Raw genomic sequence first — 144,179 nt, 5'->3', positions numbered from 1 at the left:
CCCTTAGTACCCTTGAGTGGATCCCATCTGGCCCCATAGACTTGTGTGTGTCTAAGTGATGTAGCAGGTCACTCTCCATTTCCCCTTGGATTATGGGGGCTTCATTCTGCTCCCCTTCCCTGTCTTTCAGCTCAGGGGGCTGGGTACACCGGGAACAAGTAGTCTTACTGTGTGCTTAAGTGCATTGGATCTATGCCTAAATCAAATAATGATCTTGCATAAAAGGCTTGGGCATTGGCTTGGAAAATGTTAATGGAAAAGCATCATTAAGCAAGGAAATAGTCACACAAAGGTAATTGTCACAATACTTTTCTGTTGCATTTCCATGACTACATAAAGGTAATTCTATAACAATTTCAGTTACACTGAAATGAAATTACATTTTCATTTCATTTCAATTCATGAAAATTCAAATGCAGTTCCATTCAATTTCCTTTTCTCCCTCTTGTGTAGATCTGAAAAGATGACTCATCGTTCCCTGTTTCATCATGTTAACTCTCTCCTCATGCTCACAGTGCTATCATTACACTTGTTCGGATTTAGTAATACTTTACCAGATGGATTAAAGCAGATGAGCTAGCTTTGTCTCTTCTTTTTTTCCCCTCTTGTCTCTAAATAAGGGTAAATTTCTTTCACCTAGTAAATTGCCCATACTTTTCTATCGGAAAAATATTTCATAAAGTAATTCTTTAGCCATAATTAGTAATTTATGCCTGAAAATTCAGAATAATGCTCATAGAAATTTAATTGCAGAATCCATAATCCAATACAAGATGGATCTTCCTCCACTGAACTGTAGAAAACAATTCAAATGCAAGACCATAGTTTTTTTCAGAAACCCTTTATTTAAACTTCTAGCTTATAGTATTGACGACACATTTCAGAAATTCAAATGAATACTTTATTTATTGCTCTTAACAATACTGATAAAAAGCTTGGTTGTACAAAACCATGTGAAAACTTACACTTCCGTTGCCAGTAAATTCAGGTTTGTGACCATGAAAAGCTTCCTAGGTGCTCATTCTACTCTGTAGAGAGAAAAACGAATGAAATCAATAACTCCTTCGTCAAAGGCATTTCACATATAGTGAAAAGCTAACCATGTAGGTACAGTTTCCAACATCTCAGCTGACTGTTTCAAGGGAAGCACCATCTTCTAAACAGAAACAGATTTGAGTGATCAGTGTCTCCAGCCAGCCCAGCCAACGGATGTGTTTTGTACAGGGAAGATGTGGGCAGAGCCCCGCAGAGGCTGCTCAATGACACCATCTCTCTGTGTGAAAATGCAGTTCAGCTTCTTGTGGAACAAGATTAGCAGAGCCTGGAAGAGCCACTACTCAGGTAAGGTCTGCTTAAGAAAACAACTACGTGAGCAAAAGCAGGTTTTAGTAAAGAGGATGAAGGTAGACACAAATAGCTTCCTTGGAGCAGCATGTTTGCAAAAAGGAGCAAAGTATTGCAAAAGAAAACGTAGAAGGGGTTTGTAGCAAAAGAAACATTCCTCTCCTCACCCCACAGCAAGTGATCAAACACAAAGCCTTTTGGGAAGAGTCCTGGCTATAAAGGTTTGAAACGAAACAGAGCCTCCGCAGTCCTTGCTGAACAAGGTGTTCACTTTTTAATAACTAAAAAAAAAGTATCTTCATTAATTTTTTGTGTTCTTTTTCCTTTTGGAGAAACTCACAAGGCCTCAAATATGTCTTAATGATGGGATTTGGTAGGGAGACGCTATGAATAAGCGTAAGTTGTAAATGCACACTCTTATGAAATGTGTACCTACCCATCAAAAATGGAATAATGACTTTTGTTCATCCTTCCAGTTGCCACTGCTGTATTTAAAGTCCATTTTAAAAGTGTAGAGTTTTTTTGGCACAAGCAACAGCACAGTCTGTGACTGTTCTTTGAGCTTTCCAAGTGTGGGATGGGTGTTGAATCATTCATCAAGACTATCATGAATACAGCTTTCACTGAGCATTGTAAAACTTGCCCATGCAAAAGCTGTCCAAAGCTCACAGCAGATCTCTTAAAAAGTCGTGGCACCATCAACATGTGTAGTAATCAGATTTTACAAGTAATAGTAATTAAGAGAGCAAAAATATTTGGTTTTTGCAATTTTAGGTGGAAAGCAGCATGAAGGATTCTCTCACAAAAGCACGTGGTATGACCTAAATTTGCATATATGCATGAGGAAAGAGGGAGAGGCAGTAAATACAGGAATTCCATTTTAAGGCAAAAAAGAAATTGAAACCTCAGAGCAGTTTCAGGCTCTAACAATAAGATCCTTTACAGGGCAGGACAGCACCAGGTTAAGCTGCAAAAGATGAAGAGCCTGCTTTACAAATGAATGGGATGATAGAGATGCTATGCAAATTCCTTCCAGTTAAGTGGAATCTTAATAGTGTTGGGAATTTCTTTGCAATTTTATTGCACTATTGCAAGCCTGTGTTCTCAAAAACACTCAGTTTTATCTTTCAAAAAGTCTCTAGGGATAAAATTGATCCCAGTTTCTCTAACATAGCAAGCCATTTTATTCCTACCAATATTAAAATCACTAAAACCATGCCATGGGGAAATCTCTTGCAGTCAGGGGCATTACAGGAAAAGTTCTCAAGGGTACCCAAACGTACAGTTGTGCCTTCAACTGTTTTCTCAGGTACATTTGAGAGCTACTACAACAGTCCTGGGTAAAGCTCCTGCTTGAAATGTAGTTATGATGCTGGCAACTGTATTGAACCTGTGCTACAGTTGGACTCTAGTGTTTCTAATATATTAAAAAATGCCTTACCCTTAACCTTCCTGGGCATAATTTTTGTGTATTCCTCTTTGTAGCTGACAACTTTATTCGCATTTCATTATTGTCAATTTGAATTTCTTGCATATATTTCTCATTTGCTATGTATTGGAGGGATGGAGAGTTTTGTTTTCTCACAGTTTTCACTTCAGCTCATCAAGAACAGAATTTAAATTAGAAGAGCTTTCTTTCTTTAGCACATTTTTGAATATTTAAAAATAATTTGCCTTTATCATTCACATTTATATACTCGTATTTTCCTCCTCTTCAGTTTTGTGTATGTCCACTTCCATGGTAAAGGTTTTTTTCCTTTTTTAAATTGTATTCACCTCGAGTTGAGTCTTATCTTTCTAAATTTAAAATTAATCATCATCTTTGTTTTTTACTGACCATATTGGAAGCCAGTTTTCAGCCTCCAGATTCAGCAGCAATATGTCAACATTTGGGCACTGGAGTAATTATCTAACAACAAGTGGTTATTAATTTTGTCATGAATATATGCAGGAAAATGCAATATAAATAATTTGTTAGAAATGCAAAATATATTGAAGAAGGAGAACTAAAGGTTCAACCCACCTGTCTACAAATGTTAATAAAATTGCTAATCTGCTGCTTGCTCAGAAAACAAAAATCAGAGCTGATTGCAGTCATTTTCATCCCCACAGTTTTCAGTGACAGAAAAAAATTACAGGGAAGCAAAGCCTACAACAATCCAAATTTGGCTTAGTACATATAATTAAATACTCAGTTGTTGAGTACACTCAATTAAACTGTATGGTATGAGGCTCATCTAATTCCCTTGTTCCAACACACCGACACCCACCATTGAAGTTAATGGTTTTTATTTTATTTTACAGAGCTATTCCAGCTAAGCTAAATTAGCAGGAACATTTTAATCAAAGCTTGCAGAGGGTAGTCCCTTGCCAGTCTCGGGGGGATTACAGCTTGGTGCACACAGAGGGTGTGTTTGGTTAAAGACATCTATGCACTGATATATGGTCATCTCATCCCGTGAAGACAGACAGATTGGCTAAGCTGTATTATTTGATCATAGCTCTAACAAGCTAAAATTAATGTCAACATCACCTTTCTTGCTTTTGTGCAGTCTGCAAAATGAAATTACAACCTGAGTATTTGGAAAACCATGCGGGTTATTGACCTTTGGAAAATTATGGAGTGAGCACTGGTAAAACAAAGCTTGAAATCGTGGCAGCTTCTTGCCTTGCTGTAGTTCCTCCAGTGGAGAAGTGTAAGTTAGTTCTCAATGAGTTGGACTTGTTGTATATTATGAAACATTTGATGTTTACTTTATGGTAATCTTTAGGAACAAGTTACCTTGATAAAACATCTAATTGTAATGTTCACTTATTCAGTAGGAGTGTTCTTGTGTGACCTATTATATTTTTCAGTATCACTTCTCATCGAAGATAAACTAGAAAAGATACAAGAGCATTTCTTACTGAAAATAAAATTGACTTAAGTGAGCTTAAGCTGAGGTCCTAAGTCATTAACCAACTAGCACTATATACCTAACAGTATGTAAGTCTGGTTTGCTCCTCCAAATTAGAATTAGTTTGCGATGTATTCCTAGTCTTCTTCAAAAATAGCACAGCCGTTTGGAAATGTGATTGCATTAACCATATTAAATGGATGTATTTTTACACTAACAACAGACAGAAAACAATTTTTTACTTTCATGCATAATACCTGAGATACGATATCAAGAAGACAGAGCCTGGGTCTTCATAATGGAGCAGTAGGAGTACAAGAGACCACGGGCACAACTGGAAACAAGAGAGGTGCTGACTGGATATGGGGAAATAATTTTTCCCTATGATGACACTGTCAGTCTCTTATGTGGATCTGGTAACGCATATCCTGTTCAGCTCTACCACGTGGAATAAGAACGCATACTCATCACCTTACCTATGTTTATACACATATAATCAGGATAGATAAAAATTGCTGTAGTCCTTTGGAGAGTCTCAGGTCTTCCTCAAGAACTCTTTGAGAATAAGAATCAAGAGTTAGTCTGATTTTTTTTAATCTTGTAGAGTGTTTTAATTATTTGTCCTTAAATTTGTTTTCCCATTAAATATTATTTTTCTTGTGTTTTAAAAGACTTCTGATAATGGATATTTTCAGTAATTGAAACATTTTTTTAAGTAAAATGAAATCCTGTGTTCTATACTGCACGCCTACAGTAAAATGAATTGTGTTACAGTTGAAGAATAATTCTCCGGATGAAAACAAGCCACTAACATAAAAATGCCTTTATTTTGAACTATTGTCTGAAAAAAATTATTTCATGCTGTTGATCACATTTCACATTCACTGCTATCTTTGTTCACTGTAAAAAGGTATGCTTGGTGTATTTTCAGTAACATCTTCTTTGTAAGAAAGCATTTCTGTTGGGTGAAATTAGGTGCTCTGAGAAAATAGGCAGCAAAATGTATTCTGCCCAGGGAATATTAATAGTGTCTTCCTCTTTCCTTGACCTGTCTCTTGATTCCAGCATAAACTGAAAGCATCGAGTGCCAGAAACTGTCAGTTTGTTCCTTGTGTGGCTCTGGGTGCTCAGCCTGGACTCGATCCATGATAGACACTACTTGTTCCTACAGGTGGCAAATAATCCTTAAAAAGAAAAAAGCTGCTTTAGCAGATGGTTCTGATGCCACATGAGCAGAAGTCTTTCCTGACCTTGCAGCAGGCCGGTATGCTGCAGAGCTAATAACAGCAAATTGCACTGTGCAGGTGGAGTGTCACTGTCAAAGAGGAGTTGTCAAAGGCTGTCATCCTTACACACACCCCCTTACACACACACTGAAAAGTGCTCGTACTGGCTCTGGCTGGGATGAAGTTGACTTTGTTCATAGCAGCCCATAAGGTGCTGTGTTGTGGATTTGTGGCTAGAAAAGTGTTGAAAACGCACTAATATTTTGGCTGTTGCTGAGCAGTGCTTGCACAGCACCAAGGCACTCTCTTTTTCCTGCTCTGACGCCCAGTGAGCAAGGTTGGGGGCGAGCAAAAAGCTGGGAGGGGACACTGCCAGGACAGCTGACCCCAGCTGGCCAAAGGGATAGTCTGTAGCATATATAGTGATGCTCAGCAACAAAAATTGAGGCAGAGGAAAGAGGGGGTGGGGATTTGGGACTATTGCTCAGATACTCGCCGGGCCTCTGTCTGCTTGAGGGAGTGAGTACCTTTGCATGAGTTGTTTTTTTCTTTTTCCTTCACTAATTAAGCTGTCTTCATCTGAACCCAGGAGTTTTCTCGCTTTTTCTCTTCCTATTCTCTCCCCTGTCCTGCTGGGGGAGACAGGGTTTGAGCAAGAAGCTGTGGGGGTGCTTGGCTGCTGGCTGGGGTCAACCCACGACGTCTTTTTAAGTACTTTTTAATACTGTCAAAAGATATTGCCAGACTCCAGAATAGATCTCTAAAGCAGGGTGTTAGGTGAAAAAGGAGTTAGCATTTAAATGTTAAGAAAATTGCTTAGCTTAGCAAAGTTCAGGAATTTTGAATGTATGACTTCTGACTTTTCATTAACTAATCAGATAAGAAAGCAACAATTACTAACCATGGCAGAGTTAGGTTATAATTGGATTAACTTTTAAGAAACAGATTCTGAAAGAAAATTACTTAGAGCTAGTTACCATCATGGATCTAACCACCCATTTTTCAATGACAAGATGGGTTTCTTTGACTTTGCCTTCTCTAATATAATGAATAGTATCATACGTGTTTTCTTTCTTTCTATAGTGCAAAGCAGAACAAAATATTTTGCCCTACAAAACAAGACATGCTTCATGTCTGATACTCACAGTGCCCCAGGACAGGATGAGGCAACAATCAATAAACCGTACATCCTAGCCACGGTGTGATTTTGAGGCAGCCCCCTTAAGTATCGTAAGGTGTTCTCTGTGAGATACGCATTTTTCTCTGCCTTTGTACTGCTTTAGAACATGCACTCAGGTCTGTAGGGCAAAAGGGATATTGAAAATTGGATAATCTGTGGGCTAATGCATGGGGGGAAAGTGTGAGTAGTACCTTCAGTCCTTTCCTTTACCACTGTACTCTTCTGTAAGAGGAACTGAACCTTAACTCGATGCTTACCAGAAATGTTAAGAGAACTTATGCAAAACAAAATATTTGGTGCAGGTGTCTGCCATGTGATATCACACAGTTTCTACTACCATAGATAGCTATGAAGAAAACTAATGTATGCTGATTAATTTTTCATTTTCTAACATCATTCTCCAAACACCAGTTTTGGCACCTCAAGCAAGTAGTAACAGCCATTAGCCTGTCTGGGAGCACATTTGGCTTTGACAGGACTGTTGGATGCCAAAGTAGAGAATATGTTTTGTCCCCTGTGATATCTGGGTCTTTGCTTTGCTCTTTGCCAGACGCTAAAAGGGAAAATGCTTAAAATGTTGGATGATTTTTGGATTGAATGCAACACGATGTTTCTTTCTTCTAGAATTTATAAGCGCAGTAGTTTAAAAACAAAAACACCCTAGTGATGCTTTAGATAGCTAAAGCAGATGGAAGAGACTATGTGTGAACATTTTATTTATGCATTTTGAAAGGCATTAAAAAAACCCTAATGTGTTGCTCTATACTAATCTTCTAACAAGAGGAGAGAGAATTTCACTTCTCGATTATAAGATCTCTGCTAATTTCTTCTCTTAATAGTCTCTTCTCTTCCTTAATAATAGCGATAAAGTTTCATTTGAAAAAAAAAATTAATGGGAAAAGAAGTAGTTCAATGGAATTTCTCTGAAGAAATTACATGAATGTTGCATTGTATTGACTCAAAATGTGCTTTGAATTTATATTTTATCAATAATAAACAATACGTCCAGGTCAACTGCTGTTGTATTTCATGAAAACTGTTCATTCAAACTTTTGGTCTTCCAAGAAAGGAACTTATATCAGCTTGCCAAGTACCTAACGCAGCTCCTCAGTGTACCATGGTGTTTCCTTCTGGTTGAGCTAGGGGAGGCTTTGATATGGAATGAAAGTAAAGGTAATTAATTTTGGATATTTATATGGAATGGGATTTCTTTTTTTCAGGCACCTACAAACCCAGTCACTGTCTCTCCTCTGCATTTCTCCCTGGTCACATTGTGAGAGGGTAAATAATTTCATCAAGTTGCACAGATGGATCCCAAGTGATGAAAAATACTGGTGGATAAAATTAGCAGACTGGAAACATTGTAACTAGATTCCCAAGTACAAGAATTGGAGCTGTGTTTGAATCCAGGAATTCCCATGCCTTGCACATTCCAGATGCCAAATTGTGCTCTAAGCTCCAAGTACAGTTACCAGCATGTTTCTTTCAACAAAAGAGTAAGCTGCTTCCAGCCCTGATCCTTGCTCCTGTCCTACTGTCTCATTTATATAATGTGATCGACTGGAAGGGGAAGTTCATGGCTGAAAATTAAACCAGCCCTGAAAGAAGTCTATTTTTAACTCATCGCTGTTTCTTGTCTATCCCACAGCTCCACAAACAATTGTAGCGGTGCAACTCAAGCAATGACATGGAACAGTATCCGCTGTAACTGTTCAAAGAAACCTGAGTATAAACAAATGATTTTCCTTTGCTGTGTTGAGCTGGGTACAAGTGCTTGGAAGTCTGCTTTCCCTTTCAGAAATAATCCTTATGAGAGCTGTGAACTGTCAATTAATTTTAATGAAACACCAACTCTGAAATCTTAATATGTTAAAGTTCATACTGCACATTGCTTCATCACTTTTCATCCTAGCAGAAGCTGTCAGCTAACATGATCCTCTCACGATCCTTCATTTCCACTCCAAGCATTTCGAAACCAAATGCGCATAAAAAGTTCAACAAAATTACCAAGGAATTCTCAGGCCCCTGTTCCCTCACTCTACTTCTTCCCATGTATGTAACTGTTTGAACAAATGAAAATACAAAAAATGCCTTATATAGTATAATGGGTAAAATGGATGCTAATGTTGGCTCAGTGCTGGCTTCTCTCCCAAGCATATTTTTGTGCAAATGTTATGGTTGAGTAGATATTGTCCCATCTTGCCTTTCCAGAAATATGTACTTATGAGCAATTCTGAGTAGTATGGGGTTTGCCTTGCTTAACAGCATAGTTTTCCTTTGGTTTAGTTTCCTCAGCTTTTCTGCAAGTTCCATTGTTCCTGCTGTTTGATATCATTATTGAATTGTCTTGAAGACTACCTATTTCAAAATAGCAGCAAGCTCCTGGCACCAAGTGAGAGATCGATGAAGCAGCTAAGACGGTTTCTTTCTGCTCACGCTAACTTGCAGCTCTAAGGTCTTCTCAAGCCTGCATAAAACACCCACCGGACATATTCACCAGACACTGACAAAATGTGAATGCCTCACTAATATCACATAGTATAACTTATTGTTATGAATACGTGTTTCTTATTTAAAAATGTAAAAGCTGCTACTCGTAGAAACCCTTAAGTACTTCCACTTTGAAAATTAGTTCCAATTGGAAATGGAGAAGGTTCTCTTTCCAGTAGTCTTTTGTAACTCAAAAAATTCATTCAACTGACTTTCTGCTCTAAAATTTAAATTTAGGTAAATAGTCGGTTTTAGAACTATTAAATCAAATGTATATAGGAGTAGTACCAGAGACTTTTAATTAGTTTTGATTGAGGAATTCATTTTGCAGGAAAGAGGTCTGGTTTGCTCATACAGAACAGAAGTAACCACAAATCTCTTCAGTGATGATTTGCAAAAGTACTGCATATTCCTGCTCTAGCCATAGACGTATAGACTAACTCTCCTCTGCTTATTCCACACTTGTTCCTCCTTCTATCTGTGCTCCTTTCTGCAAGCTGTATGTATGTTACTACAGTATATTCTCCTTATTTCTCAAAAATTCTCCCCCATTCAAAGTGTTTCTTTAAAAAACAGAACAGGTTTGAAAATGCTTTTCCAGCACATTTCTTTAATGCTGGAATTTGGAGGAGTTTTCAGTTTTGTTTAGTATTAATATCTTTAAACAAATACATTTAGGAGGTTAAAACAAGAAGCTATCAAAATTATTTTAAATATTATTTAGTTAAAAACAATGGAGAAAGGTTTTTTTAAAAATAATTTTCCCCTTTAATAGTTTTTCTTTGTCTGCTTAAACTATTTCCCAAAACTATATACATGGGAAGACAAAATCTTTTTAGACAGCTATTTCTCAGCTGTTCCCTACTTTGACATTTCTAAACCAATTTGAGCATGACTTTCCATACCAACAAGTTATTTTCCACTGAGGTGGCTTCATACACCTTTATAGTGGTAGGGTGAATTTCTGGAGGGGAGGAAAAACATGCTTCTAAATGGATTTGGTACTCCGGGATGAAAAATGAAGATAGCCAGTTGTCACATTTACAGTTCAACTTTTTCATTTCTCATGATATGGCTGGTTTTGAACTTGCTGGCTGGCTTTAAGTGCTTCTATGCAGGTGGCAATTTGGGAAGAGTTAGCTATGGGTTTTAGGGGGCCTATTTGCCTGATACCACTTTCATAGGAGGGATTCCATGCACCAGTTGCTTTAGCACCAAAACTAATGCTGTCTCTTCCCCATAATTTTAGGTCTTTCAGTAATTCAAGCAATTTTTTCAACTTTTACACGTTTTTCCCTATAGCTTGCCAAGTCAAGACTTTGGCTCTAATCAGTGAATGTGTCATTTCTTCACACACCACGTTACGTTTTTTGGTTTTCCATTACTGTGGTTTCATCTCCTGCAGGAAAGCAGCTTGCTTTTTTTTTCTTTTTTGCTGGCACTGTTCCAAGGTGCTGCTGTTTGAATGAAACGTTATTCAGGTTAACAACCGCTCACCGTTGCTATACCAACCCAGCTGAAGGTGTAGCCTCATTGCTGAGCAGCTGGCTTGGTACAAGTAGAGGTTTTACAAGACAAGCTACAGCTCTTGAAGTCTGCATTAACACATTTGCTGAACTATGAAGCAAGCGGTTAGAAATGTGTTCAGCTCTGACTCTAAAACTGTAATTTCTCATTTTAATAGCACAATTTCTAGCCTCATGAAAAATAAGCTGTAATCTAGCAAACAAAATGCAAGCGTTCTGTAACCAAACTCCTTACTTTCATTGATTTTCATGACCTGTCAAGACATAGAGATTAAAATTAGAGTATTTTTATACATAATTTAGAGAAAAGTCTGATTTGCTCTTGCAAAATTCTCTGCTCTTCCATCACCCAGGAAATTATTTGATAAACTGTCAGTACAAGAATGAGATACTATTTCCGAATCTCAATTATAACTGATTTTTTTAAATGCAATATTTTTTTATTATCTTAGTTCTTAATCAAATATTGGACTCTATTACTGGTATGTAATAAAGGATGTGGACTTCCCAATAAAAGTGTTATTCTTTGACGCAATTCATGTCATATGTGCTTAGACATTTTTGTAATTTAGTTTTTTAGATCATTCAGAGTAGTAGCTCTCAAAACTCTTGTCATCACAGACACAAACGTAACAATTAAAGCCTTCCTCTGAAGGAAGAACACGCAAAGGCTGGAGATCAAGTCTTTTTCTTAATTTGTCCACTTGTTACCAATCATACATTTTTGAGCAGGTCTGCCTAGAAGCCATTTCCCAGCATATACTGAGCAAGCAGATGATCAGAAGTAGCCAGTAGGGCTTTACCAAGTCAGTTGGCCAACCTTCTTCCCTTCATGATGAAGTGATGGATTCTGTGAACAAGGGACAAAACGTTCAACTTTGTTTACCTTGACTTTAGCCAGGCCTTCAACACCATCTGCCACAGCATCTTTACAGACAAACTGGAGGAAGAGGGTTTGGATAGGTGTACGTCAAGGCCAGTAGAAAATTGATGGGACTTACAGGCTCAAAGTGGAGTCCACAGTTTGCAGCCTGACTATGGCTAGTGCCAAGCACTGTTCCCAGGAGTTGATTCTGGAGCAGATATTGTTAAATTTCTCCATTTATGTCCTGAATGATGGGATACATACAGTGCACCCTCAGGAAGCTTGCAGGTGGCACCGAATTGGAAAAAGTAGTCAATATGCTGGCAGAAATGGCTGCCTGTCAGAGGGGCTTTGACAGGCATGAAGAACAGGTTTCACAGAAGAAATCTCAGGAATTTTAGCAAAGATAAAGGGGAAGTCCCAGGTAACAGCAGAAACCGGGCTCTGGCTGACTGGGGAGCAGCTCTACAGAAAATAGCCTGGGATGCTGGTAGACAAGTAGTTAGGTGCTGCACTAGCAAGAGTGTATCAAGAAGTCAAGGAAAGTGATTATTCCTTTCTAGTCAGCATTTCTGAGAGTTAAGTCTGACCTACAAAAAAGAAACTGAGAAACTGGAGGAAGTCCAGCAGAAAGGCTCTAAGATATTTAAGCTATGCTGTAGCATAGCACATGAGGAGAGGCTAAAGAAGGTGGCTTACTTCAACCTGGAGAAGAGAAGACTAAAGGTGAGGGAGCATAACTATAGTCTTCAGCTAACTAAGCGCAGGCTATAGAAGATAGATTGACTCCAGCTTCTCTATGAAGTGTATAGCATGACAGGCAACAAGCACAAGCTGCATCAGGGGAAATTCTAACAGCTATAAGGAAAAAAAAAGTAAAATGAGAGTGGTTAAGCACTGGAACATGTTGCTCAAAGATGATGTAAAATCTCCGTCCTTGCGGATATACAAAAGTTAACTGGGCAAGGCCCTGAGCAACCTTAACTAACATGGAAGTTGGCCCTGCAAGTTAGGCAGAAATTTAATGGGAAATAGATCATAAGAGAAAACTGGATTAAGTGATTTTAGATTTTCCTATTTACCAAGAATATTCAGTTCAGTTGTGATACTAGTTCAGTATTCTTATACTATTGAAACCCTTATTGTTTTCTTTCCAAAGATATGCTAAATACATACATTCAACTGCCATGACATCATCTGTGGGAAAAGGAAAATATTGTGATTACTTAGGAACTCATCAATACCTTTCCTTTAACAGTCCTGAGAACCGAAGCAGGTAATGCGGTCTCAGATAGCTCCAGCGTTCTTATAAATGCACAGATCCTTTTCAGACCCAGGTGGAGGGTTACGTTGGGAATGCCTCGTCTCGATTTTGAGATTATCAGTGTTCAAGGACTCCACAAAACTGTTTTCCTTTCATAATTTTTTTTTACGTACATGCTTTTAAGTATTTTTTTCAAATTTAAGTTTGCTTTGATAGACAGAGTACATAGGCCCAGGATACACGACCCAGTAGGCATGCGGTAGGCATCAAGGTGCCAGCTTTGGGCTGGTAATGATAAGAGCTGTGGTCTGAAAACAACACTGATGAATTCTTTAGACCATGAATAATAAATATTGTCATGGTTATTAATTCACACATAGAAAATAAACATAGATGCCCTTAATCATACTGACTGGAATTATCTCAAGATCAAGACGTTTATTTTAGATAGGCTTTGGTCATTTAGTGTGTTTGTTTTGACTGAATGTTAAATTAGAACTAATAATTCCTCATTGTTAACTGTGAGTCATGACGATTTCTGGAGTGTTTGCAGATAAGAGTTTACCGTTACAGATTATAACAAGTGATTCAATTTAAAAATACATACCACACAACCCACTGCTAGATATACTTGCAGGAATGCAGAGAAAATGGTTTCTGAAACTACCACTGTGTTTTATAATTACATTGAAATGTTCAGTGTTCTCTTTCCAATGCAACATTTTCATCTAGATGTTCACCTCAGACTGTTTCTTCCGTTGCAATCAGAACTAACTTCAATAAAATACCATAGTATCAACACACTCATAATGCATAGTCTTTCTTCTTCCAATAAAAACCACTAATTTTATGGTAAGCTTTTATTCTTTGAGGTCTGTATTAGTTCGTAGGAGAAAAAAAAACTCCATCCTGCCATCAAAAGTACACATATATATATATCTTCATGGCTTGCAAAATGTGCTATAATTATCTTGTTTCTGTTAAGATCAATGGAATGTTTTAGACTTCTGAAAAAGGCTGCTAACATTTTCTTCAGTAACTGGATGAAAAAAATAGGCAATATGGGTTATTTGATTTAGACTGTACATTCAGATGGGCAAAGACTGATAAAACAAGAGAAGCAAAACAGAAAGCTGTTTCTGCTTAATCTAAATATCTACAACATTATCATTGATGAGTTATCAAAGTTTGAATTATATGTCATATTGGGTAAATTAGCAAGAAAAAACCAACAGTTTAGGCCAATTTCTTCAAAATAGTTCTCAGTTTCAGTTCTCAGCTGTAACAATTGTGGAACATCACAAATGTCTAATAGAAAAACATATGCAGCTAATAAAAATAATATGAATAGACGAAACCAAGAACAAATATTTTGACTTTGCAAAAAATTTGCTTTTTTTGGATTCCATATGCGTTAAAAACTTTCAGTTCCCTTTTCATGGAAATGGTGGAGGGAGAAGAGTCTGGAGAGAAACACCCACAATGATTTCCAACACTCGAATGAACGAATGCTCCTTTCCCCAGTCATTTGTTCAATAGTAATGGCTATAGCAGTTTTATAAATTAGACTGAAAATCTCTCTGAAAATGCATGTTTGAGAAAATAAAGCCATTGGAGACAGTGTCACTTTGCCATTCATCAGAGGTCAGAAAGCTCTTGCTATTTAACCACAAAACTGTAGAAATGAAAGGCTGTATGTCCGTGCAATAGCAAGTTTTCTGTTCTGTCATCAGGAGATTACTAATGCTTTAAAAAGTTTGGATAAAAACCAGTTTTGAGCTAAGCATTATTTTATACATTATCTAGAAAACATTTCTTGCTCTGTATCTAACTTGCTCCTACACCTACAACAGCATTATGTCAGGAATGTCTTCACTTTAATCTTTACTAAAGGACGACACAAACCAGCTGGACTGTATTTTCATTTCCCAGGGAATTTTTTGTGGCCCAAAGCTTGACTCTTAAACAGTTTCAGGTTTTTCTCTTTAAGTCTACAACATAAAACTGATGTTGAAAAGCAACATCTTGAGCAAAAGGCAATTAATCCCAAGCAAAAACCCCTGACAACTTATTTGCTATCCAGCCAGTGATTTTAGCTGTACGTAGCCCTGGAACAACAGCCTTTCAGCCTCAGCTACCCTTGCTGCCATGAGAGCAGGCTTAGATGCTTCACCGTTACATGCACCAGTAACAGGTTCATTCTCCAGGCTGAGACCTTTCATTTAAAACTGAGTGCTACACTGAGAAGAGTTGTTTTCTTCTAGGCTCATAGGAAGGCAATTGGGGAATGAGGACTGACAAACTGCTTCAAGAAAATATTTGTTTACTATGGATATGCAATATCAGTTCTTTTCCTAAAGCAGTGTGGAGGAAATGCACTTTTTGTTACAGCCCATATTTTGTGACTGATTTTTTCTCAAGCTACCTTCCCGTTGCTTGTAGGTGCTGAGGTCCAGCTGACAGTGACACAGGGATGAACCTTCTCCTGAACAGGTGCAAATCCTCTGTGTAATCTCCACTCCCTTCCATGGCTTGCTGCAAGGTTACCTCTGAATACAGCCAGACCTCTGACACTCCCTGGGACGGCTTCTGTAAGGACTCCTCACAGACTTGTAAAATAGCTTGTGGCTTGGAAAGGTATCCCTGTATTCATTTAGTTTCACTTCCTTTTCAGAGACAGAAATGTGGGGGAACGCTCATTTGGTTTAACAGATTTCGTTCTACCCTAAAGCTTCTTTGACTGGAAATAATTAGCCCTCTCTTCAGTTTTTCTTCTAGCTGCATTTATAAATCAGCATTTTTATCAGAGTTTACTATTACGTACCTGAGTGTGACAGTAATGAAGCAATTCATCCATCACTTTGGGATTATTTGTTGTGCTACAGCAGGAACTTCTTGTCAGACATGAAGAGCTCTTTGTACTATCACGACAACTCATACTGCTCTTTTGTACTCAATATACTACTCCACTATCCTGAAATCAATTAAATCATGTGGTATGTCAAAAAAAGGCATGCTTTCTTTCGTATGTTCTTGAGTTGGAATTATTGAAGAAATCTAAGGTAATTCTGCTGTTTGTCATTGGCTCTAGACCATGTTTCATAAAAATCTCAGTATTGTTGGAGTATATCTTGGGTGTAAACCTACCACTTTTTAATAAGACAGGAAACAGTATTTACAGCTTCCCCTTTACAAACTAAATCCATCACCTGCCTCTCAGAGAAAGTGTTCTGGTATGGGACCTGGAAAAGCTTTTTTGATCAAACCTCTGGAGTAGGTTCTTTTTCAGTGTCAACTATATGTTTGTAACAAAGATTGTTAACTAAGACTGTGCTTTCCAAACTTATCGTCTCCAGTCACCAGAAGGCATAATGATTTTTAAATTAAAATTCTGGCAGGCTGTCTCATCTATCTAAAATACAGTGTCCTGGGACCCATTCCTATAGATCTATATAGTTTCTCAATTTTTATTGTGAACACCATATTTCTTTTATAACTGCCCTATAATTTTTTTCCTTTGAAACACAAATATGTTGCTAGTTTGTTGGCTCTGCTGTATTTTTAACTACTGACGATCTCTATTTTGCTCCTTCAAGAGATGCTCATTAAAAAGAGCACTTCTACTCATTTATTATTACACTCGATTTATTGTTGATTGCATGAACAGCAATGGCTTAAGGCAAGAATAATTCAGACAAATGCTTTTTCAGACTTCAGAGCTTTGCTGAATGTGAATTCATAGATAAAATACCTGTTTTAATCTAGTTTTCAAAGGCCTTAATGAGGAGACTGCCAGTGATGCAAAATTTTGTTTTCTTTCTTACATACACAATGGAACAGTTTTTTTAGACCTGAAGATCTAGAGATAAAGAATTCAAAAGCAGATCTTTTACCAGAGTATATTTTACATTTATCCAGCTCTGTTAGGTCTGGCTGTGAGCTGAAGGCAGGAAAAGAGAAATTGGAAATGACTGGAGAGTAACTTTAAAGGGAACTAATATAGACTTTCAACATCGAAGATTCCAGACACTGGATCATTTCACAGAGATGGACATCTAGTTTTAAAATAACCATGAGGCAAAGCACAGTCTCACTTTACTCAGAAGCTGTGATTTTCAGAAATACCCATAAGCAAAAATCTCTGGTCTTATAAAGACATGGTAATGAGGAATAAAAATAATGTTTCTTTAATATGCATATAGATAGTTGTTTCTGTTATCAACCTCTTCTCTCAAGTCTAATATGAAATGGGAGTATGGGTCCCGTCATTCTAGTGCAGTGAACCCGTTATCATTCTGTTGTGCGTGTTTTGCTTTTAGCTGTGTCAGAAACCCAGAAATCCCATCAATCTTTGAATTAAACACCACATAACTTTCTGAGAAAAGAAAGAAAATCGGGGCATCAACATTCTAAATATTAAAACTAGAAGAAAACGAAGCCATACTGACAAAATCAACAATATTCCCTTGCACATGCAAAATATCTAACTCTAGGAATAATGTTAGTGGTGTCTCAATGATTCTTATGTAACCTTAATGGAATCTGTGTTTCCAGTTATGCTCTACTTCAAAATCCTGTTTGCAATTACTATCTTCCACTGTCATCTAGTGTCCAAAAAACTTCCTGCAAGTGTTTGGTGATTACACAGAGGAATTAAATACTGTTTTTTCCCAACTTCATTTAAAAACTTTTAATCAGAAACTAATTCCTGAAGTTTGAATATTCAAGGTTTCTTCTGTCTATGTAGTTACTCAGCCTCAAAAAAATCTGTGCAGCTGAACATGCATGTCCAGAAAGGAATTATGAAATGGAGAGGAAATACAAATCTTTAAAAAACAGTACAATTAAAGAAGATGGTGGAAGGAACAATTGTGGGTCCAGTTGCGTCAGGGCTTTAAGGGAGTTGTGGGCTAGAAGAAAGCACAGTCAAAATATCTCCGTACAACTAAACGGAAGAAGTAAGTAAATAGATCTAGTGAAGAAAAACATTAGGACATATTGCTAAAAACCCCCTCAAATATACAAAACCAAATAAAACTCTAAATTGACAAAACAAGAACATGCATTACATATATTTCATACCTTCCTAAGAATTGTCCCTCTTTTGTACATAAAGTAACAAGAAAGCGAACATGACAGGTTTGAGTCATGCTCTCTAGGACACTTGGAAGGTATTTCAGTGGACACACTGCTTCAGCTTGCATAGTGAAGAACAGAGCCATATTCATAGCTTTAAGCCTTACTCTTCATAAACACCCATGCTTATAATATTGATTAGTAATATTGCACTGAGAATATCTGATCACCTTTTCAAGGAACTATTTGTTAAGTTTTCAAAGTGAAACTGTTGCTTCCAACTTGCCACAGCCACATGATCAAATTCAGTTTTCATTTGACAACATTCAAATACTGCACAAGATATTCTGAGAAAAGAGTGGACTATGATTACATATGGAAAAGGAAATAGGATTAAAAAGAAATGTCAATAACCAGGGATGTTGTATTTAGCCCTGCTGAAATTAGCCTTAAGGAACCAACCACGGCACCGGACTCAAAATGACAAACTTAACACAGGGCATTAATATCTCTTCTTCAGTGTAGGGTTGGTGCCAAATGTATATTATCCGTTTACTTCGTAAAATGTTATTCCGAGGGTGAAAGGTGGTATAGTGAAGCTAAATAAACCCAAATGACATAAGGGCAATGTATTAACATAAAACATATTAATAAAAGGGTGATTTAAAAAAAAAAGCAAACATGTAAAAAGTTGCCTTCGCAAAAAAACCCCAAACAACAAAAACCATACTGTTTGTTTAGGTTGATAGGTAATTCAAATATAGAAACAATCTTATTTCCACCCTCTGATGACCTGTGAAAGATATGAAGGTTTTACAAGACAATTTCAGTCTTTACAAATCAGATTCATGCCACCTTAGACTGCAAAAAAATTGATCAGAATATTACAATTATTCTTTGAATAATAATAATTAAAAAAAGGTAAATCTTGCACTGATTTAGAGGTTTAAAAAGAACAGACCCATATTCATCTGCTATCCTTGCAACATGGTGGCAATATTCTTACAAGATCAGGTTAAATAATCTTGGTGTCCATACAATTTACAAGAAAAAAAAATAAAACCCTCATGAGAACTTTGTTTTAAAATATTTATTTGGCAGTTATTGCAAGAGTAAAATAAACTTGGTATTCTTAGTTAAGGTAGATACTGAATTTAAAAGGGTAGAGGGAATAAAAGTTTGAAGCTGTTTAACAGGACTTTTCTTGACTTTTACGTTTTCTTCCTGTATTTACTACATATATAAATAACCAATCACGTTTAACAGTTTTTAGTGACCAAAAACATAAGTCCATGGACATGCATAAATCCATGGGCCCTGACAAGATGCACCCGCAAGTGCTGAGAGAGCTGGCAGATGTTATTGCTTGGCCACTCTCCATCATCTTTGAAAGGTCATGGAGAACAGGAGAGGTGCCTGAGATAATATCACTCCAGTCTTCAAAAAGGTAAGAAGGAGGACCCAGGGAACTAAAGACCAGTTAGTCTCACCTCCGTCCCTGGGAAGGTAATGGAGCAACTCGTTCTGGATGTCATATCCAAGCACGTTCAGGAGGAGGAAGTTATTGGAAGTGGTCAACATGGATTTACCAAGGGTAAATCATGCTTGACCAATCTCATAGCCTTCTGTGATGTTATAACTGGTTGGCTGGATGACGGCAGAGCAGCAGATGTCATCTACCTTGACTTCAGCAAGGCTTTTGACACTCTCTCTCATAACATCCTCCTTAGGAAACTGAGGAAGTGTGGACTAGACGAGGGGACAGTGAGGTGGATTGAGAGCTGGCTGTGTGACAGGACTCAGAGGGTTGTGATTAACAGAGCAGGGTTGAGTTGGAGGCCTGTAACTAGTAGTGTCCCCCAGGGGTCAACACTTGGACCAGTATTGTTTAACATATTCATCAATGACCTGGATGAGGGGACAGAGTGTATCCTCAGCAAGTTCGCTGATGATACCAAACTGGGTGGGGTGGCTGACACCCCAGAGGGCCGTGCTGCCATCCAGTGTGACCTAGACAGGCTGGAGAGCTGGGCAGAGAACCTAATGAGGTTCAACAAGGACAAGTGTAGGGTCCTGCACCTGGGGAGGAAGAATGTCAGGCACCAATATAGGTTAGGGGTGGACCTGCTGGAAAGCAGTTCTGAAGAAAAGGATCTGGGGATCTTGGTAGACAGTAAATTATCCATGAGCAAGCAATGTGCCCTTGTCACCAAGAAGGCCAACAGAATTCTGGGCTGCACAGGGAAGAATGTGGCCAGCAGGTCAAGGGACGTCATTCTCCCCCTCTACTCTGTACTGGTGAGGCCACAACTGGAATACTGTGTCCAGTTCTGGGCTCCTCAGTTCAAGAGAGATGGGGAACTACTGGAGAGAGTCCAGTGTAGGGCAACAAAGATGACTGAGGGATTGGAGCATCTCCCTTACGAGGAAAGGCTGAGAGAGCTGGGACTCTTTAGCCTGGAGAAGAAAAGGCTGAGGGGAGACCTTATTAATGTTTACAAGTATCTAAAAGGTGGGTTTAAGGAGGATGGAGCCAGACTCTTTTCAGTGGTTCCCAGTAACAGGACAAGGGGTAACGGGCACAAGCTGGAACATAGGAAGTTCCGATCAAATATGAGAAAAAACTTCTTTACGGTGAGTGTGACAGAGCACTGGAACAGGCTGCCCAGGGAGGTTGTGGACTCCCCTTCTCTGGAGATTTTCAAGACTCGCCTGGATGCAGTCCTGAGTGATGTGCTCTAGGCAATCCTGCTTTAGCAGGGGAGTTGGACCAGATGATCTCTAGAGGTCCCTTCCAACTCTGAAATTCCATGATTCCGTGATTCTGTGAAAAGAAAGAATACACTGTCATCCTCTTTCAATTGATGGGTTACAGTAATGAGTGATGAAGCCTTGATTATAGAATTCTAGTTAGTGTTAGAATAAAATGAACAGGAAGTAACATTTAAGTCCCGGTATGTCCTCAGAGAGGTTCATATGGCAAATGCAAAGTCATTTAGAACCTAATGAAAACTGTGCTTTATTTATTTTCCTGTCTATTGCCTCACCTAGTAACTAACAAAACTTCAGTAGCTTGGGGTTCTGAAAGTATTTCAGTCATTTTCTGTAAAGGAAACAATTTATTCTGTAAATTTGAATTATAATTTCCTTGCATTAAGGTGTGCTGAAAGAAAATCTAACAGTAACTTTGGAATTCAGTATACTATACCACAGATGACTATCCCACCTAAAAACTTTCTTTAAGAAAACAAAAATTTTGTCTGAGTAAGAAATTTTTTGTTATGGTTATCTTTGATTTTTGAATAGACTAATTTTCAATTGGCAGTCTCGAAACCCATTAAGCAATTCCAATAATATAAATCCTTTGTGAAATGAAGTTTATGTATCTAGTAAAATACCTAAGTATCAGTACTTAAACATTTGACCTTGAACTTTCTACTTACTCTTAGAGTAAAAGAGCACCTAAAAAAATTTAAAAACCCTATTTCCTAAAAAAAAATCTAAAGAGAAATCCAAAATGTAAGGGTGAAAACTTATGAAACCATAGATCAAGAGAGATTTGGATCCCAGACATACTTCACACCGTGTATGACCAAAGAAGGAAAAAAAAGTAATTCCTATCATTGAACTCTCAGATCTCCAACGCTTGCTGTCAGACAGATTTAAAATGTAAAGAGTAGCAATGACCTCTAGTGTTGCCTTTTAAGTACTGCAGCAGTAAACCACAGCATCCATGAAACAGCCAGGCAATTCTAGACTGTATTATTCAACTATATGGTGCAACACAGAAGAAGCTCTTTTAAAGAACAAAAAATGCTTTGTCTATTAACTAAAGATAACAGCAGCAGAAATACTCTCCCATTTTCCTTAAAAGCTAGTGAAAACTTGTGGAATGCTGCTTGGATTGATAGTGTCTGCTAATGACAATAGTCCCAGGGGGGAACTTTCTTGACGCTTCTTTGCACCTGGTTCAAGAACAAGGATTAAGTAGCAGATGAGATGCCACTCGAGCTGGCTCATATGCCCAGGACAGGCAGAACAGAGGGAGCAGGAGAAAGTGAACTAAATCCCAACAAGAAGAGCAAATGAAAGGCTCTTTCAAAAAGAGCCTGTTCAAAAACAAAACAAAAAATTGTTGCATATGCATCCTTTTAACCATTTGTGGAGAAAGGACAGAGCAGTGTAATTTCCTAAGACAACCTTCATGCAAGGATAAGGCTATTACTGCTCCCTACACAAGGAAATGTCCCTGTTGCATATTAGCTTCATCAGGCACAAGTGTGAACAGAACAAGCCTAGATGCATAGATGTGGTTTAAAAAAGACAATTCTAGGACCTAAATCAATTGCCCATGTAGGCTTGAGAGGAAACACAATACTTCTACTTGAAATACAAATACATGCACACTACAGACATGCCAAGAACCCTTGGCCCAACTCTTACAGCTCAGACACTGCTTTTAGGTTTTCCATGAAACTACTTGAGGAGTGGGATCAATTTATTTCTACTAAATACATATATAAAAAAAAAAAGTCTACAGCTTCAGCAAAATATGAAAAATTGTCTTTAGGGGCAAATCACCACAGCAGGATGGTTAAAAAGATCATACAAAATCCGCTGTGAAACCGCAGCACAGCTTATCAGAGGATTCAGAAATACTTCAAAACTACAGTTGAACGGAAATCATAAAATAATGTTACAAGGTTTTTCCAGGGCTTGCTCTGATCACCAAGCACCAGAGTGTAACATTTCCGTGCCTAATGCCACTTTAGGATCTGAAAACCCTACTTTCCCTTGCTCCTCACTTTTTTTTCTTAGCGTTTCTTCCTCTTTTTCATCCTAACAATGTTAAGCACACCACTGAGCTATTCCTTACATCTGTAAGAGCTTTCGTGTGCTATTTAGCTCTTTGATTTTTTTTAATTGCCTCCATTTTATTGCTACTTATTGTGTCAATGTGTATATGTTTTTTTCAGAGTACACCTGTGCAATCCTCTAGCCAATCTTTATCTGTAATTTGAGATGATTTTTATCATAGACTTTCAGAAATGTAACCCTGTAATTAGACAGAAAGGCACCATAAAACCTCTCATCAAAGGTTTGACTCTGCTAGCCCTAGACTGGTTGCAGCGCTGTCAGTGCCGTAGCTGCAGCAACACAGGGCTCAGGCTGGGTTTGCTGATTGTGAATTTCCCCTTTGCTGGTTTTGCAGCCTTGGCTGAGCCATATGATGTTTCAGCTGGGCTGGCACTGATAAAAGAGACATTTGCGTAAAGCAAGTTCCTCCCCACTTCTACAGTCTGAAATCCCATATAACGCATTAGCACGGTGTGTCGATTCTAAGATTAGCTGTCTGCAGTAAAATCACAAAACACCCTGATTCACACTAGAATGTACCTCAGAAAATATTAAGCAGCACAATGATCTTAGGGGTGTGTGGAAAACAAAGGGGTTTTGAGATGGTAGTCTGGAGTATTTCTGAATTAAAGATAATTGCAGGAAATACCTGAATTTCTGTGTTTCTCTGGAGAGCACAACACAAAAGCAAGCTTAAGTAGGCTCAGATTTTAAGAAGCATTTGGCACAGATATTTTGGGGTTCTCTTTTTCTGCATCCTAAGCAAACTCCGAAGTTGAGTTAGTGCTTAGGGAAATAGTAAACAAAATTCTTTACGACAGTTTCTCTGGCTCTGTCTTTCAAAAATAATCTCTTATAAGTAAACTGGAAAAAAACAATTCCTCCTGCAAATAAATCTAGATTAACTAATTCTTCAACTGGGATTTGTGACTGTTTAGTGACCACCAATATTTTTTTTCTCACATTCGGAACAGGTATATTTTGTTCAGATCAGGGGACATATCTAAACTTGGCAATTCCTTTTGCCTAATTTTCCAGACGTAAAGGTAATAAGTAAAATTGATCTGAAAAGAAACATACAAAGAAAAAAGTGGATGAAAATTAAGTATTGTTTCAAAGGATTTGATAAGCAGACAAAAAGTCACAACTCTGCAATCTAGAGAGCTATTGCTAAGTGCCTGTCCAGATTCTCCCCTTACATAAAAGACATAGTTTGAAATTAAACAACAGAAGCAAACCCCAAACTAATCATTACTATATAACACACTAGAGGAAAAGAGAAATAGATGGGAGCAATGTGAACTGCAAGCTATGAAACATGAAACACTGAAAAGCTAAAGTCCATAGCCGGTCAAGGCAAGGGTCAGTTGCTCCTCTGTTCCTGAAGTCCTAGAACTACCACTGAGCCTAGAACAAGATGCTGAAAATGTTAATGACATGAAAATTGTCTACTGCTAACTAAGAAAGTTACCAGAAACTCACACAATTTAAGTGAGTAAGTCCAGGTAACCTGGGGTTGCACACTGTGGTCCACTAAAGTTAATTTTAATAAAAATGTGAAAATTAGGGAAACTTCTGAAGACTAATGTTAGGGCAATGTCCAAAAAGCGCAAATAGATAAAACTGCTTGATCTATAGTTTGATGTGATGCCCATATCACACTTTTTCTTTATGATGCCAACAGTTGCTCAGAAAGGTTCTGTGAAAATGGATCCAAACCAGTAAATTGTAATTGACTAGGATTACAAATCGGAGCAAACAACATACATGCTGCTTACTGACGTTAATTTCTTCATGGTTAAATCACAAGCACTGCAAAACGTCAAGCAGAAATCTGATTTTGCACCTATTGTGTAAAAAATGAAGAAAAGCAAAACCCCAAACCAGTCTTCCAGGAAAAAATTCTCTCCCCAGTTGTGTGTGTAGGGGGGGGCGGGGGAGAGGGAGCATTACAGTTTTGACGTATTTTTCTTTCTTTCCTGTGCTGAAAACAGTACGCAGGTATTGATGGCTATTACCTCTAGCTTGCTTATTTCAGTAGAAGAGAGTAATTTGTCACTAGTAGAGATATGTACATGTTAGTTTCCATTTTGGTGTCCTTCATCCATTGGACTATAAATACGCTAAATGCAATCATTTCAAAAACGCATTTCAGAAAGACAGTCATTTAAGAGCTTTGGCTATTCTTAACTTCAAAATAGCCCACCACAATCTCCATCACTTTAAACAATTCCCGGTCTACACTGATTTGAACAATCTATACATGCTTTTAAAATGCATAGGGAACAGAAATGATGCAATCAAAGCAGAAGTCATCTGAGTTACTGTATCGGAAAGCTCAAGTGCAGAGCAAATTCCAAAGCTGCAAAGCGCTGAAAGAGGATTCTACCAGCACCCACGCCTGATCTCATCAATGAATATAAAAAAGCTCCTAAGAATGAGTAATGAATGCAAGTGCACTCAGAATAGTCAGATTTCTTTTTTTTTTTTTAAAAAAAGGATTTAAAACCTAATTTAAATTAGTCTACTCCTACAGTATCTTTTAAAATAATGTAACTAGGTACTTAGGAATGTTTAATAGTTGTAGTCTCTACTGGAGATGCAAAGAATCATCATTTCAGTTTACTTAGTTCACGATTTCAGTTTATTCAGTTGATTGAGGTCAATGACTAATTCTTTGAATCAAGATTCTGGGAGCTGGAAAAAAGTGATGGTTTTGTTTCGTTTCCATTCACTAATAAAAATGAAACAAAAAGGGCTGGATGCTATAAGTTACTAGAACAAAGGACAAAAAGTTAATTCAATATGCTAATAGATGATATTTTAATTTAACAAAGCACAAAGTGGATTTTACATATTTAGTTTAAGGCTCTTTGTAGTTGATTTAAATGCAATTAATAAAATATATTAAATGAAGAGTTTCTGCATCTTGAATTTCCAGTTTATGTTGATAGAAAGCTCAGGGAGGAAAGGGGAATTCATATGCTTATTTAAAAAGGCAATTAGTCCTTATTCACCAAATGGAACAAAAATGTCTAAATTAGCGACTTAGATTAAATGTAATCATACTTTTCTTGCCTTTAAAAAGATAGACTGCACATTAAAATCTAAATATAGAAGGAGTGGACATAGTCTAGAACATCTGAGTCTGTCTCAGTGGAGTGCCCGATGAAGTACATTTCCAGGCCGGCTGCTGTGATGTTGGCTGGCTTGTGGCCTGGGGTTTCAGCTGGAGACACCCAAAATCCCTATTCCCAGAACAATACTGCCATTTGCATCTGGCTTCCCATACTGTTCCAGGGGCTATAGCAAGAGGCAAAATTCACTTCTGGGACTAAGGGAGGAGTTAAAGCCTCACAGGTGTGTCTGCACCCCTTGGTTTATAAATTCTGTCTTTACGGTTACCAAACAAGGAGAGTGACTGATGCAAATCATGAAAGGATCAGAGTATGTTATCTGTGAACAGAAACACCACTAGATATTTAGAATATTATTTTGCAAATGGGGACAGTATTTCCTGTGCCATAACTGCAAAAAGAAAAATAAATCAGGTTTCTAGCAATGTAGGCCTAATTAATTGCTGGTATAACTTCTTCAAGTGAAATAACTGCTTATGCAATTAATTTTATTGTTAGCAGGAATTAGACTTAACATTTAAGCTGTGAACCTATAGGTGAACACAACTTGAATGCTTTAATATAAAAACCCAAAGCTGCTATACAGTAAAAAATGGGAACTCTGTTCTCAGTAACATTGAATATTCAGTAATGCTAATACAGCAATACCGTTCCATAAATGTAATACTGCTGCTGTTCCATGTAGCCTTCAGTGTATTACTTGTTTGGCCTTCTTGCATTCTGTATCATCTGTGTGTTGCGTAGAGGTGGTTGTGTGGGTACATTACACGATTAGGGTCTCTTATATCAAAATGTGCAGTATGGGATTTTTATAGCATTATTCAGGCTGCCTGGTTTCCCGTGAAAGCTTCTGTTCTTAACCATTTCTGAAGGTATGTCCATTCTGACTATGTTATCTGAGGTTTAAATGTCCTTTGCGTATTTCTGCCCAGGACCAAGAACTGATCTCATGACCTAGATGTTAAATTGAAGCTAACTATCCCCTTCCTGCAAGAAGCTCGGGCAATAAACAAGAAAAATTGCTTACGAATTCAAAACCTGTATAGTCAGAATTACTGAAACATATTGGGAAGCCACACAATGTTAAAATCACTGGTTAGGAATGACCCATAAAGGGGTCAGAGGGAGTGGCATGCTTTCAAAAATGGCATCAGCTGCTCCTGAGTCATTGACCATTCAAAAACAAATTACTGAGAGCTTATGGACAAGTCAGTGCTCTGGAAAAGAAGCAAAAGATGAGATAGTACTTGGTGTCTGCTATGGACTGCCAGGCTACACTTAAAGGATAACTGAAGTTCTTGAAGTATCTCCCTGCAACACGCAGAGAACTTGTGTGGTTGGAGACTAGTGTTTACTTTGTATATTCCAGTTCAGAACAATAACATACACTTTGTGCTTTAAAAAGTTACTATTTTTTTAAAGTGATTAAAATGTTTAGTTGTAGGAAAATTAATTAATTGAAAATGAATTCTTGTTCAAGATGACTTTACAAGATGCCACAAAGCCTCAAAGAAGAAGGAACGTGGGCTTAAAATATCAGTCCGGCTTAGCAGGGAACAGAATGCAGCTGTTTCCAATATTAAAAAAAAAAAAAAAACCAAACAAAAAAACCCAAGACAAAAATGAAGGGAAGTTGATGAAGATTGCAACTGCAAGGGAAGCAGAAGTACACAGGGCGAATTTATGGCAAGCAGAGCTAAAGAAAATAGGAAGACGTGGTTTTTCAAGTACATTTAGAACTAAATAAATACTAACAGTATTGGTCCATTACTGGCACGGCAGATTACAATCGCACAGGAAGACTGATACGCTACTTCTCTGTTTCATGCTGAAATAATTTTTCTGACCTGATGTTATAAGTTTAAGAAGGGTGCTTGATGGAGTTTTAGAGATGAACTATGGAAATAAACTTTTAAGAGCAGAATTCAGGAGGCTTAGTTTATTTGGTGCCATGGAGAGAACTAAGAGGTATTAAGGAACCACATGTGAACAAACATCCCCAGAGAGAAACATATAACAAATTAAATGGCTGACAGTGAAGCTGGCCAGTTGAGGTAACAGTATGATGCTAATTAGCCACTGTAATCCTTGAAAGTTTAGATTCACACTTGATATCTTTCCAAAAACACACTGTAAATCAATCAGCAGTTTTCACACTCTTGTCCCATTTGTTTTTGGAAGGAAGTGGAGTGTTCAGACTAACTCCCATCTCCTACTTTTCTCTTAATTTTTCTTTTGAAATTGAATGAACTCAGTAATTTTTTTTGTTTTGTTTGGGTTTTTTCTCTGAAACATGTCTCAAAAACCATTCTTGACTTCAAGAAATCTGCCACCCCCGAAGTTTGTAGTAGCCAACAACCATGCTTCCAATTTTTTTATATGCATAATTCTGGTTTACAATTGGAATTTTTAATTGTAAATCACATTTACAGTATCCCGTTTACTACACAAAATCTACTGAGAAGTGTATATTTAAATTAAAAGAAGCAGACTCATTACAGTAAGCCAAAAGGGGTCATGAATACACCAGCTAAGGCAGAATGGACTACCATATTCAGGTATTAGGTTGGATATAATTTCACAATAATTTGGGGAACAAACACTCATAACAGATAAATCAATTTTTAGATTGACTACAAGAAAGTGATGGTAATGTCTAAGAGAAATGGGTTTACCTATTTATTTCATATTGGGTTCTGTATCTACACTGTGTTTTAACTTTGCATATAAATCTGCTTCCAGTCATGGCAGCTGTCACAGCCCCGGAAGCACTAACATGCTCTGCCACCCCTCCTGCCCCTCTGAGGGCCCTGGCTGCCCCTCTCGAGGCCAGGTCCAACATGACGTGGCCATGGGACCTGGTCAGACTGCTATCAGAGCGCTGTGTAGGGGCTGCTTCCTCTTTGCTCAGGAGCTGCACTCAAGCTTCAGCCCTTGGCCTTGGCCCTTTCTTGAGCTAGGTTGCAGCTGTGACCCCACTGATCCTGCTGCACTGTGCTGGTTCTACCCCAGACCTGCCTTCTCACCATGGACTTGTCCGTCAGTCACTGAACTGGTGGCTGAACCAGGTTTTTGTCACCAGACCTCACTCCAGTGCTGTGGGACTGTGCCCCTCGTCCATGACAGTGCCCCTTCCTGCCTTGCTGTCAACCTTGGCTCCCAAGTTGCCTTCCCCTGCAGAGCAGACTGTTCTTTTTGCTCCCTGACTACAGCTGCATAAACATGTAGTTTGAAAGAGACACATTCTTTGGTACACTAAATTTAGCACCCAAAATTAAAAGCTCACAGTGAAAAACTCCTTCAATCTTCTTGTGTCTATTTTACAGAATGTGGAAAAAAAAATACAAGTGAATCCTAAACAGTATGTTGAAAGAAGAATAACCTACATTTGTTACAGCATTTTGAAAATGTGAAGAATTATCAGCAACCATGATGTAATACTTTCTTTTCATGTATCCTGGAGCAAAATAACCTTCATAAAATACTGCTTTTTCAGGACACAAGTGCTAGATATAATGTTAAACTTTTGTTTTTGTTCAGACAGGCTCATGAAAAAACCCTGTAATTAGTTGCTTGGCATGAAGTGGCTCTGGATCACTTTGAGAGGAAGCAACATAATGAAATGTTACACGAACAAGCCAGACCAACCTGCTCTTCTAGCAGCGCTTTGCCTACTCCCCAGTTCCTGCTTTGGTCCTGCCTGAGCTGCCTCTCAAATCAAGTTGTCCCATACATGCTGTAAAAAAAGTGAACAGTGCTTAAGTGCCTGGAGCCTCATTTTATGCAATTGCTGACAGCTTGAGTGGCAGAGATGCTTTGCCAGAAAACTGCAAACCCTGTTGGTACTGCAGCTTCGGTGTCTGAATAGCTGCTGCTTCCCTTGCTGGTCTCTCAGCTCCTCAAACTGCAAGAGGTCACTCTCAGCAGTATCTCCTCAAGACAAGTTTAATGAGGCTCACTGGTGCTTCAGGCTTACTAAACATCAGTTATTTTTTACCTTTGGTTTACCTACCTGTTTATAGCATGTATGGCACTTGTTTTGTGAAGTTCTAGCTGGATCTCATTCCCTTCACACCAAAGATTAGTCCTTCATTATGTTCAAAGAATTTATGATGGAGAAGACCTTTTTAGGAGATGCAAAAAGCAGTTGTTGACATCTGTGGAACTAAAACAACCCTTTACTTTGACATAATCAGTGTTATATTACATGAATCTGCCTTGACTTGCTTTGTTAGAAATTTGTATTCTATTTCCCATTATGTCTGTTCATCGGAGTACTGATGTCTTCTCAGCTCCATTCACTGTTGTAGTCTGAAACGTCAAAGATGTCTTTCAGAATATGGGTAATTAGGACATGTCTCTTAACAAGTTGCAAAATTGAAGAGCACTTGTTTAGCAGGTGCCACAAGGTGGCAACTGGGGTAGTGAAGCTGAGTTTCATTCCAAAAGGCTATGGCAGTGGCTTTTTCCAGGAACAAATAACTGTCTGGACAGGCCATGACCACTCAACATGGTCTTTAACATGACAGAGAGGCAGGAACCTTTTCAACTTTGCAGAGGCTTGGTCCAACTTGTGAGAAGTGGTAGACTTACAGGCTGATGAACTGGAGGTAAAAAATAAAATTAGGTGAAGGGCTGCACATATGAGGTTTAAACAGGCCTAAGAAGAAACTTTAGATGAGGGGAAGAAAATGTAATGAACCTAGCTATTTTACTGAATGCATCTGTCCTGCAGGCTGAAAATATGATGCTTGCGCTCTTTTGTATTCCTCTTTTGATGTGCTTGCTTGCTTGCTTCATATTCTGGCCACAACATTGTGCTTGGAATTTCTTATATTCCATCACTAGCTGCCTATAATGTATATTATGGAAGAAGAAGAGGTCATGTTAGGCAGCAGAGAAGGTACAACCTAGCCATATGCCTTGCTCAAGGGATCTTTGCTGGAGGACGTCCCTAACACTAGCATCGTGACTGAGTTCCAAGCGAAGCATGCTGTTTCCTCACACCCCTCTCCGATTTGCTCTTCTCCAATGTGTCCTCATCTCAAAGAAAAGTTCTGTGGGCTCAGCCTCTAAAGAAGCCTGTAATAAAAGAGAAACCTGAAAGTGATGTATGAGGTTCATTTTCATATTTTCAGGACAGAAGTAAGAGGCCGATTCCCACCCTACGGCCTCCTTTGTCTCAAAAGCTCCGTGTGCCCCCGCAAGGGCCCGTCCTTCCCGGCGGCCCTGGCGGGGCAGCAGCGAGCGGAGCCCGGCCTGGGCGGTAAGCACACCCGGCGCCGCCCTCCCCTGCCGGGGGAGCGATGGATTTCACGCCGGTTAAAGGCAGAGGAGGGCTGCGGCTGCTGCCCGCCTCCTTGCCCGTACTGGGGTAAGGCCTGGGCGGTCCTGCGGCCCCAGGCGAGGGAGGCCTCGGCGCGGGCACCCGCACGGGCCGGTTACCGGCCGCTAGTCACGAACGGCGCTTCAACGGTCCCCGGGGTCTCCCGGGGTGAGCGCGAGGGCACGACTTCCGCCTCCCCCGGGCCCGCGCGCCGCCGCCACTTCCGCCCGGCCGTTCCTCCTCCGAGCCGCCCTCTCCCGGCATGCACCCCCGCCGGAAGCGGCTGACGACAATAACAAACATCGGCGGCGGCGGCTGCGCCAGGACTACCCGGCCCCGCGTCTCCCCAGCCCCCCACTCCAGCCCGCCCCGCCGGCCCCGCGTCGCCTTCCCCGTCCGGCAGCCAGCCTGCCCACCCGCCGCCTCTCCCCGTCCCCGTACCGGTGACCGCTGAGGCGGTGCGTGCCCCTGCCAAGCCGCCGGGCCCGGCCGTGCGCGGGGGACGGGGGGGGGAACCACGACGCGCCGCTGCCGGCCGCAAGATGCGCGGCGCTGCCGCGGGACCCTCGGGTGAGTGGCGCCGGTTGAGTCCCCCTCCGCCTCTCCGCTCCCCGTCTCGGCCCCTCTCAACCGCGGGGAGGGCGGGGACCCTGTTACCGGGAGGGTGGCCTTGGCGAGGGGCGGCGGTCCCGGCTGCGGGCGCGGGGCTGCACCCGTTCGACAAAGAGTTGGGAGGGGGCGGAGGGGTGGAGGGTGTCGTGGAGGACCGTGATGTCGCTGTTGGCTGCGGTCCCGGAGTGTCGGGGTGACCCCGCGCAGCCGGGGCGGGGGGGCAGAGCCGGGCGGGCCGGGGCGATCCCTCCCTGCCCAGGGCTCCGCTGCCAGGGCGAGGGAGTCGCGGTGAAGTTACTACGAGGAATGACTCAGCCTAGCTGCGCCTCCGCGCTGGCCGGTGGCAGCGGCCGGACCAGCGCCGTGCAGGAGCCTTCTTGTGTTTACAGACGTCCTTCTGCCGTTCCTTCGGTTGTTTACATGTTTCTGCTCCCGAGGAAGCATGTGTCGTGTGCCCAGTTTTCCCATCGGTTTCTGGTTGGTGCTTTCGTGTAGGCTGTCGGGCTGTTCACTTGGTCGGTGCTGCTGTTTCCTTCTCAGTGCCCCCCCAAAGTTCTGTTTGACAGCGATCCAGAGGTAGAAATGCTAATAGGAACACTGGGAAAACTAAATGAACTGATCTTTGTTTATGTTTCTTACTTAACTTCATCTAGAGATAGGGAAAAAAATAGTCATGTCAACCTGAGATACTCGGAACCAACCCAGAAATTTTTAATTTAGTCCTCTTATAGCCACGGCTTTTTTAATTCTGTCGTTTGTTTTTTTGTCTGAAGTAATTAAGTGGTATGTTCTGTCCATGAGCCATTCCCCATGGTTTGCATTTAAAGCTTTCGCCTTTATTTCCTTATGGGAGAGAATGAGGTGGTGGAGTATTTTTTTTCTGTCACTCATGTAAATGTGCGCTAGAAGTAGTTCACACCATTGGTGTTATGGAAGACCGTACACTTCTGAAGATTTTTGGTTGACTGCATGGTAAAAGATACTTCGGTGGTGCTGCAGAAATAATGGGGGTGGAAGAACATGCTTCTTACAGTTGGAAGTTCATACAGCTGGCAAGTATTGTGATGACTACTAGACACTATAAATACTTCATAACAATAAGGAAGACTTGTGTGCTATTGTGGTATATTTAAGCTGTGAAATTTAAAAATGTTTAATATCTAGTACCTTGGGAAGTTTTTAGAAGATGAGGCCTGTGACTTTACTGTTACCTAATGTTTTAACATAAACTTTAGTGCCAAGAAACAAATATTAACCTGAAGGAAATTAGACGTTTAAAAATCATGAAGACTGTTTAAATGGAAGTGCGCAGAGGATATATTTGTATTATTCTAAATGCTGTCTGGAACTCAAAATGGTTTTATTTTATTATGTTGGGAGCAGTAAAGAAAACAACATACTGAAGAACACGAGGTAAGGGACTTCAGCTTGCCAGTTATAGAGCTGGAAATATGATATCTTTAGGGATAATGGATTGGTGTAAGATAGACCTAATTGTACTGTGGAAGTGTGTTGCTGTTGTATACTTTGTATAAGTAGCAGTATATTTTGTGGATTTAAAAAAAACAAACAAAAAGCAAACCTGTTTTATGCTGTATTGTTTTGGTCTAGCCTTGTGCTCAGCACAGATGTGGGGTTGTAGTCTCTGAGATCATATTTGAGGGGCTGGCTCTCTCCCCATGTCATGTTACCATATTTATAATTAGAAGTGTATGCAGCAGACTTGCGCTGTGACTGGAGAAGAGGGCAAGGGTTATTTTGAGGTCTTCTATGGTGTCTGTTTAAAACATTGTTTGTCCCTTGCATGTTGTCTGAACACAGCTAAGGTTACATAGTCTTGCAGAAATTAAGTTGAAAAGCATAATTTCTAAACTATCGGCACATTTCTTAGAGTTTCAGTTATTCTGGTTAAGTAGGGGGTGAGTGTATGTGGGCGGGTAGGGTTAGCACGTGTTGATTTGTTCCTTTTGATAAGAGAGTGGTAGTTACAGTAGGATTGTTTCAAAGAATTTTTCTGTATGTTGTCCTGTAGCGTAGCGTGTTATCAGCGTGTTCTTAAGTCTCTGGTTTTAAGCTACCAGTTAGTTTCTGTAGAAGGCTGGCTCAGTGTGGTGCGAGGGTTTTGAGACTTTTATTACAGAGACTGGGTTCATTCGCATATTGTGGTTAAAGTGAAGTGAGTCAAAATGAAAAACTACAGCGTGCATACCTGCCTGTCACAGGAGCTGCTTCAGAGTCACTTGGACAGTGTCCAAGCAGTCATACGTCTCCTTCTGCATGTGCATATTGCTCAAGAAAGTTGCACTCCTGATTTTGGACCACAGCTCAATGACATTATATGAGGAGTTTCTGAAGAAGGGCGGGGGGAGGAGAAAGTTTTTAATACCCTGCTAATTAGGTAGGGTATTAAACTTTATATAGGTAGGGTCCTACTTTCAAGGACCCTACTAATAATGAGCATTCTGATGCAAAATTGGCAATTTGTATTATCGAGTGGCAAGCACTTGATTACAAGATGACAACTTACATAATAATATTGTATTATACTGCAGGACCCGATTGAATGCACTAATACCAAGCAAGCAAAAAAAAAATATCACTAATATGTAAATTACTAATCTAATTGCTAGAATTAAAAAAGTCTGTTTTGTAGCTGATTTGCCAGAGTAATGATTTCATTGTACAAGTTGAAAGATCCTTACATGAATTTGTTGTTGTAAAAGCATACAGCATGATTAATGTCAATAGAGAAATTGTTAACAATGATTTTTGTGAGCTGATTAAGATTCTGTGGTTATTGTGAAAGTCACTTGTCTATTTATGAGTTAATTCATATTGCAGATCCACTTTTAATTTAATTTTGAGTTCAGTTGAAAGAGAAGTTGGAAGACATTATAGCAATGTGTCAGCTATTTCTATCCCCATTCCTAAGCGGGGTTGGAAGTGGATATACTTTGGTGATGTATTTTTCTAATGGGATTTGAGCATAACTAAATTGTTAATAATGCATAAATAATGTCTAAATCTAAATTGTTGGCACTTGTCAATAGAAATATCAAAACAAATTTACTGAAACAAAATTTTCTTTCGGAGATTCAGATGGGGCTGGCTACTGTTTGCTGGTCAGGAGAACCACCCCGGGGTGGCAGGGCAATTCTTGCTGATCTTCTGTCCATATCCAGATGTGTATTTTCCTTTTGTTGTTCAGGTTTGCAGTCCATGGTTCCAGTAGGGTTCTGAGCTCAAACCACCACCTCAAGCAACAGCTAGCGTAGCTTTTTAACATGCTTACAAGATGTTGACGATTTCTTTTGGGAACAGATTTTGAAGGTGGGCCTGCTGTCTTTATCGCATCAAGGTGAAATGATTACGGCATGCTATATACAAATCTCTAGTAGTTTGTGCATCTAGAAAATTACCTGATTTAGAATGTGGTAGCCTGCTTTCTATGTAAAATGACTTGTTTAAGTGTTGTATGAATTTTTCTCTGACCTGTATTGGTTATCTGTTGATTGAAAATAAAGTGTAAAACTGCTTTGTTAAATGGTTGGGTTGCAAATGTCCTGTATTGTCTTGCTGTGTAATGCCATAGGTCCAATAAGCAGGCTGATGTGCGAATATTTGAGAGCATCTCTGCTTAAGGAATATTCTAATGGGTCTCTGACTTCAGAACATGGTTTTATTTTCTTGTTATGAAATAGCTCATATTTTCTTACCTCCTAAGACCTATTTTTGCTTTTTCAGGAGAGTAGGAAAGTTTTGGTGGTGGGGAAATTGTGTGTTTAGTATTTCAATTGCCTGTTATTTTAGTTTGGAGGGATTTGGTTAAACTAGCATCTCAATGATATAAACACAATATATCATCATATCTTCATTATTATTCTTGAAGATGTGTTTGAAGGGCCAGTATGCCGTTTTCCATTTGAACAGGTTGAAACTTACGTGCATTTTAGAGGTAGAAAGCAGCATTGAAAAACTAATTAAAGGGAAAGTTTTACTTCTGTCATGGATTCAAAAATCAGGCAACTCTTAGTAAAGCTAAAATATTAATTGTTAAGAATGGCACTTTGCTGAGATCCGATTTCTGTGAACATTTGAGGTAGCTGCTCCCAAATTCCCAAATTTTATTTTGATTTAGTGTTTAGTTTCCCTTTTGTAATTGGCTTATTTGCTACTCTTGTAGGATTGAATATGCTCATGCTACATTCTATAAAATATACTCTTATGTCTATTATGTATATGGCTGCAGCAATTTTTTTCTCTTTATCATTTGAACGGTGGTGTTTTCCTGATATTTCAGGGACTCTAAATGTCAGTGCTTTATCTCAAATATTATTTTGGGTTCTTTGATAACAAGTAGCTGTGCCGGTATGTCAAAAGTGTGGGTATTTGACCCTTATTTAGTGTACTTGTGCCTAGGGTAGACAGTTCACGCTGGCAAAATGGTGCTTTTATTTATACAGTTTTCCTTCCATCCTCCAGAGTGTGTATTTTTATTAAATTCAGATGAAGTGGAGATTCTTATATAAGAATATATTGTGTAACTGGACTAGCAGCTCTCTTCTAATATATTATGCTTATGCTATATTGCAAGTATTCTGCTAGTAAACTCAAGATGACTTATTTATCTATTACAATTAAAAATATTCTTCACAAAGACTTGTGTTGTCTGCTAATCGAAAGAGACTTGATTCAAACCCAGTGAATTCTTCTTTAAACAAAAAAAGAAAATATGACTCAAAATTCTCAGTTCTGTCTGAACGAAAAGAGGGGGTGTAATGTGTAAACTTCACTTTACTTAATATTATGCGAAAGATTCAGAGATAAAATACCTATAAATTTCAAAAAGCCGATTTCGTATAACAACAATTTCACATGCATGTTATGCCTGCAAACAGCACAACCAGGGTTCAATAAAGTAGGAATATAGTTGTAGAATCTCAACAGTTGTGGGTTGGTTTTTCTTTTTTTTTTGTGTTTGTGAGGTTGTGTAGTACTTAAGTTGGTAATATTCCATAAAGAGATTTATTAATGCACTTTGTTAGCTGTTTTAAACCACCAATGTTTATCCCAGAAAGACAAAGAAGGCCAGTTGAAACTAAACAACGTCTTGAGATAAGATAAAATTTAATATTCTTCAAACCCATCCTGCAGTTCTTCTCATTTCTCAACATACTGCTGTTGTATTGATGCTAATAGAGATCTGAAGGTGATTTGTAACCGTGAAACTTGCAAATAGACTAGTAAGCTGGTCTGACAAAAATCTAGATGTGTTTTTTGAATATGTATTCATAGGGAGGAGGGTGTAGGTTATGTTGACTTTGCGTGTCACTGATAGTCTTTTACCTGTCTGTTTCAGATATCACTGAACAAAAAATCTTGATAAATAGGAGTGTTATAGATTGAGGCCCAATAATTGACAGGAACCAGTCCAATTAATCAAATTAGTTTATTAAGCAAGCGGCAACAAGCAAAACAGCGCTGGGCGGCCGGGGAGTCTTTGCTCCGCCAACGGCGCACACCCCCTTCCCGAAAGTAGTTGATTATATATACTCTTCTGGTTCCCGTATATGTGTCAATCCTGGTATATTCCGTGTCTGAGCGACGTGTTGCTAGGGGGTCGGTCTTGTCCCGCCTCCTGATGGTCGTGAGGCTGAAGGCTCCTCATCTTTATCAGTGTCCTTGGGGAGACTCTTTTCAGCTTATCTCACAACTTAGCTCTTCCCTTTGAAGTGTTAAAACACACCAGATGCCTGTGATTTAGGCCTTTAGGTGTCAAAGTGCCCCAGACAGCACACCGGATGCCTGTGATTTAGGCCTTGAGGTATCAAAGTGCACCTGATAACACGCTGGATGCCTGCGATTTAAGTATGTGAAGAGTCAAAACTGTGTAAGTTTTCACCAGCCTTTAAGAAAGCCTGATTTGGTTAACAAACATGATTCTATTTATTACAGGAGGAGGTTCATACGTGACATGTGAATTATAAGGAACGGAAAAATGAGAAATTAGAGAAATTCTGTCTTTGGATCATGGAAGTTCAAATGCTAAACTTAGAAACATCCATATGAATAAGAAAAATTTAAAACTGTTTTGGAAGTTGCTAATCATTTAAACAGTTTACGAAGATGGTGGTGGATTTTTTTATTACTGGAAAACTTTTATGTTATTCTAAAGTATGATTGCTCATGAATATAAATTAATTAAGGAAGAACCTGACTTTTATGTAGGCAATCAGACTAAATCACAAGGATCTTTACTTGTCTTACATTTCATTATTGTCCATCCTTTACTTTCTTCTCTATCCTTAGTGTTTTCATTCCCGTTAAATAAATGCCTTTTAATCAGTCTTACTTTCTGCGCTTTCATCCTTTAAAGTAGGTCTGGCCAAGTTACCTTGTACTATCCACATAAAAGAGAGAAACCACAAACTTGTACCATGATGATGGTGATATGGAGAGGGGAGCACAGGAGAAGTGGCCTTATAGTCTGTGTTTTGAGAAACTCTGTCCTCAATTGCATCCGTAGTAATTGCCCATTTTTGAGTTATCTTAGCCTGGTCTTTACAAGGATACTGGCTTTTTTTTTTTTTAAATAGGCTACCATTTCTGAGAAGTTACCTGTTAATAACTGGTGATGGCATGGGCAGTTAGGAGTGTGAATGTTGCCTTCTGGAAATTCTCGTTGTCGTCTTGGATGATGGTGCTGATGTTCAGTACCCCCTGTATTCATCAGCCTCTTCCCAGCCTCAGTTGTAGTGGGGCTGCGTAGCGAACCGAATCGTGGAACTAACTTGAGCTAGAGTAACCCCGGGAAGTGTGCTGTTTCTAACTTGTTACAGCAAAGTAATCCAGTTTACTCCATAGAAGTATGGAATGTTGCACCACTGAAAGTTGGTGCAGGGAGAGGAGCAGAAGAACTGGCAAAGGAAAGGAATTCATAAGTCTGGTGCTCTTAATATAACCAGTGTTTATGTGATTGTGGTCTTGGTTAACCAAAGAGAGAGTGTTAGTGAAAGAAGCCTTGGTGCCGACTTGTCTGAGTTTGATGTAAGAAATAAAAGAATTTTTGTTGGCTGCTTCTTGCATAATTGTTTGCAAACACTGTAAGATTTTACATGCTAATTATTTTTAAAGAGTATGTCTACAGGGAGAACCTTCCCACCAGTACAGAGTCAGCCAGTAACTTGAATAAAACCACCTGAAGCTCCACATAGCCAACAGCACCATTCTTTGCAAAGTGAATGCATTAATCTGTGTAACTGGAGGGGGACTTTTAGTTTCTAAATGCTTTTGAACTGGCAAAATTATACATTTTTTTTTTTTTTTTAAAAAGGCAGACAAAACCTTCAGTTAACTTTGTCAAAGAGCAAGTCACAGACAGCTGTGGAAAGACTGTTTCCATCAATTAAAAGGAAAAAAGAAAGGAAGAAAAAGGGTACTTCTACAGGCTGTGGGCTGTTTCCTAGCAATAAAAATGTCGGAAAATCATGGTTTGTTTTCTGACTTGAAACTGTTAACTGAGGCACAGACATTTCACTGTCTGTCAGGTAAGAGATGTTGGTTTGTTTTGGTGGTGTTTTTTTCTTTTTTTCTTTTTTTTTTTTTTTACTGTTGGAGGAGAAAAACTTTTGTCGGATCCATTATATGGATTGTGTTTTGGCAGCTCCTTGAGTTAGTGAAAAGAGCAGTGTAAGTAGATGCTACCCTCATATCTGAAGCCTTATGATTACGTACATACAGAATCATGACACAATACCTAATAATGTTTATGAGGCACAAAGTTGCCTCATAAGCATGTTTGAAACTATTGCTTTCCTAGAATTCATAATATAAGTTGTGCCTGAACTTGTAAGAAGCTGCATTGTTTGGGGCCATACCAATTTCAAAGCTACTCTTTCATGTGCAGTGTTTTTTTACCTGCCCAGATACAGTTGCTTTTGATCTCCTGCTTTTCCACCGTTGATGTTGTTGAGAATCTGTGAAAGTATTGCTGCACCTACTTTGCTGAATGAGGAGCTTCCATGTAATTCAGAGTTGCAGTAGCAACTATCTGTTGCACTGTTACCTGCAGTATAGCCTCAGCTGGCCTGCAGTAAGAGAAAAACAACCTTTATTAGCAGCATGCAGATGATGTTCATACAGAGTTGCAGTAGCAACTCTGAATATGGTGGTCAGATGTAACTCTGAAGTTGGTATTGTGTAAAATGATTCATCTTAGAGGAAAATAAAAAAGCCTCCTGTGAATTACCGTGTACTGAATTACTGCATTTTGAAATTCCTGTAGTGAATTGGGAAGTAGAGGCTTAGCCATGTTTCCTGGTTGCTCTGCAGAAATGCAGGTTTGTTCCTGTGCTGAGTGGCAAAGACTTGCTTTACTGACCAGCAGCTGAGTTTGAGAGCTGCTAACACCACAGTGACTGTTGGAGATGCTGTAATTAAGTAACCGCCTCTGTGCCTGATGCACATCTCAACAGGGTACAAATAGAGCAACAGGGTATAAATAAGAGATGGCACCTTACAGATGTCAGGGATCTTTAAGACTACAGTGTGGCTTGAACATGAGGTTTGTGGGCTTTGATATAAGGTGGTAATGGGAGATAGTAGGATCTCCACCTGGAGTAACATGTATCTCAGTGATTAGTTGTGGTCTTCTGGTTAAATTTATTTTGGAGGAGTGGGGGATGAAATTATTCTCTGCAACTGGGTCAGGTTTTTATTCATCACAGTTTAGGATTTTATTTTTTTTTAAAAAATTTTACTCTAAGTTTTTCTAAGTGTCTTTCAAAGCATGTTCTCTTTCAATACTCCAGATAAGGGTATCCATTTGCATTGCGTTTTAGAAACTAAGCCATTTCTGTCGCTAAAAGCATTAGTAGAGAATGTGTGCCCTCATAATGAGGTCATTCTGTCTGTTGTTCTAGTGGTGGTAGTAGTCTTCTGCAAAATTAACATATTTCTGGTTAGATGCATTGGTTGCAGTATTGAAGAAAGCTCCTTGAAGTCTGCTTTTTAGAGATGATCTTAAACCTAACATGAAGGAAAGTGTGTGTTTCCTTATAGTCAGCTTCAGTCTCTATGTTCATTTTCCTTTCATTTATGTGCTATAAAATCCTTCGCTTATGAGGTGAGGTATACAAGTTGGAGCAAGAAAGCATTTTTTTGAGAAGGCCACCTGAAAAAAACCCCATGAAGAAGTAGCGGTAGAAGACAAGTTTGTTGAAAACAAAATGAATTGGAAGGAATGCTCTGTGCTAGTCTTGTACCTTTGTCTATTATAGTTACCTAAGTCAATGTGGGACAGGAAATCCTGTTGTAAAAGGAGAGGAGAGAAAGGTGAAATCACAGGAATTGCAGCATCTCAAAGGCAAACCTTAAGATTTCCTGTATGGAAATGAAGTGGAGCTTAATAAGATGTTAATGTGCCCTGAAGTTGGCTGTCTATCTCTAGAGGAGATGGTATATTCTCCTTGAGGGGAGATGTTCTCCAGATATTATTCAGTGAATGAGGAGTAGCATGTGACAGACTTGTCAGCCTTTGCCCCAGATGAATTGACCTTTTGACAGGCAGGAATTGTGCAGTGATCTCCTGTGAGATGCCTGACCCTTTTAATCAGGGGTAACATTTATGACTCATACTGGAGGCGCTATCTGTTACCTGCAGTATAGCCTCAGCTGGCCTGCAGTAAGAGAAGAAAAACAACCTTTATTAGCAGCATGCAGATGATGTTCCTACAGAGCTGTGTGAATGTCTAATAATTAGCAATGTGGAATTGCAGGCTTCTGAGTGAACAGTGAGAGTCTCGCCCTGCCTATGTAGTTAAGCTAGTTTTGTCTATCTCCTTTCAGAGTTGAGCCCATTCAACCCTGGAGATATACATAGGAGGGGAAAGAGTTTGGGTCTCTTGGTCCTCTATGACCTGGGAGATGAAGCATGGATAAGGATGGCACTTACTGTACAGATGTGAAGCAGTACTTCCCCAGGCACAAACAGCAAGGTGCCTTATGCTGCTGGTGTGTTGCTTTTGTAGAAGGTGGAATTCTAAACCACTGGGTTTAAAGGAAAGCCATGACTTTGGCATAGTTCAGTTTGAATACCACAGGGTTAAAGAAAAATGTATTAATTAATAACTTCATTTGCTTAAGTTTGGTTTGTAATCCAGTTTATAAAGGAGGCATGGGAAATGAGGTGTCAAAAGCATGTGCCTGAACTTAAATATTGGGACATCGTAGAGGAAACTTAATGACTTTAAAGTGAAGCTGATGATCCCTCTTTAAACCCAAACAGCATAAATGTTGATTTCTGTCTTTGTCCTACCCTGAATGCCATATTCCAGTGCTTTGAGTTTGTGAAGTTGGAAAGAATTGTACTGTGAAACAATGGAACAGTCAGAATTGGATAGTGGAGCCAGGCAACCAGAAATGGTTGGTTAATGTAGCCGTAGGATTTTTTGTGGAATGTTGTGAAACTCATGACGCCTGTACTGTAATTACAAAAAGGTAAGGTCTGTAAACAAACATTCATTTAGTTTTACAGATGTAACAATAAGCATGTTCTGAATGAAATAAGATACATTTCAAAACTTTTAAACAATATGCATTGAAAGTATTGATCAACACAGACTTCAAAAGTTCTCGGTTGTTGAAGAGTTTCGGTTGGATAGGAAAAACTTAACAATACTTTCATGAAGTGAAGCAGATGTAGTAATTGCATTGCAATGTAAACACATTGCAGAGCAGTGAAATAAATGTTATAACCAGCGTATATTCATGGCTGGTTTTGGTATTTTGTTAGCTGGTGTGACAAAATACACATCTTCTGAATTAATTCTGGAAGCTTTTCCTACTTTGTCCTATTTTTACTTCTTTTTTTGTCATCATTCTTTTTCTTATATTCATATGTACGGTCTTCTGTCTTCTCTGTCAGCTGCTACAGAAATTTCCTTTTCAAATTTTCAGCTATTTTTTTAATGATGTTACTGATAAGTCATGGATGTTGATCATAGAAGCTTCCATTCCGTAATTTGAAGGATCTAGTTTATATGATAGCATGGATCTAATGCTGTGGGTCACACAGTTCAAACAAGTAGTCTGTGTGGATTAGTCATTTTGGCTGTGTCTTCAGTAGTTTTCAAATTTTGTAATTGTTCAACCTCTGAATTAATATAATTTCAGCAATGTAACACTAAAAAGCTTGAAACTCGTAACACTGTGTAACAGTGTAGTGCCAAAAAAGCCTGAAATTGTCTTGATGGCCGGTTGAGGTAAAACCAACAGAAGAATAATAAAATGGTATGCATTTATGGATACATTCTGTTGAAGCTTGGTAGTCCCTGACTTTCACTCCAAGTTTATGTTAAAAGCTTGTGTTACTGCTGAATCATAATGTTTGTGAATATTGGGAACAAACTTAAAGGCTAATTTGTGATATGTAGTTGACCTTGCTTGTAACAGTCTGCTGTAACCTGACCTTTGAAGGAAAAGAGACTTAGGCAACTGTGACTAGTTTTTGCACATCTCCCTCTTTAATCGTGGACTTTGTTGGCCAGACTCAGCCAGATGTTGTTTGACGATGCAAGACTAGGGAGTGCTTTCAAAATTCAGTTTCTTCCAGTGTTGTGAAACCAGGCAGCTGGAGAGAGGTACCGCGCATAGTTCCTGCCAAAGGGAGGGCTGCAGCCTGCCTTTATTGGGCACCAGTGAAACTGCAGGAGAGCTTGGTCTTAAAGGCATGTATTCTCTGAAACCTCGCTTTACACAATTCCTCTGTTCCTAGAAGTACCGACTGAAATTTGTGGCAGCCTTGGGATTGGGTAAATTCTACCCTTTTTTTTCTTTAAAGAGTAACCTAATGCAAATTTACTCTGCCTGTGTGAGTGTAGTTCTGTTCCCACAGAATTGTTTGTTGAAATGTTGGGTGGAAGAAACAACACTTTTTTTTTTTTTGACTTCTTAATGGTTGCAAAGGAATTAATAGAGATTATAGTGTTGTGATCCTACTTTGTGGCAGCAATGTTTCAGTAGTTTCTTGTTATTCATGTTAAAGTGCATTACTTTGATCTAAAGCAAGTATTCATAAATTTATTTTGTTCAAGTACAACTACTGTCTGCTGATAGCTAAACTGGAAGAGGACAGTTCAGTTACTGGTTTTCCAATGGTAGTACTTAAACACATTACTTTTTTCCCTTTTAGCTTCTGACAAGGTGATGTGTGTGCAATTGACATAGGAGGAAAGAGGGAGTGGACAGGAGGGAGGAAGATAATAGCTGAAATAACAGCATAGCAAAGTGCTATCTGTTCTATGCACATAAAATACATGTAATAGTTGTGTAACTTTTCCCTTTATCATAAGGTTTTAAAATTTAGGATGAAGTTGTTTTGATTTACCATTAGTAGTGTGAGTTGTATAAAATGATTTATACATTCTAATGGTTTTCAGGCTTCGGCAAACTTATTTTTAGTAATGGATTATCACCCTTTATAGTGCCTGATCATCTTCTTAGAAAGCTTGCTAGGGCATTAACATGATAGAAATACTGTTTGTTTGTGGTTTGGAGTTTGATTGTGCATTTGCCTGACTTCCCTGAGCCCAACTGCTCATCACCACCTTCCTTGCCAAGGGCTCCTTCTCCGTCGGCACTGCTACTTCACTGACAACAGTTCAAATGAAGTAGGGGAGTCTAAAGAGACCACCTGTGCTTATCTGGCTCATTTTGGCTGTTGTAGTTTAAACAGCAATTCTGGGAGAGGAAGCCCCTGGCTGGGATGCCAGTGACAAGCAGCTGGGAACGGTAACATCTTCAGTTTATTTAAAAAAAAAAAAAAAAAAAGAAAAAAAAAACCACCCAAAGAAAACCAAAAAACCAAGAAAACCCACACTTAACAAATGTTTTGAAAGTAGGTGAATGGCTTAACAAGCAAGGTTACCTTGTTTCAGGTAGGGAAGGTGGTGCTGATTCCTGAAGGAATCTGTTGGATGCAGCTGCAGGATACGTCTGTTCATTCAACAGCAGTAGAACGTGTGCCTTGTTACACTGGATTTCCTTAGATAAATTGCATTTTGTTATGAGTTTCTGTATTTCTCTTAGCATCATCATACCAGAATTCTGTGCCAGTTCTGAAAAATACTTTCAGTTAATTGAAATACAAGCAGTTCTTCTTAATGAACTAAATTTGCCTCCTTGTAAGTACTGAAGAATATCACTTATTTTAAACCAAACTTACAGGCAAAAATATTCAGGTAAGTAGCAGTTTTGAGCAGACTTGTAACTGGATAACATTGTTAGTTAAAAAAAAATAAATAATACCACCTAATTATTCTTTTTGGCGTTGACATACACTGATTTCTGGGTTAGATGTAAAGAAGGCTGTAAAATTCTGACACTTTAATAATACCTGTAATTGCATTCCGTTTCTTTTCTTTGCAGATCTTCTCTGGCTTTGAACAGCCATGCTACTCTGTTGCCAAAAATCAAGTAAAGCGAATGTGCACATTTATTCTCCTCTTGAATTTGAAGAAGGTAGTAGTTTCGTATAGTGCCTGAAGGTAATTCTTTCTTTGCTTGAAGTTAAAAAATGCTTGTATGGCAGATGCTGTCGTAAATATTTTTGATCTTGATAATGTTTTTTCTTTCTATGTTTTAAATAGTTAGCTTTAGTGTTAAGGTATGGAGAGGGAATTGTTTGATTAAAATTTTACTTCATGTTACATGAGGTTTCTGGACAAGTTGTCTCTTAAATATCATTTCAGCTTGGAAAGTAATGTTTATATGAAAACTAGATGCTATATAAGCTTTTTACTCTGCTTAGGTGGAGAAGAGCTTTTTTGTTGGCTGCTTCATGGTGCTTGCTTTAAGTACTTTATTATTTAACACTTGTTTCTAATTCTACTTGGACTACAGCTGCATATATGCCCTTTGTGAAAAAAAGTCTCTGTCCGCACGAGACTGATTAATTCTGAAATCTAGGCCAAAGAATCTAGTAATGAATTATTGCTAGCTTGTTCTTGGTGTTTAGCAGGTTTTGGCTAATTACTTTGTTTATATAGTATATTCTTTTTCCAATATAAATCAGAACTGGTGCAACTGAGTACAGTAGAGTTCAAGTATAAGGACAGCAAACTCAATTCAGATCAAATTATTCAACTGGGACTTCTTTATTTGCTGTGGTTCTGTTTATGAAGCCTTGTTGTGAAAATACATGTTTTAACTGGTTTATGTACTATAACTAATGCTTGAAAAATGTGTGGAAAGCCATGCTTTTGAAAGAAAACTCTTTTGACTTTCTGGAATTATTCTGGTAAAACCACTTCCCCCCTTTCTTCCCCCCCCGCCCTGCATTTTAATGGTGGTTTTGATTTTTTTTTTCCTCTATGGTTTGTCGGTTTCTCCTCTGTGTAGGCAAAGAGGTAAATGTAAATTCAGACTTATTTTTGAATAATACAATTAGCTGTGTAGATCTTGTGTGTGTCCTGTTCATATTTCGGGGAAAGAGGGACTTCCTATATTTCCTGTGAAGCAATTTAATCCAAAAAGTAATTTTTATAGTGATATAAGAATATTGTTGAGTGGCTAAAACTTTTACAGCTTACCTTTTCATAACTCCGTCCCATGAAAAAAAAATGTCAGGTCATTAGCGACTGCAGTGCTACTTGTACTTCTGCAGCAGCTTTGTTAATGTGGAGTAAATTACTCATAAACTTCTGAGCTCCTATGAGGAAGAAGAGAAAAAGACTCAGAAGTACGGAGTATTTCAGCGATAAAATCTCCGATTAAATCTCAGCCTTTTACAAAGCAGTTCAATGGTTTTCATCTTTTACGTACGCTGGAAAAACATGTGTTTATAGTCACTCATCCAGATGCTTGTAAAGCACAGGTCTGAAAATGCATCCAGTTTGTTGGACTGCACTTTCTTGATTACTCCATATTTGCTTTTAGTTACGAAGAAATTAGCTACAGATTTAGCTAGTGCTGAAAACGGAGGAAAATATTTTTTAAAACTATTATTTAATTATGAAGAGATACAAAAGAGAATTACATAATCTTAGCTATTTTTTTATTTTTATTTTTTGCTAATGCTTCTGTATATCTGAGTGAAAAAACTATGGATGGGGTAGTAGTGAGCAGATAGACTTTGTAGCTGTAAGTTGAGGAATTGATACTTATGGCATTGTAAAATCTAGAAAAGATGTCTGGAAATAGCTGTATCTGGGGCTTTAAAAATTCATAATTGAGAAAAGCCAGGTGATGATCTGAGATGGTGGCCTCTGCAACTGGAAGTTGTCTTGTCTTTTCTTTTAAATTCTCCTCAGTGTATATTCTCGTGTTCTTCTAACCATGTGCATGTGTAGAGGTCTACCTTTCCCATGTTTCAGGTCAGAGGAGAATCTGTACGTTTAGTAATGGATAAGGAACTATGTAATATGAAAGCTGAGGTATTCACCCACTATATATCTAAAAGTACTTTTTCAAAGGCATGTACTTATCTTTTGTAACTTGTATGTGAAACTAACACTTGATTTTTTTTTTTCAGTTTCTAAATGATTTTAGCTGTGGAAGTTATAAACTTCAGAAACCTAAACAAATCATCATGAAGCTATATGTGTTTCTGGTCAACACCGGAACTACCCTTACCTTTGACACAGAACTTGCTGTACAAAAGTAAGAAAGTAAATTAATGGCATATTGTTTGTATTTTAAATTTTTAAAAGATGAGTGTATATACTTTTTCTATACTGAGTCCTGGAGTGATGATACCTAGTTGTTTTTCAGTATGCCCATGTAGTTATCTTCTAGGTTTTTGTGTATTTGAGTGAATTTTGGCATTTTTTTTGGATTAGTGTTTTCAGTGCCTTGCAGGTGGTTGTGCATGTTTGAGGTTCCATGAAAGGGTGGAGAGGTTGTTTATTTTATGGGGCAGTGACACAGGATGAGCTGCTCTTAGCTGAATCTGGTGTTACGTTTGGTGTTTTTTGGAAAAACTGTCAGAATGACTTCTGATTTTCTGTGACCTTTTATTAGATGGTGTTTTTATTTAGAATTCATCTGTAAAAGGTTTATTTTTTACTGACTGGCATCACAGAAGAAATTCTGCGGATTGCTCTTTTTCCTGTCAGTATGTACTCATCCTGAAGAAAATGTGTGCTTTATAATATTTTTAGATTAGATGCTAAAGAACTGGCATGTAGGTTTTTGTCTCATTTTCAGGGTGGGTAAAAGTTGGTTCTGTCCTATGTTGTAAGGCTCTAAAATGTTTTACAGCAATTTATATGTAAAACGTGAACTTTTGAATGACCAACTGCCTGAAACAAGAGAAGTGTTACGGAATCGCAATTAAGTCCCAGCAACTTTACTATTTGTATTTTTTTCACTGCACATTAAAGGCATCTTGCAAATGTAAAGATGCATTTAGAGAGGTGTAGGTATACTGGGTGTATTGTACCCTTTTCCGTTGTTCTCGTATGGAACTCTGATCTAATAAGTAAATTGTGTACAATACCACAGTAGCCCATACACCTTGGAGCTAGCAAGAGCCGAGCTTACCTGCTGTCTTCATATTTTATCAGTGATGAATAAGTTGCAAGTAATTGTGCTTGAAAAAATTCTACCATGGATTTTGTGCTCAAATCCGTTGTTTTCTTTCCCCTGAATTCCTGTTTGTAATTTTCATGACTCAACAAGTGAGTTTGGATTTTGAAACTTGTTTGGGGTGGAAGGGCCCTAAGACTGTCTATACTGATTGTTTTTGTATGCACTTCTGCAAAGCCCCCTGACATTCAGGGTATTATTGAGTATGAAATAGTGTTTCATCTCAGCCATTCTGGATCTACTGGGTCATTTGCAGGTGTGTCAGCACCCCTGTATGCTGTCTGGTGTATTGAGACATTCTGTTCCTAAATCATGGTGAGCGAGATACAGCATCTGACCTGGCACCTAATAGTCCGATATGGGCTGACTTTTTGCTCAGTTGGATAGTTCTTTGAGAAAGACTCCTTCCCATGACTTAACCGCACAAAATCCAAGACTCTTCAGTTGAACAGTTTAACTTCTTATCTTTGTATCTGTATATATAGACTTACTTTCTATCAAGACCGACTCTCTTAGGTTCTTTGCCTATCTCCTTGTAGGTGGACAGGCCAAGCTGTCTTCCCAAAGACCACAGAGGTGGCACGTGAACGTTTTCTGTAACGCAGCTAGCGAGTACAAGCTTGTGCTCATGAAATGTTTGTAGTGCATTCATGATGTCATATTGAATCATGGTTATTTTAGATAACTGATCTTTATTTTTGAAGTACCATATAGCCAGTAACATAGTCATGCTTCCTGACAGTTATGTCAAAACCATTGATACTCTGAACCTTTTAAATACCTTTGCACAGGTACTACCCCAGTGTCTTAATTTGTGTCACTTACTGTGTCATATTAGTAAATTCTTGTTTAGTTTGGTGTTTGCCTATGTCTTCAAGACCAAGTCTAGAACTGTCTAAAATAAGCAGTAAAGTGAAGGAGTCATCATCCAGAATGTAAGGTATGAGCATGGTGAATGAAAACAGGAATGGTTTATTGATCTACTGTTTCCACATTGAAAGTGTCTGTAATGTTTATATGAATTTGTTGCATCTGTATGGATTGTTTAATTCCCTGTTATTGTTAAATGCTATACTGCACTTCATGTACAGTAAATCAGTTAGAATTGATTAGGTGAAATTGTTCTTATGTTATGCATAATGAAGTGTTAATACTATTGTTGTCATCTTCTAGGGTTTCGGTAAGTCAGCTGTTTGTTTTTAAAGTATATATTCGAAGAACATAATATAACTTTTACAGTTATTATCCTAAGTGCTTGATGTGACTTATCCAGAATTTCAGCATGCTATCAGATCATCTTGGAAAGAGATTGCTGATGACTTGCCAGTAATGCAGAGGGTGTCGTCTTTTAGCTGATAGCTTATTAGCTGGACATCCAGAATGCAACACGTTACAGCACTTAAAAAATGTAGAAATATGTCATTGTGCAGAACAGAAAGTAATAGCTCTTCTAAAAAAAAGTTCTGCTTTGATACAGACATGTCATCTGTCTCTGTTACAGGAATATGTAAAATTAGAGACACAAATATGCTGGTAGTGTCATCTTCTCTTCCCTTTTTTTTTTCCAGCGTGGCTGATCTGAAACATGCAATTCAAACGAAATATAAGATTGCCATTCAGCACCAAGTACTGGTTGTCAATGGAGGAGAGTGTATGGCACCAGACAGAAGAGTGTGTAGTTACAGTGCTGGAACAGTAAGTGCATATGGCATTCTTTGTCTAAACTGTCATTTATAAAGGAAGAAAAAGACGTTTTACGAAGGGGTGTTTAAGTATTTTTCTGTAGTGTGCTGCTTGCTGGATTTCTTTGCTTTGAGAAACAGACGTTTATGTATTCAGCTTACACATGTAGATTTTAACATATTCTTAAGATATGTTACCCACATGATGAAATAATTGGTGATTGAATAGTATGTTACTGTTACTCAGTGTTTGGTTTCATCTTCTTTTTGAGTGTAGGATACCAACCCAATTTTTTTATTCAACAAAGAAATGATTTTATGTGAACGTCCACCAGCTATCCCCAAAACCACGTTTTCAGCAGAGAATGAGATGGAATTGAAAGTAGAAGAATCTCTCATGATGCCTGCAGTGTTTCATACGGTAGCATCACGGACACAACTTGCTGTGGTAAGTAAATTCTTAATGTACTTGCACAACAAAGGAAAATAACCTTTTTGTATGTCAGGGGGGAAGCCTGGTACAAATTATGAAATAGTTTGTTCAAAGGACAGTAAGAACGGCATATTAGTGATGATGTATTCTTCAGATCTTTTGTCTTGAAGTTCCAAGGTAGGTATTGAAATGCGCTTGTTTCTTCAGCATGTTCAAAGCTTCTTTCAAAAGCATATTGTAGTACAGCTTTATGGATGCATATGTTTACAGCATTTGCAAAATAAAAACAATCTGGTTGCTTGCCTTAATGCTTTGCCTTATTTTCTATGTCTTCAGTCTGCTTCAACCTGAAAACAGAAAAGTTCGTTACTTTGAAAATGTTGTTAACCCAAGTAGAAAATTAGCAGTATAATTTTCAAAAGCACCTTGCCAAGCTTCTGTTTCATCTTCTATGTCTAAAAAAACTGGTGAGGTGTTCATAAAACTAAGTTTCCTTTTCCTAAAATTCCGGTCTTTTATTATTGAGTGTTGGCTTTTACTTGCATAAAAAGCAAATTTGTCAGAATTCCAATTTGATTGCTTCTGTATTATTTTGACAGGGCGAACTAGTTCCCTGCAACATAGTAGGGTATCAAGTGTGCGTGCAGGAGAAACGGCTGCCATGTTCAGGAGAGTGACACACTGCCTTCTGTAGCTGGACTGATTGCTTTTCTTCATGTTAGGAAATACTGCCTTCATTTTTCCTTTTCAAATTTTACATTTAAATGCATTAAATATTTTTCATGTTTCTAAAGGTTATTTTAACTTCCAACAGCGGTGAGTGGGGGAATGGTTATGTTTAGCACTTAGAACAAAATGAATAGGAATGTTTTTAGCATGTTGTCTTGGTAATAAAGTTTCTTAGTTTCAGTGACAACTTTAATGCCGTCCAAAAGAATATTTAGCAATTGAAGTTGCTGGGGTTTAATACTGTACAGATGAATCCAGAGAAAAGTGCTAAGTCTTCCATGTAGTACAAAGTTTTTTGGTTTTCCCCTTTGGCCTCCTGACCTGTCAGGAGGGGGAAAGTTATCATGGATAATCTGATCTTGACATACTGTCTGATTTAAGGCAAGGATTGAGTCCAGTAGACTCTCTTCCTCTCTCCACCACCTGTTGACAGTGCTGACTTAGTAAATAGGACCTTGAGTTATTAAGGATCTGTGAATTATCTGACTGTCATATGGAGAAGAGTCGATATTGCTGTGAATTCAGCTTGGAGTGGGAGGTTTTCATTTGTGCTCCTTGAAGAGTGTGAGGATTCTCGTTGTAGCAGCTGAAATGGAAAGTGCTTTGAAATCATGTTTTGTGAGGTGTTACGAGGATCTTACAGAAGTCAGCAAGACTGATATCTGTTAAATGCTTAACATTGATTTGATATGAAAGGGGGAGAGGGGTTGTAGTAATTACTGTGGTCTTCATGTTTGTGCTTTACTTAGGGTAATGGAAGTGAAGGGTGATGGTACCCAGTCTCACATTTCTCACTGCTGATACTTTATCTTCTTTCTTCATCCCATCCCTGATTTTGTGGTCTTGAAGAGTCTTAATTTTGATTTTGGTCTGGTGAAGTTAGTATACACTGATAGAACAGATTTAATTCCTCTGGAGTAAGGTTTTCATATTCCAGGAGTTTTATAAAAAAATTCTGCTACTTAGACTTAAAAAGGATTGTTAGTGCTACCTTCTCTTCCCCCTTGATTCTGAAGGGTGTATTAATATGCAGAGCATGCAAGTTTATTGCAGTGTTTCTGCTTTTAAATTAATTCAGATCTTTACTGGCTCATTCTGGTAGCAAGCCTTCTGTAAGGGAAGCCCATATTTCAGAAATACTCTTAAAAGTGTCTGCATGGAGTACAGCTTTTATTGGCCAACTGGAGCTATAATATTTAGCTAGAGACTGAAAAGTTTCTCTAGAGAGAGTCATTCTGAGCTGGTCTGCCATTCTTGATGGCACCTATTAATATTATTACGGGATAGGGGAGGAATTTAGTATTTAAAGGTATTTAGAAATGGATTTAAATAGAGTTGAGGTTTTATTTTTAGCTTGTAGATTTATCTTTAAAATGATTATTCTGTTTCCCACTTCTTCTAGTCCTTCCCTGCTTGTAGAAGGACTACAATGGTAATAGAATCTTTGTGAAAAACTTACAAATTTATTTAAAGACTAGATAGGTATAATATTCTTAAATCTGATACACCTTTATACCCACAGTTAATTTCATCCAAGATTTTAAATCTTTCAAAACCATAGGCTCTGTGTTAGGCTGTGAAAATTCATTGGATGCTTCTTTGGGAGGTCAGGGGAATAACAGAACCATCATACATGGTGGAAGATTAGTAAATAGTCTGTCATGATTTTAGATGTATCAAGGTGTGAAAACTGTATAAAAGAGTGTAGCAGTCTTGTACTAAAGCAGTTTTTCATGGTGCCTGCTTGAAACATATTGAGCAGTAATTGAGAAGAGACTGAGGGAGAAGTGGGAATGTGGTTAGAACATTAATCTTCTTCAAGGTTCACCGTAAGCCTCTTGGCTGGGAGGAACAGGGAACATGAGATATTAATCCTTCTCGAAACTGATTAAGATCTGGGGAGAGCTAGAAAGGCTTTGAACCTCTGTAATTGTGAGACTGATGCATACAAAGCCACACTGAGAGTACTGTACGAGAGACTTCCTGTAAAAGTGGCATGAAAAATCTGCCTTACAGTGATCCAAGTTTTGTCTTTTTATTAATTTTAGAGAGTATGATTTTTTTTTAAATCAGACCTGATATGAAATTGTAAACAGCTTACGAAATAGTAAAGAATTGCTTAGAAGATGGCTGCTAACTTACTGTTCAGGAGCTCTTGGTTATCTCTTATGCTTCATGCCCTACATCTACTTCAGCAACAGACAAACTCACCATGTGTATTATCAATATTTCAGGGCGTGAGGACTTCTATTTCTGTCTTTTCTCCCTCGTTTTAAGCCTGCTTGAAAACTGTTTAGTTTCTTCAAGTTTGTCGGGACCTGTGACTTGAACTGGTGCCAAGACCTACTTGGCAACTATGCTGTAGAACTGTATGAAAGGTGTTTTTTTCACCTTACCTTACCTTAGAGCCTTATTTGTACTGTGGAGAAAGGTGGACAGATATTTCTGTTTCACTTTTTCTGATCCATACTTTGTATACGCTGGTGTATAGCCTTTAACTTTTTTTTTCGCAGTAACAAGTAGTTCTAGATTCTCCTTTAACAAGTATTTTTATTAATCTATGCCTTTATTTCCTCTCCATTGTTTTTTGTCTGTCTAAAAGTGACCATTATTGATTGAAATTCTGCTTCTGCTTTCTGCATTTTTTGCATAATTTTTAGATATCGTTAGTTACTACTCAGATATAACCAAAAGTCATCTTTTAGTTCACAGTGGAGGCCCTGACATTCTTATAGCCTTTTGTCCGTAAGTGTATAAGGTATAAGTATACATAAAAGCAGCCTTTTTTTTTTTCCACAATCAAAACTAATTTCACTAACTTATATGTAGCCTTTTTTAGATTTTAATACCTCCTAACCAAAAATCATTCCTGTAGGAAACTTAGTGCTTCCTGTTTGGTTTTCTGTGGTACTGTGATTATTATATCAAGATACCTCAATTTCTTCTTTCTTTCATGATTTTAACATCTCTAGGTTTTCTTAAGTTCTTGTTGATTACTCAAGATCTTGTTATGTAGAATTCATGGCATAAATATTTGGTAGCTTTAAAGAAGCTATGTCTGTTACCTTAACTTGTTCTTTTACCAGTTAAACTGAAACTCTTGCCATAGTTTTTGTCATATGCAGCACAATGTCTTTGTTTTATAAACTTTTGTTACCAGATCCTGTTTGGTCAGTGTTTGTTGCAGCTGCTCTCTGGCTTTTAAATCTCAGTTAAAGCAACTTTCTTTTTTCATTTTATGTCTTAGTATCCTGCTTTCCCTTTGACTAAAATCTTACCTTTGAGATATCTGTGCCTAAAGGGTTACAGCTTGCCTTTTTACAACTAGCCTGGTTTCCCACCTCTCTTTCTGTTCAGCAGTTTTGGCCTTGAGCTGCAGTATCTGGACAATGAGGTGCACAGTGTTCGCAAAAAGTTATGTACGCACCAGCTTAGGAGAAGACAAGCTGTTCTCTACATAGCGGATTGTGCAATAAACTATGTTTTGTTATTCTTATGGTCTTTTAACACTACTGCTTAAAATAATTTCTGGTAGTTTAGCCTTTAGGAAAGGATTATTATTATTTTTTTTCAAGTGATCTAACTGAAGTTCCCATGTTATTTGTCCCAGAAGGAGGTTATTGGAAACTTGGACTTTTTGTTAGTGGATGTGTTTCACATTTCATGTGGTACTGTTGCTGTCATTATCAAACTGTCAATTCCGGTCAGTTTTTCTTTAAGAAATAGGAATGAGGATGAGAAACTTGTGTAGTCATTTCGTTTGGTTGCCAAAACCATGGCTGCAGTTGTAGTACGTAGATCATTCTTGGTTTAGTTCCAAATGCTTCACAATACTTAAGCCAAGAAGTATAGTCATGCTTCCTGAAAGCTGCGTATCTGCTGTTTAGAGAAATGCTCTTTCACTTCTACTAGAAAGCTTTTTTTGACACCCTCCAGAACAGAGTTACTTTAAAATTTTGATGTTCTTTAAGGTGTTGTAATGTTTGTAGCAGTTGTGTAGCTAAATTAATGCTACTCATTCTTTTTGGCTAAATTACTAGTCTAATCGGCAGACAGATTTCTAGCTCCTCCAGAGAAGTCCAGACTTCTTTGTAACTCAGATTAACAATCAATCTCTTAATCTTTTAAAGTAATTGAGCTGTGTGGGGTTAAAATGGAGTAGGCTTTGGTTTACCCTAAGGTATACTAAAAGATATAATATGTGTTTTGGTTGGCCTTTGTAACCAGAACTGTTAGATCAAGCTTTTAGAAAAATCACCAGGAGAAAAAGACTTGGGTGGCTTGGAATCAAGCTAGTAGAAATTGTCACTTACCTTGTACCATGCTTTGATTCACTGGCTGTGGTGGCTTGTCAGCTTCTCAGTATTTTTTTGGTAGTAAATTCTGTCACTTGACTTCTCCCAGCCTCCTTTTAATATTAGAGCAAAGAGCTAGTGAAAGCAGTACTGAAGAAAAAGCCACTTATCTATGACTTACAAAATAACTTATTTTGTATTATGCTGATGAAATAGATACTTTCTGAGTGTGTAATAAGCTGTGAACTATGTGCACAAATGTCCAAAGGATGCAGTCACCAAAAATGACCAATACTAAAGGAGAATGGAATAACCATCTGTCTAATGGAAGGAGAGAAATTGCCATGAAATACCAGTCTCCCTCACAGTGAAGTTAACTGTTCCAATTACAGGTTTTAAAAGCTGGAACCTTGAAGTGGTTAATCCAGTAGCTTTACTGATGTTTTAGTTGGAGGTGTATGAATTAGAGATAATGGTCTTGGTTATTAATTTTGGTACGCAAGATAATGGTTACCTTCTGTATAAGTATTTATCTGCTGTTACAGTGTATGGACGTGTGTAATTTCACTTTCAAGGATCTTTTTTGTTGGCTTGAGGTGTTTGGTTTTTAGGGTGACTGAAACCTAGAAGGAGTCCTTTTTGCAGGATTTCAGACACGTGGCAATAGAGGACTTTGATGACTTGTTTCCTTTTACCACAGGGTTGTAGAGAATGGAAAGAACCCTGCATTTCCTGAGAACTTTTGTTCTTTAGAGGTAAGTCCAAAGACCACTTAAGACAAACAGACCTTCCCCGGATTTTTTTCATTCAGATCAGCAGAATTAACGACAGTGGGATACAAAGACAAAGTCTTGAAATTGATGGGAAATATTTTACCAGTTAATTTTTGTTTTAGATAAAATATACTTTGCTTCTACCAATTTTGGTTGAAACATACTAAATGAAAGTAGTTATAATCAGAATCACCTAAATTTAAGTTAAGATGTTTGAAGGAAGTAATTCAAGTAAACATTCTGTTAAAGCACCCAGCCAAAGATAAAAATCTTTCTGGTGGGCCTGTGAATTTCTTGACAAATTAGGAAGTGAAGAGGCTTTTATTTACTCTTCAGTATAACAGCAAGTAGAGATTAGCTTGTGTTTGTCTAGTCATGTACTGGTAGTGGTGCTTCTTGAGGTCTACGTTCCAGTGGTATGGTGAAGCTGTCAATGTTCTAGCTATGCTGGTATAGCCAAGTAAGGTGGACGTAGCTCTACAAGGCAACTGAAGTTAATTTTTATGCTCTGTGAACCATTGGGTGTCTGCCAATTACCCTTGAGTGTGTCTGTGAAAAATCAATGACAAAAGCAAGCCTGTTGTTATGCAGGCTTTGTTTTCTATGCTGGAGCTGGCAACTTTACTGAGAAGTGTTAAAACATGTTTGGATCGCAGGCTTTTATTTATATTTGTGACATAATTCAGTTTTTAGCAGAGAACTGCTTAATTCTTTTCTGCGTATAGACATACTGGTTATGCGTAGTGGATTGGTCTTGATCCTTCTAAAACAGGCTGAGGAGGTCTCCCCAGAAATGTTGTCTATGGAAATGGTAGGAAGAACAAGCTAAATGACTTGAAGATGTATTTCAGTAGTGATGGAATGATAAGAAACAAACATCTGTGTAGTTTTTAATTTCTTAACTACTTATAAGCTACATAGACGCTCTAAAGGAAGCAAAAAGCTTGACCACTTCATTTTCTTACTGCAGACCCTCACGTTTTGAAAGCAGGGTTGTAGCATTGACTGAAATAGTGTTTACTTCTTAACCCCTCCATGCAGCATTAAAAAAAATAAAACAATGCTTTAACGCAGTGCTCTTATACCCTGCATTGGTGTCTGCTTAGTATGGTCTAAGACTGAAACAGTTCTGATAGCTGGACAAATAGTTACTCCATGTGGTTTGAACTTTATTAAAACCATCTACTACCCTGAATTCAGAGTAATATTCCTTACTATTTGAATGTAATGAGCTTGTTTCATGATATTGCCTAAGGAACCAGCATCAAAAGCGGTAGTGGGGTCCTACAGACTCTCATTGTGTTTGGGTTCATCCATGCAGACGGAATTCTACTGCTTGCCCCTCACCACCTGGAGGGAATTTTTTCAGTATTTGGGATACACATGTAAAAATAACTTCGGGAGGATGATAATATGGAATGCCATTGTAATAACTTGCATATGTGCCATGAAACAGTCATGTCTCTGTTTAGCCATACAATTTGAGCTGTAGTGTATTAGCTTGCAGGTAACTTTGAAAATATGTTATTTGAAAGAAACTTGGCTATATTTTCAGGCTAATGAATTTTGAGCTCATTGAGCTTTAAATAGCTCAGAACAAATCTTTTGTCTCTCAGTACTGTATTTATGATTCCTTTCATAAGGGGACTTTTTTGTTTTAATGTCCACATCTGCATATACAACGAGGAGCTGCAGCTGATCGGACAATGAATACCTGGTTGAATACTTAGATGGCATTGGGGTATTTTTAGTTTTATGTAACAGTTCCTTTGGGTATGTCTCTATTATATGACAGGTCCTGACGCTTACTAGAATGCCCTTCTGTTAGGTGGTTTCTAAAAAATAAAGAAACATGAATTTACCTCTCTGGGAAATACTGTTGTTTACTCTTACTTTTATAGGAGTCAGACTTCTGGGATACAAGCTTCTGGTTTGGTTAAATTTGTGTAAATTGACACAGGTCAGACTCGTAGACACGGTGTCAGTGCTGGTCATCAGTAGTGTAACAAATGGTCTCAACTGTAATGACTTTTTTTTTCCTACTAAAATTTGGTAACTTGTGACCTCTGTTTTGTGTTCGAAAGTGTGTTGCTGAGGACATAACCTTGTTAAAACTAAAATCTTAAATCGACAATACTTAGTTTCTCAAGGGAGCATCAAGAATGACATATAATAAAGCTTCATAGGACGACACAAACTTGCAGCTTTTGACTTCCATTGTGGACACAATAAATAGATCTAGCTAAAAAAGCAAACACTGCCCACTAGTTAAGAGTATGTCTCAGAGTGGAAAGTGTGGTCATATCAAGCCTAACGTGTACATTTCCTTATTACACGTGAGTTGTGCCATGCTAAGTGAGTTTGTCCAAAGGAAAATAGAACTAACAGAAGCTTCTACCCAGGGCTTTTAAAAAGCATTTTTATTTGAAGGTGGGAGAAGTCCAGTTTTTCCTTTCCCAGTGAACTGTGATACTCACTTGAAGGAACTGCATAAAGAGACTTTATGATCCGTTTTTGATTTTATAGATGGGTTATATTGTTGTAGTCTTCAAATAATGCGTGGTTCTGCATGTGCTCTCACTTCTGGAATTATTGCCCATAGTTTTGAGGAAGGTTGGCTTTAGGAAGAGAATAGTGTTGAAAGTGAAACGCTTGTGTGCATTCCCAGGACATCTATTAGAACACGATGGGGACACGTAGTTACTTTTTCAGCTTCATATTTCTGGTGTATTTTATAGTATACCTTAGGGTGAAACAGCCTGTTCTTAATATGATAATTGAGGAAGCAGTGGCTCTGCTTTTTTTATATGTGCTGTGGAATTTGCCTTTGTGTAATTTGTATACAAAGTGAATTTAAGAAAATAAGAAAAATTGTTCAAGTTGTCAGTATTGCATTAGTCGGCTTATGTGAATTCAAGTTGTATAGACGAGCTGGAGATAGTCTGAAGAAGATAACTTGCAAGTTTTGGCACTATCTGGATGCTGTCCCAGTTGTGTTAACGGTTGATTTTGACTTGGGAAGCGAGACCTTATGCAGCAAATAAAATAACTGTTCTTTTCAAAGTGGAAATCCTTCTTCTCATGTGCACAGAAAGTGAGCAAAGTTCAGAAAACAAAATGACAAATAGCATCTTTACTATAAAGTTTAGTAATTTGTACTAGCTTTTGATTTCCTTGGAGTTGCTTGTATAAGTATGTTTATATATTAATTGTTCCTCTGCTGATAGCTTAAGATAACAATGATTTGAAGGACAGCGGAATTTTTGTCATGCTGCTTCAGACAAGGCTTGGACTTTGAAGGAAAAAAAAAAAAAAAAGGTGGGGGGATGTTCATAACTTTCAGGTTTTGTCAGTTTTAATGCTGAAACGTTTCAATAAAATTCTCTGCAGTTTTGTTGTTTATTTCAGGAAAAGTTTTGCTGGGCTAAATTTTTTTTGTGTGTGTGTATGCATACGTGCTGCTAAACGTGTGTTCAGCAGCAAATGCATTCTGAAATATACTGGTGTGCTGCATTTTTAACGCTGCTGTATAACTTGCTTGTCCATGCGTGGTTTTCTCACGTGTACTAGAGCCAGAGTTATGTGTTCAGTCCTAGTTTAACAGTATGCTCAACCTGCAAAAAGTAAAGATTTTATTTCTTGGAGGGTGGGTATATATTAGAACCCAACATACAAGTAAGCTCAGGAGAGTATTTTCCATGTAGCATGTTATTGACGAAGTATTGAGCTGAAAGATTCATTGTATGACTTTTGTTTTACTTTCTTATTCTGGTATTTGAGTAGTAGGCACTTTGAGGTGGACAGTCTGTCTTCTTAAACTGGTAAACTTAAAGTAGTTACTTTTCTACTAGGAGTTACAACTTTTGAATTCAATATAATAGGCATTGCTGTTAGTGCACTTTTAGTATGATAAAGTACTTGCCATATGTAGATCTCTGATTTAACTCTGACAAATTGGGTGGTAATTAAATTCTCACTTTCTTATGCCAGTAAAATGCCTCTGTCGTCCAGTTCTTTAATGGAAAAGCTTCCATGTTGGTTTGCATATACCAAGTTTCAGGGTGTGTTTTAGAGTTTTCTGGATACTGTATGCTGCTGCTCATCACATTGCATCTAGTTTATTAATCCATGGAAGACTTCAGTTAACTGTCTACCCTGCTGTTTTCCTCATGCGTCTCTTCTTCCATCTGATGCACCTGTGCTTCTGCGGACTGATCCTGCAGTTCATTGTCTTGTTCTGGGCTTCTGCTTGGCTCATCAATAATTTTCTCCTTAATGGACTTTGTTTGACAGCTCCTTCTACCACATTAGTACAGGCATTATTATTTATGCATGTGTGCACTGAATATTCTCGATTAGAAGCATTTAATTAATTTTATAAGGTTTTTTGGAACTGCAACTTTCACTTGCCTGTTTTGAAGATATTTCCCAGTAAATAGTCTACACATTTTTTCGTCATCTAATTAAAATTTTTAATTAAGAATAGAGGAAGTTTTGTTATTTTTGGTTGAGGTGTTAAGGTGCACAACTCTTTAGCTACCTAAATCTAACACTTTATGTTAACATTTTCTAAAAGTCTCACTTTACTGTGGTAACTATATAAAACATTAATAACCTGAAATGATTCGCATTTTTTGTTGGATATTTTTTTCGCAGGAAATGTATGAGGTTGCCAAGAAACTTTGCTCCTTTTGTGAAGGTCTTGTACATGATGAACATCTTCAGCATCAAGGCTGGGCTGCCATAATGGCCAACTTGGAAGATTGTACATACTCTTACCAAAAGCTACTTTTCAAGTTTGAAAATGTATATTCAAGCTATTTGCAGTCCATAGATGATATCAAGTTGAAACTTACACAGTAGGTTTGCTATTAAACTTCAGCCTCAGTCTCCGAAGTTCCTATATTTTAAACTTATTTTTTGAGTGCTGTGTGTCTGGTGCTAGTTCTAATTAATCAAGCATGTGTGTGTTTGTTTGATTATGTGTCACTTCCTGTTCTATACTATTTATTTTTTTGACTGACACTTTTTCCTTGTATACATTGGCACACAGAAATTATATGGAATTATATGGAAGACGCATTTGTTAATGAACAGCTGTTTAAGAGCTGAAGTCCTTCCAAATGTGCACTAGAAATAGCTAGATAGTAAATTTAGATATTAATCAACATTTTAAAATGCATATTTGCACTTCTGAATTAATTGCTTTTTAATACACTTGAGCTGATATTAAAAATTACGATCTATGTTAAAAGTATGAAGTCATAACGCAATCTTTCTGTGTATATGTATACCTTTGAGAGTGTGTGTGTATATATGTGTGTATATACATATGTATATATGTGACATCTTTCTGAACAACATAGTATTATGATGGTGATGAATATGGTGATATATTATAGTATATCTGCTATAAAGCTGCAAGAGCTTTGCCTAACAGAAGGTATTAAAGAAATAAAGCATAAATATGTTTTAACTGGAAAAAAAAAGTTGAACTTCGTAGCTTTTACCAAATATATAGACAGTTTATCAAACTGTCCTTTTTTTTATTGCATTATAAACGTAAGCTTACTTGGAAGTTTGGAAGAGTTCATATTCAGCAGTGGAGGAGAGCAAAAATTATAACTACTTTAGCTGTCCTCCCACGATGTTGATACTGACACAGTATTTTGAAAGGGTAGTTACCAGATTAATTTTGAAATCAGCTTCAATTCTAAAATAAATAGTACTTTATATTACGCGTGGTTTATATCTCAGTTTTTATGTCATGTTGGCTTCTAGATACTGATGTGTTTTTCTTTTTACCTTTTTCAAAAAAAAAAGCTTGGGTTCTGCTGTTTCTATCATGGCCAAGATACCGCTGCTGGAGTGCCTAACGAGACATAGTTACAGAGAGTGTTTAGGAAGACTGGATTCCTCAGCTGAGCATGGAGGGGCAGAAAGTGAAGAAACTGAGGATGGGAAATTGGTTTCTTCTGATATATCTAAAGTGAACAGTAAATCAATGTTAGCCTCATTTTGCAAGTCAGTTGAACATTCAGCTTTGGAAGGCACAGATTCTGAAAATGTAAAAGGTGATAAGGAATCTGGTGAAAATGCTACTGTCCAGGACAATGAAACATCAGTAGAATTGAAAGATGATGATCAGCCTTCCTTCAACGTGTCTTTGTTAGACTGGATAAATGTTCAAGATAGACCTAATGACGTTGAATCGCTGGTCAGAAAATGTTTTGATTCTATGAGCCGGGTAAGTTACTGATTTATTTTTTTTTTTTAAATCAAATTATTTTGCGTTGAATATTGGTGTTTAGTTTGTGGACAACAGTGCTTTTGAAGTGACTCAACTTTTTGTAATTCGTTGTTTCTCACGTAACTTTCTGCATGGAGACCCAAGCAGAAGCTGCGGTGGGGTGGGCAGTGGGGGTGTGGGAAGTAATTTGAGTTCTTGAGCATTAAGAATTTGATCTGTAGGAAAATGTATAATTTCACAATGTATGCTTATTATCTGGATTGTTTCTCAAATAGCCATTCATGTTGGAATGCCAATAGCTTCTTGTACTGTACGAGTAAAGTGACTTTACTTCTATTATTTCTTTGCCTTTTTCATAGAAATTATTCTAGTAATGAAAGTAAAGCTTTTCCTGGACCAAAGTTAATGTTCTTTGTGTTGAAAATACTGAAGCCTTTGTTAAAACATAGGACAAATTAATGTGGTTAATTGCGAGAAATTTACATACTCTATACATGCATTCTTTATTAGCTGGTACAGATGCACTTGGAAGAGCCCACCATGTCCATTTGCATTTCTGCTGGTAGTAGAATAAAACATTGCTCACTTTCTTTATTTTCCAAATGATTATTTTAACCAGTGAGCATTATAACCTTTTAAAAACCTGTTGCCTAGAGGTTTCCTTCTTTCTTTTCTTTCATTTCAATTTTCTTACATTGTCTAGCCTTGTTTGCATATGTACAATTTTATACTACTACAGCTCAATATATGTTGAACAAATAAAACAGTTTCTGTTGTCTTTGACACTTTATTTCCTCCTTAAGGTAGGACTGGAAGACTGTCTCAGTTATATCTAAATCCCATCTGTTGTAGGGATCGTTATGATGCAGTCAGTTCTGTACATTGTTTTTTCAATTCTGTTTTAAAAGTAGTTGGAGAATTTGACTTAATATTAACGGCTGCTTAAAATTTTCAGCTGTCTTAAATAATAATACAGAAAAGGCTAAAAGGAAGATTGGACTTTACAAGTTTTTTTTCCTTTAGCCAAAAAAATAGTCAGTTTTGTGTGTGAAAGACTTCCTAATTGCAGAAGTCTGAGACAGTTATCTGTCCTGTTTGTTCAGTAATGCCACAAAGTGCTTTCTTTCTACTAGCCTAAAACAAGAGTAACAAAACCCAGTAGTTTGGTTGTGAGCGAATAAATTCACTTTGTACATAACCTTAGAAGGGCGCAAATGTAATGTCTCATAAAGATCAATGTTTTAAGAGACAGATATTAAACAGTTGCTTCCAAATAAATTATAGTGATACTAAAGATACAAAAAGGAAAACAATAACCACTTTAGTTATATACTTACTGTGCCTGTGTTGATGACCTTGTAGTCATATCTGACATACATCACATGTTGCAGAGAGGCTATCTTGTAGTTGTGTGCTTTTCTGTCTTTGCCTTATCTAAGACTAGTTAGAAATCCTTTGTTACAACTATTGTAATTGTTTTGTAACTTAAGCTGGTTTGTGTAGGGGAAAAAAATGTGATTGCTCCTGCAAAAATGAAGTTTCTTTTTATTTTCTTGGCATAAGCAGAATTGGCAGTAGGGAAAACACTTTAGTCAGACTATTCTGGCCACTACCAGAACTGTAATTGGTCAACGTTGAACTACTTTAGTTCACAAAAATCCCCAAAGCTTTGAAGTGATGTGATAGCTCCTAGTTTTCCTTAGGAAAACATTAATTTACCCTGTTTTGATAGCAGCACAAAGAAAGGATTGAATCTTTACCTACTATTGATTTAGGATTAATTTCAAATCAGAATTGGCCTCTAGCTGAAAAGGAGAGGAAAATACTAAAAAAATATTTGCAATATGATTGTTTTTTTTAATATTTACTTGAGATGAACCTTTATCATAGCAAGCTAGAATAAAATGGCACTAACTTTTTTTATGGCTTTTCCCACATTCCCCCCATGCTCTCTCCTTCTTGGAAATATGAACCATAAAAATGGTTTGTGATTGCAATTCTTGTTTGAAACTCTGAATTCGGGTTTTCATGAGAGTTTAAAGCCATCAGAATATGAGCTTTATACCTTTGATGTCGGTGGCCTTGGCAGAACTGGTGTGTCACACAGAGCGCTGCTAGGTATCTTGTTCTCCTAGCCTCTAGGTGTTTATAGAAAATGACACTTCCAATTGCAGAAACCTAGGCTGCAGCAAAAGCAGTGGGTAAGTAGGAGCTAACCAGACATTTCTGTTAAGTGCTATCATAGCCACTTAAGTCTCTTCCTTTTCCAGCCTTTAAGATGAGGATAGCAATATTATCTACCAGTGAAAATAAAGCTGAGTGCTACAGATGCAATTAGGTCAAAGATGGGATAAAAAGTATTGATGGAGGAAATAAATTATAGGGTGAAATGAGAGGAACAGGCTTTTCTTTTTTTTTTTTTTTTTTGTAAGGAGAGATAAAAAACAATTAGTTTCTGAAGGTAAAAAGGAAAAAAAAAAAAAACCACACCATATTGTTCTTCAGTATTTTGTCTGTCAAGAAACTGTTCAGGATGCCACATTGGAGTAATCCTGAATAGGATGGCAATGAAGGTGATCCTATAAAAGCAGTCTGGCTTAATCCCAGAGACTATTTTTGGTTCTTGAAGATGGACAACTCATTTGAGAAAGACCAAGATTCATAAGACCATAACATACTAAAACCTGACCTTTGTAATTTTCAGAAAACTGTAATGTATTTTGTGATGCTAATAATAACATCAATTATTTATTCTGAAAAGTTCTGGGCTAATTACCAGTTTTTAGTACTTCCCCTTATGGTCTTGTTTGTTTGTTTGTTTTGGTTTTTTGTTTGAAGAGAATGAAAGACCTATTCTTTGTAGTTGCTCCTTAATTTGTAATGCTTTTCCTCTTCAGGTTCCTCTCTATATACCCCAGAAGGGTGTTTCCAGAATGAAAAAGTGCTGTGTATGAAAGCTTTTATACAGTTAAATATATAGATTGAGGGGAACATAGTACTTTTATTTATGCTAATATTGATGCATATAAGTGGTGGCTTTTCTATGGGTTAATTTGTGTGCTCTGTGATGTGAGTGGCATTAACCCTGCACATAGATGAAAGAAGCCCATGTTGTGATAGCTAGTGGGACCTTGCAGGATAGGATCCTTTCCACTAGGTTCCGATATTATAGATGGCACACTATAACCATTTTGGATAATTTTTTTTCATATTCTGTTAACACCTAATGACTCTTAGATTATTTTCCTAATCAATTTATTCCAGGTTTAGACTAAACTCTGTCCTATGTAAGCTACTGCAATTACCGATGTTGTTTTTAGAACTAAGGAAATAGACTAATATATTTCACTGCTCTTATGGTGAAACTTGCAAGAGTCACCCTTAATATCTGTGCAGCATTGGTAGCCTCTTAAGGTTTCAAACACTACTTTTTTTCTGAGTAATGGCCTGTGAAGGCATATGATGAAATAATTTAAAAAATGGCTTTTTTATTAGGAAAAACATTATTAAAACATTATTAAAAAAAAAGTATTACAAATGTATTATTTTTCTGTAGCTTGTTTTCCAGTTACTTAGAACTGATTTGGTTGTCTGAGGAATCAATTAAAACATTAATTTAGTGGGAAAAGGCTAATGGGTCTTGCAGCTTTCTCCCACTACCCTCCCTACTGCGCTTTGCATTGAGTCACATTCAGCACTTGTTTTGATTGTAGCTCTGTGGACTCTGTTACAGTGCAGACTGTGTCCATTACCTTTAAACTGCTTCTTCCCCCCCAGCCCTGCCTTGTCCCCTCAACTAACATCCCTTCCCCTTGTAAGGATCCTGATTTGTATGATGGTCTGGTTGGAATGCTTCAAAGAAATTCATGCTGTGATATAAAATCCACAGGCTTATTACCTCAGAATTCTGAAACAGATGACAGATGTAGGCACACATTAGATTAAAAAATAGAAGAAAATACTAAGGTTATAAAAACTCATGTAGCTAGCTCATGTCACCTTTTGGTATGTCAACGGCTAATAATTTTTTTTTTTCCAGCTTGATCCAAGGATCATCCAACCCTTTCTGGCAGAATGTCGACAAACTATCGCCAAACTAGATAATCAGAACATGAAGGCTATTAAAGGCCTTGAGGATAGGCTCTATGCATTGGACCAGATGATAGCAAGCTGCAGCAGACTGGTGAATGAACAAAAAGAACTTGCTCAGGTAATACACGTTTGTGTGTGTAGCATTGGAAGATGGTAGATTTTTGATATGTGTATGCTGTTAAAGATTACAACAAAACAATTGCATGTCTTAATGGAAGATAGTTTTCAACGTATCACACTGGAAATGCCCCGAAAGGTGCTATATTCATAATAATTTCTCATTTAAATATTGGTAGTTTTTCATCTTGTGGTCATGTTTCCAGCTCATAACTCCAACTACACATTTATTTAAATACTTTCTTTAAAACATCAAAATAATTGAAAATGCAACAGTGGGTGGAGGACAGCACCAGAACTTAAATATAGGGCTTATATTTATGTCGCTTCATCTATATTGCAGAAAAAGACACTCTACAAAATAAAAATGTCTTACTTAAATTATCCTAGGCTTAATGCACTAGGAACATGCAGAGCTGTAGTTCACTGCAACTTTGGCAACTGCATAGTAAGCTGTATATTTTTATAGCCATAGTATTTCTGTCAATATGCTCTTGGTTGTAATTTGGAAACATATATTTAATTCCAATTCAGCTAATCAGCATTCTCATCAAAGCACTGGTGTAAAATTGCTGGCTTCTGAGATACATCAGTATATGGTATTGTTTCTGGAATAGAATACATTTAGTTTATTTTTATTTTAGAAATTAGATTTCTTCTGAATGAGTAAGAATCACTTAAAATATGGTAAATTTAAAAACTTTGAAAATACTTTTAAAGGTGTTTCTTGTTATGTTAAGGTATATCTTGTTACATGTAGTGAATGGTTTAAAAACAGGTTGTGCTGTGTTAGTGTAACGTTTTGCACGTTAGTGTAGAAAGCTGCTAATAAAAATAGGATCCGATGAAGTTGTCTAATAGCTATAAACTTTGTAGATACTTATTTTTAAAGCTTATTTGAAAATTGATGTTTTTAATGAGCATCCTTGGCTTAAGGAAAAGAAAACATCTGACTTAAACATTATCTTAGTATCTGTTTGTACATATCTCTGTCAAATCTAAATTGCACCTGGCTTACAGCTACATTTAAGAGCAGACAACTTTTTGCCAACTGTAGAACATCTATAGACGAGTATTTATGTATTTTTAAAGGTAGTGCTTGCAACCTGTGTAATAACTGTTAATATTTGGTGTTACCTTAAAAAAACCACAGATAACTTTCTTTTATGTCACACCTTTCAGCAGTGAACTATTTCTGTTCATAAAGAAGTAAGTGGATGTACTTTATTGAACAAGACAAGGAACATCTCAACAGTAATTCCATTGGCAGCGTGTGTATAGGAAGCTGTAGGCTTACTTTCCTCAGGCCAGAAAAAGCTGACACGCTATCCAGAATTTGAGTTGACTTTCCAGTCTCAGTTTCATTACAAGAACACAAAGCAAACTTATCCCATGGAACAAAATCATCTGCTGCTAGAAGCTTAGTTCTTCATTGCTTAGTTAATTGGCTTGTTCCATAAGAGTTCTTTTGTTTCCAGTCGGCCTTTTCAGTGAACTGACCATTAGAGAGCCTTTTGAAAATGAAATGAAAAAAAAACTATTGTGAATAATTGATCTCCAGACCCTAACATATAATAAGGAAAGCTACTTTGTTAAATTCAAAAACTATTTTTCTCTGTGGAAGCTGGAATTTGTGACATAAGCATATAGAATTGCAGTCAGTAGGTGGCATTAGGTAATAAGAGTATGCCTCTAGAAAATTGGGAGCCTCTTAATCTGTCATTGTGATTCTACCCGATAGCTTATCCTTTCCAACATTTTGTTTGTTTTGTTTTTCTCTAATTTGCACTATTGGTAGTGTAGCTTTTCAAAACATTCTGTTACACTAAAATGCATTTCCATCAATTGGGTTCGTAGAAGCATTAGTCTTCTGTTAGCTCCGTCAGAGTGGAAAAAAAAAAAAAAAAAATGGTTTGCAGATGGCCGCCTCAATTCTCGGCTTGCTATTTTTCACTTGAAGCTGTTGGGGAAAGGACTTTGACCTAAAAAAGGAAGAGTTACACTTATTGTTATATTCTGTACTTTTATTTCCCTCCTGCTTCTTGATACAGTTAGATTTACAGGTTTATAGTGATTCAGGGTCATCTCAGCTGCTTATTACATCAGACTGCCACACTTCCTTGCTGATTGCTTGAACTTTGGTCTAAAATGTTTTTGAATATCCTTTATTTTTGATTCTTTGATTTAGAAATAGGCATAGGGAAATATCTATAAAGGCATTATCCTGTCTGTTTCAGGACCCTTCTTAGTTTAACTGTGATGCTCATGTAATGAATCCTGTCATCTGATCAGGGCTAGAAAAGCAAGAACTTGTGAGAACAATTGATTATTTAGATCTTGGATTTTTCAACAATTTATTGGAGTTCCATCCCCTCCTTTTTTTTTTTTTTTTTTTGACAGTTTACTGTAGTTTTTCTAGTATGCTGGTATTCTTTTTTCTGATTTGCGTACTAGGGTAATTTTAGTTTAAACTTTATTTAAAATGTATCCACAGATACTGAAATGGCAAAAGATTCTCAAATTTATGAAAAGCCCTTTGGAACTGAGAGTAAAGCTGGAATGGATTTTCTAGCTCAGTGCATGCAGTTTTGTGTAACTTCAGGCTCCATGCCATGTGATTCATTTAAAAAGCTTACTGAGCTGCTATTTAAAGGCAATTATTTTCTTGACTTTTCTAATCTTGTTGCAAAATTGTATAGAATCTGATTGTCCTAATGTTTATAAACATCAGTTAATCTCAGATCTGAAAGTATTCTTCACTACTTCAAATCTCTCATGCCTGTACTGCCTTTGATTTGGTGCTTAGCAATTCCCTAATGCTTATCGCAGCATATTTTTCAATGTCTTTGTCTTCCTTGACCAAACAACCCAAGTTCTTTTGATGGGGCTGTCTTCTTCATCTCGGTAAGATTCAGTTCTTCCCACCTTTTCTAGTTTCCATTCACTTGGCTTGGATAATGCAGACAGTTAAAGTGTTTGCAGCCTGCTTTTGTTTCACAGAGGGTGCTCGCTCATTCAGTACATAACTTACTCACAGTTCAGAAATGGTTGACCCTTCAGTATTCTCTTCCATCTTCAGTGTGCGTCTTCTTCCTTTTCTTTTAATTACACTTAATATACTTGTTTGATACTTTCTTTGATTTCTGTGGTGTTCTCACTAGGATAGAAATATTTCTTGCAGGCTTTGCAAATATGTTTTATAGCATATAATGACAAGATTGCCTTACATTCAATATCAAGTCAGCAATGACAGTGGTTTTATTTTTGAGCAGTTTTGTATAACTCTCTATGGTTTATGGTTCTCATCAATCTCAGCATCAGAAAGAAACACTTAAAACTATTGTCTGGTTTTGAATTCTTTGTTAAGAAAACAAAGGCTTAATAAACAGGTTTATGGAACTGTAATCAGCCATCTAAGACTTGTTTATCTAAGGCCGTCCATCTTCCCTGTTCTATCCCCCACCCTTCCAGGGGTTGCCTGTTACCATCCACAACAGATAATTCTTTGTCGTGCCCAGTTCCTACATATAAATAAGATGTCTACCTGTGATCTTGGCTCTCAAGAAGAATTAGTTTCATGTATGAATTTCTTCATGCAAAAAATATTTTCTTTAGCCCACAGTAGCACTGAATGTGCTCTAAGTTGATGTGAAGTCTTGCATATGCTAGAAGTTAACAAGCTGGTTGTTTTCAGAAATTAGAATGATGGTTGATCCTCTCCATCCTAGTAGCTACTTTTCTGCTGCCTTAGCTCTTGCGAACTTTCAGTGGTGTTGGTTAATCGTGTATAGTTCTTAGACGGTTGTGTTGGTAACCGTTTGAAAGAGAAAGATGAAATTTATTTGGTCTGGCCTATAGAATGAAAAGAAAGCAACTTTGACACTTGTCTACGTAGCATTCTGTTATACTCCTGAATGGTTACAGTGAGTTTATTAAAATGCTTGCATTCTTACAGAGAAGATAGATCACTTCCATGCTTTTTGATTGTCACAAATCTTGTTTAACAAATGTGTCTCTTCCTCTAGGGATTTTTGGCTAATCAGAAGAGAGCTGAGAACTTGAAAGATCCTTCTGTGCTGCCTGATTTGTGTTTGAGTCATGCAAATCAGCTGATGATTATGTTAACTAATCACAGAAAACTGTTAGATATTAAACAGAAGTGTACCACTGCCAAACAGGAGCTTGCAAATAATCTACAAGTCAGATTGAAGTAAGTTACAACTCTTCAACTTTATATTGCTTTCATTTGCAATAACGCTGTTTAAAGAAGGTGTGTCATAAGAAAATCTTTGGTACTGCATAAAGCTTTTCTTAATGGGAGAGAAAATGAAAGTTGGATTACTTCAGTATCTATATGAAGTTATTTTTAAGTGTGAAACAAAATACTATTTCAAGAGAAACTTTTCTTAGAGTTTAAACAGTCTTCATATCAATAAAACAGTATCCAAGAACCTACAATCCCCGCTCCTCTCATCAACCTCAGAAGCCAACTGTATCTTATTTAAAATTCGACTGGCAATTATATTGATATTTTCAAAGGATTAAGCATAAGTGAAACACTCTTCAGCAGCTTGTGATCACATCAAAGGAGAAAAAAATGGCAATAGTTTGTTTTACTTGTAGTTCACGAAAAATAATTATATCTAGTCATAGCCAGTAAAAATGGTGATTTTTCATGTAAGCATCATTAATGTATAATGTGGAAGGCAGTAAGTAGTCTGTATTGCTCAATGGGGACTGCACTTTAATTATTAAACTTTAGATAACTTGTCAAGATAAAGAGGAAAAGTATACAGAGTTTAATAATTTTTAGAAGGGAAAAAAAAGTTGTTTATGCTAGCAGCAAATAATTAGGCAACATTGTGACTCTGTTAGACTTGCATACTGGATTCTGTGATATCCATCAAGAAGATCCATTTTTTTCTTCTTGAAGGGATTGCAGTTTGTATAGATGAGGCAGATGCAAGGTGCAGGAAGAAGCAGCAGTGTACTAGTGACAAAGGTCCTGTTGTGTTGGTAAAATAAATTACTGCTAGGTAAATTGAAATTTGAATTTGTTGCCTATGCATCTGCTCTTAACCCAATGAAAAGATTACATTTTTCCACTATTTTTCATTGTAGCAGGTATTTAGGGATAGTAAGTAGAACCTAGATTGACATAAATATCACTTTTATTTCCTATATATTAAAGTATTTGTGTAGTATACACTTAATTCATGAGTTATTAGAGGAAAAGGCTTACATCCCTTTATGAAGGAATAAGCTAGTGAGGTGTGGAGAGTGAATGAAAAGAGGATAGATCTGAAGAGAAGAACAAAGCATAGATGTTTAAAAAAAAACAAAAAATTAAAACCCATCAACAACTTGCCCCCACTTCCCCCCACTCCCCAAAAAAACCCAACCACGAAACAGACATACAAAAAACCCCACTGTATTTTGTGTCAAACCAAACGTTCTTCTAGCTACTCTTCAGTAGCAGTTACTAGCAAATGACCGTAATGGGAATCTAATAATGAGGAAAGAACATAAACTTAACTATATCTAAATATTCTTAGAGAAGAATATTCTTATCTGCTCTAGAAGCAGCTCTTCTGTTTAATTGCTGATGGAGAGGTTTTTCCTTGAACTAGTCCAGCTTCTTCTTGAATCCACAAACTTCTATTTTTTGCAAATTCTGCAACTTAACTGTATGTTGTGTGGAAAATGTACTTCCTTTTGTGTTTTGAACTGGCCACTTGTTGGCTTCATATAATGCCTTCTTTTTATTTCTTACTACTGAATACTATGAGAAAGTCAACAGAGTGGGTCTTGTAGTTTCCTTGTTAATATATGTTCCTAGTCGCTTAATATTGACTTGTTTGTATTTGTTGTTTCATTTTCACTTCACTTCTGTCAAGAAAAAAAACAAATTTTTTTTTTATTACTTGTGGGATATACCTCCACCTTTTGCCTTCTGTGATTGCAAAGTTGCTGTAATGTTTCCTCTCCCCATCACCAGATGATCGCCTTTTCATTAGTTATCCTGTGACTTAGTTATGTTGGTGGCTGTGCTTGAAATTAATGTATTGATTGTATCAATAAGATAATTGAAGGTGTGGTTACGAGGTGTGAGAATTTGTATGTCACAGGGGCTGTTATCTGTAGTACGTGAGTAGATGGTGTGAGCTTCCCAAACAGTGTTTTGATCTTATTTCTTTGACAGTATCCCTACTCTTAATATTTCTTGCTAATGCTTTTCAATAAGTATTTTTAAGATTTATAAACAAAAAGTAGTCCCTTCTTTGCTCTGGATGTTTTTTTAATTCTTCTGGAGAAAGGTATGTTATCATTCCTCTTAAGGTTATGTGTGCTAAGAGCATTACTTGTTAAAAAAAAAAAAATTAACTGAAATGATGGCAAGTGTTCATTTTTTGAGCACTAATGTGAATATCTTACTGTGAGAAATTAACAGGGAACTGCAAGGTGACTACTGGATTCTGAATTGCTTGGTACTTCCAGATAACCTGTTGTTGTCCCACGTACAATGATGTCAATGTTCAGTTCATCCAGACATGTTGCTAATCTTAGTGAAATTTAAATGCAGAAAAGATGACAAAGTTGTTATCTTCTAAAGTGTAACCTACTTTTGTAGGTGGTGTTGTTTTGTAATGCTTCATGCTGACCAAGATGGAGAGAAACTACAAGCATTGCTTCGTCTTGTAACAGAGCTCCTAGAAAGGGTCAAGGTTGTAGAGGCTCTCAGTACTGTTCCTCAAATGTACTGTCTAGCTGTTGTTGAGGTTGTGAGAAGAAAAATGTTCATAAAACACTACAGGGAGGTAAGTAAGTAAGTAAAACTTCGAGACCAAACCTTTGTGTCAATGTATAAATTAACAACTAACTACATATTTTTCCCTTCCACAGTGGGCGGGTGCTTTGATAAAAGATGGGAAACACCTGTATGAAGCTGAAAAGGCAAAAAGGGAATCTTTTGGTAAACTGTTCAGTAAGTACTTTCTCTTCTGTGAGATCAGAATTATGGTTAAGTGACACTTGTCTTTGTAATTAAAATACTTCTGTTACGTTGCAGCTTTAATACCTTATAAGTTTTCTTTTTTAGACTTAAATAGAAAATGCATGCAGTGTGGCAGATGGTCGTATTATGAACAAATTTTTTTCTAGTAATCAAATCAATTGTTTCATATAGATTATCCAAAATACTGTGACAGTTGTAATTTGTTTAGTGCTTGTAAAAGACTTCTAATTATTAAATTTGAATGTGGTTTCTGTTTGAATGTTGTGCATGAGCTTTTTCTGTTCTTTTAAATCACACTTTTAAAACCAGTACTGAATATTCGGGTAAGGCTATAACTTCCTCTGTACAACTTTAAAAAACAAACAAACAAACAATAATGAAGACCCATGTCTAAAGACTTTGACCAAAAGTTAAAAAAAAATAATTAAAATTGAAGTTGATGGTAAAAGAAATCTGATTATTTTTTCTCATTTTCTGCAAAGTTTGCAACTTAAGTTCTGAATGAACTGCTAAAATAAGAAAGTTGAGCGAAAGTTTATCAAAATTTTGGAAAGGAAATTAGCAAGATTACAATGAAAATTTGAAAAAGGAGTTGAGGCTTTTGCAGGGGTAAACATTAAGCGAAAAAGCTTCAATGAAGTGAGTAGTTCTACTTAGTGGGTTTTGCATGAAGTTCTGTCACTTGCAGTTTTGATGTTGTCAAGAAATGGCATAGTTAGTAATAATTTCAAATTTAATTCAGCTGTTAAAACTGCAGTAGCTTAACTGTTTTCTCTTGAGACATTGTTTGTATGTTGTGTTTCTTTCTTTTAAATAACTGTTTCTTCTTTGTCCAGGGAAGTCTTTTCTAAGGAATCGTTTGTTTAGAGGACTTGATTCCTGGCCTCCATCCTTTTGTGTATGTACTCAATATATTTTTGGGTTTTATTTAAAACTTATGCTTAATTCATTCAAGGTCAGGTTGCCTGACAGGCAGATCAGTGCCTGTCAGGTTGTTCTGGCACAGATGAAAAAGCTGGGGGATAGTTTTCTTTGCTGTTTCAAGTGACCTGTATTAACATTGGTTCATAACTTGCAGTGTAGTGGGAGAGGAAATGTCAACTCAGTACTCATTTTTAACAAGGGGTCTGTGGTATTGAACAAAAAATTGCTATTAATGATCAGAAAAAAGGAGCCATGGGGATAATTTCATCATCTAATTATCTCCTCTGAATAGCAGAGAGATAAAGTTAATCGGATGGTAAAAGGAAGTAAAAGGTTTTTGTGTTTTTCTATAATCACTGGATGAGTAGAAAAGCATTTTTGTCTCTTTATTGGCTGTTAACGTGAAGGGGTGAAAAAGTATACCTGTAATCAAGCATTGATGGTTAACTTAGATTTCATAAAGCTTGGTCAGTTCAAATAAGATAATTCTCCTTGATTCTAATGTTGCCATCTCACTTTGCCTTGTTTAACCTTTTCAGCTTCTCCTTTGCAGCTTTTTTTATAGGATACTTGAGAAAATAAAAATGCCACTCACTTCACTGTTTTGAATACTGAACAGAATTAATATTTGACTGTATGTTTAGCAGCACAGTAAAGAAAGCTTCAGTATCATCTCTTATCCCTTAACTTTTTAAGCACAACCTTAACGTTTATGAAGCTTAGTAATAGGAAGGAAGTTGGTCTAGATGATCGTTGAGGTTCCTTCCAACTGAAATACTCTATTCTACTGTTGCCTGAGTATGGGTAGATCAATGACTATAAATGTAAATTATTATTTTTAGGGATGTGAGGCCAGGCATGGTTCCTTTAAAAAAAAAAAATAGACTTTTTTTTGTGAGAGAAACTTAACACCAACTTTTCTGTGTTATTAGTTAAGTTCTTTTTTAATCCTTCTTTAGTTATCTTGATATTATTTACCTTAACAATGTGTAAATTAATTTCTTCTTCATACAGACACGAAAACCTCGCAGATTTGACAGTGAGCTTCCAGATATCTCATTAAGTGACTTGCAGTTTTTGCAGTCTTTTTGTCCGTCAGAAGTACAGCCACTACTCAGGTAAAGCACCTTTTTAAACTGTATGTTATGAAAATAGCTGCCCCCCCTCCGCTCCCTCCCGAGATCGTTTTTCATAAGGAATGGGCAAGATATTTTTTGAACTGATGTCATTCTTAAGCTGTAGTCTTCACTGACTTAATGGAGATACATATTATCTACATGCTTCACGTACTGAAGCTGGGATGATTTGAACACATGTATTCTGTATTGAGATGTCAAGGATGTTGGATGTTCCTCTGAGCTGCCTCAGAGCTAAAAACCAAAAAAAACCAGTTGTCAGTTTTAAACTGAAATTCATAACTTTTTGTTGGATCAGAATTAGATTGGGTTTTTTTTATTTGCTCTTTGTTAAGTGGTATTCTGGAGGAAATAAAATAAATTTCTTTAGCCCAGCATGAGATCATAGAGATCTCCTGTATTCAATTACTGCCTTTTCTTTGACAGACTTATTTTAAGAAAAGGTATATTCTCTAAGTGCCTCTGCTGTCTATGAAAGTCCATCATTTTGAGCAAAGCTTTATTTCTGTGTTTCTTATCTCCCAACAATGAGGCAGACATGGAAATTTAGACAGGAAAGCTCCTGTTTTGTCTCACAGGCAACTCGACAGGATTAGTTTCTTACCTAGAATTTGGAGATGTCTTTCTGGAAAAGTAGACTGTTAGAGTGAGCTTTCAAACTTATATGTCTTAAACCTGTAGCAAGCAGAGAAATGCCAACCAAGATAATGGGCAAGAAATAGGCAGTAGCAAGTTCTGTGTAGGCTCTGTCTAGGAAGAGATCTGTCTGTCAGTATGACCATAATCAGATGCTGCATGTATCCATCATCCTTCTCTTGGAAGAGATCTGCAGTTAGAGATTTGATGATATTCCTTTTGTCTTTTTCTGGCCCCAAGGCCACAATCCCACAAAGGAGGATGAGGTAAATCCAAGAGGAGGATGCTCATCTGTCAGGTTCACCAAAAGTATCAGCCTGATACCTGTTATTGGTGCACAGTGCAGGAGGCGAATTCACTGCATTTTTCACCTCTATTTTGTACTGACATTTTTTTTGATTCAGAATTCCCGGCCATCCTTACAGTATTGCTTTTGGAATTAAAAGTAAGTATAGTGAGCTTAGTCTGCTTGACACTGGATTTGCCCTAGATCATGATGCAGCTGATGTACCCTTTTAATTTCTCTTGTTATGCTCTTGGGCTTGCTCCTCAGTGTTTCTGCAAGAAAAAACCGCAAACTATAGTATCGTATTGCTGACGTTTGCCTGAATTCTGGGTTTGTGAGAATTTTATGACCCTCCTGGAAAGTTTGGACTGAGTTCAGGAAGAATTTTTGCCTTGCTATTCTCAGAAAACTAGTCGCTAACTGAGTTGTTTTAGTTGGTCTGAATTGTAGTGACATAGGTTTCCACTTGATGGCAATAGAGGTGGGATTATGCCACATTTCTCCTGATTGCTGGGCTCAGGATTACATTTGATGGAAATATTAATGATAGTGGTGGACTTGCAACTCGAGTGGGTGACTCTTTGCACACCTTGGTAGACACTGAGCTTCAGAAGAAACTTAGAGCAAAAAAAAAAATCTAAAATCCAAAGAGCAAGTAATAGGCAAACTGAGACCCAGTACAAAGTCCTCTTCTGTCAGCACTGAACCCCTAAGCTGCATAATTAAAATGATGCTTCTATTTACTTACAGTGCTTCAGTCTTCTGAAATTATATGTTTGAACAATTACTGAAATCTTAATTCTACAAAAAGACACTAGATAGCACTTGCTCTATACATAGAAAAGAGAATGCAAAATGCTTTCATTGTCTTGTTAGTCTAAGTGAACTCCTGTTTCATGATTTCAGTGGAGCTATTCCTGAACAATTAAAAATTCTGGATATACGGACTCTCAAGAAAAACTAAATAAATCTTGCTTTTCCAGAGGCTTAGAAAACTTGCAATTGAACGCTTATCTTGCAACACTTGCAATGCGATCGTGACACATTAATCAGTCTTTTAATTTAGGTTATCTATCATTACAATGAAATAGTAGAGAATTAATAGCTACTTCAAAGGAAGAGCTGGGTTGGAGAGAATCCAACTGGAGAGAATAGAGTCATTTGCAAACACAAGTGCTTCAATTACAGATCTAATCACTATAAATTCTTTTCTGTTACTGTTACTTTAGATACTACTGGTAAACGTTTTCCACAGAAGGAAAGAGTCTGACATATTACTTCCCCATCATTGTGCTTATCACTATCTACTCCTTAAAAGCTCTCAAGTTCTTAATTTAAAACACAAATACCAGGTGCTCTTAGGGGATTTTCCATGTAAAATGGATTAAATGAAGAAAGTACAAACCTTACACAGAGGGAAGCTTAGTCTTGTGGGAATATACACATAATAACTTAATATATTTCAATATTAGATTAACAATGTGGAAAAAAAATTTTAATCCTATGTTGTTTTTAAGGGTTCCCATACTTTGTGACTTTGAACCTCTTCACCAGCATGTACGTGCTCTACATAACCTGGTAAAGGCAGCACAGAGTTTGGATGAAATGTCACAAACCATTACAGACCTGCTGAATGAACAAAAGGTATTTTTGTTTTTCTTTACCAAGAAAAGAGAATATTCTGTTCAAGAGAGCAGAGTATTTTCATAATACTGTTTTATCAGCCATGTCAGATAGAAACTGTCATTCCAGATGTAAAGATTAGTTTGTTTCATAACTGCATAATAATAGTTTCCTTTCTAACTGCATACTAGTAAATATTCTGAGAATTTTGAGCTCTTCAGTGAGCAAAGTGAGTCTATCTAGGGTATAGTCAGGTGTTATTGGATGTCATCTTAACATTTAACAGACACTTATATTCCACAGAAATTGTAGAAGTAGAATTATTCTGTTAATATTTCTGTTTTTCTGACAATTTCTCAAGCTTCTGTGTGCAGAATGTGTGCATTTTGCCTTTGTCACTTTAGTTTGTATTTAATGAAATTGTTACTTCTCTAGATTTTAGCATTGCTGCAAAAAGTCCTTTTGCCAGAAACAGTTAAGGAGAACTTAGGGCCTTGGCTGGTTGTTCCCGGTAGCCTGAATATTGATGTGTCACCTTCTCCCTTGTTGCAGTCCTGCTTTTGGGGAAGGGAAAAATATGTGCAGTCGTCGTCTTCACGTATAGAAGGAACAGATGGCAAAAAGATCTCTTCCTAGTTTCACTCTGCCTGTCAAGCAGATTCTTTCCCCTAAAAGCTCTGCTTGTGCCAGTTACTTTTTATCATTTCTGTGCATTCAGCCACTAACTTTCTTAATACACCAAACAGGGTCCTTTTAGCTTGTGACTGTAGCCTGTCCCAGTGAAACTCTGGGTGAATTTAGCAATGCTTAAAGCTTTATATGAAGCTGACTGGTTCAAATTTGGTTTCTTTAGCAGGTTGGGTTTCTTTTTTATGTGGGATTCTATGTTGTTCTCTGCGTCGTAAGTGTTTGTATGCACTTTGCTGACTAGAAGAAGGTTTTTAGCAAATTCCTGTTTAAACCAGGTGACAAAGTCCTCTATCTTCTTATTCCTCTGGGACTCGGACAAGAGATTTACTGGCAGTCTTTCATATACGTAAAATATGAGATCTGGGCTGCTCTTTGTTCTGTAATATAGAAAAAGCATGTCATATATCATGTCTGAGCGCTTTTCTTTCTTTAGATGGTTTTTATATGAACAACCATTAAGAACAAGAGTGTTAGGGCCTGGCAGCTTTATTAGCCAATGGAATGGCTAGGAGTGGTGTAAATTTTGTGAAATTTGGGAGTTTTCTGAACATGCTGTTCAACAGACCATGCTCTGAAATATAGACATCCACCCTCAACTTGAAGCATCCTAAAATTTTTCTCAAAAGAAACCGGGATAGTGACAGGTGTTCTAATGAATTAATTTTTTGCTAAGGCTTGCAGTGTCAGAAGAGTGTGAAATAAATCAAAGGAGCAACTTTTAATTAAATATAATAACAGTAGAAAAAGAAACAGCAAAGCTGCCTTACTTGTTCAAGTCTTCATGGCTTGCTCTTTTTGGCTCAGACGTGCTTATCTGAGAAACTTATCTGCTTATCTGAGAAACTTTTATCAGTGTCTGGCTTCACAAAAAAGATGTTTGCCAGATCAGGGGAAGCTGTTTTTTCCACTCTTCTCTTATGCTGTGCTTTGACCAGTTTGGATTCTTGTCTGACTCAGAAACGTCAAGTGCTTAGACAGATTCGGATAATTGTCTCTTTCCTTAGAGTAAATTGCATTGCACAGTCAGAGCTGGGCCATTCATGATGTCATCTTGAAAACACCCATCTCTGTGTGTAATTTCAGTGATTCATTTGAACTCTTTTTTTTTTTTTTTTTTTGGAATTGAAGCAGATAATCTGCCAGAGATATTTTTCTTTCTGAATGACAGTGCTCTTGTTGTTACTTGATGACTTGATGAAAGATACTAGGCCTTTCTCTGTGTTGCTTTGTTCCGCAGATGATCTAGAAGTGTTTTTTAAATTATAGTCCTTTTGCCTGTGTTCTTTTTTTGTGTGAAATTACTGAAATAATTTGTAAATGTTCCTTTCTTATCCTTAGTATTGCTGGGAATTTACAGTACGTAATTAGAAGGATGAATAAACATTTAATAGTAGTCCTGAAGATACCTGTAGCTTCGTGCCCCTACACACTCTGTTGGTGAACTGTGAGATATATTTTGCCCGAGTTGGCAATGTCTGTGCAGGTGTTAAGTGTTGCCCATATAGCAGAATGTTGCTCTTGTACTCTCCCGAAGAGAGACATTCAACACCGACCTCCCTTTCCACACAAGTGGCAGCAGAAGCCTGGTTCTTTTAAGTTAGACTGGGATAGTTTCTCTAGCTTGTTGGGAGTGCAGCAGTTTATCTCTGTCTGGGTTGGGGACAAGTTCATCCTACTGCATCAGCCACAACAGCTGCTGTTTTGATAGTTACTTTAGGCAGGAGTGAAAAGCTGTGGCTGCAGACAAGTGAGCAAAGAGCAAGTCAGAGAGGAGATCCAACACCTTATTGGGTACATTAGTAGTATGTCTTAAGTATCCCCATAACTCTTATTATTTCAGCTTTCAAGTTCCTGGAACATTAATGATAATGTGCTTCTCTGATAACCTATTTTATTTTTTTTTAGTATTATATCAGAGTAGTTAAAGAACATTGTTGTGGATTTTTAATTTGTTTACTACTTTTTAAATCTGAAATGTTTTCCTTTTTAAAGCTTTGTGCTTATTCTTTGTAATTTAATGGTCTCACACCAAAGATTGCTGTGCCCTCTCACTTCCATAATCCAGACAAAGTTTAAGCAGATCAGTGATTGGGTTAAAGATGTCCAGGAGAAAGTTAAGGTGCCTGTAGGAGTCAGGTAAGATGATTAAGGTGTCTTCTGCACGGTTAGTAGGTGATTAACATATGTGATCCTTTGGTATTAAAAGTTTCTCTTGTAAGAGATTTGGCTTTTCAAATCAGACGGTGAATCTACCATTTGTTCTAGTTGAGTTTGGAATTCAAACACTGTTTGTAATCTTTCCCTGACTATGTCAATCATAGTAACATAACTAGAACAAGGCATGTAATCCAGCAACACCTGAGAACTTAACTCTGCTTCTCTGTCTGTGCTTTCTATTTTTTTCTTGTTTGCTCTTCATTCCTTTTCCTTTGTCACCACAGGAATTACAGTATATGACATATGCATACATTGCTGCCTGTAGATTGTAAATAGACCAGATGGCAGGCACCAGCTTCTCAGGGAAATAGGCATCTGTAAACGAAGTCTTCCGTATAGTTTCAGCTACTCAAAATATGAGGTTTAATTCTTCATTAGGCAGAAATCTGGTACTCTAACTAGAGAGCCAGCTCACAGCGGCCTCTGCAAAGACATGGAATTTGTTACAGCCCCAGGTCATGAAGAAATCAAGCTCAGTAGAGTGTTGCTCCACACAGTGACCGTTATATTTTTGTGTGTGTGTGTGTGTTATTCTTCATGCTGTGCCCTTACTCTTTACCTTCTAGGATGATTCTGCAGGGGTGACAAAAGTAAATACCTTTCCTTTGCATGTGGCTTTCTGTAGGGCCTTCTAATATTCAAAGTGTTTAAAGTCGTCTTTTAGCATGTGCTTACTGATTTCTGTGATGCTAGCTGTTATTACTGTTAAGTTCTGGTTTATCAGTGTTAAATGTTTGTCACTTAAAACATATGCTTTGAATCTGGGCATGTGTCAGTGTATACAGTATCCTTCAACATTTGTTTTTCTAAATTTTCTCAGATAAACAACAAACTGAAATTAAACCCAAGGGAAAACCTGGACTAATAGTACCTTTAACAAAAGCAGCATTTCCCTTCAAGTTTTTTTGTCTCCTGTCCTGTATTCATTTTTATAAAGACAATAGTCTGTATATAATGAACATAAGGATTTTTACAGTGGGTTTTCATCATTGGATTTAAAAATCATTATATGATTTACTTTCATATAGATGCAAAGGCTAATAGAGGTGAGGTGTAAATACAGTTTTGCTGAATAGATGAGTGTCAGAGCTGGAAATAGATTCTTCTTAACTCTTAGTTCAGAATTCAGTTAGTCACAATTTATCTCCATTAAGAGAACATTTACATGGTACAGAGAGGAGCAGGGTCCCTTTTTGGATAGCAGCCATTTGTAAAAGATTGAGAAAACACAAATCAGCTATTTATACATCAGCAGTCCCAGCAGTCCGATACCTGTCACTTCTGTCTGGGTTTTTTTTGAGTTTTGTTAATGACCATTTATTGCCCAGCTCCACTAACTGTCACCAGTCAAGTAGCTGAGTTCAATGGATAGCAAAAATTTCTTCAGTAAAAACTAAAGTACTAAAGAACAACAGACACATGATTTAATGCATGGAGACAGTGCTGGGTGGTTCGGAAGAGGCACATAAGCAGGATCATCAGGATTATCAGCTGGAGGCAGTGTTGGCTTTTTGGAGAAGAGCACCATTCTGAAAGATCTCCAGCATTTTGAGACTGAACATCTTATAGGAATCTCTTACTACAAATATTCCCATGAGTCTTTAAGAACAGTTTCTTTTCAAGATGGTCACGTTCCTCAGATGAATAAGATCAAACAAGTCCTTCAAGGATGAAGGATGGAAAAGCAAGGTAATGGTTGAGCTATGGTGTTACAGGCAATGCAACTGAGATCTTTCAGAATGCTGATCCGTTCAAAAAACTCAACATCTCTTCCAGATCCTGATGATTCTGCTCATGCCTCTTTATCCTATGTGTCACAGATACTCTCCTTATGTATTTTGACCACGTATTTCACTGTAATTTTCTTAGGAAACATTGCTTTGCTATCCATCTTATTAGAAACTTGTTCAGGAATGCATCCTTGGTGGATACTGAGGCTGTACATTGCTTTTTGGCTTCCACTGGGATGTGTTCTCCACTTGCTGAAGCTTCAGGTTTATATTTTTGTTCTAAGAATCTACAGATGATATTATTGTTGGCATTAGGGCTTTTATATTCCCTGTTGTATTTAATAGTTAATAGTATAAGATACTACAGGTTGACCATTTATTAATCAAACTTCACCTGAATTCACTTGAAGTATATACTCCATGGTAGTATGGAAAAGTATGATGTCTTTGGAATAGCAAAGATTCGTTTTCCAAAACTGTGCATGAATTTACAACAGATTATGCACTGGAGCTTGAGATCTTGCTTTATAATTCATATAGTAACGAACAAGAGCTGATGATAATGAGATTTAAACATGTTATCTAATCATAGTTAACTGGAAAATGGATTTGAAGGGAAGTTTTTAGCCTTTTAAGAATAAAAAAACCACTGGAATTGATCAAAATTACTTGGGAACAGTTCCATGAAGGTGGAGAATCTTCATTTAATCTTTGTATTGGCTTACAAACCGTTACTCATGGATGATTATGCGTGATTATTCTAACCATTAGCTTTTCAGCTGAATATTGAAGGATCTGTTGCTACAGAATCAGATTTGGTGGCATCCAAGGTCTAGAGGCAAAATGACAAAAATTGAGAGTGGTAGGAGCAGTGGGGGGGGGGGGGCAGGAGAGGAATTCTACTCAGACTGTGAGGCCTTGCATTCTGAAAAGTCAGGGTGTTGCTTTTAATTAGAATGTGCCCTTTATTACACTGTGCTACACTCTCACAAGCAGAACAATTCTCATGCATGTTTTTGATATGTTATTAGACAAAAGTTTTGTTGTAGTAAAGCTTTTTATATGCTGCCTTAGTTTACTATATTAATAGTGAGTGGATTACACTGATCTTTATAAGCAGTATTGGCTGCAATAAAAAATATTTTAGTAACAAAATTATTAGGAAAACTGAAATCAATAGGCTGTTAGAAAACAAAGTAACCAGTATTTCTGACTGGTTACTTCAGACCTTGTATCATCCAAACTTAGGTTTCAGGACTTTCGAATACAATTATATGTGATCTATGTAGGAATTTTGGATAGATGAACATTTAATATTTATGTATTTACAAATGGTGCTTTTTTGAAACTTACTGAAAATCTCTCTGAATTTCTGCAATTCTTACTTTAATTTTAGTCATATGTATTTCGGACTGTTATGAATAACAAGGCTGACTTTTTAACTTTTGTTTTGCCTGGGAATTTTTAATCAATTTAAATTATTAACAGTTTCGCCTCTCACTTTGTTAAATGTTTGTTTCATATTTTATAACTTGTAGGCCTCCAATAGTCAAGCATCGCCACAATCTGCTACCACACCAAGGATGGAAAGTACAACAGCAACCGCAATTGCTACCTCTTCAAGAACTCCTCCATCACTCAGTCTTCAGGGTCCCCTCTGTCCGCCTGTGTGTCCCCCAGCTCCATTAGAAGAGCTGTCTCCAGACAGCATTGATGCTCATACATTTGATTTTGAAACTATCGCCCATCCAAACTTGGAGCAAGCTCTTAAGCAAGGATCATTAGACTTGGATTCATTAGCAGAAAGTCCAGAATCTGACTTTATGTCAGCAGTAAATGAATTTGTAATAGAAGAAAATCCAGTGTCTCCTAATGTAATAAGTGATCCACAAAGTCCAGAAATGATGGTGGAATCTCTTTATTCTTCAGTTATCAATGCAATAGACAATAGGCGTATGCAAGATACAAATACTTGTGTAAAGGACGTTTCAGTAGAAAATGCATCTCTCAGTGCTTGCGTGGAGAAGTGTAAGGTTATTGCCCAAGACTCAAAGGTACACTTAAGAGGTATAAAAGAAGATCTTTGCCACTTTAGAACACTTGTACAAAGAGAACAATGTGACTTTTCTAATTCTTTAAAATGCACTTCATTAGAAATAGTAAATACCATTGAGAAGGTAAAACTTTCACTTGAAAAAACACTAAAAGATAAACATCAAAAAGAATTACAGTCTTTGAAAAGTGAATATGAAACTAAAATAAATAAATTAGTGGAGGATGGTGAAGAAAATAAGAAGAAAATTAAAAAGTTAAAAGGTGACTTATTAGGCCTTGAGGAAGTTCTTCAGAATAAGAATGATGAATTTGCAATGGTGAAAAATGAGAAAGAAGCTGTAGTTTGCCTTCAGAATGAAAAAGACCAGAAATTACTTGAATTGGAATGCCAAATGGAGACACAAAATTGTGAAATTAAGGAACTGAGACAGTCACGTGAGATAGTCCTTGAAGACTTGAAAAAACTTCATGTTGAAAACAATGAAAAACTACAACTTCTGAGGGCAGAACTTGAGAGTTTAGAGCAAAGCCATTTAAAAGAACTGGAAAACAACCTACAGGCCAGGCATTTACAGGAATTTGAGAAGGTGCTAGCTGAGCACAAGGACTGTTTAGACAAATTAAAAAAAGAGAACCAGCATAGACTTGAACAAATGCAGGAATCTCATGCGGTAGTTGTGCAAGAGAAACAACAACAAGTAGAAGAGTTGCAACTCAAGCTTTCAGATCTCTCTGATTTGAGGTGCAAATTAGAAGTTGAACTTGCCCTGAAGGAGGCAGAAACTGATGAAATGAAGCTTCTTTTGGAAGAAAGCAGAAACCAGCAACAAGAGACCTTAAAATCTCAGATTGATAAGGAAACAGAAAGCTTAAAAAGGGAGATAGATAAATTAAACAATAAAATACAAATTAACAATGATGAATATCAAGTGGGCTTATCGGAACTAAGGACTCTGATGACAATTGAGAAAGATCAGTGCATTTCTGAGCTGGTAGACAGATATGAAGAAGAGTCAAACCTGCTTAGAACCGAACTAAATAAAGTAACGCTTCTTCATCAAAAAACTTCTGAGGCCGAAAAAAGACTTTCAGAGCAAATAACAGAGCTACAAAGTAAGTTAGAGTTGGAAGCGAATGCCCTAGAAAAAGAAAAAACAGAAAAATTGTCTCTCTGTGAGCAGCAGGAAAAATATGAAGCTATTATCCATAAGCTTAAGGAAGAGAAAGAACTGTTAGTATCTAACCAAGAACAAGACAGGCAGTTGCTCATTCAGAAGCTCAATTGTGAAAAAGAGGATGCAGTACAAACTGCTTGTAAAGAGTTTGAATTACAGAGGGAAGCTGCTGAAAAAGGGCTTTTGGAAAAAATACAACAACTTGAGATGCAAGTAAATCGGAGGTACTGTAAGAATTAAGTTGCTGTGTTTTCCTAGTATTTTAAAGTAATTAATATGGTATATTTGTGATGTACTATGCAGCAAGTAAAATTTCTATGCATTGTAATAGTATTCATCTGGGTTGGTTTCCATATTCAAGTTTCAAGTTACTTCCATTTTATAGGTACTGATATTCCTGTGTCTGTAGTTAATCTTAAAGATTGTAAAATATCTTATACAATATTATTTCCAGACAGCAATGAAAGTTTTGTATTTCAGTCTTGTAGCGTTACATTGAAGGAGTGTTTCCACAATAGCTTGTTGCTTGAAATACCAATTTTGATGGTCTCAGCCTCTCTATCCTTTCTCATACGTTGCTCTGGTATTAGCACTGTGTGAGCATGCAGTGGCTAGCTTTTAGGCTGGTATCTTTCTTACATATCTGTATTGGCTAACTATACACTCTTGATGCTAACAGTGGCATGAAAAAGTGTGTGGGAATATCTGTGATTGACTGAGAACTGCCCCATGGCTACCTGGACTCCCATTGACTTCAGCTGCCACCGTTATGTGTTTCAGGGTCTTCAGTTTGAGCTTTATAATGAAATGCACATGGGCAACATAATTTTAAAGAACATCCTAACATCATTGTTTTTCATTGTCAATTTCTGCAGTGTTTTTCCATTTAAAAAAGAAAAACATATTTTCCCTTCCCATAAATGCCTAGAATTACTCTTTCTGACTTCTCATATCCTACCTACTTACTAGTTCATAATGCCTCTCCGCAGAGTAGATTATGATATTGTGGAATGGAAATACTAACATTTTTCTGTGTGACTACTGCTTAGAAACAATATGCTATTTTGAAATGCTAGAATTTGTTGTTTATGTTCTTCTAGTGTGACAGAATGCAGCAGATAGATCTTGTTTGTACAATACCTAAATAAAGCATTTTTTCTAGGTACTATGGTATACCAAGTACATGAAATGGGAAAAGACCAATAAAATGGACAGAATGGGCATAAAAGCCAGAAGAGTAGTACAGAATATGGATACAGACTTAAGTTAGCATTTAACTTTCAAATATCAATGTAATGTAAAAAAGAAAAGGGAAGGAGAGGGGAGGTTATGCAGAGTCTCTGACACACATGCACAATTCACATAGTGCAAGGGAAATCTGAGTATCCACTTCACTTGAATTATCCACTTCAGTCCCATTTCCTCAGGATTTTGATATGCAAACATATCCATCATTAAATGATGTTGTATCAGTGTCTGTTTTGTATGTCAGTGCACAAAAAAATTATATCAAGATAATATTACTTTTTTTTAATTAATATTGTGATTGGGATATGATGAAATTAAGAACTGCCCTTCTTAATTGAACAAAATATTCTCTTAGTAAAATTAGGAGAAAAAAGATGAACTGTGTGTTCTTTTTCTATGTATTAATGCAATGTAGGAGTTCTAAAAACTTGACTCAACAGGAAAAAAAGTCATCAGACTTTTTAAAAATTCACCATCTACACTTAAATTTGAACAACTGAGAACAGCTGTGTGTATTCTTATACAAACTGGATAAAACTGATAGTAATGTATTTCAAAGAAATATCTGCTTCAGTCTAAAGAAGTGTTAGTAGTTTGTTATGAGCTCTGCCAAGTAATTTATTTTTCAGTGTGACGTTAAAATATGCATTGCCTTCTAAGGCTGCTCTTTGTGCCTTTAATCTGCTGTTAGGCTTTTTCTCTGGAATAAAGACGTGCTGTGTTTTATCTCTAGAGGGCATATATGTTATGTGAATCTGTCTTAATATTTCAAAGTCACTGTCTAGCTGTTTGGTTTTTTGAGTTCCTAAGACCCCAAGCTGCGTCAGTAATTTGAGTTGACTTGTTATCCTCACTCAGTTGTTGTTTAGCAGTTAACTTGCAATGGTAGAAACCAACTTTTATTTGGCACGTGCCTATATGCTTGTCAGATGGATGCCCTTTTCTGACAGAGCAATGTTACATTGGCCATCTGGAAGTCATGGACGGGGAGATGGAATTGTTAAATTTGACCTGGGCGTTGCACTGGTATCAGGAACTTAGTTTTTGAGCTTACATGAAAACTAACAAAAATACTTAGAAGTGACAAAGGAATGTTTGTGACCCATGCATGCATTACCAACATAGGAAAATTAATGTGGTTTGGTTATAATGTGCCTAAAATTCAAGTCATCATTTGTAGCTCATCATTGTAACTCTCCTATTCAATCTTTCTACTGTGTGTAGTATGTACTAGCCAAGATTAACTGAAAAACAGAGTTTCTGTAATGACTTTCACTGTTAAATGGTTTGCTGGTTAGTTAAAAGATTTATAAGCTGTAAAGAATGTGAAAATAGCGCAGGAATCCTGACTAGCGTGAAAACTGAATTATGGCTGTGGTGTCTTCCAGCCTTGGTATTGTCTAGCAACTTTTATCAGACCGTCATCAGTAGTGAAACTTCTCTGTAGAGCATGTGATGTTTCTCCCAGCTAGGCTTAATTTAGAAATAAAATGAAACTTAATCCAGCACAAAAAATGCATTCTCAGTGGCAGAAAAAAGATCTGCCTGGGTGTCTCATGACTTGCTTTGCTCTCTGCTTATTTTCCTTATGATTTTTGAGATGTCAAAGGTTGTTTTGCCACTCTGAGAACTTCAGTTGGCTTTCAGAGCTGTTTTATTTACAACTTCTTAGGAGCTTTTTGAGTGCATAGCTATTGCACAATATTTTGTTTCTTCAGTATATGCCCATGTGGTAGAACAGTGATAGTGTTGCTAAATACATCCTTTGTCATCTCAAAGTAGTACAGTGTTTACTTGCACAGGAATCCCAATCTCTGAAGAAATGTCCTTTTGGTGTCTTGAAAAAAAATAAAAAAAGTTAGGCAGTGTCACTATTGCCATAGTTGTCGAGACCTTTACAGATTAAATGTGTAAATCCAATACCTGATATAGTGATGAGGTTTAAAAACTAGGAATGTATGTTAGCATCCTTTGCAGAATAGCAATAGCCTTTACTTGGGTGTTGTTTGCAGTCAGTCAGTAGTCCAGGCAGCCTATCTGAGCTGCTCTTAATGCAGCTAATAGCGTTGGGTTTAGGCTGATGTGTAAACTTGGCATTTAGATAATGTGTAAACTTGGCATTTAGATAATGTGTAAACTTGGCATTTAGATAATGTGTAAACGTGGCATTTAGATAATGTGTAATAATATGAGTGAATTTTTGTTGCTTGTAAAGTAAAGTGCAGACATACCTCCTCTCTACACTTCTCAAACTTGTCCTGAGCTCTGTGTGATAGGGAGAACTGATGTCAAAACAGAGGTAGACACGTATGTGCTGGATTGTGTGGTAAAGCAAACACTGTAGAAATGGCTAGAACTGGTCATTTCATGGATACCCAAACTCCCATCCAGTATGCAGTCATCAGAATTTTAGGGTCCCTGCCTTCTCTGCAATTCAGTTTTCTTTCATAGTCTCTGTGCTTAGCCTTTCTGGTGTCTCTGAGGTTCTGTAGCCCATAGCCTTAAAAGAGCAGCTTTGCATTATGAAGCAAGAAGAATTCTTGTAGCATTTTTAGCATTAGGAGTTGTACTTGTGAGTGTTGGTATCTCAGCACACGATGTTTTGCATTGAGCACAGCCTGCCTAATGTCAGGAGACCATACCTTCAGGCTGCTTGACTAGAGAAAACCATTAACATATTCATGTATAATGGATAGTTAGGTTTGGGGGATTTTCTTTATATTAAATATGATTCTGGTGTAGAGGCATAGTAGAAATCTAAAATAATGCAGTTTTTAACAAATGTTGCTCAACAAAGGGATTTCTGTATCCCAGTGTTTTTCAATTACAATTCTTGATAACTCAAGCCAAATGGTAGTTAATGGTTTTATTTTGGTAATGGAAAATAGTTGGCCTACATAACATTGCCTGTTTCAAGAGCCATTTAAAGTCTTCATCGTTCCTGTCTTGATGACTGTCGATGCTTTCCTTTGGTTACGATCATGACTACTGTTCTCCAAATTCTGCAAGCCAGAGCCTGAGTTTCCCATGCTGAATTCCTTGGCATCTGATTTATTGCTGAATTGCTATAGTTATGTGATAGTTCTGGAGGCTTTGCATTTTGACGTACTAAGAATCTTCAGGGAGCTGATCATCACTGTTCCTCTTTTTAGTGCTTTCCATGCCTTCTGTTATGTTAGAAACATGAAAACAAAAACCTCCCCCCTCAACCAAACTTCAAAATTGGAGGAGCTGGTGTAGTACACTAAAAAACAGAATGCCCAAAAGTAAGAATTTGGTAAGATGCTCATGATTAAAAAGTAGAAATGAAGATTAGTAGTGACTTAATTAGAATATGGTATTTATTAAATATTTCAGAAAAAATGTCTCAAAATGAACTTTTGCCTTCTTCTGTGTGTGCTTATTTCGTGTATTCTGGGACTCTGTGTGTGCTGCAAATTTAAAGCCTAAACATTTTCTTTTAAGTCCTCCTGCTGAATCATCTGCTGAATCAAGCTTGGTTGCTGAACTTCAAGAGAAGCTTCAAGAAGAAAAAATGAAGTTCTTGGAGCAACTTGAAGAACAAGAGAAAAGAAAGAATGAAGAAATGCAGAACATCAGAACATCGCTCACTGCAGAACAGCAGGTAAAACTGATTCTTTTCTATTGCTTTTGCTCCCATGACAACTATGTGTTCTCTTGCTGTTTTGAAGTTATGGACTTTTTTTTTCGATGTGGCCCTTCTGTGTACATTCTAAATTTGCACTATTATCTGGAGTATGCGTTAATGGAATCCAATACTTAAAAAAAAAAAAAAAAAAAAAAAAAAAAAAAAAAAGAAAAGAACCCAAACCAACCAAACAAAAAAACCAAAAACCACCCTACCTTTAATATTTGTGAACTGGGCAGTACCAATTCAATTTTTGTTATTTTTTTCACTTTTGCTTATGTTGATAAGTTAGTGCTGTAAATTTTTAATCCTTTAATCTATTGAAGTCCAGGAAGATACCAGTTAAGTATTGTTAAAGTTAGCACAAAACTTGTGGGCAGCACAAAATTCATTCTCTGAAATACTAATTGGTTTGAAATGCTACTTAATGGCTTTTAAACGTTATTAGCCTGGGCAGGTGGCATGTAAGATTTAGAACAAATGTTATATTTTACTTAATAAACTTGTTACATACTCCATACCTTGATACAAAATCATATTGCACTGGATTAATAATTATGTATGTATCCACACATTTTTTTTCCTTTCAAAACATCTTGAATCTCACAGATTTGTAGATGAGTCTTAAGTTCTTAAATTAAATCTCTCTTAGTAACAGCTATTATCTACAGCTTTGTTGCATTTAAACACTAAGAAAGGATTTTGTGTTTTAAGCACCTCTACTTACTTTAGCGGTGGTGGGATCAAATAAGGACAAAGACACAGTGGTAGTGATCAACCAGCTTGGTGTACGATTGCTATGAATCACTTGGTGCAGAGAGCAGAAAATTGCAGACAGTTAGAAAGAAAGGAATATTTTTGATTTTTTGGACTATGGGCGTTAATACTGAAGTGAGCCTTACATAGTATATCTAATTGAAACATTTTATACATAACATAGGTAATTGTAACATTTTTTTTCATCAGAATCTGCCTTAATTAACCCATTTTCCTCACAATTTAATAATTGTCTTCATTCATGCAGCGGAGCGTGAAAGGAAAGGTTCTGATGCATTAACAGGAAATTCCAGTGAAAAATGGAACCTTCTGTGTTTTGGGGTTTTTTTTAAAGAAAAAAAAGGTGTACTGGTCAGTGCTGAAAGCATAGTAGACTGGCTCACTGAATATTCTGGGTATTGAACTTCACCCTTGATGTGAAATTTATTTATTTTTTTTTCTTTGTAAAGTTATCTTAGAGGTGTGACTTATGCTTGTTGTGCTTGATAGTTTTTTTAATGCTGGCATGTACCAAATACTGCTGGGCACCACTATGTAAGATGTGTAGTCCACTAAATAGCTTGCTTTTTAAGAATGAGAGTTGATCATCATAGGTCATGACTGGATCTTAAAATTCACCAAAAAAAGTGAAATTGTGATTTAAGATGTCCTTTTAATAGATGATTTCTGTTAGTGTTTGTCTGTCTCTTCAGCACAACTGCAAGAGGAGAAGGGGTGAGGGCTTAATGGTTAGTGGAAGGATTCAGGGAGCAGATTGGTCAGACTGATACAGAAGGGTGTGCTAGCCTCTTACGTTCAGTTATTCAAGCTAATTAGCCAGGATTCATGTATAACTTCTGCTTTAGTTGTTCACCGAGGCATTAATGCAGGACTTGAAATCTATTTTTAACGCAGATTCCCGTATATTATTCTAGTGTATCAATAATATTTTTCTTTTTTATTGCATGTAACATGTCTTGGTGCAGTGCAGCTTTATCTTAATAACCATTTTAATCCTTAAAGAAACTGTTTTTTAATATAAAACATGCAACTGCGGAATATTAATTGGAATATAAAGTATTATGTTTAAAAAAATAAAACAACTTACAAATTATTTCTTTATTAAATGATGATTTCTTTGTAATTTTACGATGTGTATATTGGGCTTGGTGAACAGGAGGGTAAAAATGAAAAAAAAAATTGTTACAGAGAAAAACCTCAAAATAAAATGTTCAGTCAAGTTCTCTCTTCACCAAAGTAATATGTAAGCAAATTTTCTTCCTTGTTTAATTATAGTTTAGGAAACGGAAATGAGCGATATCTTTGGTACTTCTTTATTCTAGTGATGAATTTTGTATTACACTTATATGGTACATTTCTTATTTCAGTAATGCTTCTTTCTGTTTTCAGACCAACTTTAACACTGTTCTGGCAAGAGAGAAAATGAAAAAAGAAAACATAATTAATGATCTTAGTGACAAATTAAAAATGCTAACGCAACAGCAAGAAAAAGATAAGGGTAAGCAATGTTCTAAATAAATCATTCGTCATTTCTAATAGGATAATTCCATTCACTACAGATTGGTTTTGATCCTTAGTGCTGCTGATATTAGAAGAATTTTTATTTACTTGTGTCATAGATTTGATTGAAACACTTTCTGAAGATCGAGCTCGCTTACTTGAAGAGAAGAAGAAGCTTGAAGAAGAAGTTAATAAACTGAGGAGTAGTAATTTTTCTCCATCAACCTACTCAGTGGCAGCTTCAGAAGTTTGTGGAGCCTGCGCAGCTGATATTCCCACTGACACAGACAGGCTGGTTTCTGACATTGGAGCTGAAGGGAGACTGGACTCCACGATGGAAACCAGTATGATGGCTGTGCAGTAAGTGTGGGGCATTATAGCAGAAATACATAAGCATGCTCTCGTTCTTTAAGCGTGTGCTGTTGGGTGTTGTGAAGTACAAATGAGCATGTTTAACACTCCTTCTGCTTTGATGTTCTTACTAAAAGTATTATTTTAAATGTACGCGTACAATTGGGGTGTCACAGTCATCAGAAATATGTGGTTTTTAATGACTTAGAAGTATGCAACTTAAAGGTGAAATCTGGCCCTGCAATTGTTAGATGAAAAAATTGGCTTAAGTATATGAAATGTAAGTCAAATGGCAGAAGAACAATCGTAATAGTGGTCTAGGAGGACCCGGTGGGTGGCTTTATGTTATTGGCATATCTTTTGAACAGTGGCTGGCTCTCATTTGAAAAAACAAATGAAAACTTTATTCTTGTTTGTGTACATGAGGGCTGTGGGGTAGCATAATAACATTCCTCGATAAAGGGGAAGGGGCGATAGCTGTGCTTGGTAGAAATTGGGCTGAATCCTCAGGATTCAAAACAAGTAATGGGACTGAGGTTGATTAAGTGGCCTTGATGGATTGATGTTTTGTATTATTGGAGAGAAGGACAGGTATTCAGCATCCCTTTGTTTGTGTAACCTCTGAATCATCAGTACTGTCAGCTGCGATGCACTGCTGACTTAGTAGAAAGCGTGATGGGACTGGGAAAAAACTGCAATAATTTAATTATTGGCATATAATGCCTTGCCTAGTAAGTGTAAAGCTTCTAGACTGTGATCTGGTCTGAGTACGTGACTATTAAGTCTTCTGAACTTTTCTTAATTCTGACTGGTTAATTTAATTCTGACTGGTACAAAGCCGTCCTCTTGGTTGTTCTCAGGAATCCAGCCTACTGTGGATATACTTTCTGCTTTTTTTCAATACTGACTTCCATGAAAATGTACATCAAGTTCAGAGCCTTGACTCTTGCTCTAAGGTGTTGTTTTTTTAGTGAATTTTAGTAATTTTGTGAAGGTTTTTGAATAGTAAAGACTGTCTGATGTCTCCCTTCCAAGAGAAGGGGTTGTGATGATGCATGCAAATATCCTTTTTTTTTTTTTTCAATTTTCTTAACAATTTTTGTAAATTTCCTTTAACAAATGTAGAATGTTAGGCTTAAAAAAATCTCTACTAAAATGAGCACGTTCTATTACATGTACTTTCTGACTATAATAAGACAAAAGAAATAGTGCATGAAATGGGTGCATTAAAATAGGACTCATTACTACAAGGTAACTCAGCTATTATTGTGCTTAGTTCAATATGATAATCCATTCAGAGTAGATTACTGGGAGAAAATTCAGGAAAGAAGGGTGAAGAAATTTTATCTAGGGCATCACAATTGTGGTTTTGTTTTGGTTTGGTTTTTTTTTTTAAGCCCATATAAAACCTGGGAAAAATAGAAAAGTTAAAATATCCACAGTATTATTATGTTTCTGCGGTAGGAGCCTAAGAGAAAACTGAAATAGTACGTTTTACTAATTCATGAGAACTGTTCTTCACACTAATGCTTTCTACTTCCTTGTGGTGGAAGATTGCATTTCTTTAATTCTCTTGTACTGGGAATACTCATTTTAAGATCCTTTCCTTCAATGTTTAAGGTGTCTAAGGAAATATGGATTTGAATTGGAAGGCGCTTTTAAATATTAGCAGTCACATGGAATGTTTTATTTTATGCTTTTACACCTGCAGTAGTTTTTTAATACAGCAGTTATGATTGTGTTGTTAGATTTCCCCTCTTCTCCTAATCCTCCCATAGGCTATCTCATTTGTGAAGTTGGTAAATACCGTAGGCTGTGTCATGTTACCCTGAATAAACAGTGAGTCTGCTTTGTTCCAGTAACCTCAGTACAATGAGGTGTTTTGGGAAGACAGATCTCGTCATCTTATTAAATAAAAAAAAAAAAATTCATATGCTCTTATTTCTGAGACTTCTCGGAATACCGTTTATGTCCCAGAACTGTACACTGTAATGCTTGTTGTACTCATTTGCATGAAAAAATGCTTAGAATCCCACACTAATTTCGTTATACCCCTAATAGGATTAAGAGCTTCTTTTTGCTCATTAAGAGCACTTACCTGAAGAAATTGGCTGCATCTTTGAATCACCCACTTGATACAGCTTGCGAGTTTTTACTACACTGTTGAAAGGAAAACATAATAACTGACTGTAAGCTCTTAGTTGCTACCCCTTTACCTAGAATCTTTGTGGAAGATCATTAAGAAATTGCAGCCTATGCAGTTTCTCACTTTTGTGCCACTAGCTATTTGAGCGATCTCAGACTTCTGCTTACCTCTCACAGAAGTAATGAACCTGACTGGGAAAACTCACAACTGGAATGAGATTTTTGCCAGAGAAGCAAAAGCAGAGTTTTTAGATTTACTTACATTCTCTTTAACCAGTGCACATCTCAGCCAATGCTGCCTAACCCAGAACAGTATGTCCAGTGCACTAAATAACTTTGTGGAAGCAAGGGTGAGAACAGTTGTTGCTTACCAAACTAAACTTGCTCTGATAATCAATAAAATACCGAAATGCCCCATCTTTAGAAGGAGAACTGTTTCTTACAGTAATTATTCTAGTCCTGAAATTTCACGGCAGGATTACAAAAGCACTTGAAAATTTAAGCCTGCGAACAAAATATTTTGACACAATGTACTAAAAGTCAAGTAATAAATAGGTAGAAATTATTACAGGTTTCTGTTGACTTCTTCATATTACATGAGCGCTAAACAGCCTTTTAACTGAAATGAATTAATGACTAGCATGGCTTCAGTTATAATCTGTTGGTTCTACGTGGCATTTTTCTTGGCTTTATAGCATGTTTTGTCAGACTGGATGAATGGACTATGCATCAAAAAACTTGTCCATTTTCTTTTCCCAACCAAATCAGTTTGGACTACAAAAGATATTGTTTCTTCCCTATTAACCTGCTTTTAAAAATATATTTTAAGTGTATTAGGAATTTCTCGCCATGTTTTTAGGAGATTTCTTATTAGGTTGTTAACATTATCTTATCCTGTTCTTATCATTATCATTCTTATCATGCTAGAACATAGGAAGTTCCGTTCAAATACAAGGAAAAACTTCTTTACGGTGAGTGTGACAGAGCACTGGAACAGGCTGCCCAGGGAGGTTGTGGAGTCCCCTTCTCTGGAGATTTTCAAGACCCGCCTGGATGCAGCCCTGAGGGATGTGCTTTAGGCAATCCTGCTCTAGCAGGGGAGTTGGACCAGATGATCTCTAGAGGTCCCTTCCAACTCTGAAGATTCTGTGATTCTGTGATTCCAGTGCTCAGTTTATCTCGCAGATAAACAGAGACAATTAGCAAGTTCACATTAGCGTCTCTCTACCAGACAGTCCCAGGGCACAGAGCTTTTAAACTACAAAGATTAGGAAAATATGACATTGTAGAGTGGAACCACAGTATCAAGGGTTAACTGCTAAAGCATTTGGAGCTGTATCTTTCATCCTGATGTTTTGAAAGTAATGCAAAATATGCAGAAATGGTCCCATGGAATTTTATAAACTGATCGATGACTGAAAATTCACTGGCTTGTTGCAACAAAGAAGCTCCTTGGGTTTAAAGAAAAAAAAAAAAGGAAAAGGAAAAAAACCAAAAAAACAAACCCCGAAAACCTGCCAGAAATGTCAATGCTGATTCTTAAGGTATCTTTCTGTGCTGTTCCCACGGTGCTAGCAAAAACATGGCTGTCATCGCTTAGTGAAGACGGAGGAGTGGGAAAGATAATTTTTTTGATCATGAAAAAAAAATTAATTTTTAACCTATCCATTTTCTTCTTTCTCTTTTAGTGAAAATGTCCATATGTCTGAAGAAAAACAGAGGATAATGTTGCTAGAAAGAGTGAGTAGATTGCTTGTGAGGTTAAGCATTGCAACTAAGTACTTATATGTATGTGTGAAGTTGTGCTGTGGTCAGTCGTATATTCTGATGCAATGTAGTATCTGTAAGGCTTATAAATATAAATCCAGGGAATGGGTTTTTCATTGTACTTGTTTCAGATCAGTATAATTTGTATTAATACTTACTTTGAATTACTTCAACGTTATACTTGGCCTGACTTAAAGTTTGTTTATGCTGTTTATGTAGGCTCCAGTATGAATTGAGTCGGGTGTAGTATTTCTTCTTAAGAGTGACAGGTCATTGTTCTAGAGAATTTCTGTAGAACAAAACAAAAACAAAACCATTTTGATTAGTTTTTTCAAATTAAGGCATCCAAAGCAGCTGGACAGCAATTAAGATTGATTTACCTGTTTCTCTTGGAAATGGGTAATTTCTCCTCTTAGGCTTCTACTACTTAGATAATTTTTAATTCTACCTGGGGTGCACTGTAAACTTGGCAATGTTGCTTCTGTAAAAAGTGAAATAACACTTGTTATGAATGTGCTTAAAATTGCAGTTTTCTAAGGTTATTGTCGTGCTCCTACAGGCTGGAACTTTAAGTTTATACCTCACCCCCCTTGCTTCTCCTGAATACATACCTTAGATTTTCACTTGTTACAACTTTTATTTTGGGCATAGTTTTCAATGTACACTGAGTAATTGAACCTTTGTGATGAAATAAAATTTGTTATTCTTGGTAAAAGGATAGATTAAGCCTTAGTAGGTACACTGCAGTCTCTTATATTCTAGTAATTTTTAACTATCCAGTTGTATCTAACTCCATTCCAGTTCCCTCTTCTTGCCTTTTCAAAGTTGACCTTAAAAAAAAAAAAAAGTCTTTAACTTTCAGCTTTCTAGGATCACTTAGACTAAAATCTGTGATCAGTTAGAGAGTGTGAATGTTTTCTGTTGACGGATTGTGGCGCTGTATGATGCAAGTGGCTGGATGTTTGACTAGGACCATTTGTATGCTTTCTTATGTCATCTGCTTACAAAGGATTTGTCATGGGTAGAAGCTATAGAATAGTAATACATTAGCCATGGGTAGAACCTATGGAATAGTAATATATTAGATTTCCGTTGCTGTTCTATCAGTGAAATGTTTTTCTGACATAAGGAGAAGGATGAGTATGGAGATAAGCGTGGCTTAGCAGTGGGTTTTTGTAGCACTGCAGTAATTGCTAGACTTCAAATTTTTTTTTTACATGCCTTTGTTCAAAAGATGTTTTGATATTGTTTTAAAACTGAAAGCTGTAGTAAATAGGTACATTGTATAAGTAGTCTGGCTCTGGTCGTATTAAAACTTTTTTAAAATGTTTATACCGTATAAGATAATTAGATAATATTTTCTTTCAGACTTTGCAGTTGAAAGAGGAGGAAAATAAGAGATTAAATCAAAGATTGGTAAGTATTTGTGCAATGCATGTTTTAAGTCTATAAAAAAATAAGAAAAGCTGACAAATGTTCAGTTTGTTAAAATCTAAAAATGTGTTTTATTAACTTCAAAAATGTTTTAGGTGCTAAGGCAACTGGCAAATAGGTAACTTGATAACCTTTCTTAAACCAAAGCACTCGAATAATCGTCAATGCCAATGGAAGGAAAAAGAATAGAGTGACAGAGTTCCCTTGATTCCCATGCTATGAATCTTTCTCCTTTTATTTATCCACAGTTTATCCTTGCTAGCAGGGCTCAACATTAGGTCTTAAAAAAAAATTACTGTGTATGTGGGAAATAGACATGTCCTTTGATAGTTTATTGTTGCGCTGGCCATGGAGATCTCACTTTCTTTAAGTGACAGGTGATATCTAGGAGTTTGCTAGAAACTGTTATCTGTGTAGTTGCAAATTACATTTCATAGCAAAAGTATTTAAGGTTTTCCAGTAGGAGCTGCCACTCTTCTGTCCAGGATAGGATTGAAATTTACTATGTAGTTTACTCCTGCCACATATTTGTGTATGAAATAGATATTTTTTTTTCAAACACTTTTATCCCATGTTAAAACCTGTCCATAGTAACCCGGCTAGCGCAGGGCATAAGAAAGGATTGCAAAACATCTAAAAGCATATTTTGTAAAAGAAGATTTGTTTTTACTTAGAATGCCAATGAAGTGCACAAAAGGTATTTCAGTGTAGTTTTTACAATAAAACTCAAACACACTGGGCAGTCTCCCAAACCTCTCTGTAGATTTCCTAAATTAAACCCTTGATCTCTTGTCACCTCAGAATAAAATGAAGTTGAAGAAACTGTCATTATACAAGACAAATACAAAATCATTTTTTGTCATTATGAATAATACCAGGTCACACAAGAGAAATCAGCTGCTCATTGTAGTCTAAAGCAATTCAAAATTGGTTTCTAAAGGGACATAGGAACTTAATATCATTCCAATTTCTTACTTATAAATTGATCATTTCATAGCTAAAATAAACTGTTTCTTGTCTCTTCATCCTCCCTTTCTCTCACCCTTCTAAAACAGAAATATCCATCAACATTTAAATACCGGTATTTATTTCTCTCCAGCTACTTCAGATAAGGAACCCAAAAGGGGTTGTGCACAACAAAATAAAATCTCTTGAGGTCACTGTCTTTTGCAGCAAAACTTGTGGGTTACCTCTGCAAGCAATAAAAGATACAAAGGAGCTCCTTTTAATATGAGGAATGTTATTGCAGGATTTCTGTTATTTTATATAAGTTATTGTGAAAGGGACCCTTTGTTATGTTTAAAGGCTATTAGAACTCTTAGTCATAAAATATTCATTACTGAGTTTTAATGGTAGTATTCTTAAGATTCTAATTTGTTTTTCTTAAAGTTAGAAAATAACGAAAAATATAGAAATCAAGCTAGTTTGCATTTTCATTTTAACACTCCAGTTTCATAAAACAGTAATAAAAACTGTGGTCTTAACACCTGAAGAGAACTGTCAAACACTTTAGTGAACAATCTAAGCAGATTATGTGCATTTTGACAGCTTTCAAGTTAGCTGCAACTTTTTCAAGAAAGAAAAGTACAATGGTAATAAGTCAAAATGCAGTCTCTAACAAAAAAAAAAAAACCAAAACAAAAAAAACCAACTGAAGTTGGACTCCATAAACAAAAACTGCTGAAAGTTTCATCAGAAGTTGAGAGCTTTTGGCGTTGTACTGTATTCAGTTTGGACTCATTCTTTGAAGAAATGAAGAAAACAAGCAGTGAATAGGCTTCAAGCTGCTATTGAGACAGGCTGATACTGTTTCTGGGGAAGTGGCAGGGGGAAGACGGACAACAGGAAATGTGCTGTAGGTAACAATATTTGAGTTACAGCTGAAAAATCATGTGCTAAACTTCAAGTATGAGTAATCTAGATTTCAACAGCATGTATAAATGGTCCAGGAAGTAGGAACCTATGGAAAAACTGCAAGGCCTCCAGTCAGAGTTTCTACAGGGCAGTTATGAATTGTCTTCTGTAAGGATGTTACCAAAGGGTAATGAAATGGACACACTTACCTCAGATCAGCTTCTCTGTCTACTTGCCTGTAAGTGGGCTACGTATCCCTTAGTGTAGATACGAAGTAGTGTTACACATTTTCATTTCTTACAATCGCAGTTACTGTAGAAAGTATATGTATGCTTATGTTCATTTTAGATATAGTTATCCTATTGAAGTTGGTTCATGTGCCAGTATTAATTAATTTTAACAGGTTTAAAGGCAAATATTGTGCATATATAGGAGATATGTAGGGTTTCAAACATAATTTTTAATAGAACCTTTGTTTGGTCTTAGTAAATTTGACTCCAGTTTTATTCCAGGGAGTGCCGCTCCATCTATTACAGTAAACTTTAGATTATGTGACAATCCTTAGTAAAGCTTAGAGACCATATTGAATTCAACATCCGTATTTTAGTTGCAAGAAACATGTTTAACCTCCAGTGTTTTACCTTCAGCCTTTTGGAGAATGCGAGTGGATTCTGTGTTAGAGTGCACAGCTGTATCATAAGTCTTGGTATGCCCAGAACAAATCTTCACTGGCACTGATCTGGAAAGCACTTTTCAGTTTTAAATAATGAGGGAGAAGTCAATTATGTAAGAAATATCATAATCAAAGGTAGCTATATAAAACAAACAAACAAAAAAACACCCTGAGAAACAAAGTCCAACCAAACCTGCTACAGACCAGGATGACAGAAAGGTATGCTGTTTTCTTGAATGGGTATGAGATCGGCAAGAATAGACACTGTTTGAAATCAATAATAAATTATTTCTTTTGTCTTAACTATATTGTTACCCACAATGTACACTTCATCGTAGCTTGCCAATACTTCACAGCTTTTCTTTTTTTTTTTTATAGATGTCCCAGAGCATGTCATCAGTATCCTCAAGACATTCTGAAAAAATAGCAATTAGAGAGTAAGTACACGTTAATTATCATATAAACAGATGGATATGCCTTCAATAATAAGTATGTAGTTAAAGAATGTCACGACTCTTATGTTCTTGCTTTGTGGTAAAAAGATACGTAGGTTATCTCTATAGTTTAGCCGTAAGTTATTGAACCATCCCAGTTGAGCATAAATCAAACTTTATATATTTTTTTTGAACAAAAAGGCATTTCTGAATTTTGTATATCAGTGGCTTTATTGAATTCTGTACTTTTCCTTATATGGATAATACCTCGTGGGATTATCTCCCATAATGGACAGGATTCCCTCGTGGGAAAACTCCTCCTGGAGTTTTCTTTTAGATTACTTCTTGTTTATCCGTACCCTTGAAATCATGCGAAGAAAAAGTAGAAGGAATCCTGTTTGCCCTGAATATGTGTAGTGCCCCATTATATTTCAAGGGAAGTTCTACCTTCCTGAAGTCTTCAAAAAATTTTTGGCTTACCTTGAGAGAATGAAATGAAATTAACTCAAATATTTTGTTAGATGTTATCAATCTGTTAGCAGCTGCATGTAGAATTGTTGCTGGAAAAAGAAGTATTAATTCTTGCAAGATATGAAAGCTACAGACAAATGTTCTTAAGTAATTTATCAGTCTGATATTATTTGAGTAATATGAAAAATGCTTTTGGAAAGAAAACCAACACAGATTATTCCTTTAATCTTTTCTGAATTACACCAAATTGCATTTTTATTTTAACAAAGTCGGTATGTGCAGAATCAGCTTTTCCTGTGAGCATGTTATTCTAGCATATTCTAGCAACTCTTTTGGTAGTCTTTGGTGAGGAAAATGTCATGAAAGAAGAATTCATCTGTCCAGTAGAGATGTCTTTATCTGAGTCTGTATAGTCTGTCATCATACTAAGCCTGAGCAGAAAAGCCTGGAGTATCGTTTATTTAATCTGAAAGCGAGCTTCAAAGAAGATGAGCTAAATTTCTCTCTAGATTTACTTATTTATCTCTATGTATCTGCGATCTCCTTTTATGAATAAGAGTTTTCCCCTTTCTTTGCCGCTTCCTCCCCATCCTCAGAGTAGTAGTAATATTTATTCTTGGAACGCTCTTATCTAATGCTTAATTTGTAGCTATTTTAGACTTCATTTCACTCATGGGTAATTAATATACTTCCAACACGTTTGCCCCGTGAAACAGAAGTTGGAGACAGAAAAGGTTCTCAGAACTCTGTTACTGAAACTTGGCATGAGAACTTTGTGGCTTCGTGTGTTATCCTGATGTCAGGAAGAAACAGAGCTTTTGAAACTTTTTATGTTAAGTCACCGCGATATTTCTTTGCTTCTAACCTTTTGATCAAAGTCAGATGACTACTTCATCCCTTCTTTGTCCTGTGTCCTTAAAATTTTAAGATTGAATAGCTACATAAATGTTTCGCTGTATCTTTCCATGTTCAAATTGACTTAGTTAAAAACATCAAAAGAGTGTTTGTAAACAATGGTACAGTGATCATTAACAGAAGTATTGGTAAATTAAAAATAATATAAAATTGAAATGCTAGTGTTTTGTTAGGTAAAAGCAAAGCTGTCAGGTCTTTTGAAAACAATAATTTGAGCTGATGGATGTAGAAAAAACATTTCAAAAACAGTTTTTTAAAAGGTAGAGTGTTTTTGTTGACTTCAGAAAATGTAAAATATGTATGAGCTGGCATAACAAGTAGAAACACCTGTGCTGCTGTTCAGCTAAGTCTCAGCCTGTGCAGTACTTTGGGAAAAAAACTGTAGTGTAATTAATGTAGCTTTAAACTTCTATAGTTTCTTTTTAGTTAGGTTCCTTGATTGTATTTTTTTTTTCTAGCTTTCAGGTTGGCGATTTGGTTCTCATCATCTTGGATGAAAGGCATGACAACTATGTATTGTTTACTGTTAGTCCAACCTTGTATTTCTTGCATTCAGAATCTCTTGCTGCACTGGATCTCAAACCAGGTGAGTGTGGTAAGTGTCAGATTACTTCCAATTATTATCTTCTCCTATAAATAACACTCTTAACTTTCTAACGCTTAGAGTGATTTTATAAATATGTATGTGGTAAATGAGAAGTGTGTAATGTAGATAAGTATCAGCTATCTTTGTAGCTTTTGTTATTTGTTCTGATGCTAAATGTTTTTCATGGCCGAACATTTTAAATCAAGAAATTATGTGGATATTAATATCTTGGAAAAACAGGGGAAAATATCTGTATCTTCAAAGTAAGCTGTTTAAAAACAAACAAACAAAAAAAGCCAAACCAAACACACAAACTCAAAAATCCTGAACCCTGCCCCCTCAAAAAGAAAGAAAAGAGAGAGAAAGAGAAGATGCCAATTTTGTACACACCCAGTGTATGTTAATATGTCTATGGGAAAAGTATTCCCATCAGGCCACTAACCTATTCAGTAACATGAATAATAATGTATAACCGTGTAGGTCTTAGGCATATTTTTATGTGGATTTATGTTTTCAGTGTGTCTTTTGATGAGGAAACCAAGTACAAAACTCGAGGTAGTATTTCTGTCAAAACTACATGCTCAGTAGTACTTACTTTTTTTAATAGCTGATTTTATGATGCGCTTTGAAGATTGGATAAGATTTGTTCTCTCTGTAGCTCATCTTCTGCAAAGTGACTGGAATTTATGAACCCAAATAAATGTCTGAAATAACAAAATGTAGACCACAGTATATGGGGATTTGCAAGCCATGTTTTTGCTGATAAAGTTTTTCCACCCGATTTAAATGGTGGTTAGCAAGACTTAAAAGTTTTCGGAGAACAGTTTCTGTGTGTTTTGCTTATGTTCATGTTGATAGCATATTTGCTTTTTTCCTCCCTTAATCTTCAGGTTATTTGTTGGCTATTTTTTGGCAGCTGTGTAAACTTAGTTAAATTAATCTATCTTTTTTTAAATGAGGAAAAATAACAATGCTTTGCACTAAACTATGTCCAACACTAGATTTATATAAACGTCTTTAAACTATCACACCTAGTATTTTTTGCAAACCCACCTGTGCTGCCAGCTTTTGTTGCAGAAATGTCTAAGAATGTTTTATGGTAATTCTAATTTATCAGTAAAAGTTTCTATGTCAGGAGAGCATGTCAGAAGCTGTCAACTTACTCTTAATGAGCACACTCATAGATTTCAGTTCTGATGAAAGATGATAGCTCTGAAATAATTGTGTAGTCTCCAGAAGACCACCAAGCTCTTACTGCATTCTGAGACTGCTGAAGAGTATGTCCCATATGTGTGTACAGGAAGAATTCCTATCTTACTTAGAGATGTAATAGATTCTGAACTATGGCGTTAATAATGCCTATGTAACTATGTGATACATGATTTATTTTCTTGCTATTGGTTTACATATATAAGGTTAAAGACATGTCAGTTTATATACAATGAGTACACAATTCACTGACCTTGTCTGTTTTCAAATGGACTTAGCTTGCTCCGTTCCTTACTAATTGCTAACCAGTTAGTCTCAAAACTCCACATACAACAAACATGAAAACTTACCATTTGCTTTAGTAACACATTTGTCTAGAGCTCAGTACTTCAGGAAACCATGTCTTGATTCTATTTATGCATCAGGGAAGTGGGGAAAATGAAACCTGGAACACTAATAGTATTTGTGATAGAATAAAATTGGTGTGGACCTAGATACTGCAAATTACTGTTTCAAGGTCTCCAAAATGTTGCATCTAAATCTGGCCTTTTGTACCAACGTGTACATATCAAGCTAATAATTTTGTATAAAACCACCTGCAGTATTAAGTGACAGGGATTTAGGCTATCTCTGGGGTGTCTGCCTACATTAAGAGCACTTAGAATGCTATGACAATCCTGAAATTGGTTGAGGACTGCATGGTTTCTGTGTTGTCCCTTCAGGATATGGAGGTTTTCATCTGCAAATGTAGGCAAAAAAACCCTCCATATTTCTCACTGTCTTTGTTAGATCAATGAAGTCTGTCAGACAAGCAAATTAAAAAATAACTTAAGTTTTTTTATAATTTAAATATTACTTGTAGAGCATTCAGGCAGGATATGAATACTTTAGACTGATTTTAGGAGTGTGGAGTAGAACAGAATCTGCTCCTCTGTCAATAGCCAGATCAGTCTTGAAGGGTAAGATTAAAATTTCAAACTCTGGTTCTTGAGTGACTCATGTTCTAGTCACTGGATAGAGTATCTCATAAATAGTCATGCTTAGAAAAGCAGTGATTTTAGTGTTATGCAGAGCATATGTGAGCTGTTCCTTCCGTCTGTTTTGATGTTTTCTTCATGCCGTGAATAGTGATAGTTAGAAAAGAGCAAAGCAAGTAAAATGGATATAATTTCTTGGGATGCAAGATAAACATGCATTTCCTTACTCTTCAGAAACAGACACAAGCTGAAAGTTTATTTATGCCCACTGTTGCTCTTTTGACATGTCAGTTTATTTTTGAGGTTTTTCACTTTTCTCCTTTCTGAACAGTATGGGGTATTCTGAGGACTGAAACCCAAACTAGCAGACTTGTAGGGCTTTAAAATTATTATTTATGAGTAACTAATTTCCATCACTAATACAGAAAAATAATCGAATGTTAGTAAGGGCAATTATAATAGCTGAGTACAGAAGGCTTTCTGACCTTTGAAGTACTTCAAGAAATTCTCACCTTTAAATCACACCAAAAGGTTAAGCTTAGCTGATGAGAACAATTTTGAATCTTTAAATTAATTTCAGTTTGCATTTGCTTTTGTTTCCTCTGATGTCAACTTTTAAAACAAAATTCAAACTGGAAAATCTACTTTTTTGTTTGAAAACACCAGCGACCTGTCTTGAAATTGGAACTTATTTAATTTTTGTTAATTTATTTTTAAAAGGGTTGGGTGTTTTTAATAACTTCTGCTTTCAAATACTCTTTAACCGCATTAAATGTAATATCCTATTACCTGTAGTTGACTATCTAAAACAATAAATATTTTGTCTCTTTAGCTTCAGGTGCATCTAGGAGACCTTGGGTGCTAGGAAAAGTGATGGAAAAAGAATATTGCCAGGCAAAAAAGGTAAGGAAATAGTAATGGAAAATTACCTGATAAAATGAATAGAGAAGAAAATCAGATTTAATGTTTGTAACAACTGTGAAAAGTACTCTCTTCATAATAAGTGAAATGAAAATTGTCCTAGGTTCTGCTATTCCTGCTCTGTTTTTCAGTCAGTGAATAGCAAGAGAAGGGCAACTAGAAAAAAGCGTTAAGTGAGCAGTGGCTTGGGTAGTTGCGTCCATACTGCCCAGAACCTTGCCAGACTCCAAAGGCCCTCGTAAATGCTGAGGGGTGGGAATCAGTTTCTGCTTAAAAATTTAAAAAAAAAAAAACGGAGAATAATCCCACATTTCTAATGTAATTTGATTTTTTTTTTCTTTCTGTAGGCACAAAACAGATTTAAAGTTCCTTTGGGTACAAAATTCTACAGGGTGAAAGCAGTACCATGGAACAAGAAAGTATAACACAACAAAGTTTTAGTTCATTCTGTCTCCATTTTTTGACTCGTCCTTCAGTGCTCGTTCATCGCTCCAAATACCAGGCCATCTTTTTATACTGAGGTCATGTGACAAGATACGTCATTGATGTACTGCTTTTACTTTTTAACAGGTCACATTTTAGAAACAAGAAATTCATGAAAAACTCTGGCCCTAACTGTTCCAGTTTTTTTACCCAGATAACTTTAGGAGTGTGGACCAAATGAGTTCATTTTCTCAAAGGGCAACCCCATGAAACATGGTTTGTTAGCCATGTTAATTGCCTGTTAAATATACATTAGCTTGTATTTAGATGTTAAATGTTAGTTACCATTATTACCAGCATACGTCCTTTTGTGAAATCATTATCAAAGTACTTGCACTCTTTAACAGATTCTTTATATGTGTAAAATTCATCAACTATTTAAAGAGGAGTGTTCATTGCATGCAGATAATCATATAATTTTTCTTCAACATGAGTTTGCCTCAGTAGATGAATAAAAATAACTACTGCAACTTGTTTCATTACATGAAAATGCTCTTTAATGTTAAAAAAGAACCTTGTAATTTGATAGACTGATTTTGAAAATCAGTCAAAGTTAGATCTGCAATCTTCAAAAGCACTTTCGATGGATTGATCACACAGATTCTGAAGGGAAGACATCTGTGCCGTTTGTTCAAAGTGAAGCACTTGTTCTTCCCAACGAAACAGAAATCTTGTATTGATCTATTTAGAAAAATCATATTGATGAAATTGTATTTCATGGTTGAGTTTCAGGAAAAAACTCATTGTACATTAACCATTCAAGAGTCATTTAAGTAACAAATTATTGTAATTGTAAAAGACATGTAGAATTTTAAAACAATAAAGATTTGAAACTGTATGTGTTTGAAGTATTTGTGTGCCTTTTAAATACTATCTATAGTATTTATTTCATATTAGTCTATTGCAGCTTCTCTCTGGTTCCTCCAGCAGTTTCATTACATAGAAATACCTAAATTTTCTACAAGAGGCATTAATATTCGACAACATTCAGGAATTACAAGAATTACCTTGGAATAATAAAAAATAATTTCAGTAGACAGAAATTAATGTTGTTGGCGTATTAAATGGATACATGCCATTTTTCAAAATAGTTATACTGGCTAATAATTTATTTTATTTTTTTAATAACAGTATAAAAAGATGTACTATAAATGTGTAGCCAATGGAAGGTAAAATTCTGGATTCAACTATGAGTTTATGTCTAGGACTTAATCCATAGAGTTATTCAACTGTGATTTATCTTCAGAAGGTGGGGAGAGGGGTAAAAGAGATAAAGAAATGATCACATGAAAATGTCAGTGCTTCTGCCCATATGTTGCAAATAATATTCCTCCAGACAAACCAGTCCACTTGAATACACAGAAACTTCTGTATATGCTTTATTTAAAACTTTGTTCCATAACAATTTTAAGTTCAGATTTTTATGAAATGCATGGGCTTGTAACTGTATCACACCTTTGATGAAATAAATCTAAAACAGTTGATCTCTGGAAAGCAGAATGTCATTTTGTCAAGTTGCATTTGTTAAATTTGGTAGTTGATGTACTGACTTTTTTTTTTTTGTAAATTACTTGTCAAAAAAATGTGCCTTGTACTTCAATATATGACCATAGTTGAGTATTCCCCAGTGTCAAATATGTAAATAACATAGATCTATAGTACAGGTTTAAGGCAAAAAAAAAAAAATAATCATGATGCAACATTATTTTTTTTATCACTGAATTTTTGACCTTCAAAATGGGAATTCAGTTCTGTCTGCGATTTGGTGCAGTCTTGTTCCTTTAGTCAACTGAGTCGCAAGTGGTTTCAGAAGGTGCACACGTAGCACGATGCATTCCTTCTAATGTGCCAAGTGTTTAGAAGCCTTGATATCTTTTACCCCACTGACAGAACTTTCCCAGCCTCAGATAATCTCCCTGCTGCTGTGAATATTGTTTGTCCTTCAGGAACTAGTTACCTCCCAGAGGCGCCCAGGCTGAGCTAGGAGGCACAGAGTCCTTCCATTTCTGGGAGGACAGTTCTTCTGTGGACATTGCATCAGTAGCAGCAGTGGATCTACATGGCAATGTAGACCCCAGTCTTTTATTGTCTACTTCAGAGATAAGTCCCAAAAATTTTAGTCCATGGAGAAAGGATGTGTTTGTCAAGTTCTTTCAAGTTGGATAAAACATCAGATTTGATGGTAGCCCTACAGGACTCTGCACCTCTAGGCAGCACTCTTTTGGGCATACAAAAATTAAACTCTTTTTCCGGCAACTCTAATCCCACTAAGCACTAAGACCAGTATGTCGTGCTACTCTGTGTGTTTGACAAACACTGAAGTTCATTGCAGGCTCTGGCATGGTGTCCTGAATGCAGAAGTGAGGCTGAGTACACAGCTCTATGCTGAGAATTTAGAAAAAAAAAAAAAAAAACAAACCACAAAAAAAATCCTTTCATCTTTGTCTGTAAAAAATCTAAGCTTTCTAGTCTCAGTACGCTGTTGCCCAGATTAAAAAATATATATAGTTAAGCTCGTATGTGGACAGTAGCAATGATGATTTATGATGCTGTGAAGGTTGGCTTGATTTCTAGCTTAAGATAGATAAAGGCGTGAGTGACGTTTATGTAACTTAGAAACACGTGAGCGATACATGAAAGTGAACTGGTGAAGCACCTAAATAAATTGATTAAAATAAAGTACTGTAATGCAAACCATGAGGGAAGAAAAAGTCCTTCCCTGCTGATATCTGCCACTTAAAAGAATACCAGGATGTATCTGTTATTGTTACATGACATCCTATTTTTAAAATATAAATAACCAGCAATGGGCTTGGGTTTTAGGAATATTTGTCATGTGTTTCATTTTATAATCTTTATGTATATTCAAAGTGGAAATTCTGTCAAACAAACTCCTAACATATTCAGTAATGATTCTGAACAGTCATTGAAAAAAATGCAGTTTACATATTTTTTGTGTCACAGCCTTACTAGTTCTTGAAACTATGCTTGTTATGCACCACCTATGTGTTTCATCTTGCTCCATAATAAAACTTGGTATATAGCTATATAATTTGGATGAGGAGCATATTCAGAGGGAATGGGGGGGAAGTTGGAGGATAACTTTGATGATCGGAGATTTCTCTGATTCTTTTGCGCAGCTTCATGTGGGAAACAGTGATTACCAGGAAAGCCTCTTGTGCTACTGCTAATATCTGTTCGTTCCATAAGTCTGGCTTTAGACAAAGGCAACTATATTTTGGAAGTGCAAAAAGGAACATGAATGGCAGAGAAAGTTGCTTGACAGCAAATATTATCCTGCGGACTTAACACAGAAAGGATGCAATAATTTAAAAGGGATTTTTTTCTCCCCCCAGTCTTCTTGGAAGGCTGTATCCACTTGAATACTCTGAGAAGCGCATGGCTTTTGCACTGCTCTGCAGTAGGTCTCGAGTCAGGAGCTTGTGCTGTGTAGAATTCAGCCCCGGTTCATTTAAATCTTAAGGTGGTCTATGAGTAGGACCAGTTTACACTTAAGTATGTGTAAAGAAAGTACTCTTTTCCCTAAATATCGTTGTCATTACATATGTTGCATAGCAGGACTGGAAAATCTGCCCTCTGCTCTGCAAAATTATTCTGTGCCTTTTTGCAGCGCAGATTTTCTCCATGACCTAATCGTGCATTCTTTCTTGGTTTGTGGAGTTTTAGCTAGAAGCCAGATTGGCTGTAAACAGTTACACCAAAAATTGAATACTACGTCGTAATGCGTATTCATTCTGAAAATTTTTTTCATTAATAAATTGCAACGCAGCTAATTATTTCCTAATGCCAAACTGATAATTTTAGAAATGGAGCATTTACCGTAGAAGAACTCAGTTGCCTTTTCAAGCTACATTTGGCTATTAAACTTCAGTGAGCTCAGCGTTGCATTTTAAGGTCACCGATGCCTTTAGATCACTTCAGGAGCCATTCTGCAGTCTTAAAGCAGTGATGATAAATGATAAACAGTTACTTCCTTTAACAGTCACTACATTAACACTCACATTAACAGCATCCACATATAAGACAGAGCAGCATGGGAAAATCTCGTCCCCAGACTCCAAATACTGGCTAAGAATTGGGTTCAGTGTTGACACACTCGAAGGGTGTCAGACTGAAAAGGATTGAGGTTGGAAGGCACCTCCCCAGGTCGTCTTGTCCAACCCCTCGCTCAGGCTGAATCGCTGTGACTTTTTTACTGAAGGTGTTGAGGTTACAACTACAACATTTGCCAAATGCAAACGTTCAGTTTAGTCCTGTGTTTTGAAGCCTGACTTGAAACTGATGGTATAATTTGAGTAATATCAATTTTTTCCCCTCGAAAAATTCATTACCTTAGATTAATGATAGCTTTTAATACGCATTCACTATAAAATGCTTTTTTAATTTTAAATGCAAGAAATGTGACAGCTGCCAAATTATTATTTCTGTGGCTCCTCCTGGCAAACACCCCAAATTTTTGCTCTGTGTACTAACTCCATTTCATACTTTCAATAGAATGTTTCAGGCCATGATTTTATGGTATATCACTGCATTGCTGAATACTTGCTCCGTATTTTTGTTGCAGTTCAATGACACTGAGTATGGGTGGTAGCCTTGCTTTTCTTTCCCTAACTTTTGCTTGTTGGACTTTACCTTTTACCTATTTGTCATGGGACTTTCTTTAACAGGTGGTTTTCACCATGTATTTTACTTTTTAGACAAAAGTACTGAGCAAGGAGCAGATTATTCATTATTTTTTTTTGTGGTGGGAGGAGTGCTGCTAGTATCTTATCTCCTGAACAAGAGTTTCTACAGTTCACTGAAGGTTGTTAACAGAGAACCTTTGTCATCACACCCATGTAGATTAATAAATCCTATTTCTGCCCCACGTCTCTACATGGGTTCTACCTATTCAAAACACATGGATGGATGCTTGTGTACGCACCTTTAACAAAAGCGGATACTTGCAGCCAAAGCTGCTATGGTTTGGTCCTGTTTACCTGTGCTGGGAGTATTAGACGTCCAGGAGAATTCAGAAAGTAAGTAATGCCTCAGTTTTGTGTGGTTTTGTTTTGTTGTTTTTTTGGTTTTTTTTTTAATTTTTTTAGTTTTTGTGAAGGTTAGCTACAGGACTAGGACCTGCGTGTTTGTATAACCAAAGCATTTCTGTTTTGTTAGAGTTTAACATTTATAAGCTTATGCATTCTATAGTCATCGTAGGAAAAATATCAAGAAAGAACCAATAAAATAGTTTGAAGATCCTGGACACTTAAGGAGAAGCGGTCAGTTTTTAAGAACCTTTGCACCTCTGAGTCTATTAATTTAAGCAATTGGAATGTTAGCACGTAATGCCTAATGTAATTGTGGTTGTAACTGGGAGACTGCTGAGCTATGGCTCTCACAGGAGGCTGGTCACCATTACTTGACTGACACGTCTCCTGTGAATGGCGGGGTGTATTTTTAGCACAATGATTGAAATAATAAAAAAAGCTTATGATGAATACTGAAGTTAGCAAAGAAGTTCCTGGTAATGTTGTAGAAAACTGGTAATTTTTTAAGTTTCAGAAGAGAGCTTTATTTTATGTAACTACTCTATACACAGAAAAAAGGTATTTAGTTTCAACTGAAACCAACCGCCCAAAATCAACTGTCTGCTTTTAAAAAAGGCTGTAAGCAGGAAATAACCTTTCTTGGTATATACTAAGCATTCCTGAATTGGACCGAAATAATTTTTCAGAGGTTGTACCTTTAAAAGTATTTGATCAACAAAACAGTGAAGCAGTAAAACTCCCTCTTTTAATTTTAGACCTTGTAATACTCATCGTATTTATAATCCTTATGTTTGTAGCTGTTACGTATAAGTGAACTTCTGTAAGCACAAATAATTTGCCAGATATGATGCATGCAGTTAAATATGCTTCTGTTGACTTTCCAACAATATGGTGTAGAGTTTGCAAAAAAATTTCCAAGTTAACAGTAAAGTGCAAACACATATATTGTGTTGTGCTAGATTTGTGGGTGGTCCAGAATACCAGTTCTTTTGAACCTACGTGTGATTGCATTGTGTGTGTATACTGTGATGGCATATGCTTCAATTTTTGCAATGATTAAGTTTTTAAGCACTGGAAAATTAGGAAATGTCAGCTTATGACTGCTTGTCTAACTTGGCTTTCATATGCATGAGGATGCAGTATTCAATTAGCTAATTAGGTGCTCTTTTCCTGCTCTTTCCCTCTTCTGCATCTGTTCTCATGGTTATACATTAAAACCTTGCCTTGAACATAAGATTACGTTCTCCTTTTTATGATGACCATTTCCGAGCAGGATGCTTGCTATGTGCCTCTTACGCTAAGACATGAGGGTCTCCAGATTATCCCTTATTTTTGGTACCTGAAAACCAGGGTGACCAACACTTGGACTGCTGTTTCAGAGCGTAGCAGTTTATGTCTTCAAATACTGTGCTCTCACAATTTGTGCGCTCTTCATTATCGAAGTGAGAAACTGCTATTACAACGTAAAACGGTGCGTGCAAAGGCACATAGCGCCAGAAGTAAAAATTGCAGCCTTGCATCCATGCCCTGTTTGGCACTTCTGATTCTGCTCTCGGGTACCTCTGGGGGACTGCAGGTTGGTGGTCTGCCAGGGTCAATTCGTAGTCTGTAATCCAGTTTCCTGTGTAACACAAGGCAGGCAGTTGTACTGTGCTGCACATAAAATCACATACCCCTTTTAGAATTTATCTGTGAGTAAGACCTAACACACACAATAAATAAAAAAATAATTTTTTACAATGGTCGATTTAAAAAGCTGTCACTTATTTTCAGCTGAGTTTTGTAGGTTTTGATGTCTATTTTTTGGCTTTATATTAGACTTCCATATTGTGTGTATTTGGAAAAAAGGAAGGAAAAATCAATCTCAGTGCTTCTTCATCTGCCACGTTACTTCTTTCTTTCCTGATCTGCAAGTGTCACTTTGAACTTCCAATCTTTCTGCGCTAAGGAACTGTGATATAGTTCCTTAGCAATCATCTTGAGAAATTTTGTTTAACTTATGACTCGATACTGCAGAGGAAACTCAGGATAAGCCGTGATTCTTATATGGTGCCTTCTGACTGCCTTTGAGAACCTTTCTTTTTCTCTCATTTTAGTCTCACTTTACTCTTTCCAGCTCGTTAGTGGGTTCCGAAAGGAGGAACTTACTGTTGACAACTCAAGTCCATAATCGTGTCCATGTATGGTTGAATGAAGCAAACGCATTTATCTCATCGTGTAGATGAATCATATTTTCCTTTGCACGTACGTTAGTTCAACCTATCCACTGGTGACAAAAAGTCGTGTATAAGCTTTTATGCCTTGGTGCTGGAGCTGGTTGGTAAGTCTGTAGTAGAAAGTTCTCTTTTTTTGGAAAATCCCAACTCTTACGAACTTGAAACGTCCCTTAGAAGAACATTTAACATTTGGGAAACTTCTCATTAATAGACATGCCACAGTATAATGTGGCCTGGAGGGAATCATCTGCTGTTAAGGGATGACACGTTGCTGTCTAACTACTAGGCTGTTGATTAAACAGCTTTCTCCAAGGGGTACTATATTTCTTTTTTTTCTTTTTTTTTCCTTAATTGCAAGAATTAAGCATCAAAACTGCCACACTCTATTCAACGGAACAGCTGTTTAGTAGCCATCAGTGGCACCAGTCTCTCTCCTACCTACAAAGCATTCTTACAACCACATATATTAATAGATAAATAAGAAACTATGAGAAAGAAAAGAGGTTAAAATGATTTTATTTTCTGTATCCATTAAACAAAGTGTTGGTATTTTAAACTTTTCTATCAACTTATTTTTGTAATGTTGTCTTCTTTTACCCATCAGGCAATGACTTACAGGTTTTGTATTTCTCAGCTGAAATCAATACATTTGTCTTGCATCTTTTGTTTTAAACGACAGGCTATATAGCAGTTTATTCTGCAGAAACATCTTAGGATGTCACTGAATCTCAGCCTAGCTTAGGTAATTCTGCTGTAATTTCACTGGCAATCAAATTTTGAGGCAAAAATCAACATTTTAAAGATGGTATTGTGTAATGGTAATTATTCAAATGAATGCATCTCTCCTTGCTTCCTATGACAGATATAGAAGATGAAATTGTAAACCTATTCAGGTTTTCAATGCATAATTTGATATTTTTTTCCCAACTTTATAGAAGTTTTTGTTCATGCATCCTTGATACTGATAAAGAGAGCCAAAATTATACTAAAAAGTATTCTTTTTATTGTAAGGAATAGAAATCTGTAAAGTATGTCTTGTACATTTAAGCATAAAGTAATTAAATAAGAAGGAAATCTAATGATAAGGTTGTTCAATCGTTGCCCAGTAGATGTTCTTGGAAACGAGATTTAAAAGATGAGATGAGAAAAATGACAAATCTGCTATGTTGTACTAGTGGCTACATTTCTCTTTTGCTGAACTTTATATGTTGACTGGTGTGAGAAGAATATTCTTAAAAGTTTATGGTTACCGTCTTCACTGGTACTGAGAAATGAATTGGAAACCTTTGAAACAAAAGTGAATTTTTACAGCCTAAAGAAGAGAAAGCCTTGGGTGGGAGCTCATACCCGCATGTGCTGAGTACAGGAACGCTGTTTAATGACCAGCAGGGAGAAATCCATGCTGGTACGAAAAAGGAAAAGAGGGGAAGAAATCCTTTTACTTTCTACTTGTCACAGAATTTACTCCATCATCTATAAACAGTCTTCACCTACTCTTCGTGTTTTCAGTTGCTCCATATTTGTTGGTTCTAACTTGTTTAATTATTTCCCTGGGTTGGTGGGATTTTTATTTTTGCCATGGGGATTTCTGCAGAAGCTGAATCCCTTTGCTACAGGCTGGATGCTATTTTCTCTTATGGCCATACCTTCTCATCTTCAGTAAATACGGTGTCGGCCTCCCTGCGTGCACTGTTTATACTTGTGACCCTCTTGCTGAATTTACAGGTGGGAAATTAATGGCGGCGGCGCTTTGCTGTAGACTAAATGCATTGGCTTCGGGCTAGGTTGTAGCAGTTGTAATGGAAAGCACCAGCAAAATGGTCTCAGCTCTCTGGCTGCTCCGCTCTGGTTTTATAGTGTTTTAGCTTTCTTTGTCAATGGTACCTCGTGCACATTCCAGGGGAGCGACGCACCCGCCGTTTATGGCCAGTTCTGCCGCCTGGGCGACTTGTTTGATGTGTTTTCGCAGCACGTTGTTAGTCAGATGTTGAGGTTGCCTGCTTCATGCTGTAATTATTATCCCACCGCTTGCGTTAGCGTTGTGGAGAATTAAATATTTGCTTACAACAAAATGCTCTTTCCCACATGATGCTTTAACACTCTGACCTGCTTGCAAAGTCCTGTGTTGTGGGTTCTGGAGTTGGTTTGTTTCTATATTACAAGCCCCGTCCCTGTTGCTGTCAGCTCTCGGTGAAGGTGGTGGAGGCAGTTTAAAGGAGCGAAGGAGGGAGTGGGTGCTTGAATACATGCTGAGGAACAGTAGACCATGCTGAGACTCTGCCTTTGGCCTGTGACCGTCCTCGTGACGCAGGATCAACGGGGGCAGGTTCTTTAGGATGTTGGTTTGCCTTGTGCCTTTTCTTACATCAAGCCAGGCTGCTGCAGCTGCGTTGACCCCTGGATGTAGGTGTAAGGAAGAGGAGGACAGTGGAGGACTGAAGAAGCCCTGCCAGAAGCCTCCTGTGATTCTTCTTGACATAAACCCCAGGTATTGGTACACAGATGGTCCAGACCATTTTATTACAGGTTTTAGCTCCTTGGCCAGCAGAACAGAAGCTCACTTCTGAAACTGTTCTTCAAGTTTAACGTTCAGTTGAGTGCTAAGGGCGTCTCTGCAGGATCCAGTGGCGAAGCAGTTCTGCACATGTTGTTCTCAAAGAAACGAAACCCAGGACGCTGTTTGAAGCTTACCCCCTTTTCTACGAAGTGTGATGCTGCAAGAAGTAGTCATTTGCAACCTCCCCCCCACCAAAAAAAAATAATTCAGTCCATTACCCTGCCAGCTCTAACTCTTCCCAATCACAAATATTCAAACCACTTGCAGTTGTGTCATTTATATATATTTAAAACACCTCCAGAAAGTACAATCTCCACATTTTTAGCTTCTTACAATAGATGAATGGTTTCCACAGGACGATGTCTGTCACTGTTGCATAACCTTCTTTGGGTTCTTTCCGAGGGAATATTTTTGTTAAGTCTATGAACACAGTTATTAGATAAATGACGGAGCAATAGTAACACTTCCTTCTCTGCATGCTTAGTTATTCCTTTTTAAACAAGCATATGATTATAACGTGGAAGTTAACGTAGTTGATTTAGTAGTTATTTTCATTTTAAATCCATTCTAGATGTGAAAAAAAAATTGTGATGAAATTCCAATGCAGGGGAGAACTATTATTAAATTTTTGAAGGCATAAAATGGATCTTGATGAGTTACTATTTCAAGTGTGTCCCAGGAATCCAGGAGTCTTTTTATAACACAAAATCCGTGGGTTACTTCAACGAACAGGAAAAAAGCAAGCTTATTATTCTCATACAATTTTTTTGACATAGGTAATGTTTAAATCTATTTTTAAAGATACAGAATTAGATGCTTTCTTATTTTAAAAACAGAGCTTAAAAAATTGAGGTTCTCTTTTATTGAACTATATCTAATTATGTGTGCAGGGTAGTTAAACAGTTATTTTGTGGTTTTAAGACACTCTTCACGTGTGTTTATTTAATGAATAATAAAAGTAGACAATAAATATGGTAACAGCTACAATGGAATTACTGGCTTTCTTCCTTCTGTGTTTCACCCTTTAGAAAAGGTTTGTGACCAAGGCAGCGTGCCTGAGCTGTTAGTGCCCTGCTTCTAACGTATGTTTCTATATAGGTTATGTAGCATGAAAACAGCGATCTTTTTTCGTCTTTTCATTAGACCAGCTTCCTCTAGGCCTGCTTTTAAAAGTTGCATGTGTTGAAGACAGACATCAAAAAAGAGTAATTTCCTGCAAGGCATTAGCTTAAGTAGCCCGTATCTCCTCTCTTTCCACTAAGTTCTAATTTTGATTTCTAAGGGAAAATATCTCCTGTTTAAAAAATAAAAAAAAAAAGAAAGAAAGGAAAAATTATAAAGGACTGACCTTACCAGGGACATTATATGGAACTGACCGTACAGACTACATTTAGGCTTTCAAGGAAGAAAACCCCTCAACTTTCAGAGAAATAATGGAGCTTTAGAACAAATCATAAGGAAGAACCACGGCTAACGGATAAAATAACTTACTGGCTATTGGGCTAGTGGATACTTTCTTATGGATAAGTAACAATATTTTACTATACTGTAGTTCTGTTCTTAGTAATAGCAGCTACTCATGATTCCACTCATTTCTCTATATAATGTTTTGGTAGATGGAAATGAGGGTCTTGGTTGAGTTGCTTCTCCAGGTCCATGTTTCACGTAGGCTAAGCCTTACAACCTGCAGCTGTTCTGCATCTTATTCCTTTTCTCCCATTTGTGATGTTTTCTACTTGCTCCTTGGCATGTTTAGCCCTTGCTCTTTTCCTTGTCTCTGATTTCTCATCTTCATTATTTGATACTGTAGGAGAATATTATAGAATTTTTTCCTTGAGTAAGTAGATTGCATCATTTCCTACCCCACAGTCCTGAACTGTGAAAGAAGAGGAGGAGCGGAGCAATGCCGGGCAGCTATTGCTCATCTGCTGATAGTTCGCTTTGGTCCTGAAGACTTCAGACTTTTAGTGCCTCTCTGATGGTAATTTTAAGGAGGAAATGGCTGCTTCCATTTCAGGAAGATATTTAAACTATGAAGAGGAAAGAAAAATGTTGTTATCTTCAGGGTAGAAGTGAAAATTGATTATTCATGGTATTAGCTGCTTGAAAAAGCTTCAGTACTTGTAAGAAATATTATAGGGGAAATGGCGTTATTCAGGGTTGAGGTGGAAATTAGCAATGTGGTGCAGATTTTAGAATAATCCTGAAAGAAAGTTCATAGCTTACATATTCTCGTAACAGAAATAGCTGTCGACTTGGAAGGGCGAAAGAAATTTTGATTTAATCTTGCCACAGCCAAAAGGATGACTGGGGGAAGATGGCTGGGTGCAGGCTGCTGGGAAGCAGTGGCTGTGACCCCAGGGAAAGCCAACGGGGCTCAGGGGGGACCAGTGACACCCACAGAGCGGTGCCTGCTGAGGTGCGTTTCCACATGGGCAAAAGGGTTACACGCCGGCAATATCAGCCTCCTACGCATCCGTAGCGTGGCTCAGTGCGAGGCGTGCTGCTTTTTGTTTGTGCTGAAGGTTATGGACGCTTTCTGAAGGTTGCCTTGTGCTTCACCAAATACCCCGATGATCCTGTTTTTCCCAGTATGGATGGTTTTCTAGCATGGGAAAAGTTTCCCATAATCCTCACTCTTAGTAAGATGCAAATATATGAAGTAGTTAATGAAAGACACCTGATCCTGCATGGGGCTGTATTTCCAGAGCAGAATGACAATCCCTCATGTGTTACATAAAGATATATTAAAAGAATACTTGAAAGTCTCTGACCAGGTCAGAGATTTGAGGAAGCCTTTTCATGGTGCTTTGACTGGAGGAACTGAAGAAACGCTCAAGGCTCTGCTGTATATGCTAAAAATAAAGGCCAAGAGGAGCAGGAGCACCCGAGCTGGTGGCTTGGGGAAGATCAGAGTTACTCTGATGTTTTTTGTTACGTGGCAGGGGAAAAATAGATACTTGCCTTACTTATACTTTTACCCTTAATTTCTTTCTGTACCATTATCCTTGCCTAGGCTTTGCTGTGAGGTTACATAGTACAGACACCTACTACAGCGAAACATCCCAGTGGCTTCAGGTGAAGCATATCTGATGTATGTCTAATGTTTGTTGTGAGCCACAATTTGAGCATGAAATTGGGGCCTCTGCAGAGGAGTTCAGGCTTAGATACGTGATTCCAGGTACTTGCTTTCCTCATTCTAAAGCACTGGGCGGGGGGTGGGTTGACGGGGAAGACGATGCCCAAAGCCATCAAGAATCTAGGAACTATATTTTCAAGGTATTTTGCCATTTTCTGATTTGTGTAAAACAAACCTCAGAATAGCCATGTTACAAACCTACCTATCTGCAGTTTCTGTAACATCGAAGTGTCAAAACAGACAATGGTTAAAAGTAAAAATAATTTTTTTTTTTTTTTAAAGTCTGTGGTTATTTAAAATCCGTGGTTATTTAGGATGCTAGCAGTTGACACTGCAGCAGTAGCTTGATGTGTACAGGGAGAAAGGTGGTTCTTGCTGATAACAGCGTTTATTAATAAGATAATCTCATAAGAAAATTAAGATATCTTCAGAGACGGGCAAATAGAGGTCTAAGTGACTTCAAGACACATGAGAAAGTGAAATAAAAATGCCAGATCTTCCATCCTGATGGAGGAAAGCAGCTCTCTTGCTTTGAGGCACAGTGATGCCAAATGAAATTAATGTAATGCCTCCTGAGTGCAGAGCAGTGCTATGTAAAGGAAGACCTGCAAGTCCAGGCTACAGCAAAACATCACCTATAAACCGAATTTAGTGGACTGGTCCTAACTATTCAGAGTTTGGAACGTTTTTTTGCCAATTTTTAGGAGGGGTAGTTTTACTCTTTTTCTTTTTTCTTTTTTTCTGTGATAGGAATTCATAATTTTACGCCACTAAGTTTCTTGACTGGCAGGAGAAAGGGGTAGAGATTTTTCTGCTAGACAAAGTGGTGGCAACTAGATGGGTATCAGTGAGGAAAGCAGATATTTTTTTGGTACTTTGAATTCCTGAATGTCACAGCCACAACACGGGAAATTCCCAGGAAGTTATGGAACTAATAAAAAACCTGCTGTTGCTTTGAAATGTTATTTTTTTTCAAAATTAGTAAAAAGTCATCTGTGACAGGAAATATGAGCCAAAAGACAACTGATGAAATTGCCTTTGATTTTTTTCATTATTCATGAGAATCCTTATCTTTAGCAAGAATGGTTTCTATTAGTGTCTTGCTGAGATGAACCCTTGGCTCCTTTAACATCTGCAATGCCATGGACAAGGTAGTCCATTAACTGCTCTGGAGTGTTCTGCAAGAGTTCAAGCAGTCCTAGATATTAAACACACCATGGGAGATTTTGCAGGATCATGCAGTGGCCAGCTTCGTCAGAAAAATATTGTTAGAGCCTTTCTCCAACATCTTTAAACTAATAAAAGGGACCAACAACCATCTACAAAGAAATACATGCGCCAAAATAAAAATACACTTCATGAGAAAGGCTGCCATCTGGGATTTTATTAAAGATATATATTTATTTAAAGGTATTTTTTAATCATGTATAAGCTAAAGCTCTCAATATCTGTTCTATCTAATTTAACGTTTGGGTTTTTTCAACACTGATAAAAGAAATCTAATCTCACTTAAAATACTTTTTCACAGATTTATGCCAAATGTGTCCTTAAAAATGATTCTATACTTCTGACGCCTGAGGAAAGTACAGGTATTGAAAAGAGGGAAGAGGGGGGGAAGCTGATGCTAATTTATGTTGGGAAAACTAAAATAGTCATGTTATAAACCTCTTGACATTGTGCTGTGAGACTAAGCAAATGTACATTCATTATAATGAGCTTAAATAGCTAGGTAACTATTTTCGGAATTGGGCCTTTAGAGTGGTCTTCCACTACAAGCTAATTAGATGAAGTGCCTTAACAAAAAAAAAACATCCATTGAGCTGTCAACTTTACTTACAAGTATGTTCTTAGAGTAATTTTCATGGTGAGAAATTGTGTCAGTTATGGATAAATACGAATTTCTTTTAAGTAATCCAACAGAGGTCCTTATATTAAAAAGTAAATAATTAGTTTTTGTTTAGACTGATCTATTTCTACAATGCTGAAGAAAGGATTTAGAATAACTGCATTTTCAGCCAACGTGAGCAATTCTTCTGTCTGCCGGAAGAGCTGGGGATGACTTCTCTTGCTGCTATTCTATTGAGTGTTTTCATATGGTTTGTTTGGATGTTAGGATTTTTTTTTTTGTGTGTAAATTTTATAGTATTTAAGTCAGAAAGCTGATTAAATCGCTTAGTTTGACCTCAGTTTGGCACGTTATAGGCCATTATATTTTTCTCCATTAGAACTGAACTGAAGACAACCTGCCTAAATAAAAACAACTTCACACAAGCCTGTCTTCCACAGTGACACTAGGTCTTGGTGTTAAGACTCCTACTAATTCCTAGCTGTTTGTTACAGTAATTAATCTAACTTTCCAAAAATATGAACAAAAACATGTGTCTGACTGCTAAATTAATGCATGTGGCTCAGTTTCCAGGTTGTGTTCTCGTTTTTCTGGTCTCTGGACCAGGGCACATTAGACAGGGCCCACAGGGTATGTTGCACGCAAAAATGCTTGAGTGACCCTGTGTTTGCTGGGCTATGGGATGCAGAAAAGCATCGTCCTCTCCTGAAGATACTAGCATCTTCTTCTTCTTCTTGACTGACTGCATAGATTGATCTCTAGAAGTCTAAGAGTTTTGGGTTTGTTTCTTTTTTTCCCTGCTCATGGCAGGGGGGCAAGTCTAAGGTACATTCACAAAAATCTACCAACCACACTGACTGCTCTAAGCGGATAGCCTCCGAGAGCAAAGACTCCACATCTCTCAGGAGGGAGCACGTGGTCCAGTTCCTGTGTGTGTTGTGTGTATCTGTGCACATCCACCAACTAACAAAAAAGAAACACAAGTTTTCTTAGGTGTCATGGGGTTTTGGAGAATGCATATTCCAGGTCTGATAAACCCTCTCTTATTGAGCGACCCAGAAGAATGACTTCTTTGCCTGAGCAGCAGCAAGCCTTTGAAAAAGTTAAATGGGAGATAGTTTGTGCAGTAGCACTTGGGCCAGTCCGGGCAGAACAAGATGTGAAAAAAATGCTTTAGACCTCAGCCAGGGATAACGGCCGCAACCTGGAGCCTCTGGCAGAAAGTGCCTGGAGAGACTCGAAGTTAACCTCTAGGGTTTTGGAGCTGGAGATGTAGGGGATCTGAAGCCCATTACACTCCAACTGAAAAATAAATATTTGCAGCATATGAAGGAATTCGAGACACTTCAGAAGTAGTTAGTACTGAAGCACAGCTCATTTTGACACCTGGATTGCCTGTGCTCAGCTGGATGTTCAAACAAAGGGTCGCCCCTATGCATCATGCAACTGATGCTACATGGAGTAAGTGGGTGACACTGATAACACAACAGGCTGGAAAGGGAAACCCCGACTGCCCAGGAATTCTGGCCAGAGGGTTGCAACTTTGGAGTGCCACCAGAGGAGGTGAGTCGTGCTGAAGAGGTCCCTTTGTATAATAAATTACCAGAAAATGAAAAGCAATACGCCCTGTTTACAGATCCCAGTGTATTGTAGGAAAACGTCAAAAGTAGAAGGCTGCTGTGTGGAGTCCTGTACAAGAAGTCGCAGAAACTGTTGAAGGACAGGGTGAATTGAGTCAGTTTGCATAAGTGAAAGCCAACCAGCTGGCTTTAGATATTGCTCAATGAGAAAAATGGCCAGTACTCTACCTCTATACGGACTCATGGATGGTGGCAAATGCTCTGTGGGGGTGGCTACAGCCATGGAAGCAGACCAACTGGCAGCACAGAGGTAAACCCATCTGGGCCCCTGAATTATGGCAGGATATTGCTGCTTGGGTAAAGAACCTGGTTGTAAAAGTACTTTATGTATATACTCACATACCCAAGAGCTGGGCCAATGAAGAACATCGAAACAATGACCAGGTGGATCAGGCTGCTAAGATTGGAGTGACTCAGGTGGATCTGGACTGGGAACACAAGGGTGAGCTGTTTATAGCTCGATGGGTCCATGACAAGAACCTAGGTTCTACTGACTAATCTTGCTTCCACATTCCACGCTGGCGTCTCATTTGCAGTGAAGATGTGATGAGTATATCTCCACTAAGTGAGTAGGCTGACTGCTACTGGGTGAAAGCTGCAGAGACCAAAGCCAAGGCTGGTTTTTGGAGAATAAGGCTCTGGGTTGCTTGGAAGAGAGAAGAATATAATGTTTAAAATCATATAAAAAGCAGTTCATGCAGTTTCTCAAGGCCTTAACAAGGGGGGAAACACAAGAGCAATCAAAACAATCAAGGCAGTAACAGTTAATGGTATCACTACTTAGCCTATACTTCTAGCATTCATGTAGACATAATGGGTTTAACACATCTTCAAAGGCATTTGTTGCTGTTGGCTCAGTAAACTAAGAACTGATTATGGTTTCCTCTTTCCAGACTCATTCAAAACAGCATTTAACAGTCTCTTCAGGCTGGCCTTCTTGAAACATAACAGGCATGTTGGGTTTGTTGTTTGTTGTTTGGTTTTTTTTTCTTCAACTTGATTTGAAGCCACTTCTAGCCTTTTGATCTTTCTCTCATCTGGATTTGTTAAATAAAATTATTACCTAAACATTTAGACGGTATGGTAATATCAAGGTTTATTCAAACACAAATGATGTCTCTCTGACAGCTGCTCCTGGAGGCAGAGGGCCCTTGATAGCTGATGAACGGCAAGGCTTCCCACACCTTAGGGCATGTACCTGAGCAGGACATGATGCCGATGCTGGGAACGAGCATTTAAGTGGGAAGTACTGTAGTCTTTCTCTGTGAGCATCTCTTCAGCTGCTGCAGCTGCCAGATGTGGAGAGACCTGCAAGCAGGTTACATCTCCCACAGCACTCACGCTGTGGGAGGTGGAAAACATCCAGCGTACTCTGAAGGGTTCTCAGGAGTCATGAAAGATGATAAACGTGCTTTAAAAAATAATAAAAAAAAGCGCCTCTCAGATATTAATCCAGCCAGAGAATTTGTCACTGGGGTAGCAACAGCCCTATTTAGTGAGGTATAAACTTCCCTTTTTCCTAAACATCCCAGGAGTTATGGAATTTGCAGCTTAAGCAGCTGAGAGGATAGGAGTACAGCTGAAGTATTTGAGGAACTGCATTACATAGACAAGTAGGGTCATAACTTATTAAAACATTTGCAAAACACATTCCAGTGAGACAAAGTTAAGCAGCTAGAGCATCTTCCCACGTAAGAAAGGCATCGGGGAGCAGAGTGGGTAATCATGGAAATCGCATTCCTCAGATGGCTGAACTCACTTTTGATAACTCTAAACTCCCTATCATTGGCTTGTAGGGAAAATTCAATTGGTATTACAGCATTAAGTGATGCCGGAGCTTACGTAAGAATTTTTTCCTTCCTACGTCCCACTGTATTTCTAAGCTGTACGTGATTGTAGGCTGTCTTGCAAGCATATGTTTGGGTCAGAAATACAGTAGCATGCAATACACATTTTCCTGAAAATCTTACGTATAAATAGTACAGGTGGGAAAGATGAACTCAGTTGTCCTCCAGTTCAATGGCAGTTTGAAAACTGGTCTGGCTGTGCTAGTGGGATGAGGTAACATTGGCAATGGTAAGCAGGAATACAGCCAGGGATGTCGAGGCTGCTTCTCTGTGCCCCATCCAACATGTAATTAGTGCAGCTGCATGGTCATGACTCTTCCCATCCCTGTTAGCTGTTTCATTTTGAAGGGGCAGAGCCCTGGATGGCATGTCCTCTAAAGAAGAGGAATACTAGGTGGGAAGTTTTTCCCCCATCACTTCCTAGGAAAACTGTGCAGCTCCATGCAGTGAAGGTGCTTACCGTGCTCCTTTAATGGCAACTGTAACACTAATAGTGATGCACAAATGTGTCCTGTTGATGAAGATGAAAATGAGAAGTTCTCTCTGCAATAGATAAAAGGCAGAAAAGGTACAAGAGTTTCTCAGAGGTCTCTTGTGAGCTGGAACCATGAAATCCCATCAGAAAGCTGTGGGAACTGTTCTGAGGGCAGTAAGTTTGTGTGCAGGAGAGGCTTTATTTGTCTTGTGTCACAAAGTTGTTCAGGTATTAACTAATAATCATCATAATACACAGGATGTGTCAATACCCTATACTCTTCACTATCAACCGTTTAACAATGTGCAGAAAACCAACAGACATGCGAATTGGAGAATTCAAGTGTATCATCGCTGGAAAACTTCTTTGAACAATGCTTGCACACAATAATGAGTGAAATCTGCAGATAACTCGATGAATACTGCAACTGAAAGTGACCAATAAAGCGGAGATCCTAGTTGTCATTGGGCAGTTCCTTAACAAGACACGCAGATTTAGGATTAGTTATTCTTAAATCAGCAAGGGTGAGCGCTGATAAACGTCACTTGCTGTTGTATTAAGTGTAAAAAATTTATTGTTTTTCTGGCTCTAAGGCTAAATGCTATTAGCCCAAATGAGCTACCAAGGTGATATGGTAAAGGCCCTGTTGAATATTTATATGGAATTAAATTAAATACGCATGTGCCACTTGCTCTACAAAGAGCACAAGGGAAAATATGACTAATACATAAGGGCAAAGATTAGTTTACTTGTCGGTTCATGATCATGATATAGGTGGAATTTCCTTCCATAAAAACAGCATGACAAAGAGTTCATGAATATTTTCGTCAGTAGCTAATGTTTCCATTCCTGGAGGAGTGCTCTAAGCCCACAAACAAGGAAGGCTGCTGCATTAAGATTCAAGAGAATGTCATCATAAAATGTAAACTGTCTGTGAGAAACTTTCAGCTTTGATAGTTCTATCGCATTAGACACAAGTGCATCACAGCTGTGAAGCGCATCATAGCACAGACGTGACCCATATTTATAAAAATTTTTGGCAAATACAGCATTTTGTTGTATTAGAAATCTGTGCTGTAACAGCGCAGGTCCAGGCTCCACTGAGAGTTTGTAAGTGGAGGGCAGTATTGTGTCTCCATTTTGTTGTTATTTTCAGGTGAAAGGTGCAGCTTTTCCACTGCTACAACAGTAAAGGCATATTTTCAGAGGATGGCATAATGAATTTTAGGCATTCACTGTCTGGCGTTAAGTTTGTTCATAAACGTAATAGATTAAATTAAAGTTTAGTAAGTAACACGTAGGTGCAGCATATATACATTTTAAATACAGCTATGTCATAGAAATTATTGGCTTTATTTAATAGCTTAAAAACAATTCTCTCCTAGAATAATGATAGTACTCATAAGTGAATATGAATTAGTTAAATACAATCTGACTTTGAGGTCTTGTGCAAACAGTTCATGAGCTGAGCTGATTTGAAATAGCAATACCAAGTATTTGGAGTTACATTACTTTATGCCAAAATGAAATCTGTGTGCCATTTTGGTTAGTCTTGTGTACCTTTCTCAGCCTTTTTCTCCTTTTTTCTCGAAACTGGGAGGCATAGGCAAATGCAATGGGAAGAAATATTACCCAAATATGGGTAATAAAAAAGCAGTGCTGCAGCAGATCTGCAAAAACTAACACATAGGAGAAAGTAGCCCTAAATAGTAAATGAAGGAGAACAGTGAGGCTAAAGTTGTGACAATATTCTTAAAAGTGGATACTTAGCAGAATGAGTTAGACATGTCATAGGTGAGGGAAATCAGGAAAGGCTGCTGCTTGCAGCCTTCAAAATGTGATAAATAGAAAATCAGTATGTTTCTGTAAAGGGAAAAAATCCACAACCATCTAGAAATATTTTTATTTTCAGTTGAGTGCTGTGACACCTTTTCCACAGAAGGAGCACAGAAATTCAGGAAGTTCTTATTATAGCTGTTGAACAAAAACGAATGGTCAAACACTTAGCTTTTTCCAAGCGCGTGCAAGTTCTAGTGGCAAACAGCAAAGCTCGAAGAAAATGAGATAATTAAATTATGGGATCACAGACATTTACTTCTAAGGAAGTCTTAAAGAGCATTTTACTGCATTTCTGCTGTTTATATCATTGTAGTGTCTCTACTTAAGAGACAGCTGGCCTACGTCTGTAGACCAGGTAATAAAATCTTCTGTTTAACATGCAGTGTGGTCCAAAGAAGCAGACAGGACGTATCTGGAGTGGGATAGTGAGCAATGTCTTTCTATGCCTGAAAGAAAACTGGGGAAAGCAAGGAGTCCCTAGGGGCTGCGTGCCTTCCTGATGCTCTGAGCTTAGGGTGCATGTGGAGGCTGCGTTACAGAGGGAATCCGCGGTACCAGGTACGTATGTGCTGTGCAGAGTGTTGTTGCATGGGCAGTCAGGCTCCTGATGCCCACTGACATTGTGCCTATTTGCCCAGGATTCCCAGACATCCAGTGTCCTACACTACTGGATATCGGGAAATGCAAGCTGGTGGTCACTACAAGAAATACTTCATGTCTCCAAGTAACAAATTTCTCAGTATTTTGCCCTCAATAACGTATATGAAGTACCAGTGAGGGAATACTCACATTAAGAGCAGTTTTTCTGTAGAAATTGTGGGCAGTTCCACGTGATATTGTGTGAATCATCAAGGCTACAGGAAGAAAAAAAGGCCCCAGTGTTTCTGGGGGGAAACCAGGAGGAAGTGGGAAATAGTAATGGGATGTTTGTTGTAGGAGGAAGATACGTTAAAGGGAAGATTCACCCACAAAGCAGCAAGTGGAATGGTATGCTAGGAACTTCTCCATCAACACAGAACTCAGGAAATTTAATGTTATGGAAAGATACCACAAAGGCAGGGGCAATCTGTCTGTACTTCCAGTACCCCTTAGAAGAGAGCAAACTTTGGCTTGTTCAGGGGGTGGCCAGGTAAAAATCTACTGAGAAGCTGCCAGGGGTCCAGGAAAGCAGTTTATTTTTGAAGAAAATGCCCTGAAGGCTCAGGAGTAAATCATCCCATTTTACAGGAAGCCAGGTAATTCTGGAAAAAGGCCTACTTGGCTAAACAAGGAGTTTTTTTATGAACTAAAATGCAAAAAGGAGCACGTAAAAAGGGGAAATGACAACAGGCTGCAGAGGTGTAGTATAAAAGCATTGCTTGGACATGCAGATATGATATTGGGAAGGCCAAAGCCCAGCTGGAGCTGAGAGTAGCAAGAGGCATAACAGCAGCATTTTACACGTTTCTTCACAGAGAAGTTCAGAGAAAATGTGGGCTTTGGGTGAATGGTGGGAGACAACTGAGGGAGGGATGACACCGAGAAGGCTGAAGTACTCAACACTTCTTCCTCCCCCTCCAGTCTTCACATGAAAACCAAACCCATGATGGTTTGGAAAGAAGAGGGAGAGCCATTACTGAGAGTAACAGGTGAGAGACTATGGCAGGTGGATGGGAAAGGTAAGTGGAGGATGAGGGGAGCTTTAGTCTTCCTTGCCCCTGTTCCTGAAAACATTGTGGACCATGTGATTTGTGGATGATACTGAATTAGGATGGACTTTGAGAAAACTGAAAACCAACAAACTAATAAGTCTCAGCAGGGACTTATGAGTTGTAACTCCATGCATCAGCACGGTCCATGGAGCAACCAGCTGAAAAGCTCTGATAAAAAAGGACCAGGTTTTACAGCAGAAACCAGGCTGTGTCAACAGTGGTCTCTCATGACTAGTAAGGCAAACCCCATGCTGGGCTACCTTGGATGAAGCATGGCCAGCAGAAAGGTTTTATTCTGTCTGCTTGACAGTACTGAGGCTGCTGTAGTGTGTCCTCTTCTGGGTCCCCTGATTCGAGAGGGATGTTGGACTGAAAGAAGGTCTTGCAGAGAGCTACCAAGATAGTCAGAAGTACCTGACTTGTGGGGAGAGGATAAGGGTGTTAAGGGACTATGGCAGAGAGGGGTTGTTAATGGCAGCATACTGCTACTGAAGAGCAGGCTAAGGGGGTACTTGATGGCAGCCTCAGACTACTTAAAGGGGAGTTACAAGTAGAGTAAAGCCCCGCTTTTTTGGCCAGTGAAAGATGATAAAGCATGGGACAAATCACAACTTGGGAAGTTCAGAGTGGCCTTTCTTGGCTAGAAGGCTGGTGCAGCACTGGAATAGGTTGCCAAAAATATCTGAGATTGGCACTCTTGGAGGCTTCCAGGACTCTGCTGGACAAAGCCATGGATGACCTGCTCTAGTGCTGGAGATGGTCCTCCCACTCAATCAGAGGGCTGGACTAGATGGTGTCCAGAGGTGGTTTCCAACCAGCACTTCTATGATCTTATGAATTTGAGGATTTATGTGTTTGTCTCAGGTTGAAGATATTTTGTTGCTAAATGGTGTTGTATATTAGTAAGCAACAAGGTTCAAAACCAGAACACAAAAGAATTAATACAATTAGTATGCATTAATACATCATATATTAATACCTTCTTCAAGATAAAATAATTGTAGTGGATTTAATAACATACAATTAATGATGACTTGAGGGGTAGAGCCTTCATTTTTTTATATGTGAGAAATATGCTCCTTTTGCACTCTTGAGCAGCAAGAATGATGTAGGTCCATTGCAGTTTGGCCTGCTTTGTAAACACTGGGCACGTGCACTGGAAATACCCTTTACTTACAGAATCTATACTGTTGAAGCATCTACTGAGAAAAAGCAGAAACTACCTCTAAATGCTTTTTCTGCACTTCCTAGCCTAAACATAGACTGTTGTCTTCGTTGAGCAACAACATCTGTTACTCTGGAAAAAACATGTGCAAAGTATATTAGCAGTTGGGATATATCAAAAAAGTAAAGATAAGTCTTCGGCAGCTCCAGAGACAGCAAGAAAATTTGAGGAGAAGGCAGATGCAATATGTGCTTGTGAACAGGGCATGCAAAAGACGAAAAAAGATATCGTGAGAATTGTTTAATTTGGAACGGTAAAGAAAAGCTCCAGGAAGAAAAGTGCAATATTGTGAGGACCCGGTTATACTTTTGTTTTCTTTAAACACATTCCTTATTTATAACAGAATTGATGACTTAGGAGTTTCCCAGGAATCCTTTCATAGGTCTGGATGCTGATTTACATTGAATCTCATGGGTTTGCTATCAAGGGGATGTTTGATTAGTTGAACAATAGCTGGGTATAATTCTTGGCCACGTTATAACAATTCACAAGATGAAAGTCTGGCTCCAGGAGATCAAGTAGGAGTTTTTTATTTGATATCAGGACTTTGCCTGTTTTTTCATTTTTTTCACAGCTTGATCAGAGTAGAGGAAAAAAGAAAAAAGTGCTGGCATGCTGGCTGTTTTGTAGTGGCATTAGAACTGAGAATTCCCAGTCCTTGTAATCTTGTGATTATTATTTTTTAAAGCCTTGAACCATGGAATTTAGTGCTTTATGCATATGAGTAAATTTGGAAAAGTAGCTTGAATAAATGTTCTAATTTCAAAGGCAAATAGATTGAAAATTAATTATTTTTTAAAAATTCTTATGTTTTTAAGCCTATGAAGTGATGCTTTGGGATCTGGCCTGTAGTACTGGAATGCTTGGAATAGTCCTGGACCTATCCAGGTTTCTAAAACCCTGATATAATTCAAAACAACCTTCTTGACTCTGCAGAAGTTAGCTAGATGTCTTTGCCCTTTCCATCCAAGTCCATCATGAAAAAAGCAGAATGGAGAAACAATGATTAAATAGAAAAGTATAGTTCGGACAAAACATCTGAACTTGTAAAAAGTTTTGCTCAGTTCTGTGTTTTCCCTGAATGTTTGCAGTGTTCAGAATTATGGAAATAGGGAGATATTTTGATAGTGTTTCTTCCTTAGGGAGGAGGATTCATTTCCTGACCCTTACATGAGGCACTGTGTCTTTGGGTGTCTTTGACAGCATTTTAGTCTCAAGGTTTCAAGCTAAGACAAACGCAGGCAATAGTTGTTTTGCTTCTGGGCACCTTGAAGGGGGTTAGCAGAAAAGCTAAAAGTAGAACTGAGTGGGCATATAGGAAATACCATCCTGGATTAGGTCCAAAGCCCACCTAATCCCATACCATGTCTCCAGCAATGATTAGTGTCATATACTTCAGACAAAAACGGGATTACGTGGCCTTTGCTCATCCACAGACATTTGAAGGCTTATTCTGAGTTGTAATCATTTGAAATTGGCTTAAATCCTGAAGGCTGTGGTTCAACATCTCTTGCACTGAATCAATTTTAATGAATTATGATACTGTGGATGTTCCTGTCATCCACAGAAATGACCACTCTCTCCTCTTTGCAAAGAAAACTTTGCAGAATTCTTGACCTTCACAGCTTTTCATGGCAGTATGTTATCCACACTTTAATTGCACTTGGGGTGAAAACAGCTTTGGAAGTTTAATTTGTTCCTGTGTTAACAGGGAAGGAGCACAGAAATTTCTTGTCTACATCCTCTGGAGCACTGGTTATTTCCATGATAGTTATTTTGTATGCTTTTATCACAGTACCAAGTTTTCATCTCCTTTTCAGGCTATTTTTTGCAATCTCACTTCATATGATCGAGGTTTATTTTCATGTTTGATTATTGTCAGTGCATCTCTTAGAATTCCTAAGTTTGACCGTGTCTCTGGCCCTAATATTCAGAACTGCCTGTGGCGGGAGGAATGTGTTGAGAAAAGCTGCAGATAGATAGTAAACTCGGGGAAACTTCAAAGGCAGTGTAAGGGCTTCTTTGTTAATTGAGGTTAAGAGCAGCAAAGAAAGAGTGTGGGAGAGTGTGAGGCAATTTCATCGTTAACAAAAGCAGAGAGAAGAGCTCAGAGACAGAATGTCTCAGGTGCTGGAAGGGAGAGCAAGCAGGAAAGTTTGCAGGCCCCTCATCTGGGATGTAATACTGAAATGTCTGAGAAAAAACTACGCTGAAGTAAATTTTCATATACTTTACTTTCCTCCTCCTGTAACTGTTTCCAATTTTGCAATAAAAAAATTACCACCTAGTTTTCCAAGAGCTGATAAACACTATAAATAGTGTAATGTTTTACACTGTCAACATAGTGTTAGATGACTGCAGGTCACCTGTTACAGAAAAAAACTATTATAAAACTACTGCATGAACTTTACTGCCATAGTTTTTAAGTATGGTATTGAGAGGATGCAATCATCTTCCACTGATTTGGAGGCATCCAAATTAGGAAATGGTAAATGGCATCTTCGTTATGAAGAACAGTGGTGTTTCGGGGAGCGCTTGCACATTGGTCTGTATCAAGTTTATCTATGTTGACTAAGCTGTATAAAAGAGTTTTTGTTACCTACTTGAAAACACAAACAGCAGCTAACTAAAGCCATGAAGGGATCATGACTGGACTAAGTGGAGCAATCTTGTCTTACTGGGCCTCGTAAGCAGTAAAGGTCTTGGACTGCTACAGCTGCTGCGGGATTATGAATTGCTGGCTAGAGATACAGGATTTGTAAATTCAGAGTAATATCCCTGGTTCTGGATATCCTACAGCGTATCTGCACTGTCGATTTGGCAGTGATTTTAGTGTTGTTTCAGCTGATGCCATAGGTATATCAAGACCTTTTTGCTTTGAAACCCGGACAGCCTGAATCTCCATGTAAAACAGAAGCGTATATAGGCGGGTGTCCATTTTAGTTGTGCCTAGTCTGACTATTTTTATGTGAGGATGCAATTTAATGTATCCTGGAGTTTGGGATTTGAGAGGTCTCTTGTGCCAGTTGGCAATTCTGCCTTCCGTCCTCACCCGCCATGGTTTATCGATGAATCACAAGCTATCTGGTGGCTGATAAGTTACTGGTCAGCGCTTAAAACTTCGCTCCAATGCAGCCAGCTCCATGTATGTGTCACTGCACAGCCACAGACTTGCCACGCTGCTTATTTGTTAAAAGATTAATTTTGCATTTGAGTGTATCAAAACCCGTGTTTTCCAAAACAGTGTTAAAATCAACAGTGGTTACAGATTCCCGGTCTAACCCGTAACCCTACTGCAACCATGTATTAATCAATGATTTTGCTATCGTTTTGCCTCAGTGAATTAACTCTGAAATTTTTTACTGGTATTCAGACACTCGTCATGGTGGCCAGGTCTGAGAGGAGTCCCAGGGCCGGGGGAGAGAAGTTCAGAGGCAAAATTCACGGTACCAAGCACTCCTTTGGATTACTGAAGAGGAAAGCAGACCTGGGAAATGGAGAACTGAAAAAAATTGAGAGGTGGATGAGTCTGTATTTCCTAGGGAGAGGCTGCAGGATGAGAGACAAGGGTCAGGTGCAACAGCAGCAAGAGGCCCCTGGAGCTGGTATGACACCAGGCAAGCCGTGCTGCCCGCGGTGCTCCCCGCGATGATGCCAAGGCAAAGACTGAGTGAGGTACCAGCTGGGATGGGCAGAGAATCCTGTTGCTCTGCTCCAGCACAACCACACGCGCTCCTGCACCACCCCGGGATGTGATACCCATTTCCAACCACAGTTAAGCCTGTACGGCTGATTTTTGTATAATTGCAGCTAAAGGGCCAGGTATATGCCTGGTAGTGTTTCTGCCTCTTTCAAAGGTTCACACATGGGTACCTGGGGTATCTGAAATTGGTTTTTAGAACACGTCATGTTGTTTTGAATCATTTCTTTACTCTTTCACAGTAGGAGAAGGCTATTCTCAACAATCCATTTGCTGTGTCTGAAACACTAGTCATGCCTGTCAGATGAGGGTACCAGCCAGGTGGATGGCTTCTTAGTGCCCAGTTGTGTGACACTGTGAGGTGCCTGTGGGTGGGAGCAGCCTGTCCCGCTGTTTTTCTTGATAGAAAAAGTGGGGCAACCCAGGCAGCAAGCGTAAAGCAAAAGATAGTATGGTATTTTTACACAAAGCATAACAAAATTGTGTTGCTTACTGCAGTAAGATATATCTGTACATGAAGGTGCCAACATAACTGCTGGCTCAGGAATTCTCTAAACCTTGGGGTACTGGAAACTGGGCACAGTTCAAAGTCCACGCTCAAATTCCTTCCCTTCGCTTTTGTTGCTGGCTATCATGAGAACTGGCTGCGACGGAGCGCATGAGCTAAGGAACTGCGTCTGGACCATGGGGCCATTCTCACTTTCTTAGCTTGAGGAGGTGGAGGTTTGCAGGAGTTTAATTATTTGTCACAGAACTGTTCAAGAATTATTATTGATTACTCCAATTTTTCCCAAGTGTTCCACCAGCTAAGTGCCTGTGGTCCTGTAAAAAGTAAGCTAAAACGAACAAACCAACCAAGCAAGCAACACCCCCTCAAAACACCCTCCAAACCTGCACTTTCAACAGTACGTTAAATAGCTTCTAGCTTCTGTTGCAGTGACGCTATGGACACAAAAGCAACTGCTCATTGGACAGTATCAGATTCAACAGTGTTTTCAAAGTGTGAAAGCATCTGAGAATAAGAGGTGAAAACTGGGCACCGAAAGTACGCAATTTTTCTAAGGTACCCAATCCCATGCCACACTTTATCTGTAAACAATTCAGTACCAAGAATTTTAAAGAGGAACCTTTTTTCTCCCTTTAATTAAAAAAAAAAGAAGGAAAAAAAAGTGAAATTGTTTAAACAGTAAATTAAAATAAAGTGTGGGGTTTCTTTTGTGATCTGTCGCTTTTATGGCATTTTTCAGATGACTTTCAGTGTGAAAATTACTGCATCCATATGCTCATCAAATGTGTTTTACTTCAGAGTCAATCCTGGGGCAGTTACAGCAATGGCCCGTCAGCGGAGTATCCAGGACTTTGAGACAAATGTGGGTTTGACTCTGTAAGGCTCCAGGCAGCAAAGAGATGGGCTCAGTTTATGTCTCAGTGAAACCAGTGTAAGCCAAAGGTTCTCAGATCATCAGCCGAGAAAGCCTTAAAGTTCCCATTGCACATGACCGTTTCCCCTAAATCTTCAAAGAAAGAGAATAGATCTCGACTTTTTTTTTTTTTACATAAAAGCCCAAAGGCTTTTGGGCTTACATTAGAGAAGACTAGTATTATATTGAAAGAAGGAACATATATTAAGCAGAGTTTTTTCTTAAGGTGGGACTTTGAGTTATAGAAAGGCTTTGTGAACTTTCTTGTTCATCTCAGTCATACTGATTCTTCAACAGACAGAGATGGCTTCTGATGCATGGTAAATAGAACGTTAAAATTGTTGGATGATAAATGCTGGCATACCAATCCACCAGTTAGAAGTGCTGGAATTATTCTTTACACACACAAAAATATAAGAAAGCCCTTTATTTTTAGGTTGTGATTTTTTTTTAATATAATTTTTATTGTGATATCTGTGAATATTTGTTTCTGCATGTTAGATCATGTGGGCAGATTTTCAGCCCTTGGGCATTTGCAGACTGTTACTCCAGGGAGGGCTTCCCAGCGCAGGAGCAACTGCTGAGGAGGCATAAACTCAGACAGATGTTGCAGCATGAAGGCAAGGCCAGCAACTCCACTTGGCTTTCCTCTTGCAAACACTGGTAGCATCTTACTGTCCACAAAGTTGTTACAATTTAGTTATGTTGAGAGGAACCGGGCTTCATTTCCATCTGCTTACCTTGGGAATGCAAAGAGAACTAAGATCCAACGTGACAAAAGGCCAAAGCATGTAGCAGGGAACAAAGTAGCCTAAGGTGGCCCTACTGATGACAGGGGTGAAACCAGGGAGTACTTGTTCAGCCGAGGGCAAGTCTTCAAGTTGCCTCAGTCAGCCTGGTCCATGTGCACTGTTTCTCCCCACTTGCTATCAAATGGAGCAGCCATTTGCTCTACTGGCCCATTACTAGGAGGGGCCACAGGCTCCCTCATACAGTCCTACTAGGATTTGCTCTGCACAATGCCTGCCTCTGTGCACCCCCCCCAAAAAAAAAAAAAAAAAGAAAGAAAAAATTATGTTCAGAAGGGCCAAATGCAAGGCAGTGAACACTGGTTGGTTTTGCTCTGTTGAGGGTCGGCAACTGCCCCGTGAATCCAGACTTGCTGCAGGAAGCGCTGGGATGGGGAGAGGAGCACTGCAAAAACCAGGACCAGGCAAAGGCTCATACCCAGCAGCCCAGCATGAACTCGAAGCTCAGGCTGACAGGATGGCAGCAGTCAAACTGAGAATGAGCTGTGGATGAGGGCTACTGGGTAACTTCGGAGTTAACCTTAATTACAAAAGAAGATAATTGAGTTGGATGGGGAAGCTTCGGTCTTTACAGTAAAGTGTATTCAGAACTTTTTGAAGAGAAACACCAAGACATATCCCAAGAAGTTTTATGCATCCTTTTCCCCATTCCTGCATTACCTCTGTGGTGGGTGCAGTCTGACCAGTGGTGCTTGCAAATGGGACCTGCTACTAATATAGGACTCAGACCATAGTGAAATTTCTTTTGACGTTTGCATGTGACACAGGTAAATTCACTCATTGAGATGAATTCATTGCATTTGAGTGGAATTTATCCCTGCCTTAATTAAAATCTTCATGCCTTGTTTTTCAGTTGGACCTGCACGGGACAAGCGAACAAACAGGCTGGAAGAAGGAGGAGAAAACCAGTCTGTAACCACTGCGGAGAGGGCTCGCTGGATCATACCACTAATATTGATTTTAAAATGTTGCTACTTTCTTTAAATAGTTGTGTAAAATTGTATTTTTGCACAGACAAGTCTTCTTTTGTCTTAGTTGTTCAAGTTACAGGATATAATCTGTTGCTTCTGACATTCAACAATGAAGTTCAACCAGACCAAGTGTGGGGTCCTGCACCTGGGTCACGGCAATCCCAAGCACAAATACAGGCTGGGTGGAGAATGGATTAAGAGAAGCCCTGAGGAGAAGGACTTGGGGATGTTGGTGAATGAGAAACTCAACATTACTCAGCAATGTGTGCTCACAGCCCGAAAAGCCAACCGCATCCTGGGCTGCATCAAAAGAAGCATGGCCAGCAGGTCAAGGGAGGGGATTCTACTCCACCTGGAGTACTGCGTGCAGCTCTGGAGCCTCCAACATCAGAAGGACATGGACCTGTTGGAGTGAGTCCAGAGGAGGGCCACAAAGATGGTAAGTGGGCTGGAGCACCTCTCCTTTGAAGACAGGCTAAGAGAGTTGGGGGTGTTAAGCCTGGAGAAGAGAAGGCTCCAAGGAGACCTTATAGCGGCCTTCCAGTATCTACAGGAAACCTGGGGAAGGACTCTTTATCGGGGAGTATAGTGATAGGATGAGGCATAATGGTTTTAAACTGAAGGAGGGTAGTTTTAGGTTAGATATTAGGAAAAAGTTCTTTACTGTGAGGGTGGTGAGGCACTGGAGCAGGTTGCCCAGAGAAGGTGTCAATGCCCCATCCCTGGACGTGTTCAAGGCCAGGCTGGATGGGGCTTTGGGCAACCTGGTCTAGTGGGAGGTGTCCCTGCAAGGGGGCTGGAACTAGATGATCTTTAAGGTCCCTTCCAACCCAAAGCAACTACTGAAACACTGGCAACCCTGTTAAGATGTAAGTCTTTGTTAGTGACCTTCTGGTTTCTCTGCAGATTCTACCAAAATTACTTTTGGACCACACAGGGCTTATGAGGAAAAGGCATTTGAATAGGCTTTTCTAATTTTTCCCAGTGGGTGTATTTCTATGTAGATTGTGGATCAGTTTTTGCAAATAAAATAAATTGAGAAATCAATATGTGCCAGAGAATATTAAAATCTAAAGGACTAAGTGATATCTGTAAGCATACTCAAATTTTTATACAGTGTTCCCTGTATTATAAAACTAAACCTTACGGTAACTCAAAAAAAACCCAAGCTCAGAACAATTATGTCTTTTAAATTGCCTCCAACCTATAACACAGAGCAAACCATTCCCTCTGAGTGAGCCCAAATTTTTAGAAAAAAACAACACAAACGAAAGTAACTGTGTAATTGTTTGAGATCTTAAATACAGCCTATACTGCTGTTTGATTAAGTGTTTAATATCCTTCCTTAGCTGGTTGCCTGTTTACTTGCTGTGATACAGCATTTTCTGTGGGACTGTTCAAGCTCCTCCATAAATGCAGTGCAGATACGATGCTTAAGCCTCATGATTTACGAAGGGACCAGCACAACAGCAAGTAGACAACCTCTAATTATTACCTTCTGGGCACTGCAAATGGTGTTTCAGAAGCTTGTGGGTTTGTTGCTCACCTTTAAATAGTGATTTAAGTCTTCTTTATATTTACACAAAGGCTAGAATTAAACCTCTGTTAGTTCTGATTGAAATGTTTTTCAGCTGTAGTAGTAGCAGACAGATCAGGTTAAAATTCAGCTACATATTCTTAATTGAATAAAACTCACTTTGCTTGTTTCACTAGATTTTTTTCTTAGTGCTGTTGAAAACAACCCCCTCCTAACCACCTTAAACTGTTCTTCTAGGGGAATTCAAATATTTATTGACACTGGGAACCAGAATTGTTACAATTACCTTGGGGGGGTGGTGGTGGTGGAATTCTTCAGAAACGTTGGTTTTTCTTTAGTTCAAGTGAAAAAAAATTCAAACAGGAATTTACGATTAACAGAAAAAAAAAAAAGTAAAATGTGAATGATTAAAGGGAGATTAGTAGAAGTGATTCCAGCTGAACTCTGTGTACTTGCTCTTGATTGAAAAGACATCCTTTCCCAGGCAATCCTTCAGTATTTTGGTTCTTTTCTCTCTCTTATAAATCATAATATACTCAGTAATTTCCTGCCATAGTCTTGGTTGCTATAAGCTTCTGAGTTCTCTGACTGTTAACTGAAGCAATTATGCACTTTAGATTAATGGCTGAACTGACTAAATTGACCTGTAAAAAATAAGTGTTTCTTTTCACATGGGAAGCATTCAATTATTCATAATAAGGGTGTTCTTAAAGTTGTGTTTCTTTGAAGATCATCTTTATCCTAATTGTTAGAATAAATAAAGTAGTAAGAGAACAGAAATATACAAAAACCTGCATTTTTTGCAATAGGAAAAAAACATCCCTTTCCACATACTGAAAATGAAAAAAAAAACCAACAGAGGGCATTTTAATTGCTGTCCCTAATGTTATTTGGCTTGGTGCTGCAGAAACCTACTTACTGTATGGAAGTGGAATCTTGTTTTAAAACTACTGTTCAAATATTCTTTGACAAGCAAAGAATTTTCGGTGAAACCTCTGTTTTGGCCTTTTTATCAAGAAATTACATTTTATGCACACCATTTTTAATTTAACTTTTGGTCACCTTTTTAAAGAGTATGTTGGATGATGACGTCAGTTTGGAAATAAGAGACTGTAAAATTTCCCACTGGGGGTATATAATACACAGATCAGAGATATTTGGAGGTAGCATTCTGCCTTAATTTCCAAAATGGTAATTATTACCTGACCTGACTGCTATACAATCCACAAGAAATAACTTACAGGCTGATGACCTTTTTTGTTAGCTATTGTAGATAAGTCTGGGTGTAGCCAAATATTGCCCAAGTTTCCTGCTAACCCACATGTGATTTAGTAAATAATTCCGTGTCTTAGGTAAGGAAATCATCTCTCCTCTGGCACTCCCATTACCGGAGACCTCTGTGAGCACCAGTGATCCAGGGAATGAGGTTGTCGTCCTCCAGCCCAGTAAACGGGAACCCACAGTAACGGGTACATGACTGAAACATTTCCCGTCTTAGCGGTTCCCAGCTCCGGTAGGGAGCGGTGATACAGACTGGTTGGGGGTTTTACCAACCCCTTAGTGAAACTGGGTGCTGCAGGCTCAGGCAGTTCAAGAAAAATGGGTGTATGTCTGGCAGCTTCCATGGAGAGCCTGCAGAAGGGAAGAGATGAGCGATGATTTCTTCCCCTTTGCCCCATCACCCCTCTCCCAGACAGCGAGGGCAATTAGCGGAAGTGTACTAGCATGAACACATCAGCTGTAACAAATGCTTTGAAATTACATGCTGACAGTCACAGTAGCTAAACAGCGGTGGCCTAGACCTTTCAGAGCTTTGCCTTCATCAATCAAGGCCAACAGAAATGCAAGAGTATGGGTCTGTGAAACACCGTCCAGCAAGTGAACAGCCGGTTTCTTCTGGGAGGAACGCCACCAGCAAATGAGAGGTATTATAAACAAAACTGGGTTTATGTGTTTGACTTCAGTGCTAATACTCTGGAAAAAAAAGTTTTTATTTAATTTTAGTTGCTTATGTTATTTGATTCTCTCTGGAGCGTTTAGCTGATATCTGTATGTTGCTGACAAAACAAACTGAATTTATGTTGCTGGGATCATCACAATGCGTCATTAAAATAATTAAAATGAGTCAATGAAATGAGTCATTGAGTAAGAGAGAGTTACACCTGCAACAAGCTCCTGTCCCTATGTTATGCAGTTGAATTTTTGAGTAGGGGCTGAAAACTTCTGGCTGTCACGTTGACGTGTTTCTTAACAGCTCATACTGCAATCTGAGTTGTAATATTTAGTACTGCTGAATGAGTCTTTGTAATTGAATTAACTTGTTAGTCACAGAAAACAGAATCTGCCACATGGAAAGGGAACATTGTGGCTTGAAAAGAAGTGTTCCTTTGAAAAAGTTTTCATAAGCATATCTTTTGGCAGAAATTATTATCGTGATATCAGGGTTAGCCTTCAAAACTAGAATATATTATGGAGATATAGCCTGCATTCCAGATTTGAGTTTGTTTACACCTTCGTTCTTGCACTGGTAAAGTTTTCATTTATGTGAATTAAAATGGTTTGATTTTGGAGGGCAAGGAAGTTATGTTTCCCTGTGTAAATTAAGCACTCGAGCATTACATATCCATATAATGCCTGCCATACCTGTTTACCCCTGTTATAGTTGTTACCTTTATGATTTAAAGAAAAAATACAAGTAGTATCCTTATTCTTTATGTATTGGGTATTATTTGCCAAATACTGAGGATAGGGAATATTTCAGAATTTCTAGTGATTGAAGATACTTCACTCATTTTGAGGAGAAATTTGGTGAGTGTATCATTGGTTTTATTCTGACTGTACGATGAAATAGTTAAAGCCCAAAATTTTCAGATTTGGGTACCTAAATACTGACTTCAATTCTTTCTCTCTTTCCAGATTTGTTGAGCGTTTTGCTTGATTTCAGGTACCTAAACATAACTTTTGTTGTGCACCTTCACAAACACATCTATGAAAACTTTGGCCTTAGGTATTGGTATCAGGTTTTGAGCAGGTTAGACTGAAATAGAAAAATTTGACTTGTTTTGATCGCCCTTTTTTATGGTTGTAGTAGTGTCTTTCCAACTTTCCCCAGTTAGTACTCTGTGGTATGAACAAGCTTGTATATAACATTGTAAGCTTGTAATAACATTGGCATGTTATTAATCTTTATTCCATTTTTATCATATGTATTTTTTCCCTTTCATTTCTGGACTAATGTTTCAGGTTGTCAGGGCAAATAAGCAACATGCTAAAGATGAAGATGCCGGTTGCAACAGGTACCTGTACAGATAGTATCAAAGGGCCAGGGGACATCGGTGTCTTAGCTACTTACAGCATGGGTACTGTAATACCCAGGGTTTTCACATGCTTGGTCCAGGACTGGGCTGACCGCTTGGCTGCAGGTGGGGGATGTGGGTCTTAGGGGACCCTGGGAGAAATGGCCCCTGCACCCCCTTCCCAGGCACACTGTCTAACTGCAAGGCAATACATGGAAGACAAACAGCCTCTTTGGAAGGAAAAGAGGTTATAAACTGTGTTTTAAAGACACAAAATCACGGTAGTGTGCGCTGAGCATGCTGCTATGCTGACTGTCTCACAGCCCTTGAAGAACAAGACAAGCAAAATCTAGGTTCTGCTTCCCAGCAGGTCTTAGGAAGATGGTGGCACCCACCAGTGCTTCATCTCAGGAAAAAGATGAAGAAGCCTGGTGGATCATTCTTTTTAAAGAGTTTGGGCTGTTTCATAAGCACTGTAAGATGATGGAGGATGAAAGTCACACCTCTCTCCTGCCTCCTCAGTGCTTTTTCCTGAGTAGGATTAAGAAGTTCACTGAGGAATTAAAGGGTTTTAGCCTTTCTTACAGGTTATCCAGTAGAAATTTATACCATGCAAAAAAATGCCTTTTGTAGACAGATTACACAAATTTGTTCCATGAGTCTAGTTCATAACCTGTCAGCTCACAGAAAGGTACCAATGGGAACTGCCTTTTCTTCTGTGATAAGCTTCTATTTTAAAAGTGATTTATTTACAGTTCCCAGACAGAAAATCAGAGCAAAAGAGCAGTAAAATTTATTATTGTGATCATAACACTTTTCTCTGTGGACTTCTGAGTACTTAGTAAGTAAAAGAGAGAAAATCCATCTTCTGTGGGTAGTACATCATCTACACAGCGACGGCAATCTTTCATTTCACTTAGGCTTGCATGAACAGGGAGATGCAATTTCTATGGGGAAACCTCAATCCCTTTCCTCTTATAGTGACAGACATCTCATTTGGAGCTTTCTAGAGAGCGAGCTGTGCTTTTAGTCTGTTTTTTTCAGCATACGGAAGAATGGGGGTTTGGTCACTAAGTAATGACTCTTTTTCTTCATATCTCTCTGCTACCCAAGTGCATTGTTTGTAGATGGACATGTACTCAAAGAGTCGTGCTTGGGACTGACATCTAATACAGTTTAGACAGAAGAGGGAAGGGGAAGGAAGTAGATTTTGAGACACCCAGTTTTCATATGAGCTTTTTCACTATGCTAGAGTCAGATTTGCTAAACTAAGGCAAAGCAAC

The 144,179-nt window shown here is 37.7% G+C and overlaps 1 protein-coding gene across 3 annotated transcripts; it reads left to right on the top strand.

The window, feature by feature from the left end:
* The first annotated feature begins 31,462 nt into the window (after positions 1 to 31,462).
* On the top strand, positions 31,463 to 109,136 carry RB1CC1 (RB1 inducible coiled-coil 1). Of its 3 annotated transcripts, none has more exons than XM_063326860.1 (24): positions 31,463 to 31,758; positions 45,226 to 45,344; positions 47,330 to 47,457; positions 49,953 to 50,079; positions 50,344 to 50,514; positions 60,953 to 61,155; positions 62,120 to 62,543; positions 66,586 to 66,756; positions 70,781 to 70,965; positions 73,387 to 73,573; positions 73,659 to 73,740; positions 74,607 to 74,668; positions 75,709 to 75,812; positions 78,270 to 78,396; positions 84,551 to 86,466; positions 90,956 to 91,115; positions 93,306 to 93,414; positions 93,536 to 93,776; positions 97,601 to 97,652; positions 99,048 to 99,095; positions 102,019 to 102,077; positions 103,919 to 104,046; positions 107,065 to 107,135; positions 107,501 to 109,136. In XM_063326860.1, exons 3-24 carry the CDS (start codon positions 47,387 to 47,389, stop codon positions 107,576 to 107,578), a joined length of 4,776 nt encoding a protein of 1,591 aa, XP_063182930.1. In that variant the 5' UTR covers positions 31,463 to 31,758; positions 45,226 to 45,344; positions 47,330 to 47,386; the 3' UTR covers positions 107,579 to 109,136. The 3 variants fall into 3 exon arrangements, with proteins under 3 accessions (XP_063182930.1, XP_063182929.1, XP_063182931.1); XM_063326859.1 differs by having other exon boundaries at positions 103,919 to 104,055; XM_063326861.1 differs by lacking the exons at positions 31,463 to 31,758; positions 45,226 to 45,344; positions 47,330 to 47,457; positions 49,953 to 50,079 and adding an exon at positions 56,224 to 56,278 and having other exon boundaries at positions 50,380 to 50,514; positions 103,919 to 104,055.
* Positions 109,137 to 144,179: the final 35,043 nt, after the last annotated feature.

The sequence above is a fragment of the Chroicocephalus ridibundus genome, chromosome 2, assembly GCF_963924245.1.
Source record: "Chroicocephalus ridibundus chromosome 2, bChrRid1.1, whole genome shotgun sequence".
Lineage (NCBI taxonomy): Eukaryota > Metazoa > Chordata > Aves > Charadriiformes > Laridae > Chroicocephalus > Chroicocephalus ridibundus.
This window is presented reverse-complemented; position numbering and strand designations above follow the sequence as displayed.

What these genes read in the sequence shown, in the direction of transcription:
- RB1CC1 (XM_063326859.1), top strand. Translation starts at nt 47,387, where the DNA reads ATGAAGCTATATGTGTTTCTGGTCAACACCGGAACTACCCTTACCTTT. An exon ending in CACGGACACAACTTGCTGTG is followed by an intron (nt 50,515 to 60,952) that starts GTAAGTAAATTC and finishes TTTTTTTCGCAG; the next exon opens with GAAATGTATGAGGTTGCCAA. An exon ending in TCATAAAACACTACAGGGAG is followed by an intron (nt 73,574 to 73,658) that starts GTAAGTAAGTAA and finishes TCCCTTCCACAG; the next exon opens with TGGGCGGGTGCTTTGATAAA.